Source organism: Physella acuta, unplaced genomic scaffold (assembly GCF_028476545.2).
Source record: "Physella acuta isolate Inbredline_101_S28 unplaced genomic scaffold, ASM2847654v3 ptg000089l, whole genome shotgun sequence".
Classification (NCBI taxonomy): Eukaryota; Metazoa; Mollusca; class Gastropoda; family Physidae; genus Physella; species Physella acuta.
Genome location: NW_026731609.1, coordinates 1 through 103,698, shown reverse-complemented (window position 1 = coordinate 103,698; position 103,698 = coordinate 1). Strand labels below are relative to the sequence as shown.

The 103,698-nt window shown below is 41.1% G+C and overlaps 2 protein-coding genes across 5 annotated transcripts; one reads left to right on the top strand and one right to left on the bottom strand.

Moving 5' to 3' along the window:
- The first annotated feature begins 9,868 nt into the window (after positions 1-9,868).
- Positions 9,869-50,065, top strand: LOC131927761 (NACHT and WD repeat domain-containing protein 2). Its single transcript, XM_059283564.1, has 10 exons — positions 9,869-10,390; positions 15,986-16,074; positions 21,044-21,160; positions 30,206-30,409; positions 32,420-32,564; positions 35,160-35,301; positions 35,991-36,126; positions 44,611-44,766; positions 45,493-45,615; positions 45,722-50,065. Exons 1-10 carry the CDS (start codon positions 10,027-10,029, stop codon positions 49,499-49,501), a joined length of 5,256 nt encoding a protein of 1,751 aa, XP_059139547.1. The 5' UTR covers positions 9,869-10,026; the 3' UTR covers positions 49,502-50,065.
- A 2,324-nt stretch (positions 50,066-52,389) lies between these two features.
- On the bottom strand, positions 52,390-93,355 carry LOC131927688 (serine/threonine-protein phosphatase 2A 55 kDa regulatory subunit B alpha isoform). Of its 4 annotated transcripts, none has more exons than XM_059283461.1 (9): positions 93,211-93,355; positions 65,820-66,081; positions 58,960-59,028; positions 57,872-57,969; positions 57,414-57,579; positions 56,432-56,722; positions 56,167-56,331; positions 54,897-55,158; positions 52,390-54,802 (listed from the first exon to the last, which is right to left on the bottom strand). In XM_059283461.1, exons 2-9 carry the CDS (start codon positions 65,980-65,982, stop codon positions 54,526-54,528), a joined length of 1,491 nt encoding a protein of 496 aa, XP_059139444.1. In that variant the 5' UTR covers positions 65,983-66,081; positions 93,211-93,355; the 3' UTR covers positions 52,390-54,525. The 4 variants fall into 4 exon arrangements, with proteins under 4 accessions (XP_059139444.1, XP_059139435.1, XP_059139451.1 ...); XM_059283452.1 differs by lacking the exon at positions 93,211-93,355 and adding an exon at positions 67,517-67,606; XM_059283468.1 differs by lacking the exon at positions 93,211-93,355 and adding an exon at positions 67,517-67,605 and having other exon boundaries at positions 65,820-66,078.
- Between the last annotated feature and the right edge of the window lie 10,343 nt (positions 93,356-103,698).

Genomic DNA, 103,698 nt, shown 5'->3' with positions numbered 1-103,698 from the left:
GACTCGCGTAACGATGACATGATATCTTGACGAGGGCCACTTGTATGGCCAACACAATGTAGTACAAGTGCCCACGTCGATGATGGCCGACCAAGATATGTCCCACACGGCCATTTTGGTGACCAACGTCTTCTTCAACTGCGGCTTGACACCAACGACCAGATGACGTCGATAGAGGCCGTGGCTGACCATGCGTGCCAGCCTATGTAAACACACGTGTTGTCTAAATGTCAGGGGGGGGGGGACCCGTCAGACACGAAACAGCAACACGATCAGATAGCAGGGTCGGCCAGGGTTTGAGAGTTGCGTCCTGGATAAAATAAAATAACGTCATATCCGGTCTGAAGGGCGGGTATGACGTAAGGTCACAAAGAGAACAAAGGCGGGTAGTTTTCAAAGAGAGAGTGCTAGGATTTGAAACAAGTACATGAAAGAGGTTTTAGCAACATAGGAGTGAGTACACCAGACCGTGCAACAACGATGTGGACATGCGCGCTACATTAATTTTGGTACCATCCGTGTACAAGCATTAAAACTTCACGTAAAACTCCGGTCAGTATCGAAATATACATTTCCCATCAGTGATGTAAGCTGCAGAAGGGTGACATCGATTTAAAAAAATGGTGTCCGAATACTCGACCCTTGGGGCTTACTGACTCGCAGGCTACCCTGAAAATAGACTTTTCAGTGTTTTGATTTAAAAAACAAAAAATTGTTGCTGTATCTCCATGTTACCATTTCCATACCTTCATACCAAGTTGTAAAATTCAGGCTTTAATGAAGAAGAAATACAGTAGGAAAGTTTCAGTCTCGGGTTTGGGGTCCCTTTTAAAATTCCAACTATCCTGGAAGTAGCAAATTCCTACTGGATGCCACTAATTACTGGTTGCTTAAAAGTGACGTAGCAAAATTAGAAGCACCAAAACAGTAGGACTTTGGCCATACTCATCTTTCAAAAGTTTATTTTAAAGAATATGTTCTAGATTCAAATCATAGATTTTAATAAACTAACCTTAAAAAACTATAACAGGTTAAGTTTTAAAACACAAGTCTGGAGAACGTCAAACATTAGAGCTTTGTAAACTCTACAAACCTTCAGTTAAATTTAAAAAAAAAAAACCGCTACAAGCGTACAGTTAGGTACAAAAAAACAACAAAACGTTGTAAGCGTACAGTTAGTTACAAAAAAAAACCCGCTATAAGCGTGCAGTTAGGTACAAAAACCTACAAACGTTCAGTTAGGTAAAAAAAAAAAAACGCTACAGTTAGGTACAAAAAATGTAAGTTTGGTTCCAGGTTGGGTCTCACGTCCGTCAAGCCTGCCGGACGGTGCCTCACGTCCGTCAAGTCGGTAGCCTGTCGGACGGTGCCTCACGTCTGTCAAGTCAGTAGCCTGTCGGACGGTGCCTCACGTCTGTCAAATCAGTAGCCTGTCGGACGGTGCCTCACGTCTGTCAAGTCAGTAGCCTGTCGGACGGTGCCTCACGTCTGTCAAATCAGTAGCCTGTCGGACGGTGCCTCACGTCTGTCAAATCAGTAGCCTGTCGGACGGTGCCTCACGTCTGTCAAGTCAGTAGCCTGTCGGACGGTGCCTCACGTCTGTCAAATCAGTAGCCTGTCGGACGGTGCCTCACGTCTGTCAAATCAGTAGCCTGTCGGACGGTGCCTCACAATCAGCCCCTGGTGGCGGCAAGCCACGTCTGCTGCGAGACTGGCCAGGTACAGCAGACGACAGTGAGGTGGGTCGCGCTACAGTCTAGCGGTGTACACAACTGCAGCCTTGTACATACTTAGCAACGCATGTAAGTTGATGTTTCTTGTTTGTTTTTCGCGTGTTGGCGCTCTCTCGTGTGGTGAGATTATTGACAAGGCCAAACACCTGGGATATATTATATTTTATTTACATTTCTGAACTAGACGGTATAGTTTCAAACTAATGTAGCTATATATTATATTTTAATTCGACAGAATCGAACAGCTTAGAAAATTTAGAATGTTTATTTTATACTAGAGTGTACAGCTTAGTCAAATTTATAAAATATTTGTTTCTGAATAGATGATTTTTATTACGATTGGAAGTCTAGACTAGATATTGCGAAAATTAAATAAGCCATTTTAGATAAAACTGGACTGGGTAGTTTCGTGGAAACTAGACTAAAAATTAGACCTTAAATAAAGTGTTGACCAGCCATAGACAATTCAATAGCTTGAGCTGAACTAAACAAAATTAGACCACACTGTTTAGATGAAACTGTCCCTTGTAAATTGGACCAAACTATACAATTTAGAGTTTAACCAAACTATACGCTTTACAGTTCAACCAAACTATACACTTTTAAATTTAACCAAACTATACACTTTACAGTTCAACCAAACTATACGCTTTACAGTTTAACCAAACTATACACTTTTAAGTTTAACCAAACTATACACTTTACAGCTTAACCAAACTATACATTTTATAGTTGAACCAAACTATACGTTTTACAGTTTAACCAAACTATTCACTTTACAGTTTAACCAAACTATACGCTTTACAGTTTAACCAAACTATACACTTTTAAGTTAACCAAACTATACACTTTACAGCTTAACCAAACTATACATTTTATAGTTGAATCAAACTATACGTTTTACAGTTTAACCTAACTATACACTTTACAGTTCAGCCAAACTATACACTTTACAGTTTCACCAAACTATACACTTTACAGTTTCACCAAACTATACACTTTACAGTTGAACCAAACTATACATTTTACAGTTGAACCAAACTATACACTTTACTAGAAAAACAAACGCCCGTGTCCGAAAATAAACGCAGGCATTAGCATATCGTCAACGCCGGCCCGTCCCTAAATTGTTTTTATTCCAGCCTGCTGATATCGCCCGATCGATCGATCGAACTGAAGTTTAAACGCATCGAGTCGGATCGTAGGCGAATAATCTGAGATCTACACGACTACATCTAGACTTGGGTTGGTACTGAAGCTTTGATAATCCTGATAGTTTAGCTCGGGGCTTTTTTGTGTTCAATAAGGTTAGTTAACGTTAGCTTTGTGAATTCACCTGCTTTGTTTCAAGTTAATTAGTTAACGTTAGGTTTGTGAATTCACCTGCATTGTTTCAAGTTAATTAGTTAACGTTAGGTTTGTGTCAAGTCGATTAGTTAACGTTAGCTTTGTGAATTCACCTGCATTGTTTCAAGTCGATTAGTTAACGTTAGCTTTGTGAATTCACCTGCTTTGTTTCAAGTCGATTAGTTAACGTTAGCTTTGTGAATTCACCTGCATTGTTTCAAGTCGATTAGTTAACGTTAGCTTTGTGAATTCACCTGCTTTGTTTCAAGTCGATTAGTTAACGTTAGCTTTGTGAATTCACCTGCATTGTTTCAAGTCGATTAGTTAACGTTAGCTTTGTGAATTCACCTGCATTGTTTCAGGTCAGTTAGTTAACGTTAGGTTAGTGGTCGGATGATAGCGCTTAAGACTGCTAACCAGAAAGTACCAAGTTTAAATTCAGTATTCGCGTATGTAGTAGGTCCCTGAGTCCACCCAGCTCTGATGGGTACCTGACTCACGTTAGGGAAACACAAGGCAACTAGGCATAGTGCTGATCACGCAATCACTTCGTATACCGAGGTAATTGAAACAGATAAACTCTACTTCATCTGCCTCGTGTGTCTTGGATACGAACGATAAAAAGTGATGAGGTTGGTGAATTTTCCTTTATTGTTTGAGTTGAATTCGTTTTGGCCTGTTAAATTTACTTTTTGTTAGAAGAAAATGTGTTAGCAATAGATTAGGTGGGAATAAATGTGTCGAGTCTTCCGTTTTCTATTGCCGTAAAGGGCAGTAGTTGAGATTTGGGTCTGTAGTTGTTTGTTTTTTTATTTTAATTTAATTTCCGTCATGCTTGTCGCTTTAATTTAATAGTTTATAAAGACATATCGATAGAGTTAAACGTTGAACGTTAAACTTGGGGTTATGTTTTAAATTCTGAAGTTGACCATGTGGTATCATGGTCCAACTACACTTGTCTGGTAGACTTATCAATTCCTTACTGATCTAGATTCTTGCATCTTTTCTAGTTGCGGTGGATCTATATGACCCAGCCATTAAGTCCTCGGCATATCAACATTGATAAATTGTATTGTAGTTTATACATTTGTTTTAGATAAGTGGGGATTAGCTGATATAAATCTGAAACGATTGTATTTAACTTTTGATAATATAAAGTTGAAACTGTCGGTAGTTTTTGTGTAGGAGTTGGCTCACTTTATTTGGTGTTGTCCACTGGTACACAAATCTGGTTGGTAGAAGTTGGGGGTTTGGTGGGTTTAGGTTAGGGGTGGTTTACTGAGAGACGTATAGTGAAGGGTGTTTTAGCGAGGGGTGTATAGTGAGGGGTGTTTTAGTGAGGGGTGTATAGTGAGGGGTGTTTTAGTGAGAGGTGTATAGGGCGGGATGTCGTGTAAGAAGTGTTTTAGTATTATCATTTTTGGAGGTGTGTTTTAAAGGGTTAGTTTTTAAACTAAAGAGGTGCTATAAGTAAATTTACTTTTGTTAGGGGTGTTTTACATGTGTTGTCGTGATAGATGTCTTTGTGCGTGATGTGATTGTGTTTGTAGTGTTTATGTTAAACATACAATGATGGGGTTTTGAAGGATATTTTCTTGGGAAGCGCGTTAGCGATGGGTTGTTTTTAAGACGGGCGTTTTGGAATTCGATAAACTTATAAAATCTTGGAGTCTCTGAGAGATGTGTCGTTGAGATACTACAAAAACACTATGTTCTGGCTAGTGTCGCTGTTTATGTATGTATGCATGTATGTATGTGCGTTTGTATGAGTAAGTGTGTGTGTGTGCAGTGGTGTGGATCGAGGGTGTCAGTGGGATTAGAACACACGATGATCCCAAAAATGACAACAGTCTTACGGTAAGGTACAATTCCCGACGGCGCATTCTTGGTATATATATATATATATATATATATATATATATATATATATATATATATATATATATATATATATATATATATATATATATATATATATATATATATATATATATATATATATATATATATATACTTATATATATATATATATATATATATATATATATATATATATATATATATATATATATATATATATATATATATATATATATATATATATATATATATATATTACAAAAACCCCAAAACAATTGCTACATATACCACTGTCAAAAATATGTATGTATATGTTTGTATGTATGTATGTGTGTATTCCACACTGTCTACTACTAGATCTACCTCACTATATTAACAGAAAAAAACCTTCAGTAGCAGACGGCAGTATACCTTTAATTGTGACGTGGACCTCTGACTTGTTGTCTTAAGGCGAGGGTCACGAGGGTGTGTTGTGTGCTGGCGACCTGGTGTGTTGGGCTGTCACACCTGATGTGTTCTCACAAAGTGTGTAGTTTGTGTGTGTCGAGGGCAGGGCTAGGGCAGCGGGTGGTATAATAAGTTCCCATACACTTGTATATCTCAATATAAAAGCTGATGTTATACACATATGAAAATAAGTTGTGTGAGCGATACATAAAATCAAAGTTCGGAACTTTAAATGACAAAGAGGACATTTATATTCCTAAGTATAAATGACAAACTACCATTCAAAAACGTCCAAGTTTAAATGACATTTAGTAGCGTCACCGTTTAAATGACAGTGACATTAACAAAGGTCGAACACGAAGCCAAGTTCCGTGTTTCAGATATCTGCAAACAGCTGCTCATAATTATCTTTTAGACAGATATATGCACAGACATCTGGTACACAACTATTTGGAAGTGTAATGGCATACACATTTACAGCATCATCTTAAAAGTTCCTTAACCTTTTATGGTGGGGGGGGGGGGGGGGGCGTGGGGCATCACAGTTGACTTAATAAATTATATTTTTTTTCTATTTCGTCAGAGGTCGGGGTCGGGGGGGGGGGGGGGGCAGCTCTCCCCGAAGAGGTCTGTAAAGTTAGATTTAACACATACAACGGGTGGAAGTTTGTCAAGTTTTGACTTAGCGTGGCATTTATGTGTGTGTTTGGGGAGAGGGGGGAGGTTCAAAATCTGGTCTATGTTCCCTGTGGTCTATACGCTCTATGTTCCCTATGGTCTGTTTGGTCTAAATGGTCTCTGTTCCTTGGGTCTCTGTTCCCTATGGTCTATGTTCCCTATGGTCTATGTTCCCTATGATCTATGTTCCCTATGATCTATAGGGTCCATGTTCCCTATGGTCTATGTTCCCTATGGTCTATGTTCCCTATGATCTATAGGGTCCATGTTTCCTATGGTCTCTGTTCCCTATTGTCTCTGTTCCCTATGGTCTATGTTCCCTATGATCTATAGGGTCCATGTTCCCTATAGTCTCTGTACCCTATGGTCTATAATAATTTATATGTATAGCGACAAAGTCCAGGAAATGATGTTGTCACAATGAATTCATAAAGTTAAGACTTAAATCGAACCCAATGATCAGACATGGGCAATCATCAAGACAGAATGTAAGACTAGGGTTTCTTTGGTAGAGGGTTTATGGCTGTGTATGGTTTGTTTTATAGTGGGTTTATGGCTGCGGTAGGGTTTCTTTGATAGAGGGTTTATGGCTGTGTATGGTTTGTTTTATAGTGGGTTTATGGCTGCGGTAGGGTTTCTTTGATAAAGGGTTTATGGCTGTGTATGGTTTGTTTTATAGTGGGTTTATGGCTGCGGTAGGGTTTCTTTGATAGAGGGTTTATGGCTGTGTATGGTTTGTTTTATAGTGGGTTTATGGCTGCGGTAGGGTTTCTTTGATAGAGGGTTTATGGCTGTGTATGGTTTGTTTTATAGTGGGTTTATGGCTGCGGTAGGGTTTCTTTGATACAGGGTTTATGGCTGCGGTAGGGTTTGTTTGATACAGGGTTTATGGCTGCGGTAGGGTTTGTTTGATAGAGGGTTTTATGGCTGTGTATGGTTTGTTTTATAGTGGGTTTATGGTTGTGGTAGGGTTTCTTTGGTAGAGGGTTTTATGGCTGTGTATGGTTTGTTTTATAGTGGGTTTATGGTTGTGGTAGGGTTTCTTTGATAGAGGGTTTATGGTTGTGGTAGGGTTTGAAAAAGTTCAATCGTCAACACCAGCTAATGGGCAATCTAGATGGTGACAGAAGCTACACTGTATTGTAATGGGGGGGGGGGGTTGATTACTCACATACACCTTAATACAATATGATCTCCCACTACTACTTTCATTGATGCCCCCCCCCCCACACACACACCCTTCACACCTACACCCACTACCCTGCTCTAGTTCACTTATCTGCCCCCTCCCCCACCCTTCACACCTACATCCACTACCCTGCTCTAGTTCACTTATCTGCCCCCCCACCCCCACCCTTCACACCTACATCCACTACCCTGCTCTAGTTCACTTATCTGCCCCCTCCCCCACCCCCACCCTTCACACCTACACCCACTACCCTGCTCTAGTTCACTTATCTGCCCCCTCCCCCGCTGAGGTTAACCAAGTAGCCAGACTTATCATTGCTCTATCAGTTTCAAAACTTCTATAGCCTCTCACCGACTACCAAAAATTACACCTTATCGCAGAAAGGGGAGACAAACTCTCTCCACCTAACCAAGTGGCAGATTACGAGAGGTACAAGTAGGTTTCCTGCAGAGTTGCGGGCCGTTAGATTGGTCTTGTCAACAGGAGTAGCGTCCCTTGGTTCGCTGTCATTCATATCCAGGGGAGATTATCTATTACATTCAACTGGAATACATAGCAGTGTTGAATGATGCAATTAGCACTGTGTTTATTCAAAACATGCATAGGCCCTATTGTGGGTTATTTTTTTCTTTAAAGTAAAGAAACAAAATGCATTTAGTTGATTAGCTAATTTTTATTTTTCCGAGTAATATACTAGTTATTTTAATGATATCGTATTAACATATTAAGAGAAATAAATTGAATATTAACTAATTGTGCAGCGTTCAGTACACTCGAATAATTTTCAGTAATTCGTTCAAAGCTGGGGCGTGGGCCACTCTACACGTTCGCCATCCTTGTCATTTGAAAAAAACAAAATCTAACTCCCTGGTCAGACCTTCCCCTCCCCCTCCCCTCCCACCCGGAACTTCCTCTAGGCATCTAAAGCCCCCCCCCCCCCCCCTCCGAACGAAATAAAATTTATATAGAAAATATATACTTTTACCGGTGTCCCTCCCCCCTACCGAAAATTTTAGTCCGCACCCCTGAAAATTTCAAGTGCCCCCCTCCACCCCCCGGAGAAAAAAGTCTGGAAGAAACACTGCCCCTACCCCTCCACACCCCGCCCCCAAATCCCACCTTAGCTACGGCAAACAACAACACAGCCTGTATAACTTGTGATACCGCCACAAGTGACCTTTGACCCTGACCTCTGGAATCGTACGAATTCCCCGTCTATAGACCTAATTAATGTGTCAGTTGTAATTGAAGGTGCGTATTCTTACCTGTGGCATTGTTGGGATATACAGTCCATAATTATTGATCGATGTTGTGTCGTCTGCGCATTGTTTACACGTGTTCGTAACCTACTTATGGTTAACACGTGTAATTTACACGGAGTGTTATATTGTTTACATGTGTGTAGACGGTGAACACATGCGTACAATGTGTGAACGATAGTGTCAATTGAATGTTTGGATATTGTGAGTATATAGGAATAAATAAACATGGCCGAGTTGACGAACATTCTTCCATTATTATTGTTCACATTTATTTTTATTTTATTTTAAAAAACGTATTTTTCCTAGATTTTGCAATCAAAGTGACCGTAAAAATAATTATAAAAAAAAACAAACTTAAGCTTGAAAATAATTTAGAAATTTATTATTTTTAGAATCAATGTTATAGAAGTTGCAAATTCAAAGAACTTGAAAATAATTTTTTGAGTTTTAGGCTACACTTTTATCTATTTTCATCAGGCCTAATTTATAACCTAAAGTTTCACATTCGTAAGACAAACATTGATTGGCTGTACAGGAACTCTGGGATTGATATTCTGAAAGGCTTTGTTTATTCTAACCCGGGTCCTTATAGCCGCTTTTGCTATTCGGAACCCGGCATTAACTCTGTTAAGATTTAGCTTTCTCGAATATACTTATAAAACGGAAGATGACAACTCGGTGTATAGACATGATTTTTAATCAATTTTTAATTACTTAAACTTTTTAAAATAGACTAAAATCTCATATCAAAAGTGAACATCAAACAATGTGTGTAATTGTGCGAAATATTAATACTTTATAAATTCATATGTTTTCTTTAGACATCGGAAATAGAGTAAAGTGCTTCTTCCGGTAAACGGACTTACTTAAAATTTGACAGAAGGCAGAGAATTAGATCATTTACTTATTTGTGAAATTTCGTTTATGTATCTAAAACTGTACTCAAGTTATAGGCTTTTCTAAAACTAAAAGTAGAATGGGTCATACTTCCGTTTATCCAAAATCGCTGAAAAGTTGATACAGAACTACAAATTTGATATAATACTTATATATGAATTTGATCAACCTAGCTGTAACGGTATTCAAGTTATCATGTTCACACACACGCACACACACACACATACACACAGACACATACACAGAAACACACACACACACACACAAATAAGGACACAATTGCAAAACTAATTTTTCCGATTTGATTTTTTGCACGATTACAATACCCCCTCTATACTGCGTAAACGAGAAAGTAAAAATTATATCTGCCTCCAAAATTAATGGCAAATAATTACATTTGTTTTACCTCCTCAGATTTACCTATCAGCGGACCAGCCATGAGATTGAAATAATTAATTCTCTCCTCTAACGAAGGCCAGCGATCGGCCTGATCTAAACCACTGCTGTGTTTGTTAGGGTTCGAACCCATGTTGAACTCGAATGCAGAAGGTCACAGATATAACAGTAGATCAGCCACGACCCAAGTATAAATGTATACAAAGACGCCGGCGCAATGAAATCACAAATCAACGCCGTAGACAACCCAAAAGGTCCGAGTTCAACGCCAGCCAAGGCCAAGAAACTGACCAAGCCAAACTCGGCCACCAAGGGGAAAGCCAAGCGCCCTGCCAGTACTAAGGAGGATTCGAACCTCAGCAACAGTAAGTCCACCGCCTCGACTGTTGATGGGAACGAGGCTGGATTTAAACATGAAAATGGCGGGGGTGAGGAGGCCTGGGAGGACACCGGAAGTAGTGGGGCGGACCACGAGGTTCAGGACAAGGAGAAGCTGGTCAAGGTCCTGTCGGGGAGCTTGGAGGACCTCCCGCCGCTCAGCTCAAAGATCGTCAGGATCTTTACAAGCTCTACCTTCACAGGTCAGTGTAGCAATCTATGACATAGGTCAGTGTGGCAATTTATGACATATGTCATATAGCAATCTCTGACATAGGTCATACAGCAATCTATGACATAGGTTATTGTAGCAATCTATGACATAGGTCAGTGTTGCAATCTATGACATAGGTCAGTGTTGCAATCTATGACATAAGTCTTACAGCAAAATATGACATGTCTTACAGCAATCTATGACATAGGTCATACAGCAATCTATGACATAGGTCAGTGTTGCAATCTATGACATAAGTCTTAAAGCAAAATATGACATGTCTTACAGCAATCTATGACATAGGTCATACAGCAACATATGACATAGGTCAGTGTTGCAATCTATGACATAAGTCTTAAAGCAAAATATGACATGTCTTACAGCAATCTATGACATAGGTCATACAGCAATCTATGACATAGGTCAATGTAGCAATCTATGACGTAGGTCATTGTAGCAATCTATGACATAGGTCAGTGTGGCAATTTATGACGTAGGTCATACAGCAATCAATGACAGGTTAATACAGGAATCTATGACATGGGTCAGTGTAGCAATCTATGACGTAGGTCATTGTAGCAATCTATGACATAGGTCAGTGTGGCAATTTATGACGTAGGTCATACAGCAATCAATGACAGGTTAATACAGGAATCTATGACATAGGTCAATGTAGCAATCTATGACATAGGTCAGTGTAGCAATCTATGACGTAGGTCATTGTAGCAATCTATGACATAGGTCAGTGTGGCAATTTATGATGTAGGTCATACAGCAATCTATGACAGGTTAATACAGGAATCTATGACATAGGTCAATGTAGCAATCTATGACAGGTTAATACAGCAATCTATGACATAGGTCATACAGCAATCTATAAAATTGATCATACTGCAATCTATGACAGGTTAATACAGGAATCTATGACATAGGTCAGTGTAGCAATCTATGACATAGGTCATACAGCAATCTATGACATAGGTCATACAGCAATCTATGACATAGGTCATACAGCAATCTATGACATAGGTCATACAGCAGTCTATGACATAGGTCATACAGCAATATATGATATAGGTCATACAGCAGTCTATGACTAATTTATGACACAGGTCAGTACAAAATCTATGACACAAACTAGACCACAGGGTGACTACAACATTACTGACACATATCAATCCTGCCTCTCTCTTGTGGTTTACATTGAACAACAGTTCATTGCTGTTGTATCATATGTGTGTGAGAGCTTCACCGTGTACACAGCTAGTCAGTTCTGTTCATACTTGTACATGTACACCTCGCTAAAGACAAAACTACAGGCTAAACTACAGGCAAAACTACTTTCCTTTACTTCTCTGTAACATAAAAAATACATTTGGAATGTCCAATGGGTTTTTTTTAATGAAACAGTTTACAAATAAATTAAGTAAGGGAGTTTAAAAAAGGACTAAACAAATTTAAATTTTTAGCGTACGTAAATTTCGATTTTTCTGTTTCAGTTATTTTTTAAAATATCCAGTTGCTTGTAGAAATAGTGAATTGGTCAGTTAATTGTAGAAATAGTGAATTGGTCAGTTAATTGTAGAAATAGTGAATTGGTCAGTTAATTTGTAGAAATAGTGAATGGGTCAGTTAATTTGTAGAAATAGTGAATTGGTCAGTTAATTGTAGAAATAGTGAATTAGTCAGTTAATTTGTAGAAATAGTCTTCTTCTTCGTTCTTAATTGAGAATATGGTGGAGGATTCAGACAACAAGTCCAACTTCGTGAACAAACCGGACTGTGGTCTCCAGTTTGGCAGGTGCCCCATATAATTTTTCCCTGAGTGGGGTGGGTAGGGGCCAGTGTCTGACTCGTGCCTGGCTATACAAAGAACATTCCTGAAGGACGTGCTCCGTATTTTCCGGGGCCTTGCCACAAGGGCACATTTCGCCACACCCAACCTTTAGTTTTTTATGCATGTGTTGATTTAGTCTGTTATGGCCTGTTCTAAGTCGAAAGATTATGTATTGTTGTTTTCGTGGTAGAAATAGTGAATTGGTCAGTTAATTTGTAGAAATAGTGAATTGATCAGATTTTTTTTTTTTTAAATTGTTACTTGCGTATGTTTAAACCAATAAATAATTAAAGTTATATGCGCCTATTGTGGAATTTACCCACTAATTCCTTAATAACTAATTTGTTTCGAAAGAAGAAACAGGATCAAGACACAAGATTGAAACTGATCTTCATAATTAATCAACGTCTTAGTAATATAATTATTACCAATTAATCGGGATCTCAAGTTTCAAGAAACCGATCTTAAATTCGCGGATCACAAAGGCGACCTGAAAAAAAAACCAATGCCGCAATAGGGCTTGTAAGTAGGTCACCAACTTCTTATCATACTAGCCAGCTAGTACTTTTCAAACCAAGTGTGAATATGTTTATTAAATCAGTAAAAAAAGAAATAAAAGTTACTTACACTATTGTTAAGTTAATTAAAATCGTAAAAACTGATAATGATGATAGTTTGAGAATTCACCTGACCCTGGCTAACCAGATTTCAAATTTTAAGTAAGAGAAACAAAGAGACTTACAAGCCCAATTGTTTCGTCTCCTGTCGTGGATGTTGTAGCACTGTATGCGTTAGCCGGCGTTGTTTCTCATTGTCTTCATACAACAAATAAAAATAATGTAACACTATGTTGTAATACAGCTTTAGCTTGCTTACAAATAATGTAACTATTACTAGTATTATTTTTAGGGTTTATCCAATGTATTTATTGTTTCGTTTTTGTACAGCCTTTAATCATAAAACTCAACATTGAATCAAACATTTTAAGTCTTACAGCGTGACGTAAAGTTTTAGTGACGTCGCCCGTTAGAGCATATAGTATGTCATGTTACATTAGCCATATTGTCACACCCTACACACGTCATGTGACACCATATATGTTGTCATGTCTCACTTGAACATACAACTCGACATACGACAATACATATACTCTCAAATCCCATTGAGCTTACAAAATGACACAATTGACATTTGACATAATCGACATACGACACAAGACCTATTCTCACATCACATAGAGCGTACAGAATGACACAAATGACATTTGACATCAGCCATGTCTACCTCCCTTGTTGCATTTCCTGTCTCCAGTAAATGGCCCGATGGCCCGCATAGATCTCATCTCCCCGTCCCCTCAGCCCCACCCCCCAGCCCATCCAGAACCAAATCCTCAGCCACTCGTTAATTACTTTACTTGTCGCCTCAATGCCGGGGGGTGGGGGAGGCAGGTAAATGACGTCAAGTGGCCTTTGTCCCTAGCACAGATTCAATAACGTTTAATGATCCAGTCTATAAATCGAAGATCGAATTTTTTTTTTATCAGCGCGGGGTAAATGGGGCGGAACAAAATTTGAAAAATGTGTTGGGCTAGAGCTATAGGAAACACATCGTGATGTTTTATAGCGGGACTTAGTAGTGATGTTTTATAGCGGGACTTAGTAGTGATGTTTTATAGTGGGACTTAGTAGTGATGTTATATAGTGGGACTTAGTAGTGATGTTTTATAGCGGGACTTAGTAGTGATGTTTTATAGTGGGACTTAGTAGTGATGTTTTATAGCGGGACTTAGTAGTGATGTTTTATAGTGGGACACTGGACTTAGTAGTGATGTTTTATAGCATGACTTAGTAGTGATGTTTTATAGCAGGATTTAGTAGTGATGTTTTATAGCGGGATTTAGTAGTGATGTTTTATAGCGGGACTTAGTAGTGATGTTTTATAGTGGGACTTAGTAGTGATGTTTTATAGCGGGACTTAGTAGTGATGTTTTATAGCGGGACACTGGACTTAGTAGTGATGTTTTATAGCATGAGTTAGTAGTGATGTTTTATAGCGGGATTTAGTAGTGATGTTTTATAGCGGGATTTAGTAGTGATGTTTTATAGCGGGACTTAGTAGTGATGTTTTATAGCGGGATTTAGTAGTGATGTTTTATAGTGGGATTTAGTAGTGATGTTTTATAGCGGGATTTAGTAGTGATGTTTTATAGTGGGACTTTGTAGTTATGTTTTATAGCAGGACACAGGGCTAAGTCGTGATGTTTTATAGCGGGACACTGGGCTAAGTCGTGATGTTTTATAGTGGGACTTAGTATTGATGTTTTATAGCGGGACTTAGTAGTGATGTTTTATAGTGGGACACTGGGCTAAGTCGTGATGTTTTATAGCGGGACACTGGGCTAAGTCGTGATGTTTTATAGTGGGACTTAGTAGTGATGTTTTATAGCGGGACTTTGTAGTGATGTTTTATAGTGGGACACTGCATATTTGAATAAAACCGGCTTCCACATCACCCCACATTTGAATGGAATCTATTATCTCGTCTTCCGACGTTCTTGTACACCGTCATGGCGGCTGATGCTAGTTGAACGTAACATGGACTGGGCTGGGTTTGTTCCCGGTCACCATGACGACCGCCATTCAAATTACCGCTCGACAACACAGCTTGCTTTAGCCTAGACGTTTAAAATTCTGGACCCTCTAGAACAAAACAGCGGTTTATCACAAGTATGTGACGGCGTTTAAACAATCGATATCTGATAGATTGCATTGAGAAGATTTTTTTTTAAATTACTTTTGATTAAATGGTGTAGCGAGACGTAATTGTTGTACAACAATTTTACCATTTGTCGGTTAAGTTGTCTTTTCAATTTGCAATTAACGGGAATTCCCAATTTATATTTTTAACTGCATTAATTGCTACATTGAAAATGAGACGAAATATCGAGAATAAAAAATGAATGGAAGTTTATAAAATAAAATAGACTTTAAATCAGTACCAAGCATATCGAATTATTAGATGTTTGAACACATTGGTTTGGTGTTTAGAGACATCAAGATTAGGCGACACTGGAGTAGAAGTATTGAACGGGTTTTTTGGGATCTTGTTCCAAGTGTTGATGCAACTCTTTGATAGGCGAAGCGAGTGGGATTGTTGTGTTTGATCAATGGTCTTTTGGTCAATACTTGGTCAATTTAAACTATTTTTAAGTACATATTTGTCCACTCCCGGTAAAGGAATGTAAACTAAATGGATCTCCACTCCGTCAGTAGTTAGGTAGTTACTGTTGTGTGCATTTGTCAACAGGGACATTTCTTTATGGTACCTTTTACCTCTCTTTATATATATATATATATATATATATATATATATATATATATATATATATATATATATATATATATATATATATATATATATATATATATATATATATAGTCCTATCTAAATATACACGTCGATTTTTTGCACGATTACAATACTTCCTCTATACTTCGAATACGAGAACGTAAAAACATCCTTACATACTGATCTATGTAATCTGGGAAGAGATTTAGCATTTAATGTTGAAACTATCATACCACGAGAACGCAAGACATTGACAATCATTGCCCATGAAAGATTTTTTTTTTAAATAGAAAAATTGAAATAATAATTTGACAAAAAATATTAGATTGTATGAATACTTTTTCTGTTAGTTTTCTTTTTTTTTTATAGTAAAATATATGTAGGGACTATTTTTTCCAGACACAACACTTGAGCGTAATAATCTGATGGAGAAAGTCTACCCCAGGCTGAAGGACTACTGCAGGGAAAAACATGGACTCGAGTTTCAGGTGGGTCCAATTACATCATGTGGGGTAGGGGGGGGGGGGGGGTTGGTCACTGTCAAAAGTGGGTGGCTGTACATCAGGGGGTCAGTGTAATAAGTGGGTGGCTGCACATCAGGGGTCTGGCATAAGTGGGTCACAATACATGATAATGGGGGGGGGGAGGTAACTGAGTCATAAATGAAGAGAGGGTAATGAAGAGAGGATGTGTCAATCGTATATCATCATCATCATCATCACCACCGCCACCACCACCACCACCACCACCACCACCACCATCATCATCACCACCATCACACACTAACACCACCACCCACCACCATCATCTTTTCCCTTCTGTGCCCAGGACACATAGGACCGCCACAGAAAGCTCTTTCCACTTTTGCCGGTCTCTGAACTTACTCGGCAGTTTCCAAGGATAGTCCTGCCTTTGTCTGTTGTTTTCTGTCGCGTACCTCTAAGTCTCTCTTGGTCTTCCGTGTTTTTTTCTTGAGGCATCCAGTTCAGCGGTATTCCTTCAATTTAATCTTGTCTCATCCTCAATACACGACGCATCTTGCGCTGTCTTATGTTTTTGATTACCTGTTAAACGACTTTAATCTCATATAGCGGGTCTACATATTCAAAGTAAGAGTTGAGTCAATGATATACTGAGGCTCAACAATGGCTGCTTTTGTTCAAACATATAGCAGTTATATTACGTGAGGGGTGGGATGGTGCTGTTATAAGGCGTGTCTCAGTACTTGTTGGGGCAGTTCATAAAATGTCTTTCAACATCAACTTCTTTAACTTAAGGAAAATCTATTTTTTTTTAAAATAATGTTCGCTTCTGAAGTTTTGTGAGCAGGCTTTTATTTTTTTTAAATTACGGATAATTTAAAGTTTATATTCAGCCAAGCAAAACTTTTTTTATTCAATTCATTCGAAATTCTGTTTCAGGATTTCGTAAAAAATATCAATAAAATAAAACAATGCATCGTCTCGTGTTTGCGTTGGCTCCGCCTTGTGTTTAATCCTCCATTGACTATCTGGTATTGGCCAGAGTTTTTTAACTATCGACCAGTGATTGGCAATTTGTTGGCAACTTCCGCCTATTATCTACGAGCCCTTACTGCCATAAATTGTGCACCAACGTCCAACTTTATCAGCTATCTCGTGTCCTAACTCACTCGCTCTCATGTAAAAAAATCCCTAATCCTAACCTCATATGCATATTCTACATCTCGTTGCTAATAAAAATATTGTAAGCTCAAGCTGCAGAGCTTGGAGCGATATTGAACTCCATCTTTTGTATCCCGCGTTACACGAACCACTTTCCTCCTCATGTTTAAGCCTCCAATTTATATTTTGTTTTGAAGCCGTAATATCCACCCACTAGAACTAGTCATTTCGTGAGTTGCTATTGTCGTTCTTTGGTGCTGAATAGCGGCAAATATTGCAACACATGACGTCATCAGGAAGCAGCTTCCGGTCACGTGATCCAGTTTTACATTACTCTTCCTAATAAATTATCTTCCAATTTCTCCCTTCTCTCCCCCTCCCTCCAGCCTGTTGGTAGCTAACGAGAAGTTAACGTTTTTTTTTATCGATTGCTGCAGCTAGCCGTAATATCTAAACGTGCATTGTAACAGCACCATATATCACACCATCCTACCACACCATCCGACCACACCATCCTACCACACCATCCTACAACACCATCCTACCACACCATCCTACCACACCATCTAACCACACCATCTTACAACACCATCCTACCACACCATCCTACCACACCATTCTACCACACCATCCTACAACACCATCCTACCACACCATCCTACCACACCATCCTACCACACCATCCTACCACACCATCCTACCACACCATCCTACCACACCATCCTACCACACCATCCTACCACACCATCCTACCACACCATCCTACCACACCATCCTACCACACCATCCTACCACACCATCCTACCACATTATCTAACCACACCATCCTACCACACCATCCTACCTCACCATTCTACCACACCATCCTACCTCACCATTCTACCACACCATCCTACCACACCATCCTACCTCACCATTCTACCACACCATCCTACCACACCATCCTACCACACCATTCTACCACACCATCCTACCACACCATCCTACCTCACCATTCTACCACACCATCCTACAACACCATCCTACCACACCATCCTACCACACCATCCTACCACCCATCCTATCACACCATCCTACCACACCATCCTACCACACCATCCTACCACACCATCCTTTAACACCATCCTATAACACCATCGTACCACACCATCCTATAACACCATCGTACCACACCATCCTTTAACACCATCCTATAACACCATCGTACCACACCATCCTATAACACCATCGTACCACACCATCGTACCACACCATCCTATAACACAATCGTACCACACCATCCTACCACACCATCCTACCACACCATCCTACCACACCATCGTTCCATATCAATGCACCACACCATCTTGCCACACAATATAACCACATCATTTTACCACACCACCTAACCACACAACATAACCATATCATTGAAAAGCACTATCCAACTACACCATCGGATCCAGTATAACCATATAACTTACTTACAGTACCTAACCACACCATCAACCCCATCTACCCACATCAACACATCACACCATCTAACCACACTATCTACCAACACAATCCACCCATGCAATCTACCCACACCATCTACCCACACCATCTACCCACACCATCTAACCCCACCATCATACCACATATAATCCCCACCAGCACAAACCACGTCACATACTCGTGTTTACAAAAAAAATCGTGTTAGAGATTTCGTCCCATTTCCCCTCGACATCTCGCTCGAGATTTACTGCTCACCCAGCCCGCCACGAGCGATAAGGAGGGGGACAGATGTCTCATGGCTTGCTACAAGGGCCCTGATTGGCTGAATTCTGGCAATCAAACTGCTAATCGATCCCAACCAATAAATAGATCACTTACGATGTCGGTATCGTAGAATAGGAGAATCGATTTCATTTCGGAAAATATTTCAATGGTAGGGGATTGGTTAGGTTAGGAAATTAATGCACAGATTAGATTAGGGGAAGTAATTAATACAACCATCTGATTGATTATTAGCAGCAACGGCATGTGGTCAGGGGCAAGCGGACCACGGCGGTCTTTGTGTGGTCCGTAAATATTTTGTTTTGGTGGGTCGTTTAGTGTGGTCCATGTGGGCTTAAAATGTGGCCCATGACAATTTAAAATGTGGCCCATGACAACTTAAAATGTGGCCCATGTTGGCTAAAATGTGGCCCATGTTGGCTTAAAATGTGGCCCATGACAATTTAAAATGTGGCCCATGACAACTTAAAATGTGGCCCATGTTGGCTAAAATGTGGCCCATGACAACTTAAAATGTGGCCCATGTTGGCTAAAATGTGGCCCATGTTGGCTTAAAATGTGGCCCATGACAATTTAAAATGTGGCCCATGACGACTTAAAATGTGGCCCATGACAACTTAAAATGTGGCCCATGACAATTTAAAATGTGGCCCATGTGGGCTTAAAATGTGGCCCATGTTGGCTAAAATGTGGCCCATGACAATTTAAAATGTGGCCCATGACAACTTAAAATGTGGCCCATGTTGGCTTAAAATATGGCCCTTAAAAACGTGCATGTGAAATATTGCTCATGCTGACTTATTCAATGGCTCATAGATGGCCTCAACTGGAAACAAACGCCTTTGATTTTCTTTACAACAAAATAATATGAAAATAAATAGTTTTATAATAGCTTACCAAAGTATTAATTGTTATTATTTCTCTTTTCTCTCACTTCTCTCTCTCTCTCCCTCTCTTTCTCTCAGTCTCTTTTGATAGTCTTAGTTTTTTACCTGATCAAGTATGTCATTGATTTTACCTGTGCCTGTGATGTAACTATCCAAATAATGCTTTAATTGAGCATTTAAAAGTACCTGTATTCTTACCTGTACATTTTGTGCTAATTTATAAATTACCAATATCAGTAATTGTTTATCTGTTCTAATACATTTTTAATCATACTTGATTTACGTTTTCACCTTTACCTGTCCATGTTGAAATGCATTCGTTTTCACATCTCCGTGTTAACCTACATTAGTTTTGACATGTCTATGTTGACCTACATTACTTTCACCTGTCTATGTTGACCTACATTACTTTCACCTGTCTATGTTGACCTACATTACTTTCACCTGTCTATGTTGACCTACATTACTTTCACCTGTCTATGTTGACCTACATTAGTTTTCACCTGTCTACGTTGACCTGCATTAGTTTTCACCTGTCTATGTTGACCTACATTAGTTTTCACCTGTCTATGTTGACATACATTAGTTTTCACCTGTCTATGTTGACCTACATTAGTTTTCACCTGTCTCTGTTGACCTACATTACTTTCACCTGTCTATGTTGACGTGCATTAGTTTTCACCTGTCTCTGGTGACCTACATTACTTTCACCTGTCTATGTTGACCTACATTAGTTTTCACCTGTCTCTGTTGACCTACATTACTTTCACCTGTCTATGTTGACGTGCATTAGTTTTCACCTGTCTCTGTTGACCTACATTACTTTCACCTGTCTATGTTGACCTACATTAGTTTTCACCTGTCTCTGTTGACCTACATTACTTTCACCTGTCTATGTTGACGTTCCTTAGTTTTCACCTGTCTCTGGTGACCTACATTACTTTCACCTGTCTATGTTGACCTACATTAGTTTTCACCTGTCTATGTTTACCTACATTACTTTCACCTGTCTATGTTGACGTTCCTTAGTTTTCACCTGTCTCTGTTGACCTACATTACTTTCACCTGTCTATGTTGACGTTCCTTAGTTTTCACCTGTCTCTGGTGACCTACATTACTTTCACCTGTCTATGTTGACCTACCTAAACTTTCATCTATCCCGTGAGCAGGTTGTGGACATGAGGTGGGGTGTGAGGGACGAGGCCACGGACGATCACATGACCACCAACCTGTGCATGCAGGAGATAGAGAACTGCCAGCGAGTCTCTATGGGCCCAAACTTTATCGTGAGTGACATCTATTTTTATCTATTTTTAACTTCGGTAATCATCGGCAATCGTCGGCAATTTCCGATGCCGTGTTTTTTTTAATAATAATTTTTTTTGTTTTCAAATCAACTGAGCCTACCTACATGTTTATATATGCGTGCCTTCTGTTGTACGATTATTGGAATCCGCTTGAAGAAAATAGTGCGTACTTTTGCAATTCAAACTGAATTAGTAAGTCAAGATGAAATAGAGCTGAACTTTTTCTTGGCGTAAGCATACAATGACATGGTCAAGAGTTTGTCGGACTATTCTAGGTTTCCACTGTGTAAGTTCAGTTCCCAGCAGGGGTAGGTGCACTGAGAAGTTTTACTGACTCAATCCAGGGTGTGTGTGTGGGGGGGAGAGTCCTACTGACTCAATCCAGGGTGTGTGTGTGGGGGGGGGGAGAGTCCTACTGACTCAGCCCAGGGTGTGTGTGGGGGGGGGAGAGTCCTACTGACTCAGTCCAGGGTGTGTGTGTGGGGGGAGTCCTACTGACTCAGTCCAGGGTGTGTGTGTGTGTGGGGGGGTGTCCTACTGACTCAGTCCAGGGTGTGTGTGTGGGGGGGAGAGTCCTACTGACTCAGCCCAGGGTGTGTGTGTGTGGGGGGGAGAGTCCTACTGACTCAGCCCAGGGTGTGTGTGGGGGGGGGAGAGTCCTACTGACTCAGCCCAGGGTGTGTGTGTGAGAGAGAGAGAGTCCTACTGACTCAGTCCAGGGGGTGTGTGGGGGGGAGTCCTACTGACTCAGTCCAGGGGGTGTGTGGGGGAGAGTCCTACTGACTCAGTCCAGGGTGTGTGTGTGGGGGGGGGGGGTCTTAAAATTGCGAATTGATTGTATGTGGCCTCCAGCTGGCCAACAGATTAGTTAGGGCAAACTAAAATTTATACATTTTATTTGTCAAAGCTTTTGTAGGCGAGAATTCAAAAAACCTGGAGGTCTAAAGTTAAGCATCAATTATACGAGTGTACTTTGAATTTTTAAAGTTTTAAAAATAATATGGCAAATGTAACAAGTACATGTCCTCCGTGGATTGAATGTTGGCTCGCTATGGGTAAGAACATGATTTAGAGTGTGTTTAACTACATGCTTAGTTAAAAGCGAGAATAAAATAAGGCAGAGAACAATTAATATCCGATTCTCTCGGAAATTGCTGTAGTGGGTTACGCAATAAATCCTCACTTGATCTGCAAATATGGAACATAACTGTTTTAAAAGTGTGAACTTTGTTTTGAAACCCGTAGAGTTAACTTCCCTATACGTTTGTAATCACAAATAGTTCACACATTGCCCTAAACGACAACAAATGGTCCACATGTTTCCCACAAAGGCCACAAATAGTTTTCCACATTGTCTCTTGAACGGCCACAGATAGAAGCCCTTCAAAGGCCACAAATAGAAGCCCTTCAAAGGCCACAAATAGAAGCCCCTCAAAGGGCACAAATAGAAGCCCTTCAAAGGCCACAAATAGAAGCCCTTCAAAGGCCACAAATAGAAGCCCCTCAAAGGGCACAAATAGAAGCCCTTCAAAGGCCACAAATAGAAGCCCTTCAAAGGCCACAAATAGAAGCCCTTCAAAGGCCACAAATAGAAGCCCTTCAAAGGCCACAAATAGAAGCCCTTCAAAGGCCACAAATAGAAGCCCCTCAAAGGGCACAAATAGAAGCCCTTCAAAGGCCACAAATAGAAGCCCTTCAAAGGCCACAAATAGAAGCCCCTCAAAGGGCACAAATAGAAGCCCCTCAAAGGCCACAAATAGAAGCCCCTCAAAGGCCACAAATAGAAGCCCCTCAAAGGGCACAAATAGTTCACATATTGCTTATGAACGGCCACAAATAACATTTCGACTCCATTCGATCTGACCTATATGTGAGTACAATCAGTTCCAATCGAACCGGTATCGATTTTAATCGATAGCCTTTCATCTCACAAGGTCAGTAAATAATACGATAGTTTAGATGGATGTCGTTAACCTTTAACCAGCTAAATATTGAATCCATGTCGTTCATTTAAATAACGTAGCGACTCACGGATATATATATATATATATATATATATATATATATATATATATATATATATATATATATATATATATATATATATATATATATATATATATATGTATGTATAAGCAATACGATGCACTCATCACCAAAACATCAGTCATGTTCTGAATATAACGACAAGATCATGTATATTGTTGTCTAGGTTTGTGAGCCGGGAGTTGATTGGGGCCCCTAGTTTACATTCAGTGGATGTATCTTGTTGTGACTCGACTGGCATTAAGTTTTTTTTTAATGTTAATTAACCACCAAGACGTTAATTAACCACCAAGACGACATTACAGAAAAAGCTGTTTTGAAGGGGTTTTTTTTCAAAGAGACAAACAAATAAATTGTAAAATTTCAATTGGTTTTATTGCTAAAACGTGCATGTGTCAAGCCGTTTGAGATGTGTTTGCTTCTCTTCTAAACATAGCGCATTAAATGTATTTGATTAAAATCATCTAAAGTCTTTGGTTCCTCTGGGCTTTTAAGTATGGCAATATAATCCTCTGACACTAGGGTCTCCCCACCCCTTCAGCCACCTCCTGCCATTCAAGTATACACCCCAGCCCCCTACTACTACTGACCCCTTCTTTAGTTCTAATCCCCGACCCTCCCCGTACGACGACCCCCTCCTGCCATTCAAGTATACACCCCCAGCCCCCTTCTACTGCCCCCTTCTTTAGTTCTAATCCCCGACCCTCCCCGTACGACGACCCCCTCCTGCCATTCAAGTATACACCCCCAGCCCCCTTCTACTGCCCCCTTCTTTAGTTCTAATCCCCGACCCTCCCCGTACGACGACCCCCTCCTGCCATTCAAGTATACACCCCCAGCCCCCTTCTACTGACCCCTTCTTTAGTTCTAATCCCCGACCCTCCCCGTACGAGGACCCCCTCCTGTTCCCGTCACAGTCCACTGAACAGGTGCAGCTACAAGTGGTATCGATCCCAGAGTCACGTGGTCCAGCTGTCACGTGAACACTGTGGTCCGCCTGTCACGTGAACACTGTGGTCCACGTAGTACGTGAACACTGTGGTCCATGTATCACGTAAACACTGTGGTCTGGTTCTCATGTAAACACTGTGGTCCGCCTGTCACGTGAACACTGTGGTCCACGTATCACGTGAGCACTGTGGTCCACGTGTCACGCGAACACTGTGGTCCACGTGTCACGCGAACACTGTGGCCCGGCTGTGACGTGAACACTGTGGTCCACTTGTCACGTGAGAAATGTGGTCCACGTATCACGTGAACAGTGTGGTCCACCTGTCACGTGAACACTGTGGTCCACGTGTCACGTAAACACTGTGGTCCACGTGTCACGTGAACACTGTGGTCCGCCTATCACGTGAACACTGTGGTCCGCCTGTCACGTGAACACTGTGGTCTGGTTCTCACGTGAATACTGTGGTTCACGTGTGACGTGAACACTGTGGTCCGCCTGTCACGTGAACACTGTGGTCTGGTTCTCACTTGAACACTGTGGTTCACGTGTCACGTGAACACTGTGGTCCGCCTGTCACGTGAACACTGTGGACCACGTGTCACGTGAACACTGTGGTCCGCCTATCACGTGAACACTGTGGTCCACGTATCACGTGAACACTGTGGTCCATGTGCCACGTGAACACTGGTCCGCCTGTCACGTGAACACTGTGGACCATGTGTCACGTGAACACTGTGGTCCACGTGTCACGTGAACACTGTGGTCCACCTGTCACGTGATCACTGGTCCGCCTGTCACGTGAACACTGTGGTCCACGTGTCACGTGAACACTGTGGTCCACGTGTCACGTGGTATCAACGATAGCTTCCACTGATATTTTCACCGAAACAAACCGGAAACCACGCCCATTATTGCGTCCAGACGTCAATTGGCCGGCGCAGGTTGTCGTCTGGTCACAGCTACAAGGAATTTTACTTTCGAAGATTTTTTTTCTGCATGATAGGGGTCACTTTTATGTCAGGTTTCCCATTATGTGGGACGTCATTATTTTGTTAACCGCAATATTTCGACTAGTAACGTTTTTTTTTGGGGGGGGGGGGGGGGGGGATGGAGCAATTAATTTTTTTTAAAACTAATATGAAATGACGTTGTATTTTTAAGGCATAGCTTAATGACTACATTCATTATTAGTTATATGTTAGTATTGTTGTTAAAAATGTCTGTAAAAATATGCCCAGGAAAAGACTTACATTTTTGAACATGCAATATCTATTGGGTGTCGGTTGGGTGTTTGTGACTTCCATAGTATGTCTTGTGTGAGTGTCTTGTGTGAGTGTCTTGTGTGAGTGTCTTGTGTGAGTGTCTTGTGTGAGTGTCTTGTGTGAGTGTCTTGTCGAAGATTTGTCGTGTTGGATGTCTTTCGTTTCGTGTCGTAAATTTTAAAAAATATCTACGCAATATTTCAATCGTTGTTTGTATTCATTGATTAAATCTTCACGCGGAAACTAAATTTTCGGTCATTCGATTCACAAAGTACAACAATGCAGTTTTCGATTTGTATTACTTTGTTTTTATTAAAAAAATATCAACCAACTTAGTGAAAGAATGTTGTGAATTTTGTCCAGAAATACAGGTACCGTCTAATCCATCAAATTATTCCTTTTAAACTTTGAGCAGGTATTTCTTGGCTAAAAATAATGGTAACTGTCAAAGGCGTGACGAGGGGAGGGGGGGGGGGGGATGCGGACCGCACCGGGTGACACCCGACATAGCGACGCCTCTGGTAACTGTAACTAAAATTACTGGCAAGTAGTGCTCGCTCAGATACCCCCTAATATTTTGTGCAGGTATTCCATGGCCAGAAATACGGGTACCTTCTATAAAAATATGGGTACCTTCTTTAAAAATATGGGTACCTTCTATAAAAAATATGGGTACCTTCTATTAAAATATGGGTACCTTCTATTAAAATATGGGTACCTTCTATAAAAATATGGGTACCTTCTATAAAAATATGGGTACCTTCTATAAAAATATGGGTACCTTCTATAAAAATATGGGTACCTTCTATAAAAATATGGGTACCTTCTATAAAAATATGGGTACCTATACCCTCCCATATTTTGTGCAGGTATTTCCGGCCAGGGCCGGCGCTACCTATAAGGCGAACTTGGCGGTCGCCTAGGGCGCCATCCCTAGGTGAGCGCAAAAGGTTTAAGCACTATTATCAAAAAGTACCTAATAATTCAAATGGTTATCTAATTTTAATAGGGCTTGTAAGTCTCGTTCTCTCTGCCTTTGAATTAGAAATCTGTCCTGGTGTACAGAGTTTTGTAAAGACGGGGTGTTCAAAGTGTTGTCACTTGTTTCGTAAGTTTTGATGAATCGTTTAGATTTGGGAGTAACGGCGGAAGGCTGTTGCTGAAATGGTTTCGTAGGTCTAAAGTTTCGAAGTGTTAAAGTGTCATAATTTTTATTAGGCTGTTATGTAGGATGAAGGTCTAGTTGAATCTGATTGGTAAAAGAGAAATGAGAATGCAGGGGATGACGTATCGCAGTTCGAGAGTTCGGGAGTATTGAGGTGTCGAATTATATTGACTATTAAAGTGTAGTAGTAGGTTCAGTGAAATCGTTGTTCATTGGGTGTACCATTTGTAGAGCTTGGTGAAGTTAAACGAGTTGGTGTCGTAGTTCTGGAGCATCGAGTCTAGTTATATTTAACTGTTTAGGTATCTAAGTTTGATATGTGTTGTGAATGTAGTAGAGTATATCGAGTAGTCGAGTTTATTTGCCATGGAACTCTGGAGAGTAGATGAGAATAATCCCGAGAGGATTTCTGCGAAAAAAAAAAGATTTCTTATGGGCGGCGCCCGGGAGGGTGTGATTTTCGTCAATGCACGGTTTTGCGCCCAGAGTTCCAGAGCGGCTATGCTAGCATTTGGCATCCTTAACGGGCGTCCTGCATAGCGGGTAAGGGGTACTGCTATATACAGCGGTAAAACTGCAACATGCTCAACCCCCGGCGTCTCGTCGATTGCTCGACCCGAAGCGCACCGGGCTCGCATGCGAGTACTATGGCGCCTACGTTCGTTTAAAAAAAGGCTATGCAGTAAAGACGCAATAGGCAACAATAATCGTTGAATTAATCGAATTAAGTTGCCGACCCCTGCAGTTACCCGTGTTTGATTTTTTGAAAGACGTCCCTTTATATTGGGGATCCAAAATTAAACATTTTCCATGTTCCAAAAAGTGCAATGGATTGTATGTCATCAATATTGAATAAAAGTATGTTATAATAAAGCTACCGTATTTAGACTTTCAAACAAAAGCCACAGTTAAGTATTCAATTATTAAAATATATTGTTTTTACAAGGTTACATAGTTAATATAAAAGATTTATTATAATTATTAAGTAATGAAATTTAAAGCGTTTTATTGTATTTTTCAAGCATGTTTTAGTTACACTTGGTTAATTTAGCTATTCTTGTGAAAGTTATTTCCCGTGAATAAAATTTTGGTATTTGGATTTTCAAATGGGAGATAATTCGTTGCTTAACTTAACATTCATTTCAAATTCCTGCACCTTAGGTTGACCGTTAACATATAACGTTATTATTTGCTATTGTAAAAAATTATATAGAGCTTAAGTTCTAGGTAGTTTTTTTAGCATTATCAAGTTGAAAAACAAATACATCTGTAGCCGATGTAGATTGCAATACTTAATGTTAGTAGACATACAGTCTTATTTGTAAATTAAACATCTAATTAAGTGTCTTTTCATATTTTTCACCCTCTCCTAAAGGATTCATATATAACAATTTTAGGCTGGAATCTATAACATTTATAACCTTTTATTTTTATAAAACAAAAAATCGTTAGATAATCACACAATACAGACATCTTACAATTATAACTAAAGACAGTCGAGCTTAAAATGGGTAAGTTCCTTTTTGGAACTCACCTTGGGAGGTCTGCAGAGAGCCCAACACTACAAGAATATATTTTTTCGGTGGTTTTTTTCCAGACTTTTTTCTCCCGGGAGGGGGGGGGGGGGGGGAAAGCACATAAATTTTTTAGGGGGGGGGGGCTATGTCGTAGACTCGTGGACTTGGCAACACTTTCAATAAAATGCGATTATGCTTGCAAACTGGAATTGAAGGAATTAGTACAAGCTTTTGAGACGAAGAAGGCAAGTAAAATTTGATTTTGATATTATCTTCTTATAACGTGTATGCAATTGATAATAAATTAATACGTCACTTTTAATTCATTGTTTTCTTAAACATATGTTTTAGTAATTAATTTGTGTGAAAGGGGGCGTTTTAAGAAGTTTTGCCTAGGGCGCTAAATAACCTGGCACCGGCACTCTTTCTGGGTCAGAAATACGGGTACCTTCTATAACCTCCCATATTTTGTGCAGGTATTTCCGGGTCAGAAATACGGGTACCTTCTATAAATACGGGTACCTTCTATAAATACGGGTACCTTCTATAAATACGGGTACCTTCTATAAATACGGGTACCTTCTATTACCTCCCATATTTTGTGCAGATATTCCTGGTCCAGAAATACGGGTACCTTCTATAAATACGGGTACCTTCTATAAATACGGGTACCTTCTATAAATACGGGTACCTTCTATAAATACGGGTACCTTCTATAACCTCCCATATTTTGTGCAGGTATTCCTGGTCCAGAAATACGGGTACCTTCTATAAATACGGGTACCTTCTATAAATACGGGTACCTTCTATAAATACGGGTACCTTCTATAACCCCTGATGTTTTGATCAGGTATTCCTGATCCAGAAACGCGGATACCTTCTATAAATACGGGTACCTTCTATAAATACGGGTACCTTCTATAAATACGGGTACCTTCTATAACCCCTGATGTTTTGATCAGGTATTCCTGATCCAGAAACGCGGATACCTTCTATAAATACGGGTACCTTCTATAAATACGGGTACCTTCTATAAATACGGGTACCTTCTATAACCTCCCATATTTTGAGCAGGTATTCCTGGTCCAGAAATACGGGTACCTTCTATAAATACGGGTACCTTCTATAAATACGGGTACCTTCTATAAATACGAGTACCTTCTATAAATACGGGTACCTTCTATACCCCTTGATATTTTGTGCAGGTATTTCTGGGCCAGAAGTACGGGTACCTTCTATAAATACGGGTACCTTCTATAAATACGGGTACCTTCTATACCCCTTGATATTTTGTGCAGGTATTCCTGGGCCAGAAGTACGGGTACCTTCTATAAATACGGGTACCTTCTATAAATACGGGTACCTTCTATACCCCCTGATGTTTTGTGCAGGTATTCCTGGGCCAGAAGTACGGGTACCTTCTATAAATACGGGTACCTTCTATAAATACGGGTACCTTCTATACCCCTTGATATTTTGTGCAGGTATTCCTGGGCCAGAAGTACGGGTACCTTCTATAAATACGGGTACCTTCTATAAATACGGGTACCTTCTATACCCCTTGATATTTTGTGCAGGTATTTCTGGGCCAGAAGTACGGGTACCTTCTATAAATACGGGTACCTTCTATAAATACGGGTACCTTCTATACCCCTTGATATTTTGTGCAGGTATTCCTGGGCCAGAAGTACGGGTACCTTCTATAAATACGGGTACCTTCTATAAATACGGGTACCTTCTATACCCCTTGATATTTTGTGCAGGTATTTCTGGGCCAGAAGTACGGGTACCTTCTATAAATACGGGTACCTTCTATAAATACGGGTACCTTCTATACCCCTTGATATTTTGTGCAGGTATTCTTGGGACAGAAGTACGGGTACCTTCTATAAATACGTGTACCTTCTATAAATACGGGTACCTTCTTTAAATACGGGTACCTTGTATAAATACGGGTACCTTCTATAAATACGGGTACCTTCTATACCCCCTTGATATTTTGTGCAGGTATTCCTGGGCCAGAAGTACGGGTACCTTCTATAAATACGGGTACCTTCTATACCCCCTTGATATTTTGTGCAGGTATTCCTGGGCCAGAAGTACGGGTACCGGCCTATCCCCGCCGAGATCTTGGCCTCGGAGTTCGAGATGTTGCGAGACTGCACCAGGCAGAGTCCCGAGGAGCTGAAGCTGCTGGATGACTGGTACAAACGGGACGACAACTTCGTGCCCGCCGTCTACGTACTCCAGCCCATCAGCTCCATATTCACCAACTTCAACAACAAGGTCAGTTTGTGGTCACGTGACAAGGTCAGTCTGTGGTTCACCTGACAAGGTCAGTCTGTGGTCACGTGATAAGGTCAGTTTGTGGTCACGTGACAAGGTCAGTCTGTGGTCACGTGATAAGGTCAGTTTGTGGTCACGTGACAAGGTCAGTCTGTGGTCACGTGACAAGGTCAGTCTGTGGTCACGTGACAATGTCAGTCTGTGGTCACGTGACAAGTTCAGTCTGTGGTCACGTGACAAGATCAGTCTGTGGTCACATGATAAGGTCAGTCTGTGGTCACGTGATAAGGTCAGTCTGTGGTCACGTGACAAGGTCAGTATGTGGTTCAAGTGCCAAGGTCAGTCTGTGGTCACGTGACAAGGTCAGTCTGTGGTTCACGTGACAAGGTCAGTCTGTGGTCACGTGACAAGGTTAGTTTGTGATCACGTGACAATGTCAGTTCGCTGTTGAGGTGACGTCATGTCTACACAAGGTCTGTGATTTAGCTATAATGTAGACATGAGTTCAGTCTGTTGTTTGGGTGTGTTTCATGTTATAATATGTTGCTCTTTGATTCGTTGGTTGGGTGTGTAGCTTTAGTGTGTTGCTTTAGTGTGTTGCTTTAGTGTGATGCTTTAGTGTGTTGCTTTAGTGTGTTACTTAAGTGTGTTGCTTTAGTGTGTTGCTTTAGTGTTTTAGTGTGTTGCTTTAGTGTGTTGCTTTAGTGTGTAGCTTTAGTGTGTAGCTTTAGTGTGTTGCTTTAGTGTGTTGCTTTAGTGTGTAGCTTTAGTGTGTAGCTTTAGTGTGCTGCTTAAGTGTGTTGCTTTAGTGTGTTGCTTTAGTGTGTAGCTTTAGTGTGCTGCTTAAGTGTGTTGCTTTAGTGTGTTGCTTTAGTGTGTTGCTTTAGTGTGTTGCTTTAGTGTGATGCTTTAGTGTGTTGCTTTAGTGTGTTGCTTTAGTGTGATGCTTTAGTGTGTTGCTTTAGTGTGATGCTTTAGTGTGTTGCTTTAGTGTGTTGCTTTAGTGTGTTGCTTAAGTGTTTTAGTGTGTTGCTTTAGTGTGTTGCTTTAGTGTGTAGCTTTCGTGTGTAGCTTTAGTGTGTTGCTTTAGTGTGTTGCTTTAGTGTGTAGCTCTAGTGTGTAGCTTTAGTGTGTAGCTTTAGTGTGCTGCTTAAGTGTGTTGCTTTAGTGTGTTGCTTTAGTGTGTTGCTTTAGTGTGTTGCTTTAGTGTGTAGCTTTAGTGTGCTGCTTAAGTGTGTTGCTTTAGTGTGTTGCTTTAGTGTGTTGCTTTAGTGTGTAGCTTTAGTGTGTAGCTTTAGTGTGCTGCTTAAGTGTGTTGCTTTAGTGTGTTGCTTTAGTGTGTTGCTTTAGTGTGTTGCTTTAGTGTGTTGCTTAAGTGTGTAGCTTTAGTGTGTTGCTTTAGTGTGTTGCTTTAGTGTGTAGCTTTAGTGTGCTGCTTAAGTGTGTTGCTTTAGTGTGTTGCTTTAGTGTGTTGCTTTAGTGTGTAGCTTTAGTGTGCTGCTTAAGTGTGTTGTTTTAGTGTGTTGCTTTAGTGTGTTGCTTTAGGGTGTTGCTTTAGTGTGTAGCTTTAGTTTGTAACTTTAGTGTGCTGCTTAAGTGTGTTGCTTTAGTGTGTTGCTTTAGTGTGTTGCTTTAGTGTGTAGCTTTAGTGTGTAGCTTTAGTGTGCTGCTTAAGTGTGTTGCTTTAGTGTGTAGCTTTAGTGTGTTGCTTTAGTGTGTAGCTTTAGTGTGTAGCTTTAGTGTGCTGCTTAAGTGTGTTGCTTTAGTGTGTTGCTTTAGTGTGTTGCTTTAGTGTGTTGCTTAAGTGTGTTGCTTTAGTGTGTTGCTTTAGTGTTTTAGTGTGTTGCTTTAGTGTGTAGCTTTAGTGTGTAGCTTTAGTGTGCTGCTTAAGTGTGTTGCTTTAGTGTGTTGCTTTAGTGTGTTGCTCTAGTGTGTTGCTTTAGTGTGTTGCTTTAGTGTGTTGCTAGCAACTGAGCCGGAAGTTCCAAGTTCTTCCGTCTGACCTTTCAGCGTCATCAACGTCTGATGGAGAACGACCAGGCGGCCTGGTGGGACACGTTTGGTAAACTGACCAAAATCGTCCGCAAGGCGGCGCACGTTTTGTTTATCACCAAGAAGATTGACAGGGAGCAGATGCACAACTTTTTCATGTCAGGTCAGTGCTGTCTTTAACTTTTTTGTAGGGTCAGTTCTGTCAGGTCAGTGGTTCATGCTAAGACCCGTCTCTGATTAAAAAAAAGATTGCATAGACAGTTTAATAACAAGCTTTAAAGTAATAATGCACTAATGAATAAACTCACTAAACTCCACCTAGGTCCATTCCCCCCATTAACCCCAAAAATAACTAATTTCGAGCGAACACACACAGACACACACAGACACACACACACACACACACACCTTGATCTAAAAATAATACGTAAACTTTCCCACCAATTAACAACAACCAATTAAATTAAACACGGTTCAATTCACGCACTAATTAACCGCGGATGTTTTTTAATCCCTACCCAACGATTTCCCCCCCCCCCCCCCTTACCCCACTCCCACCCCCACCCCCACCACACAAACCACAACATGGGTAGAAAATTCGGTTCCCGATTCTTTCATCTCTAGTTTCCTGTAGTTTAGCCAGGGACACTGAACGGCTTTTAGATACACTTTCACGGCGCCCTCTCGTGGTTGCCTGCAATAATCACCCGACCCAGCGAGCCAACAAACCCTACCCCCAGAGTTTGGCCAGGGGTCGGGCAAGTCTTTGAACATGGAAACATTAGACGGGGGTTATCCCCTGAACTAAAGCCACTCTGCCCTTGAGCAAATAAAGTTTTGAGTTTTATGAAACATTGGTCCTTTGCCTGATTTCCGACGTGTTTAGTTAGAACAAACGGGGAGTTATCGATCTCTAATCGAAGGAATTAATTCCCGCTGGTGTAAAACTAATCTATTGGTGCTGATCAAATCGGGATCCCCTGCAGTGTCCAATCACGGGTATAAAATATCATGGGGAGTAGAGCTTTGGTGGACGTGGTGGGGTGGGTTAGGTGTATGGGGTAGCTGGTGATGTACGCAGTTAGGATGGGGATGTTCACGGTCAGGATGTTGATGTAGTCAGGATGGTGATGTAGTCAGGATGGTGATGTAGTCAGGATGGTGATGTAGTCAGGATGGTGATGTAGTCAGGATGGTGATGTAGTCAGGATGGTGATGTAGTCAGGATGGTGATGTAGTCAGGATGGTGATGTAGTCAGGATGGTGATGTAGTCAGGATGGTGATGTAGTCAGGATGGTGATGTAGTCAGGATGGTGATGTAGTCAGGATGGTGATGTAGTCAGGATGGTGATGTAGTCAGGATGGTGATGTAGTCAGGATGGTGATGTAGTCAGGATGGTGATGTAGTCAGGATGGTGATGTAGTCAGGATGGTGTTGTAGTCAGGATGGTGATGTAGTCAGGGTGGTGATGTAGTCAGGATGGTGATGTAGTCATGATGGTGATGTAGTCAGGATGGTGATGTAGTCAGGATGGTGATGTAGTCATGATGGTGATGTAGTCAGGATGGTGATGTAGTCAGGATGGTGATGTAGTCAAGATGGTGATGTAGTCAGGATGGTGATGTAGTCAGGATGGTGATGTAGTCAGGATGGTGATGTAGTCAGGATGGTGATGTAGATGGTTGTGAGTGGTGTTTAGGTGAGTGAGTGGAGGTTAAAGAGGTGGGGCAACTGTCAATGTGGAGGTTTTGGGGCGTTGTATATGGAGGAGGTAATTGACTATATGTAGGGACAGCTAACACAGTGATTCGTAGTGAGTGTAGGCGGTAGCTGTTTTGGTGGGGGGGGGTATCTATCGAGGTGTGAGCTGGATTAGACTAGCAGTGCATTAAAACCCAGGTTTAAGGCGTAGAGATTATTTTAATAGAACACAAACAAGCTCCAGAGGCGTAGCGAGGGGGGGGCGGGGGGGGGGGGGACATATGTCCCCGGGCGCCGACCTTAGGGGGGGGCGCCAAATTGAAAGTTTGAGGGGGGGGGGTGCAAATGAAAAGTTCGAGGGGGTGGTGCAAATCGAAAGTTTGAGGGGGGGTGCAAATGAAAAGTTCGAGGGGGGGTGCAAATCGAAAATTTACTCCCGAGGGGGGCGCCAAATTGAAAGTATGTCCCCGGGCGCCGGGAAGGGTCGCTACGCCTCTGACAAGCTCACCGCTGTGTTGCAGTAATACATACATGCCTGATGTACCGCCATCTTGACTGACCAACACTGACCGTAACAACAGCCGTAAAAAATTATCATTACTTAATACTAACACCATCTCTGATTGTCACCAATGATCACCAGTCAGTGGTAATACCATCACCATTATGTAATTCCATTATGACGAGTAATTGACGAGCAGTCGCCGCTACTTGCTACAACAACCATAAGTTACTTCTATTGTTTACATACAACTCCGCGCCACCCCCCCCCTCCCCCTCCATAGCCCTTCAAGTACCCAACAGCCAGACTTCTACTTAAACCCAGCTTTAAACTATCAAAGACAAATTATTGTTCGTTGAAATATCAATGGAAACAATGTCCCAACGGCAAATCTTTTTAAATTCAATTCTTTACAAGTCGAACACTACCACGCCTCCAATTTCCGATTGATTGTAAAATAATTAGTGGTGTATTTTCCAGTTAACTTCACAACAATGCCCAAACAGGAAACATTTTTACCATGGTAAAAAAAAATTCTTCTGGAATATTCCAGTGACTGAGCGGGAGGTTGAAAGAGGGATTCTCAAAGCTAACAGTGTCGAGGACCACTGTTTAGCTTATATCCGGGACATCAGCAATATGAACACAACTCTTCTGCGAATAGCCAGCAAGTTTGTGGACTTCGCGGCCAGAAGGTAATATCTGTAGGGATTTATTTCACTGCAAGACTGACGTGTCTAGTTATAGTCTTTTCTAATATTTATTGATTTGTTTGTTCTTTTATTTGTTTTTTCTTTTTTTCTTGTTTTGTTTGTTCCTTTATTTATTGCTTTTTTTTATTTCTTGTTATGGAAAAAAATGACGAATTACTGTTGTAGGGTATGGTTGCTTTTAGACAGGAAATACGAGATATAAAAAGTATTTATGTGTGCATTTAATTATGTTAATTGCTAATAATGGCACGTCAAACTAATTAAGTGAGCTCCAACGTGTGTCCGTGATGTTGAGTGACGTGGTTATAGCGACCTCCGTGATAAGTTTAGCTTAAGAAAACGAAAGTAACCACGGCTGGTCAGCTGTTCTGTCAGCTCACGTGACTCACTGAAGTGGTCATAGTGCTAGGCGATAGTACACACAACTCGAAAAAACATCAAATGCTACCCTGTGGTTACTAAAATATGTACACACCTCTAGAATGCCAGCATCTGTGTATGTTAAAATATGTACACACCTCTACAATGCCGTCATGTTAAAATCTGTACACACCTGTACAATGCCACCATACGTACATGTTTAAATGTGTACACACCTGTACAATGCCAACATGTGTACATGTTAAAATGTGTACACACCTGTACAATGCCATTCTGTGTACACGTTACAGCGTAGACAACGAGGCCCAGAAGCTGCTCAAGGTCCTGCGAGATGAAAGACTGCCCAGAAAGATTCCAGCGTCCAACGTGGCCAGGTTTACGGTAGACTGGAGCGGCAAGGAGGGGATAGATGAGGAGACACATAAGGTAAGGGGGGTGGGGGTGGGGAGACACATAAAGTAATGGGGGGGGAGATGAGGAGACACATAAGGTAAGGGGGGGACAGATGAGGAGACACATAAGGTAAGGTGGGAAGGGGGGGGGGAGACACATGGGGGGGAGATGAGGAGACACATAAGGTAATGGGGGGGGGGGGAGATGAGGAGACACATAAGGTAATGGGGGGAGATGAGGAGACACATAAGGTAAGGGGGGAAGGGGGGGAGACACATAAGATATTGGGGGGGGGAGATGAGGAGACACATAAGGTAAGGGGGGAGACACATAAGGTAATGGGGGGGAGATGAGGAGACACATAAGGTAAGGGGGGAAGGGGGGGGAGACACATAAAGTAATGGGGGGGGGGAGATAAGGAGACACATAAGGTAAGGGGGGATAGATGAGGAGACACATAAGGTAAGGGGGGAAGGGGGGGGGGAAGCAAATAAAGTAATGGGGGGGAGATGAGGAGACACATAAAGTAATGGGGGGAGATGAGGAGACACATAAGGTAAGGGGGGAGACACATAAAGTAATGGGGGGGGGGAGATTAGGAGACACATAAGGTAAAAGGGGGATAGATGTGGAGACACATAAGGTAAGGGGGGAAGGGGGGGGAGACACATAAAGTAATGGGGGGGGGGAGATGAGGAGACACATAAGGTAATGGGGGGGGGGGAGATGAGGAGACACATAAGGTAATGGGGGGAGATGAGGAGACACATAAGGTAAGGGGGGAAGGAGGGGGGAGACACATAAGATAATGGGGGGGGGGGGAGATGAGGAGACACATAAGGTAAGGGGGGAGACACATAAGGTAATGGGGGAAAGATGAGGAGACACATAAGGTAAGGGGGGAAGGGGGGGGAGACACATAAGGTAATGGGGGGGGGAGATGAGGAGACACATAAGATAATGGGGGGAGATGAGGAGACACATAAGGTAATGGGGGGAAGGGGGGGAGACACATAAAGTAATGGGGGGGGGAGATGAGGAGACACATAAGATAATGGGGGGGGAGATGAGGAGACACATATGGTAATGGAGGGGGAGATCAGGAGACACATAAGGTAATTGGGGGGAGATGAGGAGACATATAAGGTAATGGGGGGAGACACATAAGGTAATGGGAGGAGGGGGAGGAGACATAAGGTAATTGTGGGGGGGGGGGGAGAGGATACACATAAGGTAGTTTGGGGGTGGGGGTTAGGAGACACATAAGGTAATGGAGGGGGTGGGGGAGGAGACACATAAGGTAATGGGGGGGGAGATGAGGAGACACATAAAGTAATGGGGGGGGGGAGATGAGGAGACACAGAAGGTAAGGGGGGAAGAGGGGGGGAGACACATAAAGTAATGGGGGGGGAGATGAGGAGACACATAAGGTAAGGGGGAAGAGGGGGGGAGACACATAAAGTAATGGGGGGAAGATGAAGAGACACATAAGGTAATGGGGGGGGGGGAGATGAGGAGACACATAAGGTAATGGGGGGGGGAGATGAGGAGACACATAAGGTAAGGGGGGAGACACATAAGGTAATGGAGGGGGGGAGACACATAAGGTAATGGGGGGGGGGGGGAGGAGACATAAGGTAATTGTGGGGGGGGGGAGAGGATACACATAAGGTAGTTTGGGGGTGGGGGTTAGGAGACACATAAGGTAATGGAGGGGGTGGGTGAGGAGACACATAAGGTAATGGGGGGGAGATGAGGAGACACATAAGGTAATGGGGGGGAGATGAGGAGACACATAAGGTAATGGGGGGGGGAGATGAGGAGACACCTAAAGTAATGGGGGGGGGGAGATGAGGAGACACATAAGGTAAGGGGGGAAGAGGGGGGGAGACACATAAGGTAAGGGGGGAAGAGGGGGGGGAGAAACATAAAGTAATGGGGGGAGATGAGGAGACACATAAGGTAATGGGGGGGGGAGATGAGGAGACACATAAAGTAATGGGGGGGGGCAGATGAGGAGACACATAAGGTAATGGGGGGGGGAGATGAGGAGACACATAAGGTAATGGGGGGAGATGAGGAGACACATAAGGTAAGGGGGGAGATGAGGAGACACATAAGGTAAGGGGGGAAGGGGGGAGACACATAAGATAATGGGGGGGGGGGAGATGAGGAGACACATAAGGTAAGGGGGGAGACACATAAAGTAATGGGGGGGGGAGATGAGGAGACACATAAGGTAAGGGGGGAAGGGGGGGGGGGGAGACACATAAAGTAATGGGGGGGAGATGAGGAGACACATAAGGTAAGGGGGGATAGATGAGGAGACACATAAGGTAAGGGGGGAAGGGGGGGGGGAGACACATAAAGTAATGGGGGGAGATGAGGAGACACATAAAGTAATGGGGGGAGATGAGGAGACACATAAGGTAAGGGGGGAAACACATAAAGTAATGGGGGGGGAGATTAGGATACACATAAGGTAAGGGGGCGATAGATGAGGAGACACATAAGGTAAGGGGGGAAGGGGGGGGGAGACACATAAAGTAATGGGGGGGGAGATGAGGAGACACATAAGGTAATGGGGGGGAGATGAGGAGACACATAAGGTAATGGGGGAAGGGGGGGGGAGACACATAAGATAATGGGGGGGAGATGAGGAGACACATAAGGTAAGGGGGGAGACACATAAGGTAATGGGGGAAAGATGAGGAGACACATAAGGTAAGGGGGGAAGGGGGGGGGGGGGAGACACATAAGGTAATGGGGGGGGGGGGGAGATGAGGAGACACATAAGATAATGGGTGGGGGGGAGATGAGGAGACACATAAGGTAATGGGGGAAGGGGGGAGACACATAAAGTAATGGGGGGATATGAGGAGACACATAAGATAATGGGGGGAGATCAGGAGACACATAAGATAATGGGGGGGGGAGATGAGGAGACATATAAGGTAATGGGGGGGAGACACATAGGGTAATGGGAGGAGGGGGAGGAGACATAAGGTAATTGTGGGGGGGGGGGAGAGGATACACATAAGGTAGTTTGGGGGTGGGGGTTAGGAGACACATAAGGTAATGGAGGGGGTGGGGGAGGAGACACATAAGGTAATGGGGGGGGGAGATGAGGAGACACATAAAGTAATGGGGGGGGGGAGATGAGGAGACACAGAAGGTAAGGGGGGAAGAGGGGGGGAGACACATAAAGTAATGGGGGGGGGGGGGGCGGGAGATGAGGAGACACATAAGGTAAGGGGGAAGAGGGGGGGGGAGACACATAAAGTAATGGGGGGAGATGAGGAGACACATAAGGTAATGGGGGGGGGGGGAGATGAGGAGACACATAAGGTTATGGGGGGGGGGAGATGAGGAGACACATAAGGTAAGGGGGGAGACACATAAGGTAATGGGGGGAGGGGGAGGAGACAAAAGGTAATTGTGGGGGGGGGGGAGAGGATACACATAAGGTAGTTTGGGGTGGGGGTTAGGAGAAACATAAGGTAATGGAGGGGGTGGGTGAGGAGACACATAATGTAATGGGGGGGAGATGAGGAGACACATAAGGTAATGGGGGGGAGATGAGGAGACACATAATGTAATGGGGGGGGGGGAGATGAGGAGACACCTAAAGTAATGGGGGGGGGGAGATGAGGAGACACATAAGGTAAGGGGGGAAGAGGGGGGGGGAGACACATAAAGTAATGGGGGGGAGATGAGGAGACACATAAGGTAAGGGGGGAAGAGGGGCCCAGTGGCGGAACTAGAAAAAATGGGCCACCCCGCAAAAAAATTTTTTGGGCCCCCCATATATATATATTATATATATATATATATATATATATATATATATATATATATATATATATATATATATATATATATATATATATATATATATATATATATATATATATATATATATATATATATATATATATATATATATATATATATATATATATATATATATATATATATATATATATATATATATATAAAACAAGGTTCGCTCTCAATTAAAAAAAAATTACATCTGGTACACGAATAAATCAGAGGTTTTCCAACACACGAGCTGGCCCCTTTCTAAATCTAGTCCAACACACCAAACTGAGGCTTTCATCAAAACGTTACTAACCGTGTGCCCTGTTTTCCAGAAGTTGAATTAAATGTTAACAATGTCGGCAGTTCATTTCTTGGATCTTAGGGCGCGGGTTTGTCCACACTACCAACTAGACACGCCAAGGCATGCTGTAAATCCCTCTGCGACGGCCCAGGTGTCATGGGAGTCACGGGGCTCTTGGAGCTACCGGTTACATTACTGCACGGGTGATGGGTGTGACACATTGTTTCTTCCGGCAGAGTTCCCCCCCCCCCTCCCCTCCCCCGAAAACAGTCTACCCTGGAAGAAACATTGGTGCGACACCTAATTAGATTTAGTCATCGAGTGTTGTAGCGAGACTTATTCCTAGTGTTGTGGGAACTTTTAAACGACTGTCTGTAGGGGCCAACTTGCTCATATGTGATGCGCTCAGGATGACACTGACGCCGGTTGTATTCAAGTAGTAACCTCATCCACTTATGCAGTATCACGGGGCGCTAAATCACATATTTCCGATAGGAGTCCCCACTCAAATATGTACAAATGTTAGGCCTATGACAGAAACCTTTGCGGGGCTGTACTCAACAGCTTCCCAAGTTTTCATGGCGATTGGGTGAATGATGCAGTAATGCATAATAATATTAGAGAGAAAAATGTTTTTCACATGTACAACTGTATGTGGCCAGGTCACGCGTTGGATAACCTTCTGATTTAGGGGAGGGGGGGATTAACAAAAAGCCAGACCCTCACACACCCCCACCTCAATGACTATTAATAATGTTCAATTAATTCTAAACGTTCTAATTAATTTCTAAATAATTATTTAAAAAATAATCTTACCTGCCCTGTTTTGAGAATTAGATTTGCCTAATACTATGAAAGTAAATTAATATGTGTTGACTAGATCTAGTGTCTGACAAAATGTGCTGAAGTGGTGAATCGTACGGTTAGGAAGTAGTTCATAAACGATACATTTATCTCCTCGATACTTGTGAGGTTGAGAAAGAGGGATGGGATAGGGGTCGGCTCGGGAAAAAAACTTGAAAGGGACAACAAAACGCCTTGATCTATGTACGTCAGCATCGCCCATTGTAAAACTTACTCAGGGGAGATAATTTGAAGTATAGGCCTTAAAAGTTTACTATATTTCTTGTAAAATCAAAAACAAGTAAACGTATATAAAACTGAAGTTTCTAGTATTATATTATTTTTTTTAAATTATTTGTACGATACAAGATAGTACAGGATACAAATTCAACCACTATCACAAACATTATATTAACATTGAAAAATGTACAATGGATTTCGGGTCCCCTACCAATGCCGCGAATAAGCACCGCGCATCATGATAGTATTGAAAGCCCACTTCATATGTAGCGGCTTTTCGTGCTATGGACTTTGTTTTTTTTTTTAAAAAGAATTTTGCCGGCGACAGCGTGTGTTTGATTGTAGGGAAATAGAACTCGGCCTTGACGATGGTTAAAAAATACAACTATAAATAACTGTTTTAAATATGTAAAGAATTTGTCGACAATTTTTTAACCCCCTTTTTGGTCCCCATCCCCTGCCCCATCCGCCACAGTATACTTTGGAGGATCGGTCAAACAGTTACGTGTCCTCTATTTAGCTATCAAAGGGAGGGGGGGGGGGGGCAACGAGTCAAAGAAGTCATTCAAAATTTGAAGAGTAATGTAATGGATTTTATCTTTTGCGGAAGAGCGTGGTACAGTACAGTAGTTCATAGACGGTTTGTTAATCTACGCATTACATCTTACTGTAAGAGTAAGGGTGTGGTGAGGGGTAGAGGTGAGGGGTAGGGGAGAGGAGAGAGTTGGGAAGGTTCATTGGAAGGGGACAAGAAAGTGCCGATAAACATCTACATCAATAGTGCCGACTTTATCCGGTCGTCTAGAAGACCAGGATAGTCGCCGACTCGCCGGTCGCCGCAACATTTCCCCAGCCCGATTTCAAAGCGTGCCGGCAAAGTCAAATTTCAAATGCTTCGCTGAAGGGAAATAACTTATACTTTTACAAGTTTATTGATACAGTTGTTAAAGTAAAAATGAACGCAATTATAAATGTATGAGATCGAAATAAATAATTATATTTTTTGTAGAATTCAGGCCAGTAGTTTAAACACATAATCATAGATATGTGTTTTAATAATGTAAACAATATAACAATGTTTTTACTTTCTCGTATATACGAAGTATAGAGAAAGTCTTGTAATCGTGCACAAAAATCACATTAAATTTTACACTGTAGTTTGTGTAATGGATTTTATCTTTTGCGGAAGAGCGTGGTATAGTGACTGTAAAATAAAGATAATCGTACCGCAGCTACGGTGTTTTTCTTTTACAAACCAAATATTAAGGCAAAAATTAAATTCAAAATTAAAAAAAAAAAAAATTTGGTCAGCCGTGGGCCCCTAAACGGCTTCCCCCCCCCCCCCCCCCCGCGCATTGCGGGGTCTGGCGGGACTGTAGTTCCGCCCCTGTTCATCAGGTAAATGAACAACTACTGACTAGTGTTTTTAACAAAATGTGCAGAAGTGGTCAGTTTACAGTTCATAGACGGTTCGTTAATCTATGCATTACATCTTATTGTAAGAGTAAGGGTGTGGTGAGGGGTAGAAGTGAGGGGTAGGGGGGAGGGGGGGGGGGGGAGAGAGTTGGGAAGGGAAGGGGACAAGAAAGCGCCGATAAACATCTACATCAATAGTGCCGACTTTTTCCGATCGTCTAGAAGACCAGGATAGTCGCCTCGCCGCAACATTTCCCCAGCCCGATTTCAAAGCGTACCGGCAGGTGCTTCGTCTTTGAAGTTGTCTATATGTCTGGCGGTCTCTCGAGCTATAGTCAGTGCATTTTTCTCAAAGACGTTTGCCGACTATCGTGTTTGTTTGTAACTGTAGAAGAAAGATAACTCGACCTCCACCTAATTTTTTTTTTTTTTTTTTAATAATTTAGCCAGGATTTTTGGGCCCCCAATTGGTCTGGGCCCCCCCGCATTGCGGGGTCTGGCGGCACTGTAGTTCCGCCCCTGAAGAGGGGGGGGGGAGAAACATAAAGTAATGGGGGGGGGAGATGAGGAGACACATAAAGTAATGGGGGGGCAGATGAGGAGACACATAAGGTAATGGGGGGGGGGAGATGAGGAGACACATAAGGTAATGGGGGGAGATGAGGAGACACATAAGGTAAGGGGGGAAGAGGCGGGGGGGGGGGAGACACATAAAGTAATGGGGGGGGGAGATGAGGAGACACATAAGGTAATGGGGGGGAGATGAGGAGACACATAAGGTAAGGGGGGATAGATAAGGAGACACATAAGGTAAGGGGGGAGATGAGGAGACACATAAAGTAATGGGGGGGCAGATGAGGAGACACATAAGGTAATGGGGGGGGGGGAGATGAGGAGACACATAAGGTAAGGGGGGAAGAGGCGGGGGGGGGAGACACATAAAGTAATGGGGGGGGGAGATGAGGAGACACATAAGGTAATGGGGGGGGAGATGAGGAGACACATAAGGTAAGGGGGGATAGATAAGGAGACACATAAGGTAAGGGGGGAGATGAGGAGACACATAAGGTAATGGGGGGAGATGAGGAGACACATAAGATAGGGGGGGGAGATGAGGAGACACATAAGGTAAGGGGGGGGGGAGATGAGGAGACACATAAGGTAATGGGGGGAGACACATAAGGTAATGGGGGGAGATGAGGAGACATATAAGGTAATGGGGGGTGGGGGTTAGGAGACACATAAGGTAATGGGAGGGGGGAGAAGAGACACATAAGGTAATGGGGGGTGGGGGTGAGGAGACACATAAGGTAATGGGAGGAGGGGGAGGAGACATAAGGTAATTGGGGGTGGGGGTTAGGAGACACATAAGGTAATGGGAGGGGGGGAGAAGAGACACATAAGGTAATGGGGGGTGGGGGTGAGGAGTCACATAAGGTAATGGGGGGTAGGGGTGAGGAGACACATAAGGTAATGGGGGGAGAGGAGACACATAAGGTAATGGGGGTGGGGGTGTGGAGACAGATAAGGTAATGGGGGGGGCACATAAGGTAAAGAGGGCGGGGTGTGGACACATAAGGTAATGGAAAATGGGTGGGGTTGAGGAGAAACAAGATAATGGGGGGGGGGGGGTGAGGAGACACATAAGGTAATGGGGGGGGGGGGCACATAAGGTAAAGAGGGCGGGGTGTGGACACATAAGGTAATGGGGAATGGGTGGGGTTGAGGAGAAACAAAATAATGGGGGGGGGGGGGGTGTTGGTGAGGAGATACATAAGGTAATGGGACATAGAGTGATGCGGTTATAGGCCAAAATTTTTTTTTTTCGTCAGACAATTTGTCTACAGCGAGAAATGTTTTAGTAACATTTAAACAAACGATGTGTTTCCATTTAGGATTACTTTGAGAAGTTCTGTGAGCACTTCTACATCCACGTGATCCGGTTGGTGGACAACGCCATGAGCAAACACGAGCGGCTGGCCAATGACCCCGTCTATCTGGAACCGTTGCAGCACCTGCATGCCTGCAAGAGGTACTGCAAGGCTTTCCAGGTGAGTCTCCTGTCGTTATCTCATACGTCATTGGACAATAACTCATACGTCACTGGACATTAGCTCATACGTCACTGTACATTAGCTCATACGTCACTGGACATTAGCTCTTACGTCACTGGACATTAGCTCTTACGTCACTGGACATTAGCTCATACGTCACTGGACATTAGCTCTTACGTCACTGGACATTAGCTCTTACGTCACTGGACATTAGCTCATACGTCACTGGACATTAGCTCTTACGTCACTGGACATTAGCTCATACGTCACTGGACATTAGCTCTTACGTCACTGGACATTAGCTCTTACGTCACTGACAATAACTCATACGTCACTGGACATTAGCTCATACGTCACTGGACATTAGCTCTTACGTCACTGGACATTAGCTCTTACGTCACTGACAATAACTCATACGTCACTGGAAATTAGCTCATGCATCACTGGACATTAACTTATTTGTCATATTACCTCATACAACACGAGAAAATACTAGTGTGGTATGTAGAGACAACAAAAAAACAATGCAAATTTTAACAGGTTGTGGAAATTTAAAAAATATAAACTAAACACATTATTAGAAAATTATAAGAATTAAAAACTATTTTAATACGTTTCTTTGAAAAAAAAATTGTGACAACGCTCAAATCATGGCTGATAAGACAGAGCTTTACTTATTCATGTAGAAAATGACTTGCGTTTTATGTTCTTTTTACCATTCAGGGGAGAGAAGAGGTTATTCGCAGAATTCACGAGTATGTTGTGGGCGACAGTAACCTCCCTTTGGTTCTGTTTGGCGAGAGCGGCTGTGGGAAAACCTCCATAATGGCCAAAGCTGCCAACCAGGTACTCAATTATTTATAGTGCCAGACATTAAATAAGATTTACCTGGGGAAAAATTACACGCGATAATTTTTTTTAAATTAAAAAAATCTTTTTTTTTTACCTCTAGGTTGTTGGGCAGTGGTTCTCAAAACCTGTCGTGATGGTGCTCAGATTCCTCGGCACCACCCCGGGGAGCTCCACCATCATGCCGCTGTTGACGTCATACTGCCAGCAGCTGAGCGTCATGTACAACCAGCCGGCAGACGACATCCCCAACGAACTGGCGCCCCTGCAGCAGTACTTCAAGAAACTCATCACCCTCGCCACGCCCGACCAGCCGCTGGTTCTCTTCTTCGACTCGTTGGATCAGATTTCCGGTTCTGACGGCGCCCACAACCTGACGTGGATGCCAATCATGCTACCGCCGCATGTGAAAGTTATCATATCCGTGCTGCCCAACTACTACGGTCTGCTGGATCTGCTTCGTACGATGATCGACAACGAGGAGAGTTTTATCGAAGTTCTTCCCCTAGGCGAGAACTTAAGCAGCACGATCATACAAGCCTGGCTAACCAACGCCAACAAAACTGTCACACCGGAGCAGTGGACGCTGGTCAACGAGGCCATCACAAAGTGTAATTTACCGCTTTTTGTCAAGCTGACTTTTGACGAGATTTGCAGGTGGAGATCGTACTTTAAGCCGAGTCTGACGCTTTTAGCCTTCACCATACACGACTGTATAATGCTGTTGTTCGAACGCATTGAACTACAGCACGGGAAGACGCTAGTATCGCACGCTCTAGGATACATCTCGGCTTCTAAAAGTGGCATTTCAGAACCGGAACTTGAAGATTTGATATCCTTAGATGACAAAGTACTAAATGACATTTATCAGTACCACTTACCACCTGTTCGAAGAATCCCACCTCTGCTTTGGACCAGGATAAGAAATGATTTACCTGGGTATTTAAGTGAACGTGAAGCAGACGGTGTCAGTGTTATTGGCTGGTACCATAGACAGTTCATAGACGCCGCCAAGGAACGGTATTTTAAAAATCTGAATTTCGTCAGCACCATCCACTCCAACACGGCGGAATATTTCCTGGGCACCTACGGCGGAGGGATACCAAAACCTTTTGAGTACTCAGACCTACAGAGGCAGCGGTTTCACCTGGATGATAAGCAGAGTGCAGCCGATAGGAAAGTGCCTCCTCAGCCGTTAGAGTTTATGGACGAAAAGGGCAAGGTCATCCGCTACAACTTACGCAAGCTCAGCGAAATGCCCTACCACCTGATCCGCTCCCATAGGTACGAGGACCTGTACGAGAAGGTCATCTTCAACTACAACTGGCTTCACGCCAAGCTGGCCTCGATGCCGCTACAGTCCGTGCTGGCTGACTTCGAGGATCTGCTCAACCACGTCTACGACAAGGACGTCCGTCTCATCGCCGACGCCATCCGTCTTTCAAGCTCCATTCTTAGCCACTACCCGGACATGCTCGGGCCCCAGATTACCGGCCGACTTTTGCCGTACTACCGGCTCAATCCGAAAATCCGAGGCCTCATCCAGCAATGTGACTCGGATGGATTGCGTCACTGTGCTCTGGTCTCCGCCTATCACTGTCTACACACCCCCAGCGGGCCTCTTCAATATTCTCTAGAAGGACATCAATTTGCACCGTTTGGTATCGGCACTCCTACAGATGGCAAGTATTTGGTTTCCGTCTCCAACAAGATCATAATGTGGGACCTCACGACGGGCGAGGTGTCTAGAAACATTAGCCCGGGTATAGAGGGCATCATGCAGAACTTAAACATCTCCCCCAACGGGAAATATTCGGTGAGCTACACCAACAACAACCAGTTGATCGTCTGCTCCCTCAACACAGGCGAGTACCACATCATCACGCCGGTGGTACCACTGAAGAACGAGGCCATCCGGGGAACTAGCGTGTCCAACACACACGTCGCTATGTGGACCGACACATCATGGCTGCTCTACACAATCGACGGTGTGTTTGTTGGTGAGTACAAATCCGAGCTCAGAATGCCGGTGCTGCATGTTGATCTGGACAACACACCAGACGGCACGAACCAGATTATTGTGAAAAGTGGCACAGAAGACGATACCGAAATGGCGCTTGAAGCCCATGATTTGTCTATAGAAGCTTTTGAGTTCCATAGTGCTATAGCCATCAACAAAGCTAAGACAAAGCTGTACACTTGCATTGAGATAAGTGATAACGCTGTAGTGGCGTACAACAGAGAAGACGGTGCTTGGAAATACGACAGGACCATAGGCGAGAACTCCGAGTCCATTTTCTCTTTCAGTCTGTCCGATGACGAGACCTATCTGATAGGCACGACAGCCCAGGGGTACAAGCTGTACGACCTGAAGACTGACCAGCTCCGGGAGCTGAGTCTACCGCACGGTATCAGGAACATCCCGACCAAGAACCAGCTGACCAGCTTGGTCGTCTTCACAAAAAACAACCAGTTTGTCGTGGCTGGGGTGAGGAAGAACTTGTACGTCTGGGACGTCAAGCAGGGCACTATGGTCAAGGTGCTGGACGCTCACTTTGGACGAATCTGTGCGTTAGTTTCCGTCACCATCGGCAGAAACACCGTCATCTCCTCGTCTATGGATAAAACAATCAAAGTCTGGAACTTTGATAAAATTCTGGAGGACGTTCACCCTATAGACAGGCTGGAGCGTCCTATCGAGACGATCGCCTTGGCTAGCGAGTCCCCGTTGTGTGCGACTACGACAAGAAACACCGTGGCCATCTGGAACTTGGAGACGGGCCGTCTTGTGAAGACATTTGTAGGCAACGCTAGAAGCGCCATCGTTTCTCATGCAGTCATCACATCTAAAGGAGATTTCGTTGTCAGTGCTGAGTCCCCCAAACTGCTAATATGGGATCTATCCAAGGATACGCCTCTGGTTGAAGTGTCTCTAGGGGACATTCAACAAGTCTTGTTGTGTGAGGAAGAAACAAAAGTCATCGCCGTAGCCAAACTCCCTGGGGGGAAGGGAGTTTGCGCGTGTTTAACTGTTCCTGGGGGTGTGGAAGTGTACAATTTTGACTACACCTTCAAGGTGTATCGCAACCCGGTGGTGACCAAAGACGGGATTTACCTGGCGGTGCCGGGTGTTGACAAGAGCGGGGACGTGATTGGGGTGTACCACGGCAAGACAGGCGCCAGGCTGTACAATCTACAGCTCAAGTACCAGAGCTACATCGACTACAGCCACATCGTCGCCATGCCCCATGATTCCAGTCTCATCGCGGTTATTGACCCCGATAAGGGCAACATCCTGGATCTAAAGAAAAAAGCACTAGTGAGGTCAGTACCGAGGTGGAACGGTCACTCTATGCAGGACGGGAAGATAGGGATGTACGCGCCAGCCCGGGGTGGGTTGGAGTTGATCAACCTGAAGAGCAACAAAACAACGAAGGTTTTGATCCCCAGGGTGGCGGAGGGCGTGTTCCAGGTGACCGTGTTCTTCACACAGAGCGACAAACACGTCGTCTACTACCACTCCCGCCACCGGACTGTCCGGCTTTTCCGGGTATCGGACGGCAAGATGATCGCCAATTATAAAACCAGTGCGGAGGTCAAGGCTATCGTAGGCAACGACCAAGGCACGTGCATTGTCATCGGCTGCCTGGACGGAAGTTTGACCACTCTGGCAATAGCTGACCCTGAAGACGAGAGCTGCCAGGAGATGCTAGAGGCACTACCCAGCAGGAACCTGACCAGGGGTGTGACGTCAAAGGACCAAGGGGACGCTGGGGGGGAGGCACTCAGTACCAAGAACCCCGCGGGGACGGCGCTCCAAGTGGCAAGGTTTGTCTCTAAAGCACAAGGGAATCAGAAGTCAAAAGCGTGTACTATTTGTTGAGTCGCGCGTCTAGCTTGTCATGAATGGAATAAATAATTACTGTTAGGTTTACTTATGATCTAGCCTTGATACTATTGAATTATTTTGCTTGTTATGACCGAAAACACAATAGCATGACTTTACATAATTACGTTACGTTCTTTTCTAATCTAGACCCTTTGACAGCTGTTTTGAATTACTTTATTATGACCAAAAACATAATTGTATTACTTTACATTATGTTGTAATCTAGACACTGACGTTTGTTTTGAAAGATTTTGTTTGTTATACACCGCGTGTTGTCAAATTTTATTTATTATTTTAATTTGAATTTTTCTGTTGAAACAATTTTCTTTTCATTTTGACAACAGACGGGCGTCGCGTCCTTGACATTTACCGCGGGTCACGTGATGAGGTGGGCCTTGCATCTGCCAGAGACGGTTAATGTTCGAGAGACTTTGTTTCCTTGTCTCAGCCATGTTCTAGAATTGTGGGCGTGGCCTTGTCTGGCGCATCTTGGGACGATTTGGGCTACATCTAAAGATGTACTTTAAAGATATTACTGCTTCAATTTTGGCCTTGTTTTATGCAATTATCAAATACTTTTTTAACATTATTTTTAATACCCTGTCATGACGTAGTTTTTAATTATTTTTTTCTTGTGTATTAATTTGTTCTCTTTTGTTTTAATTTTGTTAGTCTGATGTTTATTAATTTGACTTGCTACTGGGGAATCATAACACTAAGCCAAAAAAAAACTACTAGGAAAACTACACTAAGGGAATATGAACACTAGACAAATCTCACACTTAGCTGAACCAATGGCGTCACAAGACTTGGGCGGGGGCAGAGGCGTAGCGAAGGGGAGGGGGGCGGGTGGGTACATATGTCCCCGGGCGCCGACTCTAAGGGTGCCAAAAAAATTAAAAGCTCACTTATAAACATAAATATATGGGGAGGGGGGGGCGCCATACTGAAGGTTTGTCCCCGGGCGTCGGGATGGGTCGCTACGCCCCTGCGGCGTGTGGCATCATTTAGGATGCGACACCACGGCAATAGAAATAAAATTTATTGTTAAAACAATGTTTTATTCAGTTATGGTAACAATATAATGTGGGGAGTGGGGTGACACCAAACCGAAAATGCACGGAAATTTGTTGGAGGAGTGGGATGGCACCCATCCTAGTGACACTACTGAACTACCACACACCTAGGTTATCTGTATCAAGTGAATATCCCTACCATTAATCCTCTCACCTGTAAACTATTTACATATCGTATCACATCAGATGTATTTAACAGCTTCCAATCTACATAACGACCTTTATGTTTAACACAACCCATCCACATTTAGTGAAGTGGTCATCTTGAGACCACACCTCGGCTTATTCAGTGATACGTTTTTAAAAAAAAAATATTCCTTTACTGACGAAGGCCTTTGGTTGATACATAATTTTAAAATACGAGATTTTGAACATACTACTTTTTGTGGTACGTTTTATATAAAACTTGAGATTTGCTTGATTCAACATTCAAGTAATGAAGGAATGTGTAATGTGTATGTAAAGTTCAACACTGAAAACCTTTGATTACATGAGAATGGTCGATTGAACAGAATCCCTTGTTGCTATCCCATTGAACTTTTTCTTATAATCATCAATTGTTTTGATCATCCGGCGGGGAGGGATCCCTTTACTTTAAAACGTGGCAGGAAGTTTTCTTTCCTGGCATTTTGTTCTGGGAGCATTGAATTAATATTCCCGGAAGTGGGCAATTATATAAATGGATATATATATAATATATATATATATACATATATATATATATATATCTTTAGTCCGAGAGAAGGATGGGAAAGGACGGGTGGACGTGCCTGAAAACACTACATGTGGGTTTTAGAATGAGATAAACTGCATTTAAATTAGATATTAGAAGTCTGATGATATTGTTGCTGAGTCAGCAATCCTCTCCGTGCAATGGTTGATTGAATTAACTTACTTGTAATTCACCATCTAGGCTGGCCAAATTCCCCTATCATTTAATTACCACTTATATCTAGATTGCTAAATGTTACAATGTTTAGTCGACTCTATATACCATTTTGTTTTTACTTGTACATTTTAATGTTAATTATTGCTTTCATTGTCTCAAACCAAAGCTAGCTAAACTACTAGCATTGTTTGTTTCTTACAAGAAGTTTAACTTTTAGCTCAATGCATTGTTTTGTATATAAGCAATGTACATGTAATCTGTTCTTAATTTCAAGAAGTTTAATGTATCATGTATGTATTTAAAACTCTTGCCCAATTTACAACAAAATCTTCATCTAACTCATCAAATCCTAATCTTAATTATTTAGTTGTCATCTCAAGCAGATGTATTGCTTATTCAGCAATTTGGGTTCAATTAAAGACATAAGCTAACCAGATGGGCCTTCAAGTGTCAGTAGCAAATTATACATTCCTGTAAGGTTAGAGTCACGGCTGGGAAGCATCTCACATAGAAGAGGTTGCTTATTATAAACACTTTGGCAGTGCATTGAATTTTGTTTAAAATCTTTCTTATATTCCTCTAGTACTACAAGTGGTGTTTATAATCATCCTTACACAAATAAACAAGCTCGCTCTGGTCTAGTAAGATTTTAAAATAAGTTCATCACAGTACAGCCAATTATCTCCTTCCCTTATTTTAAAATAAATTGAGATTACAAAATTATAATAAAATATGATTCATAGATTCCAATTTTGGATTTCCGTTTTGATCTGTCAATTTTTTTATTTATAACTTAACCCACGGGTAAATTAAAACATTTCATTATTTAACTAGCTGTATCAAAACAAAGTCCATAGCTATTTTGTTTTTACCAAACAATAGTGCAGGTATTCCCAGAAAAGCAATAGAAATGCTGATAACATTTCAAAAATATACTTTAATCATTTAACATATCAAAACTGGTGATTTCATTCCATTGACAATGAATTGCACAAGTAACAGCACATACAACATAGGTTGCTGATAATTGGTGGGAACTTTAGGTGTTGACAACATATCCTTTCTTACAAGATACCATCACATATTCCAATTAACATTAACTATTGCGCCAAATCAAGCCAAACTACAATCAAGATAAACAGAATATCCAGTTGCCAAATAAAGGTTACAATTAAATGGTCTTTTCATTTCATTCTCAGAAGCAAAATAAGACGAACAATAAAAGTAAAAATTTCCTAATGATTTTGTATAAAGATGAAGCAGCGCAACTACTTCCATTTCTGTTCTAGTTACCTTACTTGTTAGCGTCATATTGTTACTTCAACATATTCAGTAACAGAGCAAGAAGAGTAATCCTAGTTCAAAGTGTTTGGTGTACAAATGCAGTACATCAATCAAACCACTAGTAAAGACAGTCTCTGATTATCTAAATCACAAAATTATCTTTGGTCCTAACAACAAACTGGAATGTTTGCAGGCATTTTTGTTTTATCTTCCATAATTATTATGGATGGCACAGTGTGAATTTTCCCAACAAGGTTTTGACAAAGTACACCCCTAGTAATCAAGCATTTTTCATAAACATTTCTTTAAGTAGTAATACTAAATAAAAATTAAGATCTATTGGAAAAAAATTAAGAGGGCAGAACTAAAACAGTGGTAATTAAGTGCAGTTTAATTAATGCACACACAACTTCTAAGCTGCAAATATGCAATGCAATCAATTTCAATACATTCTACTAAAAAATCAGATTCAGACAGTTCAACCTCACTTCCTCAATAACATGATAGAATGTGTTATTTATTTAAGCAAATGACTAGGTCTGTTGATCTCTGAAAATTGTTTTAGCAGATGTCTTTAAATGTTAGCACAGATACTATCATCTTCCCAGGGTAAAAATTAACATAATATTTAGTTCTAGCAATAGAAATTAATTGAACAAAAAAAAAACTAAGACAAATGGGATAAAAAGTCAAAACAACAAAGCTGTGCTCACCAAATTTAATCTTGTATATCCCAAATACTTTCCGTAGAAAAACAAATTTGGAAAGAATCTGTGACTTTTACATGTACAGCATAATTACAATTAATGAGTAAATTAGCAACCATTTAAACAATACAAATATGTACTGGGATTTGATAACATCAACAAAGAACCTTCAACAAGTTGACAAAATGTATGTTCCATGTTTACTTGACTTGGGAAAGGGGAAAGACAATATAAAATGGGTTGTAGTAAACATATAACATTCTATGACAGCAAACCCTGACACAATAAAATGTACCCTTACAACTAAACATATGTGTGATCAGGTACAGTTGTAATAACCAGAACATATTTTATCCTAGTCAACCTTACATGTACACAAGTTCCAATTTAATGCACAAGGACATAAGTTGATTTCAATTGTTTATTGTTTCTTAAAGGTAATATCCACTTTCCACCTGTCACCTCACAAGCCTAAATGATCCTAGAATTAAGTCACTGAAACGACAGCTGGGCAACATTATGACTGCTACAATCAAATGTCATCTTTGTTCAACGGCCAAAAATGACACCACACTCTATGGTCCAACGTTTGACAGCTATCACAAACAGCTTTGTTTATCATTTGTTAATAGACTACAATACTGAAAAAATGATGGATGATGTGATACTAACTTTTGCTTCAAAAAGACTAGACAATTCATGCACATCATCATCAGGCAGGAATGCATTGGTTCAAGTCTAAAGTCATTAGTACACGAGAAGCCAACAACATTAAACTTGGGTCCACATCTTGCATGCAAACCTGAATATCTGGCCAAACGCGCATCACTCCTTTGCAACAAGACTGTTTCCCTGATATCCTCTGTTAGAAGGCTGTTAGTGGCCACAACTTGGAGCAGTGATGAGTGGATCCAGAATTGAGCAGCGGTCCAGCACTTGGAAAGACTGATGACAACATGGCCCCTTCACCCCGCTCCAGATGAATATTGAGAGGGGGGTAGGACAGTTAAGCATTTCAGCAACTGGGCAACCAGTGGACTATATATCTAACGATGGCCTATGTTAATCCTTGCTAGAAAACACATACAAATTGTTAGTGGCAGCTATTGCAACAATGTTCTCAAGTGGATGCCATGCCGTGTGAAGTATTTTCTTATTAAAATCTAAACAGTCTACACTTATTTCATCCTTCTTTCTTTTCCCACCAGTGGAAACTTTTCTAGGCTTGAGCACTGTTCTTGATTTTGTTATTTCTCTACATGCTTCAAGTGTACAGTCTCTTTTATTTTCACGTTCAAACATTCTAAAGAAATTATTGTATGAACCAGTCATGATGTGCCTGTAAATAGAAAAATAAATTATGTTTAGCAACTGTTAACAAGGGGTAGGTAACTAGCAATGTATAGTAAACATCCATCAATGAGCAAACTTACTTGTCATCCCCACTCCAAGAGCATTCAAATTTGTCAAAAATGCAGTCATTTTCATATAGTGAACACAGCTTATTCCTGAGGTACTCATGTACTTGATAGGTTTCTACTGGTTTGGTCTCCATATTCAAATCCCATACCTTGACAGACAGGTAGTCTCTAGTAATCATATAACGACCACTATGACTAAATTTTACATCAGATATACTAGAAATAATCTCAGAGAAGAAACTTCTATTGGTAGGGTCTTCTGGCTCTTCGAACACTGAAATAGAACAGAATAAAAAATGTTGACATGGGCAATTTCAGATCTTATTTTGATAATTTGCAGAAATAATTTTGGCCTATTTTTTTGCCCATTAGAAAATTTAAAAATTAATATTTAAATGTTAATCTGAAATGCTAAACTACACTGTTAGCTGTAACTATCTTTCAAAAAATTAGGTTTACACCCCACCCATTTTCTAATAACTTTAAAAAATATGTTTAATTTGAATCTATATCTAGCTACCCATACATTGGTGCCACTCTTTTAAAGTGAATCATAAAAACCAACCATGAAGCCAATATGAGAAATAATTAAAATCCTGGACTTGTTTAAAAATGAAAGTGATTAATTAATGTTTGATTCATTTTATATTCCATATACTGCCCTTCACTAGATTTCTAATCTTTTTAAAAACATAACAAAAAGTACCAGTCTTTCTATTTTGATTATTAGAAAAATAAGCACTTTCTGCTGACTAGTTCTGAGGTTAGTATTTACTTTCCGCTGGATGCGACTAAACATGTTCTGTAAGTTCTGCCCCATTATGAAATCATGCATGTTTTAGATTAGTACCGATAACCATGTAGTAGCAAGAATCCTTGAGATTTCAATTTTAAAAAACCAAAGATTTGATTATACTTTAAAGAAATGACAAACAGAAATAGCAAAACTAGAATTGCTACCACATACACACGACTCAAACTATAAAAAAGTAGCTTTAAGTTTACAGTTAAATACGCAACCAAATGAATCCTGAATACAAAGGTTTTTAAGTCCTGAGACCAATGAATTTAGCAGTTGATTGACAAGTGTATTTTTAAACTATAAAAATCTTTCTAAAGACTAAAAAGGGGCAAAGGTATTAGGATTCCCAACATATAAGGCTAAATGGCCTTTGATAAAAAAAAACAATTTCAATCAAATTATGAATCAGGCCTAAGACTAATTTCACATAATATTTAATCTCTAAGTAATAAATGAAGCAATGCTTCAGAAATTTCTTACACTTTGCATGCTTGTCACATAACGCTTGTTCCCTCATGTCACACAGTCTGATGCTACCTTTACTACTACTATAGACAAACATATTACATTCTTTGGGGTGAAACTCAGCTGCAGTTATTACTTCGGTGAGCTCTTCCATATTGGCTGGTTTAATATCCACTATATCTTTAAAATGTTAAGGAAAAATATCTAAATAATAACCAATTAATAAAGACTGCCATCTAAAGGAAAATAAGTTCTTTAAAATTGAAATTAAAAAGGATACTAAAACTTTGATCTGTTATTTCAAGATTCCACAAATTTATCCGTAAATCATCGGCTGAAAGGTAAGTTTCCAAGTCACTATTTACAGATATGGAATTTATGTGGTATGTATGAGCATTGGCAAACACCCTTTTTGGACTTGCTTCAACCATCAACTCCATGGGCTGAAACACTGGTACTTTAAGCGATGTGATTGCAGATTTATTGCGAAATTGGCCTGTTTCATCTTTTAAGTTGTACCCTTCTGGGCGTTTGTTTCGTTCAGCTACTTTCCATAGTTTAATGGTTTTGTCTGTAGATTAAAAACATTTTGATCTTAAATGCTTTAAAACTTTTAAATGAAAATATAAGTATTAAGTTAATACCCAAGAGGTACAGATAAAGCAGTACTAGACACATTAACTCAGATCAACAGTCCATGCATAAAAATACTATATTAAAAAAATATGTAACTGGTACTGTTCCTATTGTTCATAATTTACAATTTGTTGGAAAGACTATTTTAAATTAAATTCCAAAACCAGCATTCTACCCATGTCTGCATCTACCTATGTCTAAAAGAAGGGTCTACCACACGGACAACTGGATTACTAAGTCAAAATATTGGGGATAATTAATGTACAAATGTTAATTTGAAATAATAAAATTAATCTTGTTGTATTCTTAGTTTTATTTTTTTTAATCGAGAGTCTGGTGTGTATACATTTGACTCAGGCACGCAGGGGATTTTAGGTTCAGGAGCTAGAGCTATGGGTTCAAATGGATATGGGCCATGGGGCAGGTGATGTAGTTTACCTGTTTCTGCAACCTCTGCATAAGAAAGGATAATATTCACAGCTGGTTTTACTTTATCAAATGATAAGGAAGGTACACATTAAAGCTGAATGGACTCAAATATCCATGATCCAAACTTAAGACTCATTTTATGAGACGATACACTTAATCATTTAAAAAATCTATTATTTTTAGCCAAATTATTTTACCATTTGTCGACAATAAAAAATGATTTCTGTTGGTTTGTTGTAGCCATCTGATTTTGTTGATCTTCTCTTCAATTTCAAGACTTTTAAGATAGTCAAATTCAGGTTCATGAGACTGGAAAGTGCTGTACACATTATATTCTCCACGACTTGGTACTGCATTTTTGCTCTACAAAAAAAATGTATAGATTTTATAATATGCAAAGGTATTACTGTTAAAGCAACTGCAATAAGAAAGCCATATTCAAAACAATGTGTAACCAACTGATTGTTTAAAGTGTATTAGGTAAATCATCTGATTAGTGCATTTCAACAGCTGATATTAATAATAAAAAAAAAAAACAACAAAGATCTACACATGAAAATGATTATAATATCTGCAGTAAACTTTTATATAAAACTGGTTTATACAAACTATTTTAGGCTTAATAATTAAAGGACATAAACCTGAACATGCTTACTGCTTTATCTCTTTGAAAAATAACAACTCTGCCACCTTTGTCACCAGTAGCTAGAAGGTCTCCATCACTGTTGAACTCAACACAAGATATGATATCAGCTGAAATACATTTAAAAATAGATTGTTACACTAAGAAGGCATGTTTAATTAAAAGTAGTGTAACATAATACAAATAGATGGCAAGTAGCAGACAGAAAACTGTTCAATTGATTTAGTGCATTAAAAAATGTACTGAAAAGGTAATAAGTATCATGATTTCCAAGTGTTACAATTTCAAGGTAGTTTTCATGTCATTATGAAATGTTAACATGAGCAGCACCATTTGGATCAACGTAACTCCAGTAATCAAGATGCATTTAAGATTTAAAGTATGGTTTCGCAATAGATCTATATTCTGTGTGAATGTTCTTTTACTTAAGAAATAAGTAGTCTTTATGCCAACTTGAAATAATACTGATTAAACACATCTAGATCTAGATTCTATATTTAAGCCCCAAGCCTATGCGATGCCAAACTTGACAGTTGATTTTTCACTTATTAAGATGATCTACAATCTAAATCAAGAGAGTCTAGATCTACAGGCCACAGGGAAAACAACATTTGTCAGTGACCGATTTTCAATTCGTCATGTGGACACGATTTTAATTTATTTTGACAGGTAACGGTCACTAGATTCGCAGCGGTTTAAGAAAATGTGAATCCAGACAACAGATATTCTTCTAAATAGAAAAATGAATAGAATCTAGATTCTAGAAATCTAGATCTAGATATCTAGAATCTAGGCCCTAGATTCTAGATTTGGTTTTACACATCCATCTCTTTTTATAAACTTAAACTTAGATTCAACCTTTCTCAGATCTAGATTCTAGCTAGATCTAGATCTAGATTCTCTATATCTAGAATCAACTTGAGACTAGGTCACTTAATCTAGATCTCTGGATCTAGAATAGATCTTGAACAGATTAAAGTTTAAAGTCATTCGCTCGTGTGTCTCTCACTCTGGAATCTGGAAGAAGCTGGACTACTGAACTGATTTCAAATAACGATTAAATTCACCTACTTAATTAAAAGTTGGAATGTTTATTTTACCTTCAGCAACTTCTTCTTCGATTGAACCTTTAACTTGAGAAAAGCACCATGTTATCTCACCGCCATTACCTGCAAAAAATGCAAAGATAAGATAAGACTAAGAATTAAACGTTAAATTAACGAAGTTCACAACAATGTCAATACCGATAGAGACCTAAAATTTTATTCATCTACTTAACTCACCTGCCATGTTTAAATGCAGAAGTAAAACATGTGTCAGAAAAATAAATTAGGAACAAATATTCAATAAGTTGGGATTCTAGGGCATATATTATTGCAGATGTTAAAAGATTCAACTATGGATTCATTTTACTTCAACAATACTATTTCAACATGGCGAACTTCTCGGTAAAAATGGGTGACGTCACGGCGAGAGGCATTGTGGGTTATGGTTTTCCGCTATACATTCGACAGATAAATCGATTTTATGAATATTATAAGTGTTTGGTTATTTATTTTATATCTACCAAATTAAATAGCATATACAAATTTATAAAAGTACATATTTGTAAAAATAATTGTTGGTTTAAAACATAGAAAGCGTGAATTATAAACTTAACTTAGCCTCTTATGTCTTATAAACCACTAGGCTAGCCAAGAGTAAAGAAAACGTAGACTGCTACAAAAACGTATGACAGCAAAACTATTACTACTATACAATTTATCATGTGTTAGCCTAATTGCTGAGCAAACATATGGCTTCATACAATTGTATTTAAAATATATTAATTCCTTATTTTACAATTAAAAAAATGTGTTACCTATATGTTTAAGGACAAATCAGGTTAAATCAGCACGTCTAGACCCCTACCTAAATACCTGTCTAGGGACCCTACCAAAGCACACGTCTAGGGTGCCCTACCACAGCATATGTCTAGGGGGCCCTACCACAGCACATGTCTAGGGGGCCCTACCACAGCATGTCTAGGGGCCCTACCACAACATATATCTAGGGACCCTACCAAAGCACACGTCTAGGGTGCCCTACCACAGCATATGTCTAGGGGGCCCTACCATAGTATGTCTAGGGGGCCCTACCACAGCATGTCTAGGGGGCCCTACCACATCATGTCTAGGGGGTCTACCACAGCATATATCTAGGGGGTCTACCACAGCACATGTCAAGGGGGCCCTACCATAGTATGTCTAGGGGGCCCTACCATAGTATGTCTAGGGGGCCCTACCATAGTATGTCTAGGGGGCCCTACCATAGTATGTCTAGGGGGCCCTACCACAGCATATGTCTAGGGGCCCTACCACAACATATATCTAGGGGGTCTACCACAGCACATGTCAAGGGGGCCCTACCATAGTATGTCTAGGGGGCCCTACCATAGTATGTCTAGGGGGCCCTACCACAGCATATGTCTAGGGTGCCCTACCACAGCATATGTCTAGGGGGCCCTACCACAGCATGTCTAGGGGCCCTACCACAACATATATCTAGGGGGTCTACCACAGCACATGTCAAGGGGGCCCTACCATAGTATATCTAGGGGGCCCTACCATAGTATGTCTAGGGGGCCCTACCACAGCATGTCTAGGGGCCCTACCACAACATATCTAGGGGGTCTACCACAGCACATGTCAAGGGGGCCCTACCATAGTATATCTAGGGGGCCCTACCACAGCATGTCTAGGGGGCCCTACCACAGCACATATCTAGAGGGCCCTACCACAGTACATTTCTAGGGGGCCCTACCAAAGCATATGTCTAGGGACTCAACCAAACCTCATGTCTAGGGGGCCCTACCAAACTACATGTCTAGGGGGCCCTACCAAAGCACCTGTTAGGGTCCCTATCTAGGCACATGTGACATGGACTTTTGTAAGGGCCTAACCAAGCAATGATTGGTTCGAATATTTAGGTCACAAAGTAAACTTTCCCTGGAGATATTTCTAACATAAAAGTAATTTTTGAAATACAATTACTGTGACTGCCAAAAGGATACGGTATTACTACAGTATTACTATAACGGTTATCGACTTAACCATACATAGAATGGGCATATTTGAATGCAACCATAGGCATATCATATATATATATATATATATATATATATATATATATATATATATATATATATATATATATATATATATATATAATATATATATATATATATATATATATATATATATATATATATAAGATGCAATTTTTTTTTTTTTTGAAAGATAAGCAAAAACAAGTACGCATTACCAAGGTAGTGTAGGAAGAGACTCAGATGGGGTGGGGGGAGGGGTGGGGGTGGATGGAGGGGGGGGGTAAGTCTGCAATGACATTAAACCGAGTGGTTATAATTTACTGTTTCTGCTGACGTCACACGCAGCAAAACCCGTTGATTACCGAGTCTAGAGTGGATGCCTGCATGCGAGCCAGCCTCACAAAACCGCCTCGAGGTTCTTACATCGATCTCGTGCTATTTTTAGACATCGCCTGCAGAGGTCGCGACGATGGTTATTTTTAGATGTAGAATTTCGACATTTTTTAAACCGCATTGTAATTAGTCGATATGTTTCAAAGAAAAATAAAACTGAACTAACAAAATTGAATTACGTAATATTTGAATTCTTAAACATACCTGCGGGGTATTTATTTTATAGCGATGAGTTATGCAATATTCAATCAATACAAGGGACTGGGTAGATTTATATTCTCAGAGGTCAGTGCGTTGGTTATACAACAGAAGAACCCTAAGGTGTTGTGTAGTGTGTATAAGAATGGGATGAAGATGGTACAGTTGGTTGTCACGCCTAAATAACACCACACACACAACCCAACAGTAAATTAATCCTAGCCCTAACCATTTGAGTAAGGTTTTCAGTCGAACCCAAAACTAAGTATCGATTTTCTTGAAGGTTCATAGCGGAAGACGCATAAAAGCCGAATGGTACAACGTAAGGGAGAGAATAAGAGAATAAGACAGGAATAAAAGAAACGGTTGAAACGATGTAGCGTTAGAGGAATGTTGCTTTTGTTGTTTCTGTGTGCTTTAAATAATGTCATTTGAAGGTTTCTGTGTGCTTTAAACACATGTCATTTGGAGGTTTCTGTGTGCTTTAAACACATGTCATTTGGAGGTTTCTGTGTGCTTTAAACACATGACATTTGAAGGTTTCTGTGCGCTTTAAACACATGTCATTTGGAGGTTTCTGTGTGCTTTAAACACATGTCATTTGGAGGTTTCTGTGTGCTTGTTTCTGTCACATGTCTTTTGAAGGTTTGTGTGCTTTCTGTTATTTCAAGTTTTTGTGTTTCCTTTCGATACAACATCCGCTGATAAAAATGTTTAAAAATATCGGTGTGGTGTGAACTAAGATTCTCATTGACAGAAAATAAAACATTGAAGTGGCAGTGCTACACAAGTAACAGACAGATCCCTATCTAGCCTGCTTCAAGCCTACGTTAGGTCGGTCGTTTAACATAGGAGCACTTAGTTCAGGGGATCAGGGGTCCCGTAGTTCAGAGGACTAGGGGTCCCGTATCTCAGGGGACTAGGAGTCCCCTATCTCAGGGGACTAGGGGTCCCCTATCTCAGGGGACTAGGGGCCTCGTAGTTCAGGGGGCTAGGGGAACCCGTAGTTCAGGGGGCTAGGGGTCTCGTAGTTCAGGGGACTAGGGGTCTCGTAGTTCAGGGGAGAAAGGTCTCGTAGTTCAGGGGACTAGGGGTCTCGTAGTTTAGGGGACTAGGGGTCCCGTATCTCAGGGGACTAGGGGTCTCGTAGTTCAGGGGACTAGGGGTCTCGTAGTTCAGGGGAGAAAGGTCTCGTAGTTCAGGGGTCTAGGGATCTCGTAGTTCAGGGGTCTAGGGATCTCGTAGTTCAGGGGATCAGGGATCCAGTATCTCAGGGGTCTAGGGATCTCTTAGTTCAGGGGTCTAGGGATCTCGTAGCTCAGGGGATCAGGGATCCAGTATCTCAGGGGACTAGGGGTCCCGTATCTCAGGGGACTAGGGGTCTCGTATCTCAGGGGACTAGGGATCCCGTAGTTCAGGGGTCTAGGGATCCAGTAGTTCAGGGGTCTAGGGATCCCGTATCTCAGGGAACTAGGGGTCTCGTATCTCAGGGGTCGAGGGGTCTCGTATCTCAGGGGTCGAGGGGTCTCGTATCTCAGGGGTCGAGGGGTCTCGTATCTCAGGGGTCGAGGGGTCTCGTATCTCAGGGGTCGAGGGGTTTCGTATCTCAGGGGTCGAGGGGTCTCGTATCTCAGGGGTCGAGGGATCTCGTAGAACAGGGCTCTAGGGATCACGTATCTCAGGGGGCCAGGGATCCCATTGATCAGGGGACGAGTAAACATTAGAGCCTAATTTACGGTCAGTTTACTTGCTCACAACATATACACTAAAGTACAGTTTATATAATGGCGTTAACATGTGTACTGTATAGTTTACAGTAGTTTACACAATGAAAGCATTGAATGAACAAAAATACCAAATAATTTAGAACTATTCAATTTACATTTGCTAAATGTGATCTAAATATTTACAATATACATCCTTACATTAGTTTAAATTATAAAGGGTTATAATTAATCTTGTCTAGGATTAGTGACTGGGGTTTGTGCACACACACAGGCACATACACACGCACACTTACAGGCACACTTACAGGCACACACACAGACACGTACACTCACAAAAGTTCAAGCGGTTACATATTTCATAGAAAACAATATTCCGAAGATTTTCAGAAACCTTAATATGCATATTAATAAGCTAGGCTACAACTAACAACCCCAAACAACGCTCGCTGTGTCATACGTCTAAGTGGGTCAAGGCCGTCACAGCACACTTGACACGCTCATGTGTTCAACCCACAAATGCCGGGCCAGATGTTGGGTTGTCCCACACTTGGTGGCGTGCCGTGAACTACACTTCTGGCCCAGAAGGCCACACGACAGATAAAACACTCAATCAATTTTATCCAATTTACAATGACTACAACTACAATACAGTTTAAGCTAAACAATGTACTTTAAAAAGTTTAATAATGTATTGAATGCCATAGTTTAAAGTTTATTAATATTAGTCCTACATACTAGCTCGGCTGTGAAACTACAATAAAGCAAGCAGTTAATCCAGGGGAGGCTACTGTTCAGAAATTGTACCGTTTAAATATTCATTGGTTATTTCCCTTGGTTTACTGAAATGTTTACAACCCAGTCTGTGTTTTTATAAATGTTCTACCTTAAGTTGGTAATTTATTAGCTGTAGATTTGAATTAATTAGTTTAAATGCATTAAAAATTATAATCCAGATTATATGTAGGCGCACAGCTCAGAACTACTCAAATATCGTACAAGTTAAGGTGTTTCGTACATTTTTCTCTAGAGAATTGCTTGAAAAAAAACAAAAAAACTGGTGTTAAGTTAACATCAACATAGATATATCTGATTTTTTATTTAAAAATCGACGCAGCTGCTGGAACTAATTTGTTAATTACAATTAAAAAAGAAACTATTAAAATTATATTTGAAAAAAAAAAACCCATATCTGACGGTCACATTGTTTTGGTCAGTGGGTAGGTTTAGCCCGAGTACAAATAATTACATAATCACCAATTAGTAATCAGCAAGAACGGAAGAGAAACAAGTTAACATGTTCCAGGAGAACCTAATGTAGTAATGGGGTGTTGCCAATGTGGGTTGTTGTAAGGTTGGGGGGGGGGGGGGAGGTGTCACGAGAATGGGTGGGGAGGGTTAGCCATTTGGGGTGGGGGTCTACCAATTGGGATCCGGATGCCAATAGAGAGGACGAATTCAATTGAACAATGAGGGGGGGGGGGGGGCAGGATGAATACAGTAAGTTGATGGTAAGATGTGTTTTTTGAAGCGACAATCTCCCCTCCCCAACATAGAATCTTCGAATAGGTAGCAGTGTTGTAGAACGAGACCTATAAGTTTAGGACAAAGCTCGTGGAAAAAATAATTAGGCCAAGTATTTTACAATAAACATCCCAACACCCCTATCCAGTGGAAGAGTCCATTATCAGGCGGTGAAATGGAAGACACTCCAAATAGAACCATTGTTTGTATGTGGGGGGTTGCAGTCAAAAGAGTTGAGCCTCAAAGTGAAACGAGGCCAAACGAACAGGTTGACAGGAAGCGTAACTCTAGCACACTTGACGTGCACTTAGTTGTCAGGCGACATCGCTACATACACGTCTTTTGATCCCAGCATGCACGAGTACTCACATCAGATCCCTCACGTCTACACTAAAACTTTAATTCGTTGAGCTTAGGACTCGTTGAAACATGAGCATGTTTCATACCATTGTGCCACAATAATGAAGATATTTTTCAAACGGCGTGTTAGTCAAACCTAACCACATCCTTTTCTAAGTAATACCATAACCCTAATCCAAGTCCTACCATAACCCTAATCCAAATCCAAATCCTACCATAACCCTAATCCTATTTTCTTATCCTAACACTGAACCTAATTTAAAGAGCTACTAAAAAAAATTAACACATCTACTTTTTGAAAAGTCTATTTCGAGAAACGTACTAGGAATATTCCAAAAAAATATGTTGCTTTGAAATGTATACCAATAAAAAAAATAGAAACCTATTTAAACTAAAATTTAAAAAAATGCATTCAACTTAGCATGCTTCTAGTTGATACTATCTAGATATGTAGTTTTCATACAAATGTCTGATAGCACTAATGGACTCTCCCAAAAAGTGGTGTTAGGTCTCAAGTAGATTCATATTAACTAACAATTACAAATGCCAACACGAATCCTATCTATAACAATCACAAGCTAAGCTTACTGACAACCCAACGCCCCTATAATTGGAAGCGTCCATTGTCAGACACTAGTATGAAGATATCTAGAGAAAAAAACAACTGCTGTACCTTTTGACTTGGAATGATGAGTAGCATTGTGCAACATGTTGCTCAACCGAATCTTCAGCTTTGGAGATGACGCCGACCCCAGTCCTTTCGCGATCTCCGAGGGGGAAGTCGGTGACGGTGGCGAAGTCGGTATCGGCGGGGGTATAACACTGGTCTTCGGCATCTTGGTGGGTATCTGTGGTTCGAATCCCAGTTAATCCATACGAACACTAGAGTTGTTTTTTCCCCAGCCAGCTAGAGTACGAGCCGAGCACTGGTCCTACTGATTGTAACACGGTCAAAGAATTAAACAAAGTTAAGCCAGAACAATGTTCAAGTTAACTGGTTTAACGGGTCAAGTAACCGCGACTTGCTGACTTCAACACACTACACACTACACACGCGCTACAAGCTAAGATTCGTTATCACACAGTAAAAAAAAATCTGCGTTACAAGTTACGTGTCTGGAAAAAATTAGGACTTTAAAAAAAAATGTAAACCGCTTCAACAGAACGGGGTTACTGGAGAAATTGAAACCCGACACGGTGTTTTAATAAAATACGCAAGGGGACCAAGGTGTATGGCGTGTTGTAAGATAGGGTGGGGATGGTGGGGGGGGGGGGGGGTAGTCTTGAAAATAACCAGATTGAGGTAAAAGAATTAAAATGGACTTGACCTTTGTTCAAAGTTCACGCCGTGGCCTGTTAAAAATGACATTTATTTCCACCATTACGTGGCGGCCTGCTCAGTTAAACATTGACGTTACGTTTTCTGTGGGGGCGGGCACCACGTTTACAATATACTGGGGGGGGGGGGGGGGGATACAGGCCACGGCTCTGGAAGCTGGGATACTTAAATGCAGCCGCTGAACATGGATATACAATAAATGTATCTGGTAGTACCAACTACGCACCTCTACAGCTTAAGATTGGGAAACTCTACAATTGTAAGATCATGACATCCTACCCAAGATCCAAGCAGCTCTTGGATACCCTACAGCTTCAAGAGCCGGGCAGCTTACAGTTCTAAGATCAGGACACCCGACAGCTTCAAGAGCTAGGCATCCTACAGCTCCAAGAGCCGGGCACCCTACAGCTCCAAGAGCCGGGCACCCTACAGCTCCAAGAGCCGGGCACCCTACAGCTCCAAGAGCCGGGCACCCTACAGCTGTATGAGCCTGGCACCCTACAGCTGTATGAGCCTGGCACCCTACAGCTCCAAGAGCCGGGCACCCTACAGCTCCAAGAGCCGGGCACAGCACCGACAGCTCCAAGAGCCGGGCACAGCACCTGACAGCTCCAGTAGCCGGAAACCGAACAGCTCTGAGCGGGACATCCTACAGCTTCAAGAGCTGGGCTTCTTCTGCTCCAAGAGCCGGAGACCTTACAGCTCCAGAAAAAAAAACTACATCGCTGTAGACACCGTCACAACAGTCGAGGTCAAATCCAGGACACATGCACTGAATGACCTACCACAGATTACACGACCAGTTACTGCACTGATGGACAAACTACAACCACATTCTCCATTCACAAAACACCCCCACACTAGCAAGCTGATTTCACAACACCTTGTTCTCGAGATTTCAGAATCCCCAGCAAGATGAAATAAACTTCGGACTTAATTAAACTTAATTAAACATGCAGCACATTAATGTCCAGATGCAGTAGAACGAACGCTAGAAAAGATTAAGTCCACACACGTCAAAACAAACTGACCAAATGGGAGTTTTCTCCATTACAGAACCCGATCCGTATCACTCTGTCACAAGGTGACCTTACATTGGGATACAGGAGAATGGGACCTAAGACCTAAGACGAGGGGGGAAGAGAGCAATGTTCACCGCGGTAACCAATCTACCAATTCTATAAAATGGCGGCTTCACGCTCTGGTTAACATAGCTGCGTACTGGTTAGGGGTGGGAAATTCTTGATTTCCTGGGGTGGGGGGAAATAATTCGTGTTGGTTTTAATATAGGAAATGTGTACACTACATTGTACACCAATGTAGTACACTATGCGCTGCACTAATGCAGTGACTTATATTTTTGTGTACTAAAGGATAAACGTACACACTGCGATACATTGCGTACACTTAGATCTACTTAACTACACGTTTATGCAGAATGGATAAAAAATATTTAAATGGGTTATGGCGTCCATTAAACTAGGGGAATGAACTCTGTGTGCAAATTTGTGTTACAGAGGAACGGCAATCTAGAGTTAATCTCCGCTGCAGGTGATACGTTAAAGCTTAATATGTAAAACGTTATAAAAATATTTTTACGAATTAAATTAGCACTACATTGTATTTTCAAGATCAAATTTTAAAGTTCAGTGTTTCTTCAAGACTTTTTTCTCCGGGGGTTCACTTGATATTTTCGGGTAGGCGGACTAAATTTTCCTGAGGGGGGGGGGGGGGGGACACTGGGAATGGTAAAAGTATATATTTTCTTTATAAATTTCCATTTTGTTCGGGGGGGGGGGATATCGGTAGACTTTCTCCGCACTGTATATGTGGTTAGATGTGTTCGTTAATTAAGTCTTAACCCTGTCAATTAAGCATAGTTGTAAATCCTTACACACTCATTAACTTTTGAAAGACAACCTTCACCTTTACGGGTAGTTAACTAGAGCCAGAATCAAAGTAGAATCCGTTGGGTGGGGGGGGGGGGGAAGAGGGGGATTCACACCTGTTTTTAACTGTACAATTCGACACCCCAGAATTACAAGAATTCGAATGAAAATCACCTAAACCCACCCCCAACCTCCTCTACCCCCTTTACACATGTAAAGTTGACTCCGACATCAATGTCCCATGGGTGCAGCAAAGTCGTCCCATGGAGGGGCCATGTACAGCAAGTCCCTGGGTTGTCGTCTTGAGTGTGCTTAGACCGTCCTACTGTGTGTGTGTGGGGGGGGGGGGTGTAGCCACCACACACTCGGGAATTTATCTCGGGAATTTGTAATTAGAAGACACAATTGAATAGGGGCGACTATGTCATTACTGGCAAGCTAAGCATCAAAGGCGTGTGGGGTTACACGCTGGGTGCTGTCTAGAGGGTATGAGGTGGGGGGGGGGGGGGAGGGGCAGATTTGGGGAGGGTGTGTGTAAAGGAGGGTTTATTTAATGTTTTAGTAGGAGCTCGCAATCTCACTATATTACAAAATAGAAATGATTGTCCATATCCACAGTACTACTACAAACCTAGAAGGAATTGTCCATACCCATTAAAAACGTGTGTCGATGCTTAAGACATTTCAAAATATAATACAATACAATATTCTGGAAAATCAAAACATCCGTTTGGCTACATCCCTTTCAGAAACAATGCAACTAACAACGGCAAATATAAATTATCAGGCACTAAAACTGGCAGATACAGTAAAGACATGAGCCAACAACTGCATACATAAACTCTACCACAACCACCAACACAGCAGATATAAATACATGCACATAATACAAGCACTAACACTGGATATGCACATAACACCTGCAGCTGTAAACACACTGACTAAACCGCGGACGATACAAGAGACAATCAGGTCATGTGACTAGTTATGCTACAGTAACAGGTCACTATTCAAACAAATCAGGTGCATGTAATTAACCTTGTGACCTCATAGCAACACGGGGCGTGGTTAGTGACCCTAGAGCTAAACAGTGGCCATTGTGATAACAACCAGTAGCACAGACCCAGTACTTTATCTACCACATGTCCACAACACCATCTACTACATGTCCACAACATCATCTACCACAGGTCCACAACATCATCTACCACAGGCCCACATCACCATCTACCACAGGCGTGCAACATCATCTACGACAGGTCCACAACATCATCTACCACAAGTCCACAACACCATCTACCACAGGCGAGCAACATCATCTACCACAGGCGTGCAACATCATCTACCACAGGTCCACAACATCATCTACCACAGGCCCACAACATCATCTACCACAGGTCCACAACATCATCTACCACAGGCCCACAACATCATCTACCACAGGCCCACAACACCATCTACCACAGGCCCACAACACCATCTACCACAGGCCCACAACACCATCTACCACAGGCCCACAACATCATCTACCACAGGCCAACAACATCATCTACCACAGGCCCACAACACCATCTACCACAGGCCCACAACACCATCTACCACAGGCGAGCAACATCATCTACCACAGGCCCACATCATCATCGACCACAGTCTCACAACACCATCTATAACAGGACCACAACACCATCAACATTTTATATAAGCCCACAAAAAACTTCTACTTATAGAAGACTACACCACATGAACCTAAAATATATTCAAAATGTTCTACAACGACATCACCTTTACCATTATATTTTACAGCGGAAGAAAATTTATGTATATTTTCTTATGTAAGTGCATTACAGATTACAGTATACACCCCAATAAACCTCACTAACTAGACATCAACACAACCGTAAATGCCATTGTTATTGACAAGGCCGCAAGGATACAAAAACCGAGGACCTGCATTCTTCATATTGTTTACTTCTACAAGGCTGGGAAAGACAGAGTCACGACTACTCAGCGGTTCTAGTGATGGAACAGCCAGGCCCAGAGGCGTAGCTACCCTTCCCGGCGCCCGGGGGACAAACTTTCAATATGGCGCCCCACTCGGGAGAACATTTTCAATTTGTACCCCCCCCCTCAGACTTTCGATTTGCACCCCCTTCAAACTATTTATAATGCAAAAATGCAGCTATAATGACATTTTAATTTGTTTTTCCAACCCATTTTGGCGCCCCCCAAGGTCGGCGCCCGGGGACATATGTACCCCCCTCGCTACGCCTCTGGCCAGGTCTCTAGTCAGGTTGGGCCACCAGGCGCCAGGTAACTAAAGCTTGAGACTCATGAGATTCGAGCTGCGGTTATAAAAAAATGTTCTGGTTACCATGCCGTCACCACCCCTCCCCTAGTTAATTGTGCCATAAAATTCACAGTTAATGAGGGGGTTGTTTAGCTATCTGTTCAAGAAATAACGCGTGTTTATGGGTGGGGTAAGGGATGGATTAGGGAGTGAAGGGAAGGGGTGGGGTGGATTAGGAGGTGAAAGAGGGGGTTGTTTTTGCTGAAATCGGTCAAGCTTGACGATCAGGATACGTGATACACGACATGGATGAGTGAGTCGAACACGCCATTACACGTTCACAGGGCAGGCTACACACCACCTACACATTTATTGCCGCGAAGAGCTATATCCACATAAACACAAGCCTAAACTTCCACATCCACATTAACACAAGCCTAAACTTCCACATCCACATTAACAGAAGCTTCAATATCAACATCCACATAAACACAAGTCTAAACATCAACATCCACATTAACAGAATCCTAAATATCAACATCCATATAAATATAACCCTAACACATAAACAAAAACCGAACACAACACAAGCCTAAATCAACATAACCGTAAGCCTAACACATTAACATAAACACAAGACTAATACATCAACATAAACACAAATCTAATAAATCAACATAAACACAAATCTAATACATCAACATAAACACAAACCTAACACATTAACATAAGCACAAACCTAACATATCAACATAAACACGCCGAACATATCAACATAAACACAAGACTAACACATCAATATAAACTCAAGCCTAACATATCAACATAAACACAAACCTAATACATCAATACAAACATACGCCTAATACAGCCACATCAACAGAAACAAAAGTCTAACACATTAGCCTAACATAAACACTCGCCGAACACATCAACATAAACACAAGCCTAATACTGATATATTAACATAAACACATGCATCCTATCAACACACCCAATTACTGACGTGTGAAACGTATCAGTTAATAAATGTGTGACAAAAATTTGCACGCGGCTGACGTAAAAAGCATCGCATAATCCGGATTCGCGAAAAGTGTAAATAAATATCTGCCCTTCACATTAAAAAACCCGGTCCTTGTGACGTCATTAGCGACTGTTTAGACAGGTCCATTTTATCTTTTCCTTAAGACCAAAATCTTTTTTCTAACTGGTTTTCACCTACACTTACCCAGATCTCCTTTACCTCACCAAATCAACGTTACCTCACTAAATCGAAAGTTACCTCACCAAATCAAAGTTACCTCACCACAACAACTTTACCTCACCAATTCAACGTTACCTCACCAAATCAACTTTACCTCACCAAATCAACGTTACCTCACCAAATCAACTTTACCTCACCAAATCAACTTTACCTCACCACATCAAATTTACCTCACCAAATGAACTTTACCTCACCAAATCAACTTTTCCTAACCAAATGAACTTTACCACACCAAATCAACTTTACCTCACTAAATCACCACAACCCACCAAATCGAATTTAAATAATTTCTCAGTACCCTCCCTTTTCCTCCGTACCACACTGGCTTTAGTTTAAGAAACGCACATGAAGAAAAAAAAATCAAGAACGTTAACTCTGTTTACCAACTCAGGTTACACATTTCCAAACGAAAATAAGAGTTCCCTCCCCTGAGGGTATAATCAGAACTTTCCAACACGAAAATAAAAAAAATAAAAAAAAATTAAAGTTAAAAAAAAATTAAAATAATACACAAACAATGCACCAGGCGAAAACGTTTAAAAATAGCTCAGAATAACAGAATTCATTATTCGCAGCACTTTAAAAACTGAAGAACACAAAAACTCCATTTTTTTTTAAATCACAGAAATTAAAAACGTCATTTATTTAGTCCGAATCCAATGAAATTCCAGGGCCTGTCCTCACCACACAAAAACCGTACGATAGATCAGCGACTGATCCGGCACGCCACCGTGTTAAGGCACACACCTGCCACATCACGTGGTTAGAGCCGCTTATCTGGTCCGGCTCCTAATGACCAGACAGAATTTTGGGACGGTCTTTCGGTGACGTCATACTAATCTTTTGATAACACGGAACTAAAGGGGCGAGGGAGGGGAGGTGGGATGTGAAATTTTACAGTGGAGGGGAGGGATGTGGATTGTTATTAGGGAAGTGTGTGTTTGGGGGGGGGGGGTTGTTGATAGTTATAGGGGAGAGTAGGTTGATATGTAATAGGTTGTAGGGGAGGTGTAAAAGGCTGTAGGGGAGGTGGGGTGTAAAATGTTAATAGGAAAGGGTTCTTTGATATATATATATATATAGGCCTATATATATATATATATATATATATATATATATATATATATATATATATATATATATATATATATATATATATAAAATTCAAAGATAAAAAAACAACAACACGCAAACGCAAGACTATATTGGTTATAGTTTCTCTTCCCTCAAGTAATTCACGAGGACCCCAGCCTCCACCACAGTGCGCATGTCAGCCCTGTAGAAGCGCGCGCAGCTGAAATTGAAATAATAAGACAATTGGATCAGAGGAGACAGCGGCCTGTACACGTCATGACCCAGAGGCCAATCAAAGTCAGAGAAGCCCCCGGGGACACGGACGGAGTGACAAATGCGGCGCTCGAGTCCCCCCCCCCCTCTACCTCTCTTCGTTTCCTCCTCCCCTCCTGTAGAGCAGCGGAAAGGTTGTTTCTAAATATAGACTGTCGTGGAGCTACTGGTCACGTGGTGTCTACGTCACTCGATGATGAAACGAGTTCTCGGGTTTTTTGGGCGACGAGATTTGGAGGATGCTACGAGAAGCAACAGGTGCTAGAGATTTGAGATTCTGGTATCGATTGGTGGCAGCCAGGGTCAGGTTTAGACTCTGGCATTAACTAGGGTCAGGGTTTAGACCCGTGCATTGACTAGGGTCAGGGTTTAGACCCGTGCATTGACTAGGGTCAGGGTTTAGGCCCCTGCATTGAATAGGGTCAGGGTTTAGACCCGTGCATTAACTAGGGTCAGGGTTTAGACCCGTGCATTAACTAGGGTCAGGGTTTAGACCCGTGCATTAACTAGGGTCAGGGTTTAGACCCGAGCATTGGCTAGGGTCAGGGTTTAGACCCTGGCACTGACTATGGTAAGGGTTTAGACCCGTGCATTGACTGGGGTTAGGGGGGTAGATTCATGATTCGTCTCTCGACACTTATCACCATTGATTCTTGAACTCACATCAAGGCTATGTCTCACCACTTGTCACCACACGGCTATGTCTCACCACTTGTGATCACACGGCAATGTCTCACCACTTGTGACCACACGGCTATGTCTCACCACTTGTCACCACACGGCAATGTCTCACCACTTGTCACCACACGGCTATGTCTCACCACTTGTCACCACACGGCAATGTCTCACCACTTGCCACTAATACATGAACTCAGCACACTACTATGTCTCACCACTTTTTACCATAAACTCTTGAACTCACCACACTGCTGTCTCACCACTTGTCACCACACGACTATGTCTCACCACTTTTCACCACACGGCTAAGTCTCACCACTTGTCACCACACGACTATGTCTCACCACTTGTGACCACTAATACATGAACCCAGCACACGGCTATGTCTCACCACTTGTCACCACACGGCTATGTCTCACCACTTGTCACCACACGACTATGTCTCACCACTTGTGACCACTAATACATGAACTCAGCACACGACTGTGTCTCACCACTTTTTACCATAAACTCTTGAACTCACTACACTGCTACCTCACCACTTGTCACCACTCAGCTATGTCTCACCTCTTGTGACCACTAATACATGAACTCAGCACACGACCAAGTCCCACGCACCAGAAAGATAACCTAGAACTGCCCGAACCAACAGGAGCCACGAGTCCTGGAGCACCTCTTGCTGAGGTCATCATCACATTCTAAGTGCTGTTGACACTGGGAGAAAAGATAATCTTAGGCCAGGGACACACGGGGCATTAGACACAGCAGGGTTGATGCAGGCATAGGACACACACTTTTATAGCATAGGACACACTTTTATAGGATAGGACACACTTGTATAACAGAACACTTTCCTAACATAGACACACTGTTATAACACAGGACACACTTTATAGGATAGGACACACTTTTATCACATAGGACACACTTTTATAACATTCCAACTAATAAAACGCAAACACGGGGTCGTATCTTTTATCTTTTTTTTAAAAAATCTCATAATGTTTTTACTACATGTGGAGTTTTCTAATTTTCATTTACCTCATTTTTTTTGTGGGTACACGGGTCATGAATTACCAATTTTAATTTTAAAAGTTCTCTCTTTAAAAGTGAAACATGCAAAAACTCTTTGACGTCTGCTAATCAAGCGATGTCCAGAAGGAAACAATACATTTTACCAAAGAAGCAAAAAGAGAAAAAAAAATCAACAAAGAAAAAGGAAAAAAGAAAATGTCAGTTAATTCTGGTAAGGTTCTGGCTCTATGAAATAACCTGGGTAATGAGTTTCTGGAACCAAAGATGGAAAGACAATACCTGATGCGGAAGGACAGATGAAGAGATGGGTAGAACATTTTGAAGAACTACTGAATAGACCAACACCAGAGTGCACGCAAGACATACCACCAGCTGAAAGTGACCTCCCTATAGACTGCAACCCACCTTCAAAAGAAGAGATACATAGAGCTATAAAGCAGCTGAAAAATTGGAAGGCTCCAGGAATAGATGGTATACCGGCAGAAGCACTGACAGCAGATATAGAAACTAGCACCACACTACTATACACACTCTTCAAGAAAATCTGGGAAGATGAACAAATACCAGAGGAGTGGAAGGAGGGACTACTCATAAAGCTTCCAAAGAAAGGCGATCTTAGTGCATGCTCTAACTATAGAGGGATAACACTTTTGTCCATCCCAGGCAAAGTCTTCAACAGAATATTATTAAACAGAATGAAGGAAGCCATAGATCCCCAGCTTCGAGATCAACAGGCGGGCTTTAGGAAGGAAAGGTCATGCATAGACCAAATTGCTACCCTGCGCATCATCATTGAACAGACCCAAGAGTGGAACTCATCTCTCTATATTAATTTCATAGACTATGAGAAGGCCTTTGATAGCCTGGATAGGCAGTCAATGTGGAAATTGTTGAGACACTACGGGGTGCCACAGAAAATAGTCAACATTATTATGTCTTCATATGAAGGTCTCAAATGTAGAGTAGTGCATGGCCAACAGACTACAGAGGCCTTCCCAGTACGGACCGGAGTAAGGCAGGGTTGCCTACTTTCACCATTCCTGTTCCTACTGGCCATAGACTGGGTTATGAAGATGTCAACAGAGAAAACGCGAAACGGTATACAGTGGACATTGTGGAGCCAGCTGGATGACCTGGACTTTGCTGACGACCTGGCCCTTCTTTCTCACACACAACAGCAAATGCAGGATAAAACCAACAGGGTTGCAAATTTTTCTACAAGCCTGGGTCTGAACATCCACAGAGGGAAAAGTAAAGTTCTCAAAGTCAATGCATCAAACAACAACCCTATAACACTGGCAGAAGAAGCCCTAGAAGAAGTGGATAGATTCACCTACCTTGGAAGTATTGTTGATAAGCAGGGTGGGACAGAAGCAGACATAAAAATAAGGACGGGTAAGGCAAGAGCAGTCTTCAACCAACTAAAAAATGTTTGGGGTTCGGGAGATTTAACCCTTAGAATAAAAATCCGGATCTTCAACACACTCGTAAAACCTGTTTTACTCTATGGAGCTGAGACATGGAGAATAACTGCTATAAATAAGAAGAAAATACAATCATTTATAAACGCATGTCTCAGAAAGATCCTGCGAATTCGCTGGCCTAAAACCATCAGAAATGATGTTCTATGGCAACGGACAAATCAACTGCCAGTGGAAGTAGAGATCCTCCAGAGAAAATGGAAATGGATTGGCCACACACTCAGGAAGCCTGTATCCAGCATAACAAGACAGGCCCTCACCTGGAATCCACAAGGCAGGAGGAAGAGAGGCAGACCAAGAAAGACCTGGAGACGTGACCTGGAAGAAGACACCAAGAAGATTGGATACACCTGGGGACAGTTGGAGAGACTAGCCCTGGACAGAGACGTCTGGAAAGCTCTTGTCAGCGGCCTATGTCCCAGTAGGGACGGCAGGCAAACATGACATGACAATGAGTTTCTGGACAGTGGTGTATTCTCGGTCAAGGTCATTGTTTATTTATTTCTATTGTTTTGCGACATCAAGAACGTGTCGAATTACGACATACATTTCTATATTTAGCTTCAGTGTCCTGTATAAATAACTTGGCAGATGAGTAATTGCTTTTAACAAAAACAACTGATCAATACAGTATGAATCGAGTTGACCCAAGACACAGTATATGCCTCGAATTACAAACGCTGCTAAGGTTAAATGTTTCACAGGTTGAACAAGTAGTTTCGTTGTACGAACCTCACAAATAAGCTGTTAAAAAGTGAAGGTCGAATGGTAGAGCATATGCCTGCTAACATGAAAATCCAGAGTTCACATCCGGGTTCAAGTCAGAAGAACGTCACTGAGTAAACCAAGCTCTGATGGGTACCTGACTCACGTTAGGGAAAGTAGATAACGGCTGGGCATAGTGCTGACCACACTAACATTTTTTACGCCAAAGTCACAGAAACAGGTGAACTCTACTTCACTTACCCCATAGACCTTCAGGTTTGAAAGGAAACTTTTCTCTCAGTAATGAAGTTGGCATGTGCTTGAAGCTTATCTATAGAAAAAACTTGAATACACAGCACACAAAGGTTTCTGAGCCTCACGAGAAAGTGGATATTTGTTGTGAGAAATTTTAAAATGTCTCTTTGTTTTCTTTATTGTGCGTCTGATGTTTGAGTTGATGTAGAGTTGTGTGTGTGTGTGTATGTGTGCTCTTTTTTGTGTTTTGCTGTTTCGTTTTGTGGTTGTTGCTGTTGTGTACGAATATTTGGTTTACTCATCCACTTTTTTTTTGTCGTGTTGATTAGAGTTTTGTTTACATTAAATTTTTTTACATTATAATTTGTTTACATTATATTTTGTTTACATTAAATTTTTTTACGTTATAATTTGTTTGCATTATATTTTGTTTGCATTATATTTTGTTTGCATTATATTTTGTTTACATTTACATTATATTTTGTTTGTATTATATTTTGTTTACAATATATTTTGCACTATCCACCTGCTAATCCTCTTAATCTCCCCCCCCCACTCCCCCCCCCCACCTTTCTTTTTCCTGAATCTTTTTTTATTTCGACTTCTCATTTTTCACCCATACAATTTTCATGGTGTTTTTTTTTCCGCATCGGGACACATATAACAAGGAATCACATTCTATTATCTATCCAGTGTACGAACTACTTTTACCTCGGATTACGAACTAGCCTAACATTTGACCAATCAGGATTACAGAAGCTAGGATTTTAAACTTTTAAATGTGTATCCACCGAAATATCAACTGCTCGGAGTTCGAACCGCCCGACTTACGAACAACCTGTACTACTAACACCCCGAGCTAAGAACTGCCTGGGTTTCCAACTCGGTCGTTGACCCCATTTAACGAACACCCAAAACGCTCTGTCACTGATCTCCGTACTTAACTTGTCTAGACGTGTTACATCACATCTATAAGACTTCGTTTTGTTGGTTTAGCAGAAAAAAACAACCGAATGTTGTATCGGATGTCGTAGACAGGAAAATCAGCAAGGAAATAATTGAAGGTGTTAGATTTCCCAGTCCACACATTACCCACTACGTTCTGATTGGTTGGATATAAACAATGGCGGTGTTGTTGTCCAGAGTTACCTAACCTGTATCAGCTTACAGCTTTTTTATGTGTTCTGTAGCAAGGTCGTGGCGAGAACGAGGCTGTTGTATTGAACAGAACCCCCTCCCTCCCCTCCCTTCAACATGTCGTTGGTTTCAAAGAGCAAAAGGGATTTGGTCATTTAGATTGCTGATCGAATGGTCAGGGATTTGGTCATTTAGATTGCTGATCGAATGGTCAGGGATTTGGTCATTTAGATTGATGATCGAATGGTCAGGGATTTGGTCATTTAGATTGATGATCGAATGGTCAGGGATTTGTTCATTTAGATTGATGATCGAATGGTCAGGGATTTGTTCATTTAGATTGATGATCGAATGGTCAGGGATTTGTTCATTTAGATTGATGATCGAATGGTCAGGGATTTGGTCATTTAGATTGATGATCGAATGGTCAGGGATTTGGTCATTTAGATTGATGATCGAATGGTCAGGGATTTGGTCATTTAGATTGACGAATGGTCAGGGATTTGGTCATTTAGATTGACGAATGGTCAGGGATTTGGTCATTTAGATTGACGAATGGTCAGGGATTTGGTCATTTAGATTGACGAATGGTCAGGGATTTGGTCATTTAGATTGACGAATGGTCAGGGATTTGGTCATTTAGATTGACGAATGGTCAGGGATTTGGTCATTTAGATTGACGAATGGTCAGGGATTTGGTCATTTAGATTGACGAATGGTCAGGGATTTGGTCATTTAGATTGACGAATGGTCAGGGATTTGGTCATTTAGATTGACGAATGGTCAGGGATTTGGTCATTTAGATTGACGAATGGTCAGGGATTTGGTCATTTAGATTGACGAATGGTCAGGGATTTGGTCATTTAGATTGACGAATGGTCAGGGATTTGGTCATTTAGATTGACGAATGGTCAGGGATTTGGTCATTTAGATTGACGAATGGTCAGGGATTTGGTCATTTAGATTGACGAATGGTCAGGGATTTGGTCATTTAGATTGACGAATGGTCAGGGATTTGGTCATTTAGATTGACGAATGGTCAGGGATTTGGTCATTTAGATTGACGAATGGTCAGGGATTTGGTCATTTAGATTGACTAATGGTCAGGGATTTGGTCATTTAGATTGACTAATGGTCAGGGATTTGGTCATTTAGATTGACGAATGGTCAGGGATTTGGTCATTTAGATTGACTAATGGTCAGGGATTTGGTCATTTAGATTGACTAATGGTCAGGGATTTGGTCATTTAGATTGACGAATGGTCAGGGATTTGGTCATTTAGATTGACTAATGGTCAGGGATTTGGTCATTTAGATTGACGAATGGTCAGGGATTTGGTCATTTAGATTGACGAATGGTCAGGGATTTGGTCATTTAGATTGACGAATGGTCAGGGATTTGGTCATTTAGATTGACGAATGGTCAGGGATTTGGTCATTTAGATTGACTAATGGTCAGGGATTTGGTCATTTAGATTGACTAATGGTCAGGGATTTGGTCATTTAGATTGACGAATGGTCAGGGATTTGGTCATTTAGATTGACGAATGGTCAGGGATTTGGTCATTTAGATTGACGAATGGTCAGGGATTTGGTCATTTAGATTGACTAATGGTCAGGGATTTGGTCATTTAGATTGACGAATGGTCAGGGATTTGGTCATTTAGATTGACTAATGGTCAGGGATTTGGTCATTTAGATTGACGAATGGTCAGGGATTTGGTCATTTAGATTGACGAATGGTCAGGGATTTGGTCATTTAGATTGACTAATGGTCAGGGATTTGGTCATTTAGATTGACTAATGGTCAGGGATTTGGTCATTTAGATTGACTAATGGTCAGGGATTTGGTCATTTAGATTGACGAATGGTCAGGGATTTGGTCATTTAGATTGACGAATGGTCAGGGATTTGGTCATTTAGATTGACTAATGGTCAGGGATTTGGTCATTTAGATTGACTAATGGTCAGGGATTTGGTCATTTAGATTGACGAATGGTCAGGGATTTGGTCATTTAGATTGACTAATGGTCAGGGATTTGGTCATTTAGATTGACGAATGGTCAGGGATTTGGTCATTTAGATTGACGAATGGTCAGGGATTTGGTCATTTAGATTGACTAATGGTCAGGGATTTGGTCATTTAGATTGACTAATGGTCAGGGATTTGGTCATTTAGATTGACTAATGGTCAGGGATTTGGTCATTTAGATTGACTAATGGTCAGGGATTTGGTCATTTAGATTGACTAATGGTCAGGGATTTGGTCATTTAGATTGACTAATGGTCAGGGATTTGGTCATTTAGATTGACGAATGGTCAGGGATTTGGTCATTTAGATTGACTAATGGTCAGGGATTTGGTCATTTAGATTGACTAATGGTCAGGGATTTGGTCATTTAGATTGACGAATGGTCAGGGATTTGGTCATTTAGATTGACGAATGGTCAGGGATTTGGTCATTTAGATTGACGAATGGTCAGGGATTTGGTCATTTAGATTGACTAATGGTCAGGGATTTGGTCATTTAGATTGACTAATGGTCAGGGATTTGGTCATTTAGATTGACGAATGGTCAGGGATTTGGTCATTTAGATTGACGAATGGTCAGGGATTTGGTCATTTAGATTGACGAATGGTCAGGGATTTGGTCATTTAGATTGACTAATGGTCAGGGATTTGGTCATTTAGATTGACGAATGGTCAGGGATTTGGTCATTTAGATTGACGAATGGTCAGGGATTTGGTCATTTAGATTGACGAATGGTCAGGGATTTGGTCATTTAGATTGACGAATGGTCAGGGATTTGGTCATTTAGATTGACTAATGGTCAGGGATTTGGTCATTTAGATTGACTAATGGTCAGGGATTTGGTCATTTAGATTGACTAATGGTCAGGGATTTGGTCATTTAGATTGACGAATGGTCAGGGATTTGGTCATTTAGATTGACGAATGGTCAGGGATTTGGTCATTTAGATTGACTAATGGTCAGGGATTTGGTCATTTAGATTGACTAATGGTCAGGGATTTGGTCATTTAGATTGACGAATGGTCAGGGATTTGGTCATTTAGATTGACTAATGGTCAGGGATTTGGTCATTTAGATTGACGAATGGTCAGGGATTTGGTCATTTAGATTGACGAATGGTCAGGGATTTGGTCATTTAGATTGACTAATGGTCAGGGATTTGGTCATTTAGATTGACGAATGGTCAGGGATTTGGTCATTTAGATTGACTAATGGTCAGGGATTTGGTCATTTAGATTGACTAATGGTCAGGGATTTGGTCATTTAGATTGACGAATGGTCAGGGATTTGGTCATTTAGATTGACGAATGGTCAGGGATTTGGTCATTTAGATTGACGAATGGTCAGGGATTTGGTCATTTAGATTGACTAATGGTCAGGGATTTGGTCATTTAGATTGACTAATGGTCAGGGATTTGGTCATTTAGATTGACGAATGGTCAGGGATTTGGTCATTTAGATTGACGAATGGTCAGGGATTTGGTCATTTAGATTGACGAATGGTCAGGGATTTGGTCATTTAGATTGACTAATGGTCAGGGATTTGGTCATTTAGATTGACGAATGGTCAGGGATTTGGTCATTTAGATTGACTAATGGTCAGGGATTTGGTCATTTAGATTGACTAATGGTCAGGGATTTGGTCATTTAGATTGACTAATGGTCAGGGATTTGGTCATTTAGATTGACGAATGGTCAGGGATTTGGTCATTTAGATTGACGAATGGTCAGGGATTTGGTCATTTAGATTGACTAATGGTCAGGGATTTGGTCATTTAGATTGACTAATGGTCAGGGATTTGGTCATTTAGATTGACTAATGGTCAGGGATTCGGTCATTTAGATTGACGAATGGTCAGGGATTTGGTCATTTAGATTGACGAATGGTCAGGGATTTGGTCATTTAGATTGACTAATGGTCAGGGATTTGGTCATTTAGATTGACTAATGGTCAGGGATTTGGTCATTTAGATTGACGAATGGTCAGGGATTTGGTCATTTAGATTGACTAATGGTCAGGGATTTGGTCATTTAGATTGACGAATGGTCAGGGATTTGGTCATTTAGATTGACGAATGGTCAGGGATTTGGTCATTTAGATTGACTAATGGTCAGGGATTTGGTCATTTAGATTGACGAATGGTCAGGGATTTGGTCATTTAGATTGACTAATGGTCAGGGATTTGGTCATTTAGATTGACGAATGGTCAGGGATTTGGTCATTTAGATTGACGAATGGTCAGGGATTTGGTCATTTAGATTGACTAATGGTCAGGGATTTGGTCATTTAGATTGACGAATGGTCAGGGATTTGGTCATTTAGATTGACGAATGGTCAGGGATTTGGTCATTTAGATTGACGAATGGTCATCCCGTCAACCCAGATGGGATATGAGCAAAAAGAAAACCTCTAGTCCTCTGTCCTGTGCCATTTTTTCAACCTTACTCCAGGAGTAGCCTATCTTTATAGTTGTAGCTTCTAGTCCCTGTTGCAATTGTGTTTTTCTTGTGGGTTCCACCTCAATGCCTGCTTGGTGATATTGTTTGGCGGTCAGCAGTGTGTGCCCTTTCCAACTTCATCTTGTTTACCCCTGATTTCTTCATCAGCGTAAAGTTGTCCTGTTGTATCTCCAGAATACCTCTGTGTGGCTCACGGTGCTAGATCAAAGGCCTGAACTTTATCAATGGTGGTCTTTGCTGTCTTCCAGGCCCCTGTCCCGTACAGCAGCACTGATTGTATGTTGGAGTTGACCAGGCGCACCTTGGAGGTCAAGAAAAGCTCACTGGAATCCTAGATGTTCCTTAACCGTGTGAAGGATGTGCTTGCTTTAGCTATGTTTACTTTAACATCTACATCTATTCCTCCCTGACGGTACACAATCCTACAAATAGTTAAAGGACCCGTTTCCTCCAAGGGGACACCATTCAGCGTGACTTCTTTACAGCTTGCAACGATAATCTCTTGTATTTTGTATGTGGATGTAAAGTCCAGCCTGTACTGACTTTCTTGTTGCCACGGTCGGGGGTTTGACCATTTAATAAACTCAGCAAATAAGGAAACGTATAGATTAATGACGTTCTTAATTTATTCCAAAAAGCTCTGAATATTTGTCACCACACCATCATTTCGTTGGGGTGTTGTCAGAAGTCTAAAGAGCCGTGTGATTTTCACGAGGAGGCAACGGACTGTAATATTCCCGCGACTTTTTAACGACGCGAACTCACATAAATCCATTGGACCGACGAAAATATCACCGCATACCATAATCTCTAGCAGAAAATTTTAAAGAAGTAATTATCGATTTTTGTACGTTGCCTTCTCGTTCGAGTATGGCATGCGGTTTGATCAAATACGACCAATTTTGGTGCAAGGTTTGATCAAAATTACAGAACATATCGACAAAGCTATCACACGTGGCGCTGTGAATTTGATCAATCAAAAATGAGAGAAATTGATGTTGCTGCAGTTGTTCTAGTTAAGTTTAGATCTAGATCTTTAGGAGGGTTTTCGTAGTTTGATGTATCGTCCCGATTTCAATAGTGGTTGGGCTAGAAGGTTCGTTGATAAACCTGTGGGAAGGTTATTTATAGCTTGTTAAAACTGTAAGCAGAATGATGTAAGCATCAATGATATTTATAGATTATTGAAACTGCAAGCAAAGTGTTGATATTTTAGCTATTTAATGAATGTTATATTTTATCTTCTGCCTGTAGGCCTAGAAGTCGTTCATTTAGCTTGCAAGAACGGGAATGTATTGCTTAAGCAAAATGTTCATTTTTATAGATTACTGAAACTGCAAGTAAAAATGTTGATGTTTTTAGCCCACTGAAGCCGCAAGTAGAATATTGATAATTTAGCTATTACGTTTTGTCTTCTCGAGGTAGATGTGCTTCACTGCTTGCAAAAATGGGAATTGTACACATTGCCAACACACTAACAACTACAGCCAGCTATACCTTTATATACCATCACATTTAGATGGAATTAAGTCATTCAACTCAATGGAGATTATCAATAGCATTTTAGTAAATTATATACAGCTAATTATACGAAATAAGTTGGCAATAATACTTTACCGGCCGAAGGAGTTTTTTTTAGTTATAAATTATCATTACTAAAAATAAGTAGGTCACTAAATATCAGGGGTAAAAATCGATGCACGCTCGGATCAGATGAGTGAGTAACTGTCTGTCATTTCCGGTTCCGTCTCCGAGAGAGGGAGCTCCTGCCCGTGCCCCTGAAGTCAGGGGAGATAATCCCGAGCCAGTCTTGTCACAGAGTCGGGCTCGGGAAAATGTTTCCTTTCACAGGGGGAAGGGAACTAATCAGGGACATTAACTCAAGGCAATTGACTGACATTTCAGGAAGAAAATACATTTGAGTTTGGTTTTAGTACTCTCTCTCACACACACTTATACATCGATATTATTATTTTATATACGTTTATGTGAGTGGACGATAAAAATATCTGCGTATATCAAATAACAAGCAGTTCCGAAATTCAGCTGTTTTTCTTGAATCGATCTGATTCTGTTCCTGACTATCCGACATCTTTTATTTGCCCGAGGGTCAGGTTAAAAAGTAGTCTCCCCTCTGTTGACAAACCCTTGTTGGGGCTGGGTTTAATGACGCAATGTCATGTTTTCTTTCAGGCTAGCAGGAAATAGATTTTTAAAAAATGTTTTGAAATTTTGTTTTTGCGTTACCACAGATGTTTTTTTTTCAAACAAACTCCAGCATTAAACAGGATGTTTAAATTTGCACTGACGGAAATTTAAAGGCCTGATGTTTTTAGATTGTCTGATGTTATTTAACACAGCTTAATGAATCAGCTCACTAATTTTTCTAACTTTACGTTATAACGCTCCCCTCTATACCCACCTCTCAACGTCACCCACACCTCCCAATCCACCAACCGTACCTTACTTTTCACTCCCCCCACCCTACAACCCCCCCCCCCCCCCATCCATACACCCACACCATTACCCCTCCGCAGCCTGGTACGACCAAGAAATCGATACAGCACATCAATAAAACGAGGTACGAATCGTGTATCGATCTATCATCCCCACGATTTGGGCCGCCTCGTCCCCTCCCCTCACCTCACCAGCTGATAAGCTGAAATCTTCAGTAGAAGTCAACATCTTCCATCCTTCAGTAGGTCAACATCTTCCATCTTTCAGTAGAAGTCAACATCTTCCCTCCTTCAGTAGAAGTAAACATCTCCCATCCTTCAGTAGAAGTCAACATTTTCCATCCTTCAGTCAACATCTAGATTTGCGTTCTGTAGAAGTCAACATCTTCCATCCTTCAATAGAAGTCAACATCTTCCATCCTTCAGTAGAAGTCAACATCTTCCATCCTTCAGTAGAAGTCAACATCTTCCATCATTCAGTAGAAGTCAACACCCTCCGTCCTTCAACATCTAGATTTGCGCTTCAATTCACCACAGTCTAGCAGAATCAAGTATCAAAGCTCATTATTACTCAGGATTAGACCAATTTTTGATATATTGTAGAATTGTTCAAACTTGTACAATGTGTATTAAGTTGCCCTTTTGAAAACGGCGATCTTTTTGTTTCTAAATAAAATTATATCGTACAACAACTTTACTTCTTCCTGTCCGCTACTTCACTAGCAAATCACGACTTAGCACATACTATCAATAGTTTCTTATATAACTTTTGTGCGATTGGATGTCCAAATTGAGCTCCTTTTCTGTCCAAACATTCTTCAGTCTCCAACAAAAGGTCGCCTTACTTTGACCAATCTGTCCTGTTTCTGTACCCATTTCGTCCTCTTTATCTGACTAAACCATCCAGTTGGTTCTCTCTAAGTGCCAATATTTCATTACATCAGACCCGATGGTCATCCTTATCTGTCCAAATGGTCATTTTTTGTTCGTTACCCTCTTTTTATCTGGCCACTGCGTCCCAATTATCTGACCAGATTTTTAACGCCCTAAAAATGACCTAGCGATCGATCAATGGCAAAGAAAGGGGAGGCAACTAAAAATACGTATTTTTTAAATTTGTATTGATTGATCACCCCTTTCCCCCCCCCCCCCTGTCTCATGATGACAATATAATTAAATTAGTTTGAAACTTTCCCATGCCTGTCGTTGAAAGAAATCTGCACGTATTGTCCAGCCTCTAGCAGTTTAAAACTGCCGAGTATCTCAGCTGCCATCACCCACCTCGTGAGAACGAGACTTCACATGTCGGACATTTTGGTCCTGTTTAATCACGTGACATGCCGTTGTTTCCCCACACGCAGTTGCTGCCCCTTGCATGTCGGGGGAGCGGGTGGAGATCAAAGGGTGGTGTCACACTTCTAGGACAGAGATAAACAATACGTACTCACGCAGAGGACAACCCCATGTAGGTTGAACAAATACAACGAGCCGACCCGCGGCGTATCATACGCCGCTATTTAGTTGTTTTATTTTCTACTTTTCAGTAATTCATAATTTGTGAATTCGACAGTACCAATGCTGCCACTGAAAATATTTGCTTTAAAACACTATCAGTAGGTCGTTAAGGCCGATACTACCCCCACCGTCCTTTTCCCCAACCCCAACCCCTACCCTACCCCCCCCCCCCCCCCGTGAAAGCAGCCTCCTCTTAGTTACCTCCCCTAAGTTTAAAATTGTTTCAAACAAAATTATCTGCCCCTAATAGCCGTCACTAAACCCGGCTCCACGAATGTAAATATTTAGCGTGAACCACAGCTCACGAGACTATATAGGGGTAGAGTACGGAGCGCGCTTACAGCTTGTTTTCTAGCGTCTCCCAGAAGAGAACTATATATATAGATGGCGTCACTAGGTCGCAACGTCAAACGTCTACAGTACCTACTTCTTTAATTAATAACTTTTTCTCTCTTTCACCTCCTTTGGAAAATAAACATTCAAGCATCCCTTTCTCATCTGACAAATTTACGCATACACTCGCACACGCACCTGCACACACACACACACACACTTACATATACACACACGCATACACACATATATATATATATATATATATATATATATATATATATATATATATATATATATATATATATATATATATATATATATATATATATATTGAAACTTTCTAATACACTTTTTGGGACTCCACAAGTACTCCATTCTTCCACCGTGAGTTATTCATCCCCATTTGGAAACTTGTTTCACAATGAATTTAGGAATTTTAAGTTAAGTTTGCAATAAATGTTTTTTTTTTCTAAGCCTTGGTAGAAGGCACGAATAACTCGATACTTTTTTCAATTTCACATTGTATTTTTACAATTTGTGAAAACTAATCTGTTGAAAAATAATCCATTTCTCCTATTTTTAAATACATTTGATTAAGTGTTATTCTGTAACATGATATTCAGGCTAGATTGTCGCTTAGCTGGGTGTAAAAGTTGAGTTAAATTACCTAAAGTGTTACACGGTGTCTGAATGTTGAGATGTAGGCTATAATAAATATCTCAAGTATGGCTTTTTAGTTATGGATTATGAGTTTATTTCTAACGGAAATGAAAACCATACTATGCACCCACCTCCACCCACCTTCACCTGCATCCACCTCCACCACCGCACCCACACCCACCTCCACCCCCCATCCACCTCAACCCACCTTCAACCAAATTCTGTATTAAAATATAGACAGTTTGGACAGTAATTAAATAAAAATAAAAACTTTGACAAGCAGTAGCAAGCAGGAAGAAAGATTTTTCTGGACCACTGTCTCCAATTGAACACAACCCACGCCAACTTGTAGATATCACTACCTTGCCTTTAGATACCACAGTCTATCTCACCTTTAAAAACCTCTCTAACTCAAGTCTAGAGACCCCCGTCTGTCTCACCACATTCAGAGATCCATTACATGCGCCCACACCACTCTTTACATCAAGAAATCTGAAACTTTTTGGATAAAACTGTCGACCCTAAAGACAGACATACAGACATACAGACACACAGACATACAGACATACAGACAGACATACAGACATACAGACATACAGACAGACAGACAGACAGACAGACAGACAGACAGACAGACAGACAGACAGGCAGGCAGGCAGGCAGGCAGGCAGGCAGGCAGGCAGGCAGGCAGACAGACAGACAGACAGACAGACAGACAGACAGACAGACAGACAGACAGACAGACAGACAGACAGACAGACAGACAGACAGACAGACAGACAGACAGACAGACAGACAGACAGACAGACAGACAGACAGACAGACACAAACATAGACTAATGAACATTACCGTGAATTAAGCTCTACTCCCCCCCCCCCCATTCCAACACACACAAACAACCCTACTCCACCCTCCCTCCCCACCTCCAGCTATCAGCACGTCTCCCACGTGACTTGATGAACGTCCAACTGTGAACGTCACCAGACGTCATGATGACGTGTTTAGACAAAGATCAGATTCGAGTTTTTATGGGAGGAAGTCACTCAAGGTGAAGGTCATTACAGATGGTTACGAAGAATGCTTGCTTGGGTTTAGTGGTAGTGATCTCAATTAAATAATTAGTGATTGCACAGCCTAATTAGATATTTTTTTGTAGACGGTGTTTTTCTTCACTTTATCAGAAATAGATTGACTACACAAAAAAATAAGCGGATGTAATTCCAACATAATGAACTGAATAAATTTAAAAAAAAAATAGCACTTACAAAAGTAAAGAATCAACTCAACAGAATCAACTAATATAATCAACCCAACAAATTCAACACAATAGAATCAATCTAATAACACAAAGACCGGATGTAACTGAGCACACGAATATGTCATTGGCCACACAGACATGTCATTGGCCAAACGAACAAGTCATTGACCACACGAACATATAATTGACCACACGAACATATCATTGACCACATGGAGATGTCATTGACCACACGAACATGTCATTGGCCACACGAACATGTCATTGACCACATGGAGATGTCATTGGCCACACGAACATGTCATTGACCGAACGAATATATCATTGACCACACGGACATGTCATTGACCACATGGAGATGTCATTGGCCACACGAACATGTCATTGACCGAACGAATATATCATTGACCACACGGAGATGTCATTGACCACACGAACATGTCATTGGCCACACGAACATGTCATTGACCGAACGAATATATCATTGACCACACGGAGATGTCATTGACCACACGAACATGTCATTGGCCACACGAACATGTCATTGACCACACGAACATGTCATTGACCGAACGAATATATCATTGACCACACGGAGATGTCATTGACCACACGAACATGTCATTGGCCACACGAACATGTCATTGGCCACACGAACATGTCATTGGCCACATGAACATGTCATTGGCCACACGAACATGTCATTGGCCACACGAACATGTCATTGACCGAACGAATATATCATTGACCACACGAACATGTCATTGGCCACAAGTATTGTGATGGTGGGGGTGAAGATGTCGGTGTGTACTGGGATGGTTCGGGAGGGGGGGGGGGGTAATGCTGTACTGGGATGGTGGGGGGGGGTAATGCTGTACTGGGATGGTGTGGGGGTATTGCTGTACTGTGATGGTGTGTGTGTGGGGGGGGGTATTGCTGTAGTGGGATGGTGGGGGTGAAAAGGTCGGTGTGTACTGGGATGGTGAGGGGGGGGGGGGGGTATTGCTGTAGTGGGATGGTGGGGGTGACGAGGTCGGGTTGTACTCGGGGGTCCCTATCAAAGCGCCATCTAATGTTTTGATTGCTATGTCAGAAATAAGGCACCCTTGGTGAACAAGCGAAAGATTTCAGCGTCTAATTGCTGGTTCGATCCTCGCTTAGTCCTGATCAATGATGCTAGCAGTGTAATCAATATAACTATTTCAAAGGTTCCTGGTATAATACGGCAAAACATAAGTTCGGAGATTTTTAGAACAACTTTAGATGGCAGGTTTTGTTGATTTTAAAAATAAAAGCCATTTTAAATTTCACTATTTACTTAACATCAAATTATTTGTCCTTTATCAAACATCAAATTATTTGCCCTTTACCGAACATCAAATTATTTGCACTTTACCGAACATCAAATTATTTGCCCATTACCGAACATCCAATTATTTGCCTTTCACCGAACATAAAATTGTTTGCCAAAAACAGGTGGACTCTTCTTCATCTGCCCCGTGATTCTTGTTACTACATTTTGACTACAGTAACTACATTTCGACTCTTGCAGCCTGTGTTGCGAGAGTCTCATTAGAAGGCCACAGTACAAGTATCTCTTACCACAGTAGAGGGTACTACAGAACTCTAGCTACGATAAGGAAGGTTACAGAGCAGGGGCGAGGGCGGACGACCTAGAAGTATTTAAATTCTAGCGATAAAATAATGAAGGACGTCATTAAGTGCTGCAAAATACCTCGTGGTAAATGGTGTGTTTAATATATAGTGGTGGATTGTGTTGTTAAATATACAGTGGTGAACAATGCGAAGATTAATTATATTCACGACACTGTAAAATACGTGACAATTTTGGAAACAATAAAACATGTTCAAAATCATCCTAAATAACGATAAATATTTTGCCGTGAGATGTTTTGTTTGAGACATTATTTGTCCTTATATTATTTGTCCGTAAAAACATTTGTCCTGAGATATTTTGTCTTTAGATAATCTGTCTGTGAGATAATTTGTCCGTAAGATCATATGACTTGAGTTATATTGTCTTGAGAACATGTGCCCGTGATAGTATTTGTCCTGATATAACTGTCCATGAGATGTTTTATCTGAGATATTTTATCTTAAACGAGCCGGCCCGCGGCATAACATACGCCGCTATTTAGTTGTTGTTTTTTCTACTTTTCAGTAATTCATAATTTGTGAATTCGATAGTACCAACGCTGACACTGAAAATATTTCTTTAAAACACTATAAGTCGCTCGTTAAGGACCATAACCCCCCCCCTTGCTCCCCCCCCCCCTTCCCCCCCCCCCCCCCAACGTTTAAAATCGTTTCAAACTAAATTATCTGCCCCTAATAGCCGTCACTAAACCCGACTCCACGAAGGTAAACATAGCGTGAACCACAGCTCACTAAGACCATGTAGGGGTGGGGATGGTAGGGAGCGCATTTACAGCTTGTTTTCTAGCGTCTCCCAGAAGAGAATTATATATATATATATAGATAATTTGTCCTGAGATCATTTGTCCTTTGTCCTATGTATTCCATAACTAGCATTTTTATGTCGTGCAAGACATATGAAGTCAAAGAAAATGTTTAAAAATTACAATTTGAAATCAGCGAAACAATTTAACGTGTTTCTCCCCAGTAAACAAATATTTAAGGCCAAGTTCGTGATGCAATCAGCCAGCCAACTGCGGCCATCTCCCGGGGATGAAGCCAGATTTATGGCTTCTGCCAGGAAAAAATTCACATCCACAGGCCACGTTTTCAGACATCTTGGGAGATTTCAGGGATTCACTTGATCCCGTGCCCGTCTCATCAAAATTCGTAGTTAGACGCACACAGAATATTGTTTGTTTGGAAATGTGCGGACATTTTATATATATATATATATATATATATATATATATATATATATATATATATATATATATATATATATATATATATATATATATATATATATATGTATATATATATATATATGTATATATGTATATATATATATATGTTTATGTATTTGTTTATCTCTCTCTCTCTCTCTCTCTCTCTCTATATATATATATATATATATATATATATATATATATATATATATATATATATATATATATATATGTATGTATGTATGTATGTATAGGGTAGAGTGGTGAGGCGGGAGACAACAAAAATATGAATTTTCTTTTTTATCAGTCTAGAATAATCCCAAACTTATCAAATCAACAAAATATGCTATTGTTCAATTTTTGACATAGTCATTAACACTCTGGATAGAAAATGTAGACTTACATGAAACACAATATTGATGAATTGTGGGACAGCAAAATGAGAAAAAGGGCAGCCATGTCATTTAGTAAAAGGATACATGTTTTAAGTATATAGAATAAAGACTAGGTACTTGCCCGTAAAGATTAAACTATTCCATTAAAAAGAAGTGCCTACTTAATGTGAGATACTGAACGGCTGTGAGGAGAAGTGGAACATCGTGTCGCACTTCTCATTAAAGCCAGTTTCAATAGATTGTGACATAATTTTAAAACAATCTTTGTTGTAGTTGATAAAGTTTCCCTTGCAGTTTTATGCGAGTTCATTGAAATTTTGGTCCAAAAGTACCGAAATAATGCGCATCCCTACTTCTACCTAGTCCCACCTCACCACTCTCCCCTATATATATATATATAAATATATATATATATATATATATATATATATATATATATATATATATATATATATATATATATATATATATATGTATATATATATATATATATATATATATATATAAAGATAACGATTGCCATTGACAGGAAGTATTGAAGTTACAACAGAGATGAACAAACCTAACTACACACAAACAGATCGAAGCATGGTTACCCCTCAACACCAAAGCACCGGGTGTGTGCCAGAATTGTTTAAATTTGACTCACTCGTGTTTTGTCGAGAGATCCTGCCCCAGGCCGGCCTCATGATGAAACGTGCACCCTGATCTAGCCGGCAGCCGGTTGTAGAGGCAATACTCCAACTGGTGCTAAAGATCCCGGGTCATCTTTTAGGACCGGCTGTTCCAGAAATCAATACACGGCTGCAATTCTCTCGTGCACAGATAACCTAAAAATAGAAAACAAAAAAGTTTAAACTACTCACAAAATTAAACATCACTTCTATGCTTTTATCATATTGTAATATTAATCTTACTAATTAATATAACGTGATGCTTCTATAAATAAAGATGATGTATATGATTTTATCATATTGTAATTAATTACACTAATTAGTATAAAGTGATACTTCTACAAATAAACATGATGTATCCGATAACGATGTCCTTGTTAATAATCAATGAAATCTGTTTTGGTTGAATGTGTATTGCCCTTAACCTTGACTCTGAATCTTGACCTTCTAAATAACCCTGACCTTTGGCCTATTATCCAAACATGTATTTGACTTTAAATCTCGACTCATCAATACGTTTATAATGGATTTTCTCATTCAACAATCACCTTGTAATCAAACCTTCATCTTGTTTTCAACAATGACCTAGACATTAAACCCTGACCTTGTGATTGAACCCTGACCTTTTAATTAAAGTATGATCTTGTAATTAAACTATGACCTTGTCATTACACAATGCGTCTACTTTAAAACAATGACCTTGACAATGAAACACGAAGCTATGATTAAATCATAACCACACAAGCCTAAATTGAGCTTGATGGGATACGATGACCTTGATATTAAACCATGACCTTGACATTACAAGGTCACCTCCCTAGAGAAGCAAGGATCTTTTGAAACAGATCTACCAATCTCTCGCACATCTTACCTGCCTACAGGTAATGCAAGAAACCACGCCGAGTAATCGATTCCAATAATAAGACATGAACCAGGAAAGGTCAACCATAATGGTTGTTGCGTAATCGAATACAATTGAGCTGGGCGCTATTTAAAGAACACTTTTGTTTTAAAGCAGCAGGACGGGACATTTAAGGAGGAATTATTGATAGCAAGTGAGGGACATTGCTGAATCAGATATTGTTGACCAATGAATAAAATTTCGATTGCCAAAGAAAAAAAAATAATAATAATAAAACGAACGACGTTTAACACCGTTCATTTTTGTTAACAAGATTATTTGACGGCAAGATATTTTAAGAGACATTTGGAGGACAAGATATTTGCAAATGAAAAAAAAATTAACAAGTAGATAAAGTTATCTGTAAGTAGTAGGTGTAGTTATCTAACTGCCAGTTGAAGTAGAGATCCTCCTGAGAAAATGGAAATGGATTGGCCACACACTCATGAAGCCTGTATCCAGCATAACAAGACAGGCCCTCACCTGGAATCCACAAGGCAGGAGGAGGAGAGGCAGACCAAGAAAGACCTGGAGACGTGACCTGGAAGAAGACACCAAGAAGATTGGATACACCTGGGGACAGTTGGAGAGACTAGCCCAGGACAGAGACGTCTGGAAAGCTCTTGTCAGCGGCCTATGTCCCAGTAGGGACGACAGGCAAACATGACATGACAACTAAATAGGGTTAACTCATTCAAAGTTCTCATCAGTTATGTCCCTTATGACGAGGTTAATTTTTACCCTGTACAATAAGGTTATATTAAATACAAATAAGTCTCCAGATATAATTTATATAAAACAATAAGCACTTGTTTACACGTACATAATGAGTTACGGCACTAGCTAAATTAAAGTCGACTCACAGACTGGTCCAGATAATATAAGACAATATAAACGAATACAAGATACAAATCACAAATTAATGTAAATAATTACTCGTTAAATCTTTACTTTAGACTCTCTCCAAGACTTCTATTATATATATATATATATATATATATATATATATATATATATATATATATATATATATATATATATATATATATATATATATATATATACACACACTACGATTTGAACTATTTCAGTTGGAATTTAGTAGAAAGCGGAAACAATATTTGCATCTGTTTTCGACAGCATCGATACATTTTAAATGCCTCCTGCAGGCATACATGGACATATACAAAATGGACCACATATTGAACAAAATAGAGACAAAATTGATGAGTGGAACTTCTTGACAACAAATCTCTAGACAGACTTGTTGACACCAAATCTCTAGACTGACTTGTTGACACTAAATCTCTAGACTGACTTGTTGACACCAAATCTCTAGACTGACTTGTTGACACCAAATCTCTAGACCGAGGTCAGTTACAAGATGACTCGAACTTGTTGACAGCAAATCTCTAGACTAGATCTATAGGTTAAACCAGGGGTCGCTGCATTCGTTAGCCCACAATTTGTACGCTAGACTGGGGGCTTCTAAACACACGTAAACACAATTTGTATCAGACATGTTCACGAGGCTGTGGGGTTGTGATGAGTTATGTAGTAATGTAGACACAGCAACTGTGTGATCTGGAGACAGTATGTGAATATGTGGCTATGTGATGTTTGTAGATATGTTTAGACATAAGTATCTGTGATGTTAAGACCAGCAGATATAAGTATCTGTGATGTTAAGACTACCAGCAGATATAAGTATCTGTAATGTTAAGACCATCAGATATAAGTATCTGTGATGTTAAGACCATCAGATATAAGTATCTGTGATGTTAAGACCAGCAGATATAAGTATCTGTGATGTTAAGACCAGCAGATATAAGTGTCTGTGATGTTAAGACGACAAGCAGATATAAGTATATGTGATGTTAAGACCAGCAGATATAAGTATCTGTGATGTTAAGACCATCAGATATAAGTATCTGTGATGTTAAGACTACCAGCAGATATAAGTATCTGTGATGTTAAGACCATCAGATATAAGTATCTGTGATGTTAAGACCAGCAGATATAAGTATATGTGATGTTAAGACCAGCAGATATAAGTATATGTGATGTTAAGACCAGCAGATATAAGTATCTGTGATGTTAAGACTACCAGCAGATATAAGTATCTGTGATGTTAAGACCAGCAGATATAAGTATATGTGATGTTAAGACCAGCAGATATAAGTATCTGTGATGTTAAGACTACCAGCAGATATAAGTATCTGTGATGTTAAGACCAGCAGATATAAGTATCTGTGATGTTAAAACGATCAGCAGATATAAGTATCTGTGATGTTAAGACCATCAGATATAAGTTTTACTGTAACAAAGTGTTGATCACGTGATGTAAAGACCATCAGATATAAGTATCTGTGATGTTAAGACCAGCAGATATAAGTATCTGTGATGTTAAGACTACCAGCAGATATAAGTATCTGTGATGTTAAGACCATCAGATATAAGTATCTGTGATGTTAAGACCAGCAGATATAAGTATATGTGATGTTAAGACCATCAGATATAAGTATCTGTGATGTTAAGACCAGCAGATATAAGTATATGTGATGTTAAGACCAGCAGATATAAGTATCTGTGATGTTAAGACCAGCAGATATAAGTATATGTGATGTTAAGACCAGCAGATATAAGTATATGTGATGTTAAGACCAGCAGATATAAGTATCTGTGATGTTAAGACTACCAGCAGATATAAGTATCTGTGATGTTAAGACCAGCAGATATAAGTATCTGTGATGTTAAAACGATCAGCAGATATAAGTATCTGTGATGTTAAGACCATCAGATATAAGTTTTACTGTAACAAAGTGTTGATCACGTGACTGAACAGAATCCCTTACCACGTGACCTGTTGTAGTGTCTTTGACTAATAACGCATCACTGTATTTTCTCGCCACCATTGCGACACATCATATCGATCTCTCGATTGATTTTTCCAAGTTTGATTGACTTAACATAATTCCTAAAAACAATTTTGTGTCAAATCCTTGGGCTATTAACAAAAAAATTGTTTACGTTTTGCCATGGAGCTGGGACGAGGTTGTTCCGCCTCAATACACCGGCTGTGTATGCGTGTGTGTGGGTGTGTGTTTGTGTGAGTGTTGTTCCGCCTCATCACACCCGCTTACCTGGGCAGGTGTCTGGTCACGGTGCCATCGTTTTCATGGCAGTTCCACACGGAGCTATGTGTGTACGTGTGTGTATTTGTGTGTGTACGTGTGTGTACGTGTGTGTGTTGTTCCGGATCATCAGACCGGGCGGTTAGTCTGGTCACGGTGCCAGAGCTTCCGATCCGGTTCCAGAACATAAATCACGCGCAAACTCTGCAGGCGTGTGACCCCGACGACACGGGATGTTTAAAATACAAGCTAATTACCCGCCAAAAAATCTATGTCACGTGATATTGAATCACGTGATGCAGGTAAATAAATATAATTACCAAGACAATAAATAAAAAATGATACCTATATGAAATTTTAATTCAGTACATTTTTGAAAAATTTGAAGCTTTTTTAAATTCAATTAAAAAAAAAAAACTGAATTCGAAAGTAAATGAAATTTTGAATTTCTCTTCTTCTGATTCATCATCGCCAGCTGATCCAATCTACCCCCAACCCCCCCCCCCCCCCGTTCACCCACCCGAAGCAGCGCTGTAATAGACATCCCGACACGACGGTTGAGATCGATGATCTTTATCGATCTGATGGTTTAAGCCAACGGTCGGACAAACACAGAGGCCGCGGGGTTAATTAGATAGGTAGTCAGTGTCGTCAATAGACGGCTGATCACGTGATGCCCGTCACCGTACACGCCATGACCCTTTGGAGCAACAGGATCAAGACGTCGCCAAGATATCCCCGTGCCAAGACCTGTCTCTACCCCCCCCCCCCCCCCGACCCAGGATCCCCCACCTCCTCCTACAAATCTCATGTCGCCAACTGGTGTTGTTAGCCAATAATGTTCGGGCACAAGTCGCATCCAGTCAAGTACAGCTGCACTTGTCGCGAAAACATTGACCCCCAAACATGCAGTGCATCGGTGACGTCACCGCTACATAAATATGCAAATAGTCAAGGTCACAACTGTCTGTAGCTGAGCACGATGACGCGAAAGGGAAGTGTTTATAAATGTGCAAGGGAGACTACTCTAGTAAACAAACAGGACAGTGGGTTGTTTGCACTTGGTATATTGGGTTTTCTCATGACTGTAATTCATGAAAAATGAAATTTTGTTCAATAACTTCAGCAGCGTACGTTCATAAAGGGAGGGGAAGACAATCCCAGAACACCAATTTAATAAGTATATTGAATAAATATAATAGAGGTTGCCAAAAAAATGTCACTTTCCGTTGTACTTATACGTTAGCAGTCACGAAGTTCAATTTTCTGTCTCAAAAATAATATTCTTAAAACTTATACTTTTGAGTAATCGTCGTTTCTAGTTGTGTCTCGTTTTTTAACTTTTTATTTTTATGTACTTGTATACGTCATCTGTCTTGTTATATTCGGCCGTCTCACTTGTCTTACTTACGTCTCACTTATAAATTGTCTACTTGTTTCGTTTTTCTACTTTCACTGTCATACAAATCCCCACATGTCTCACTTTTAATATGTCTAGACGTCTCACTTTGAAATGTCTAGATGTCTCACTTTTAATATGTCTAGATGCCTCACTTTGAAATGTCTAGATGTCTCACTTTTGAAAATGTCTACTCGTTTCACTCTTAAAATGTCTAGATATCTCACTTTTAAAATGTCTAGACGTCTCACTTTTAAAATGTCTAGACGTCTCACTTTTAAAATGTCTAGGTGTCTCACTTCTAAAATGTCTAGATGTCTCACATTTAAATGTCTAGATGTCTCACATTTAAATGTCTAGATGTTTCCCATATGAAATGTATAGATGTCTCACTTCTAAAATGTCTAGATGTCTCACTTTTAAAATGTCTAGATGTTTCACTTTTAAATTTTCTAAATGTCTCACTTTGAAAATGTCTAGATGTCTCACTTTTCAACGTTTCCCGCCCATCGTATTTCTCCTCCCTGACCGAATTTCTCCCTATACCCTAGGCCGATTTTTGGCACCGTACCAAAAGACACTTGGGAATAAAAAAGACAAAATCGCACCAGCAGAAAAAAAAATCGAATGGGCTATTGCCCTTAAGGCTGGTTTATTCCCAGCGGTGTATCCAAGCTTGAAACAGAGGTTAGCAGCCCGTTAGCGCGAACAGGAGACGTGTACTTGCCTCATGCAATGTTTGATTAACTTTAAACACTAAAAAGTAGGTTGGGACTGGATCGATGTCTCCATAATTCCCCCCCCCCCCTCACCTTAACTCCTGCTTAATCTGAACGAAGTATTCTAAAAATGTCAAAGATTTGTATATAAACTTTAAGTCTGAATGTATACAAAAGTGACATCTTAACATTGATTTTTCTTTGAAAATAAAATATTTGTATTATTTATATCCCATCATTTCTGAAATCTAGTGCTAGACATGCTATAACGATGTTGGTACATCACTCTAGGTTTGATGTAGCGTTAGGTAGTCGACTAGACGGTGAACTTTCACCCCTGACCTTCACACGTGACCTTGTGTACTAGTGTCCCACGTGACCCCAAGATAGCCAATAACAAAGGTTGTACTATCTCAAGGGAGCATCCGTCATCTTCATTCTAAACATGTTTAAATTATACTTCCCAATGACGTAGATGTACGTTGTTGGGTGGGGGGGGGGGATGTAAAGTGTCATTGTGTCCTGACATTTATGACATCAAGAAGGTGACACGTGAACACATTACACGGTGTGTTTTTAGAGTAACGTAAACAGGACCGAAAGGGGATAGGCACCCCCCCCCCCACCCCGGGACAAAGACAAAACTCCGCTGCTAAGTAGAGTAAGGATTATACCACATCTACCTCTTCCGCCCCCACCCCTCCACATTGTCGTCATGTAGGGAAGGTAAATATATCCAATGTCCGGCAAACATTACAAGACACGAACCACTTCCCTCACAAGACACGAACCACCTCACAAGACACGAACCACTTCCCTCACAAGACACGAACCACCTCACAAGACACGAACCACTTCCCTCACAAGACACGAACCACCTCACAAGACACGAACCACTTCCCTCACAAGACACGAACCACCTCACAAGACACGAACCACCTCACAAGACACGAACTACCTCACAAGACACAAACCACCTCACAAGACACGAACCACCTCACAAGACATCAACCACCTCACAAACCACCTCACAAGACACGAACCACCTCACAAGACACCAACCACCTAACGAAACACCTCACAAGACACGAACCACTTCACAAGACACCAACCACCTCACAAGACACTAACCACCTCACAAACCACCTCACAAGACACGAACCACCTCACAATCCACCTCACAAGACACGAACCACCTCACAAGACACGAACCACCTCACAAGACAACAACCACCTCACAAGACACTAACCACCTCACAAACCACCTCACAAGACACGAACCACCTCACAATCCACCTCACAAGACACGAACCACCTCACAAGACACGAACCACCTCACAAGACAACAACCACCTCACAAGACAACAACCACCTCACAAGACACGAACCACCTCACAAAACACCAATCACCTCACAAGACACCAATCACCTCACAAGACAACAACCACCTCACAAAACACGAACCACCTCACAAGACACCAATCACCTCACAAGACACCAACCACCTCACAAGACACAAACCACCTCACAAACCACCTTACATTATCTCTTACACGACCTACAGACGTCATCAAAGGTCATGACCTGAACGAGAAAGAAATTATCACCACAGAAGAATTATTAACGCTGGCTTAATGAGTTATGGGATTCAAGCAACAACATTGTAAATCCTCCCCACTAAGGTGTGTGACCCAGCCGTTCAGGTAAAAAAGTTGCGAAATCATTTTTTATCGTACGGAATTCTTCGTGCTCCGACATTGTAAAGCTATGCTTCCCAGCCCATTGCCTTGGTAAGGTAACCCAGCATCAACTTTCGACATTGATAAACTTTCCTGTATCATTCTCAGTACAATAATAACCCCAATTTATATCCATCCTAAACAGTGATTCTTTCAGACTTTTTCTCCGAAGGGGGTTGGGGGGGGGGGGGGGGCTTAATAATTACTAATTTTTGGGGGGAGGTGGGGGGGGACGGACTTAATTTGGGGGGGGGGGGGCGGACGACGGCACACTGGTATAGTATATATTTTCTATATGAATTCTATTTAGTTTTTCGAAGAGATGCCTGAAAGAAACTCTGAACAAACTCTACATCTATTCGAACAAAATTCACCTTTATAACCGACTTACAGAACGAACAAAATTTACCTTTATATCTGACTTACAGAACGAACAAAATTCACCTTTATAACCGACTTACAGAACGAACAAAATTTACCTTTATATCCGACTTACAGAACGAACACAATTTACCTTTATAACCGACTTACAGAACGAACAAAATTCACCTTTATAACCGACTTACAGAACGAACAAAATTTACCTTTATATCCGACTTACAGAACGAACAAAATTTACCTTTATATCCGACTTACAGAACGAAAAAATTTACCTTTATAACCGACTTACAGAACGAACAAAATTTACCTTTATATCCGACTTAAAGAACGAACAAAATTTACCTTTATATCCGACTTACAGAACGAACAAAATTTACCTTTATATCCGACTTACAGAACGAACAAAATTTACCTTTATATCCGACTTAAAGAACGAACAAAATTTACCTTTATATCCGACTTACAGAACGAACAAAATTTACCTTTATATCCGACTTAAAGAACGAACAAAATTTTCCTTTATAACCGACTTAAAGAACGAACAAAATTTACCTCTCAAGCCAGATACTTGAGGACGAACAACAACATAAATGCACAAACCTCAGCACACCTATACAGGTAAACATTGGGCACCTGAACTGACCCAGAGAAACGGTTTGTGACGCATGTGTTTCTTGAACAGGTTTGTTCTAGCCATACAAAAACTACTTACGTAAGCAGGGCCAGCAAGATGGCCAAATATCACACTGTGTTAGATGGCCAAGTATCTGATAACCTCGTGTTAGATGGCCAAATGTATGTAATCCAAGTGTTCGATATCCAAATGGTAGATGGTCAAATATCTGATAGGCACGTGGTAGATGGCCAAGTGTTTGATAGCCTAGGACCAGGTATTAGATGGCCAAGTATAAGAATGGCCAAGCTAGAACAAAATCATGTAACGAGACATTTAGCAAACGACGTTTCCACCAGTCACCTCAACTCAACTGACACCAACATAGAGGGGCGTGACAACACAATTCCCCAGACTAGCGAATCTCACAATACTTCACCTGTCCCCTCAACACCAACATAGAGGGCGTGACAACACAATTCCCCAAACCAGCGGTCCTCACAATACTTCACCTGCCCAGGTAAACAAGAAATCAGCAAATAACCTACATCATTGTCAGGATTTTAGCAGTTAGCCTAGTACATGTAGTATAGTATAAGCAACCGTACATTAGATTGTGTTTCCCAAACATTCACAAGTTGTACCTTGGTACACATGTACCACAAAAACCCGAGAACCACTGCCCATACAATGACAGCTTCCCTGACCCATATAGTTTTCCACGTGGGATAAAAGACAATTAGAGTTGCCTGTCTTTGAAGTCGCCCTGTTAAACTTGGATTCTTCCAATATAAAAAACCGCTCAATTTCCACTTCCGGCAAATCGAGGAGAAATAAAGGCCCGCAACTCGAGAAGAAATAAAGGCCCGCAACTCGAGGCGGATTCCTATTGAACAATCCTCGTACAAGTTGGACCCTGCTAATGAGAACTCAGGATTTCTAAACTTATCTTTCTAGTTATTTTTTTTTCGTTTTTTTTCCACTAAATTTTTTTTAAAACTAACAAGCGCTGGTACATCGTTGAGGCAATACAGAAATATTATTGGGATGGTGAAAATTGTAGAGGTGGTACATATGTTACATGGGCGGTGTGGAGTAATGCGGTGGGTCTTATATTGCGCGCTGAGGTTGTGATATACCAGTTATATAGGAGTGATGTTATGAGGATACGTATATTACATGGGCAAGGTGTTACAAAAGTTACATGGGCGTGGTGTTGTATTACAAAGTTACATGGGCGTGGTGTTACAAAGTTACATGGGCGTGGTGTTACAAAGTTACATGGGCGTGGTGTTACAAAGTTACATGGGCGTGGTGTTACAAAGTTACATGGGCGTGGTGTTACAAAGTTACATGGGCGTGGTGTAGTGTTACAAAGTTACATGGGCGTGGTGTAGTGTCACAAAGTTACATGGCCGTGGTGTTACAAAGTTACATGGGCGTGGTGTTGTGTTACAAAGTTACATGGGCGTGGTGTTACAAAGTTACATGGGCGTGGTGTAGTGTTACAAAGTTACATGGGCGTGGTGTAGTGTTACAAAGTTACATGGGCGTGGTGTTACAAAGTTACATGGGCG

Coding starts and splice junctions, on each gene's coding strand:
- LOC131927688 (XM_059283461.1), bottom strand. CDS start 65,982: ATGCCGAAGACCAGTGTTATACCCCCGCCGATACCGACTTCGCCACCG. Junction 59,029..65,819: donor TCATCATTCCAAGTCAAAAG/GTACAGCAGTTG, acceptor CATTTTTTGCAG/GTAATGGCGGTGAGATAACA. Junction 57,580..57,871: donor TTTTTCAAAGAGATAAAGCA/GTAAGCATGTTC, acceptor TTTTTTTTGTAG/AGCAAAAATGCAGTACCAAG.
- LOC131927761 (XM_059283564.1), top strand. CDS start 10,027: ATGAAATCACAAATCAACGCCGTAGACAACCCAAAAGGTCCGAGTTCA. Junction 21,161..30,205: donor CTATGGGCCCAAACTTTATC/GTGAGTGACATC, acceptor TATTTTGTGCAG/GTATTCCTGGGCCAGAAGTA. Junction 32,565..35,159: donor GCACAACTTTTTCATGTCAG/GTCAGTGCTGTC, acceptor GGAATATTCCAG/TGACTGAGCGGGAGGTTGAA.